General features: G+C 35.7%; 5 protein-coding genes, 3 long non-coding RNA genes, 9 other non-coding genes and 5 pseudogenes across 17 annotated transcripts; 12 read left to right on the top strand and 10 right to left on the bottom strand.

Moving 5' to 3' along the window:
- Positions 1-7,446: 7,446 nt before the first annotated feature.
- Positions 7,447-7,564, top strand: LOC141615622 (U5 spliceosomal RNA). Its single transcript, XR_012530034.1, has one exon. It is a non-coding gene; the product is annotated as a U5 spliceosomal RNA (small nuclear RNA).
- Positions 7,565-7,705: 141 nt separating this feature from the next.
- Positions 7,706-9,807, bottom strand: LOC141613038 (alpha-amylase-like; annotated as a pseudogene).
- A 9,247-nt stretch (positions 9,808-19,054) lies between these two features.
- LOC141613037 (uncharacterized) lies at positions 19,055-19,885 on the top strand. Its single transcript, XM_074431772.1, has one exon. It carries the CDS (start codon positions 19,055-19,057, stop codon positions 19,883-19,885), a length of 831 nt encoding a protein of 276 aa, XP_074287873.1.
- Positions 19,886-27,110: 7,225 nt separating this feature from the next.
- On the bottom strand, positions 27,111-30,040 carry LOC141613036 (alpha-amylase-like; annotated as a pseudogene).
- Positions 27,195-27,312, top strand: LOC141615563 (U5 spliceosomal RNA). The gene has a single exon (XR_012529979.1). It is a non-coding gene; the product is annotated as a U5 spliceosomal RNA (small nuclear RNA).
- Positions 30,041-35,513: 5,473 nt separating the features above from the next.
- LOC141615611 (U5 spliceosomal RNA) lies at positions 35,514-35,631 on the top strand. Its single transcript, XR_012530023.1, has one exon. It is a non-coding gene; the product is annotated as a U5 spliceosomal RNA (small nuclear RNA).
- Positions 35,632-36,998: 1,367 nt separating this feature from the next.
- LOC141612764 (uncharacterized) lies at positions 36,999-50,031 on the top strand. Its single transcript, XR_012529192.1, has 3 exons — positions 36,999-37,089; positions 48,305-48,391; positions 49,776-50,031. It is a non-coding gene; the product is annotated as an uncharacterized LOC141612764 (long non-coding RNA).
- On the bottom strand, positions 38,511-40,890 carry LOC141612763 (alpha-amylase-like; annotated as a pseudogene).
- LOC141615749 (U5 spliceosomal RNA) lies at positions 46,813-46,930 on the top strand. The gene has a single exon (XR_012530152.1). It is a non-coding gene; the product is annotated as a U5 spliceosomal RNA (small nuclear RNA).
- Positions 50,032-50,295: 264 nt separating the features above from the next.
- LOC141613034 (alpha-amylase-like) lies at positions 50,296-52,014 on the bottom strand. Its single transcript, XM_074431771.1, has 4 exons — positions 52,009-52,014; positions 51,611-51,743; positions 50,662-51,467; positions 50,296-50,550 (listed from the first exon to the last, which is right to left on the bottom strand). The coding sequence occupies exons 1-4, from the start codon at positions 52,012-52,014 to the stop codon at positions 50,296-50,298; spliced, it is 1,200 nt and encodes a 399-aa protein (XP_074287872.1).
- A 4,057-nt stretch (positions 52,015-56,071) lies between these two features.
- On the bottom strand, positions 56,072-56,681 carry LOC141612762 (uncharacterized). Its single transcript, XR_012529191.1, has 3 exons — positions 56,631-56,681; positions 56,416-56,511; positions 56,072-56,265 (listed from the first exon to the last, which is right to left on the bottom strand). It is a non-coding gene; the product is annotated as an uncharacterized LOC141612762 (long non-coding RNA).
- Positions 56,682-66,282: 9,601 nt separating this feature from the next.
- On the top strand, positions 66,283-66,400 carry LOC141615598 (U5 spliceosomal RNA). Its single transcript, XR_012530012.1, has one exon. It is a non-coding gene; the product is annotated as a U5 spliceosomal RNA (small nuclear RNA).
- A 135-nt stretch (positions 66,401-66,535) lies between these two features.
- LOC141613033 (alpha-amylase-like) lies at positions 66,536-68,655 on the bottom strand (annotated as a pseudogene).
- Positions 68,656-86,935: 18,280 nt separating this feature from the next.
- Positions 86,936-87,053, top strand: LOC141615504 (U5 spliceosomal RNA). Its single transcript, XR_012529923.1, has one exon. It is a non-coding gene; the product is annotated as a U5 spliceosomal RNA (small nuclear RNA).
- A 450-nt stretch (positions 87,054-87,503) lies between these two features.
- On the bottom strand, positions 87,504-101,174 carry LOC141613032 (alpha-amylase-like; annotated as a pseudogene).
- A 5,220-nt stretch (positions 101,175-106,394) lies between these two features.
- LOC141615586 (U5 spliceosomal RNA) lies at positions 106,395-106,512 on the top strand. Its single transcript, XR_012530001.1, has one exon. It is a non-coding gene; the product is annotated as a U5 spliceosomal RNA (small nuclear RNA).
- Positions 106,513-106,647: 135 nt separating this feature from the next.
- LOC141612760 (alpha-amylase-like) lies at positions 106,648-108,816 on the bottom strand. The gene is made up of 4 exons (XM_074431525.1): positions 108,674-108,816; positions 108,241-108,373; positions 107,283-108,097; positions 106,648-107,171 (listed from the first exon to the last, which is right to left on the bottom strand). Exons 1-4 carry the CDS (start codon positions 108,764-108,766, stop codon positions 106,917-106,919), a joined length of 1,296 nt encoding a protein of 431 aa, XP_074287626.1. The 5' UTR covers positions 108,767-108,816; the 3' UTR covers positions 106,648-106,916.
- Positions 108,817-119,464: 10,648 nt separating this feature from the next.
- On the top strand, positions 119,465-119,582 carry LOC141615575 (U5 spliceosomal RNA). Its single transcript, XR_012529990.1, has one exon. It is a non-coding gene; the product is annotated as a U5 spliceosomal RNA (small nuclear RNA).
- Positions 119,583-119,705: 123 nt separating this feature from the next.
- On the bottom strand, positions 119,706-122,330 carry LOC141613031 (alpha-amylase-like). Its single transcript, XM_074431770.1, has 4 exons — positions 122,316-122,330; positions 121,311-121,443; positions 120,361-121,167; positions 119,706-120,249 (listed from the first exon to the last, which is right to left on the bottom strand). Exons 1-4 carry the CDS (start codon positions 122,328-122,330, stop codon positions 119,987-119,989), a joined length of 1,218 nt encoding a protein of 405 aa, XP_074287871.1. The 3' UTR covers positions 119,706-119,986.
- Positions 122,331-127,680: 5,350 nt separating this feature from the next.
- LOC141615681 (U5 spliceosomal RNA) lies at positions 127,681-127,798 on the top strand. Its single transcript, XR_012530087.1, has one exon. It is a non-coding gene; the product is annotated as a U5 spliceosomal RNA (small nuclear RNA).
- A 404-nt stretch (positions 127,799-128,202) lies between these two features.
- LOC141613030 (alpha-amylase-like) lies at positions 128,203-129,456 on the bottom strand. Its single transcript, XM_074431769.1, has 3 exons — positions 129,426-129,456; positions 128,568-129,382; positions 128,203-128,310 (listed from the first exon to the last, which is right to left on the bottom strand). Exons 1-3 carry the CDS (start codon positions 129,454-129,456, stop codon positions 128,203-128,205), a joined length of 954 nt encoding a protein of 317 aa, XP_074287870.1.
- Positions 129,457-140,134: 10,678 nt separating this feature from the next.
- LOC141612759 (uncharacterized) lies at positions 140,135-140,862 on the top strand. Its single transcript, XR_012529190.1, has 2 exons — positions 140,135-140,202; positions 140,666-140,862. It is a non-coding gene; the product is annotated as an uncharacterized LOC141612759 (long non-coding RNA).
- Positions 140,863-144,179: the final 3,317 nt, after the last annotated feature.

Here is a 144,179-nt window from a genome sequence, read left to right as displayed (position 1 = left end):
CAGGCTTACTAAGGAAGGACATGAAGCTGAGAAGCACAAGAGTTATGCCGCAATACTGAACACATTATTGGCAAAAACCCATTTAACTCCTGCACAAGAAGCCATGATAGAAGATCTTACAGAGAAAGTGATGGGTAAAACATTTTAATTGTGTATTTGTCACTTCATTTCAATTGTAGTGTATTGTTATTTCGTTTCAAGTCAGTGTATTGTCATTTCATTTCAATTAATGTATTGTCATTTCTTTTTATTGTCAGTGTAATGTCTTAGTATTATTGTCATTGTATTGTCACATCATTTTAGTGCAGTGTGCTTCAGTTTCTTTGTCATTGTAACATCACTTCATGTCTAACATAATGACAAACTAAATTATTGTGTTTCAGTATTCTAATATCTATATAACATGCTTGACTCTTAGAAAAATATGATATACAATTCAACAAAATCTATTACCTACATTTTTCTCTCAACTAAAAATATGTCTGATTCTGAAAATGAAACAAACTTAAATGATTCCAATATCATTTCTTTTGATCAAAGAATGAGAGATTTCTATGAACGACAAACAAGAAATATGCAACAAAATCGTCGCATGGATAACATGGTTGATGATATGATAGGTTCCAATTCAAATCTATTTTTACAACCTTCAAATCGTATCCCTAAAAAAAAGCGTAGATACTATGAAAGAAATCGAGAGGAAGGTCACATACAGTTGTTCAAAGATTATTTTCATGATAATCCTGTCTACCCTGATCATATATTTAGGCGTAGATTTCGTATGCGAAAACCTCTTTTTCTTCGAATAGTGGAAGCTGTCACCGCAAGTGATACATTTTTTCAGCCAGGACCAAATGGATCTGGTCGGGAAGGTCATACAGCATTGCAAAAATGCACTGCAGACTATAAGGGTTCTAGCTTATGGATCGGCTTGTGATGTTGATGAGTATTTACGAATGAGCACCGCACAAACTTCAAAATGTATCACCAAGTTTGTGGATAGTGTTATTACACAGTTTGGAAACCAATATCTAAGAAGACCGAATGAACAAGATGTGGCAAGATTATTACATGTTGGGGAAGAAAGGGGATTCCCAGGTATGATGGGAAGTATCGATCGCATGCATTGGCAATGGAAAAATTGTCCAAGCGCTTGGCAAGGGCAATATGCAGGAAGGAGTGGGAAAGTAACAATTATTTTAGAAGCGATTGCAAGCTATGATCTATGGATTTGGCACGCATTTTTTGGAACAAGGGTTCATGAATGATATAAATGTACTTCACCGTTCTCCGGTTTTGACGACATCTTAGAGGGACGTGCTCAAGAGTTAACTATTATGCGAATGGTAATCAGTATAATATGGGATATTATCTTACTGATGGTATATATCCAGCATGGGCTTCTTTTGTTAAGTCAATTCGAACTCCGTTACTTCAAAAGCACAAATTGTTCGCACACCATCAAGAAGTTGTCCGAAAAGATGTGGAGCGTGCATTTGGTGTATTACAAGCTCGATTCGCATTTATCAAATAACCAAGTTTAGTTTGGGATCCGAATCTCATGGGTAAAATCATTATGGCATGTATAATAATGCATAATATGATAGTAGAGGACGAACGAGATACATATCTTAACCAATATGATAGTACCGACTTTGATGGGGAAGATCTTGATGACGATAATAGTCAACCATCCACATATTCAACTCAACGAATTGCAAGTCTATCAACTTATATGAACAATCAATCACGACTTCAAAATAGAGAAACTCATAATGCTCTTAAACGCGATTTGATCGAGCATATATGGCAAAAATTTGGTAGTGGTGATTAATATTTTATTTATATTTTAAGAATTGTATTTTTATTTTAAGAAATGTATTAGTTTTGCCTCTTTTTTTGTTATTATTAATGTACTTGTATTGTATTTTTAAAATTTTTATGAATTATTATAAATAATTTTTATTTTTATTTTTAAATTTTTTACAGTATTTTTATATTTTGTGGGTTATAAAAGTAACAAAATAAGTTATATTTTAATAGTAGTAATTAGAATAAATATTAATGTATAAAAGATCTACAATTTAATATTAATAAAGATGTACAATATAATTTTAATAAAAAAAAAATCATTTGTTACCCAAATTCAACTCAATGCACTACTTTTGTTACCCAACTCAACTCAATTTTTGTTATCTAGCTCAACTCAACTTTTGTTACCCAACTCAACTCAATTAATGTATAAAAGAGAATATAAAAGGTGGGGTATAGGAAATAGTGAAAAGTAAGCGTTATAAGAATGTTATTGATAAAGTGTCTAACTTAGGAGTAGTGTTATTGAAGTGAAAGAATAATGAAAAAGGTAAAAATATTAATATAATAATCATAACATTCATATTGTGAAAATTGTTGATGTACATAGTCTAAAGCTGGTCTCTAATGTTACTGAATTAATCACCAGAAACAGAGTCTGATTGAATGCAAGATTTAGATAGAAAATAATCTATTTATGGGAATGTTAAGTAGGCGTTATTTCTCACAAATTGAATGTAGTTTCCAGAGTGGTAAGGCCCGTTTATATAGGAATTGTGGTTAAGGAGATATGCTTATAGTAATGAACAAGGGTCATAATCGGTCTATTACAGAAAGTCGGTAAAGTTCAACTTCAAACTTAAACCTAAGGTTTCAGATGGACAAGTTTTGCTAGCTGAAGTTGTTCTTATAGATGTTAGTTACTTGTATATCAAAACTCATGACTAGAGTATCATAGTTGGCTCACAACCCGCAGTGGTGAGCCGGGCATATTAAAATGCCCAGGATTATAGTTTGGCTCAGAACCCGCAGTGGCCAGCCGGCATACAAAAATGCCTAGGATTATTGTTTGGCTCACAACCCGCAGTGGCCAGCCCGTTATGAAATAATGCCTTAGTAGTTGTATGGAGTGGATTGATCCCCACTTCCACCATTAGATGCTCGTATCCAGACACAGACCTGATGTAGAGGTGTGCACATTAAGTCTATGGCCAATCGTTTCTTGTTAACCTCTTACTCTCAAGGAAGTAAAGTTCTTACTATATAATTGTTGTCTACTTTGTTTATTTATGTCCTAAGGTGAATTATCCTCACTCTAATATTATTTATAAATAAATAGAGATAGCTAATGTAATTTTTCTATAGCTAGAGATATGTTATTTATGATAACGAGGCCATGTATGTAGAGATTTAAGGAGTATTAACTAAGTGAATGTGAGTGCAGGAGTTCCACGCTATGAATTAAGTTGGTGTCCATATGTTGTTAGAAGGCTGATTATTTATATTTGACAGAAGAAAGATTTTAAGAGTATTAAGTGTCACATTGGTTTTGAGGTTGTGATATTTATGGGATTGTGCAGGGTACTTTGTGCCTTTGACAGTATGGATTGAGATTGGTTAATTACTTGTATTGGGGTAGTTCCTCTCTGTCTTCTGATTTTATTTCAGGTTACTTCCGCTGAGTTCAAAAGGATTTTATTTCAAGAGAAAATTTTTATTAAAGAATTTATAAAGTTTTGGTTCCATTTTGTATTCTTTCATTTTTAAAAGGATTTGTAAAAAGAGACTTTGTATATTGATTATAATACCCCTCTAGTTTGTCTCAGTATTGTATATAAATATAAGTTTTTAATTAGCCGAAAAAGAGGGGTGTTACAATTAATCATTATGAGGTACTTCCTCTGTCCCGGTCATTTATTGTCCTATTTTATTTTGTAGTGTCTCAGTCAATCGTCGTCCTTTCTATTTTAAGAATTAAACTTGATGAACAATTCGATTATTTACACTCAATTTGACCCACTTTTCATTTAGTAATTGACCCTCTCCTCTTTCAGTTTCTTGCCTGTCGGTATTATTTTTGGATGAAAAAGCGGGAATTTGTTAGTGAATACTCCCTCCATCTCGGTCACTTGTTATTCTTTGGTTTTGACACAAAGACCAAGAAAAGTGGAGAGGGTCAATCTAGGTAGCACCGACATGGACACGGACACAGACACGACACGGACACGTGACACGGCATCCCATGAAATTTAGGACAAGGGACACGTTATTTAAATTTAATAAAATATATATTTTGTAGTTATATATGTGTGATTTTACTTTTGAAAAAGTATTTGATATTAAATTTAAATAAATGAAGGTATAATTTGACGTTAAATATAACTTATTCTCATTTTTAAAACCAAAAACCAACTTATAATCAATCTATTTCGGCATCTCATTACTTGTCTAAAGAACATCATTTGCTCACCAAATTCAACCATATAACAATTCACGTCATTTACCTTAAATTCAACTTTCCGTTTGAAGGTGTATCCAAATACCATGGACACGGCTCAAAATACCATGGACACGCGTCGGACACGTGCCCAAATAAAAGATGAAAGTTAGACACGGCTTTACAGGTGTCCGATACGACACGTTTTGACGTGTGTCCGACGAGTGTCGTGTCTGACACTGGTTCCGACACGGGAACACCGATTAGGAGGAGTGTTTGTGCAACCTAGGGGTCAATTACTAAATGACATGTGAACCAAATTGAGTGTAAATGATCAAATTGTACGTCAAATGCTTTTCTAAAATAGAAAGGATAATAATTGACCGAGACACCAAAAAATAGAATCGGATACCAAATGAGCGGGACAGAGGGGGTACTTTTTATATGGACAATGCTAGGGCGTCACCCGGTAACACACTATCTTGACTCTTGGTGCCACCGTAACTAAAATAATCCAATAATAATAAATACAGTATTAAACTGAAAATTCACGTGGTACCGGTGATGTTTGTCATTTGTACATGGTACATAATATTTTATGTTTTTGCAAAATGACAATGTTTAGGGGCGATATCGCATATTATTAGCCATTTTTGTCTTTGGCTAAATTGTTTGACAAAAAAATAGATTAAAATATCAATGAATTTACAAAATTATCGTCGATGGTACTCAAATTCTATATCCGCGGTGGTAATAAAATTGAAGCACTAATACATGTGATTAACCCTTGTCCAAGTTTAATTTATACACAAGTTGGCAATAATTATACAACTCTACAAGAAAAATCATGTTCTTTCGTGGTTAATTACTACATCAAAACCCTAGTTCTCGACTACGAACAAAGTGAAGATAGTCGCAAAAAGGCGTGCTTAAGTTGTTATATATCAGGCATTCACCTTAATTATGCTTGTAGTAGTAGTTGTTTTTACAACTTCATTGAACTAGAGGAAAACATTGATTAACCTTCTTTTAAATTTACATTATTATTTATCAAATTCTTGTACTCCTTCTGTATTGGTCATTTGTTTACCTTTAATTTTGGCCAGAAAGATCGTGAAAAGAGGAGAAAATCAATTATTTGATGATAAATGGACTGAATAAATAAATAAATAAATAAATAAATAACCGGAATAGAGGGTGTACAACTTTTTATGTAATAATGTAAATGTGTTAAATAATCCGTTGACAAGGCAAAAGAAAATTAACCTTGTGATAGATGCTAAACTCGAAATTGTTTTAATACGATAATAATTTCTTAATTATTGGATTTATTACACGTTTTTAACAAAAAAAAATCTTATATAATAATACTTTTTAGTGTATTTTTAAAGTTTCCCGGTCCGACGATTAAGCTTTACTTGGATTTTCAAAAACCGTTTTAATCTTTATTCTCGATTTAAATTCTAAGTTTTTGTAAAAGAAATTCGGGCTTCAATTATAAAACCCATAAATTTAACTTGACTTGTGTATCCCTTTCACTTCCCATTTATGTTTTTCCACTTTTCCTTTTCTATAATTTCACTTTTTTAGTGTGCGACCATCCATAGACAGTTCTAAAGGATAACTCATGTCAGCCGACCCCAATCATTTAAGGACTAAGGCACGATGTTGTTGTTGTATTATAAATGTGGCTTTTACATTAACAAGCTATTTTAATTTTGTTTTTTGATGTATAATTATGTGATTCTCAACGGCGTTTTCATTCATTGGCCCAGACCATTGACTTAGCTTGATAAATACAGAGTATAATTTTAACTAACTTTGGTAACGAGTTACTCTTACGTAATATAATTTTATATTAATAAATTGACTTGGCTTAATTCAGGCTGATTACAGATCAAATTACGTAAATACCACATCATGTGAGTTTCATGTCATAACTTTATTGAGTTGGGTGTTAATTAATTGAGTTAACATCATTAATTTTTTTAATAAATTATATTTTTATTTAGATTATTAAAAAGTAAAAACTAACAAAATTCAAGCACTAGTAGTGTACGCGTGATTGACTTAGTCCCGAGTGTAAACTTATTAATGTGAAATAATTGTTTTATTCACGCCAACAAATTACACAACCCTAATAATTTCCAAAAAAAATTCTACTGATTTACTTACCTAGTTGCTTTAGGACTTCCTTATTGTTGTCGGTAACGAGAACTCCTCGCCCAAGTAACAAAGCACATATATATATATAAACATAATCTTTCACTTAAAAACAATTGCAAATTATACATAAACAACACTAAAATCCGAGAATTTCATCAAAATCGTCATGGATAAAGTGAAAGAAAAAGACAACCTAAACATGAATAATAATACTACTAAGAGATTAATGAAGCTCAAAGATAATGAAGATACTAAGGTGCAATTATCGTACGCTCAACGATTGGAGAATTCAACCCGAAAGATGCAAGAAAGGTACAATCAAGCTAAAGATAGCCGGCAAAAAATATGCGTGATCGGGTTAAGTGATGCGCCTAACCCACGTGGTCGTGGTGAGACTATGGTCAAGAAGGTATTACCTAATGGTGTTAGAAAGCCACTGATGTCTAACGTAAAGCGTACCTCAAGTTGTGTCAAAGATGGAGGCGTAAGAAGAAATTATCAAGGGTATGGCGGCATCAAGAGTAACAAATCTAACAATAATGGAACTTTTGTGTTGTCGAAGAAACGGGATGAACTGAATGAAAAGAGGAGATTGAATGAGGTATACAAATTGTCCTATGCTGAAAGGGCAGAGATGGTGAAGAGGAAGTTGCAACAAGGCTATGATCAATGCGAAGAAGAAAGCCGTAAGAAGACGTGTTTCATTTGTTAGATGGAAGCTCTGAAATTTGGTCGCTAATTGGCTTTAGCGACTAATTTATGAAACATTAGCGACTAACTGAGTTGGTCGCTAACTAGCCTTTTCCTTGTAGTGTTAATTGATCAATATCTTAACTATGCTTGAAATAGTTTTTTACAACGAATAAGGGATATTAAAGAGGACAAAAATGTGTATACCTCATTCATAAAGAAACATAGATCAAGGGGAGTAAGATAAATATAGGATATTAATCCCACATTGACGAAGAAACGTAGATCATGGTAAGAGCTAAGTATAAACTAGTATTCTTCAACTGTAAGAAAATCCACGCAGCCATGCATTGAGCACAAAGCGAACTATTCTTTCGCCTTTTACTAAAGAATACCGTGTGCTCGTTGTTTATAAGTGGCATACGTTAATTTTTAGAGGAAGCTCCTTCATCGGCGCTTCCAGCAATTCAAGTGCAATTTTGTTTATTTGTTAATTGTGTTTTCGGCCTTCAGCCCCTTAATTTTCATTTGTCACATATCGATTACTGAAACAAAAGAAAATTAGCCTCCTAGAAGATGCTAATATCATAATTCTTCTGCATTATTATAAATAAGGTTGCAATCAACATATTTAGTAGCCTAAAAGTACAACTCATGGCCCTAATCCTCTCATTATGAGGACAATAATGATACCTCTTCTTAGTGGTATAAGGAATACAATACAATAGCGAGTTTTTAAATCGCCATTTTAGTTTTATTATTGAGTATTATATTATACTCGTAACTAATAATTTTAAGGAGCAATTGTTCTAACAATAGGACTTCCTACGCCTTTCTCATTCCCGTGATTTTAACCTTGCTTCTCCCACACGCAATAATTAGCTCCATAGGTAGCAACTTTGAAGTTTGATGGAATGAGATTGCCGAGGTCATTTCTGGTTCCGAGCTTGATTATAATCTTTCCATCGATCATTGCAACGTAGAGATCAGCGTTCGCTGCCATTATATTGACATTACTTGCTTCCGTTATACCATTTCTCGTCCTTACTGAACTCAATCGTATAATTTCTTCCTTCAAACCCCACTCGAAGAAATGATCATAGAACTGCCAGAAGGAAACAATTTCTTCTAATTAGATATCTTAAATTTATTGGTAATTGTATGTGATGATGCAAAATAGGAAGTGCGTATATAACAAATATGTTAAGTGACTTACGATAGATGGGGTTCCAGGGTGCGTGAGAATATATGCGTAGCCTTGCATAACTTTGTCGGACGGAAATGCCCATAGCCTTTGAGTGGATCCGGTATCATGGTTATCAATAAAAGTTCACGCATTTCTAGGCATTATTCCAATAAGTCCACTAGGCCTACCATTTGAGTCTTTTAATCTCCACAATTCTCCTTCAACATTTCGCTTGAAGAATGCCCTTAGTAGTGAAATCAAAGGCATTAATAACACCCCCACCCGCAGCCTGAACCCAACCTGCTAACTCGTTCCTTGGCCCGTCTTGGTTGTAATCAGGCTTACCATCCGGGTCATAGTGTATAGCCGAGTCCCATAGTTCCCCAACGGCAAAATTAGGTGAAGTTTGTTGCATGTAAAGTTTGGTAATGCTAGGTGCATATCCCTTGACAAAATCAAATCTCCATCCACCATCAAATCCAATTTCGGTCTTCAACCAATTCATCCAATCGATTAGCTCTTTTTGGACTCTTGGGTTAAGGTGATCGATATCTGGAGCCGCTCCATACCCGGCTCCAGTGTCTAAATTCCCGCTACCATCTGAGTATTGAGTGTCGTCCCTACATATGGCCCATGGACCCCAATCTAGACGATCATCGGGCGTGCCTCCTTCAAAGATGCAATAGATTCCCCTTCCATCTTGTTTGTCAGCACATCTATGATTTATTACGATATCAGCTACCGATTTGATCCCTTTTTGATGTAAGGAGTTGATCAAGTTCTTCAACTCGGTCTCACGTCCATACCTTGAGGCGTCAAGATCATATAATCTACCAGGCAAATATCCTGAAATTCAAGACAAATATGAGTTAGTTTAGTTTAAACAGGCGTCTCAACTCTCGAGTGCAATTCTCTAACATAAAATCAAAGTTGTCCGAGAAGGTAAACAAATGATTGAGTCGGTAATTTGAAAGACTAAAAATATATACCTTGAGGAGAAACAGAATGAGAAGGGGGAGGAAGCCAGACATGGGTGACTCCAGCTCTGGCCAAATCATCAACCGAGTTTACCAAAGAATTGTAAAGTCCTCCTTGCATATGGTATGACTCCCAATTGAATCCCTACACATTACAATGCAGAATTAATGTAACTATTTCCTCAACCAACAAAAATAAATTAATCTAGTTAACCCAACATATTGAATTTCAAATGAGAATAATTTATGAATAATAAAGAGATTTTTTTGATTTTTTTCTAGTAAACTGTCCCATCTTGTTTAGCTTTGATTAAAATATACTACTCACAACAAATAAAAAGGTAAATAAATAATTGGGACAGGGGGAGTTGTAGCTAGTTCATTCCTCTATCTTCGAACCTCGGCTCACCAATGGAAATACTAACAGAAGTTGAAGAGTGTATTACCTGAAATAACAATGTAGGCGTGACGAAGGCAAAGAGAAGAGAGAATAAGATGGTAAAGAAGCCAAGAAGATTGGTGATCCTAGAACTCTTCATCTTCAAACTCCGTGAATGGAACAATGAAGAAGAAGAAGAAATATGATGAAGGAAATGAATGAAGAATTAGGAACGTAAGGAGGGTTTTTATAGGCGAATAAAATGCATGCATGGTGAAATCGATAGAAAAATGTCACGTATTTCGAGTAAACGGAAGTTAGGACGATAAGGTTTTTGAATAGCTCTCGTTACTTGACGATTCATTATTTGATCACAAATTGCAACTTTTGATTTAATGGAGTAAATAGTATAACAGATGACCCATGCAGCCATGCTTTATCACAGTCACCACCCAACCCTATTTAATTTGAACACTTGCTATGTTGTATACAAAGTGTTGACGTCATAACCAACAATCATTTGTCAATCATATAGTGTAGAGGAGTTTTATGGTGAACAATGATCATTTTACGTTAAAAAGTGGTTTTAACTAGTCATTTTGTCACATTAAATTGTCATTTTTTTACCTTGAAATGCGTCATTGTTTGAATGGTCCTACCATACAATAATCTTGTACTTCCTCTGTTCCGGTCATTTGTTGTCCTTTTCCATTTTGGGGTGTCTCAGTCATTTGTTGTCTTTTCTATTTTAAGAATGAATTTGATGAGTAATTTGGTCATTCACATTCAATTTATTCCACATGTCATTTAGTAATTGGCCCTTCCCCCTTTCCTTGGTCTTTGTGCCAAAACCAAAGGACAACAAATGACCAGGACGGAGGGAGTAGTATATTTTATAGTGATTGCCAATATAGTAAATTAATAATTACTCCCTTTTATATTAGGTATCAAGTTTCTAAAAAAGCTTCATTTTATAAACTTTTTATTAAATTACTCCCCTCAAATGTTGTCAGGTCAAAAATTGCACCCATTTTCATTTACAGGCGAAAATTCTTAAAATCTGACGAAATTACCATTGGGTCAATATTTAGACATCCTCCATTTCACTTGTTATTCTATCGATTTTTCACATTTAATCCCAAAAAATTTCCCTAATATACTTAAATTATGGAGTTGTGTCAAGGTGGGGAGTTGTTTGATCGGATTGTGGCTGAAGGGCAGTATAATGAGCGCGAGGCAGCAAAGTTGACGATGAGCACTTTTGTTGGGTTGTTGAAGCTTGTCATTCGTTGGGGGTTATTCATAGAGATCTCAAGCTTGAAATTTTTTTGTTTAAGAGCATTGAATTGGCGAGGATTCTCCCCTTCAAAGTATCGACTTTGGCCTCTCTGTGTTTTATTAGCCAGGTGTTTATAAATATGTTGAAATTTAATATATCCCTTATCTATTAAAAGAATAGGTGAACTCACTAATTTTCCCTTTAAAAAGCATCTTTTTAAATAAGGAAGTTATTTATAATTTAATTGTATTCACTAAATAAAAAAAAATTAATAGTTATAATGTTTTTCATTATATAATTCTTTTCATTAAAATTAATCTTTTCATCAAATTATATAATTTTCACTAAACACTAAACTATAATATTTTAATTAAAATATAAATAATATTAAATCTTTATTGATACTATTATTTGAGAATGACATGACTCATACAGTCATACTACGCAAAATTATAATTCGTTTTGATTACTTTCATGACAAAAAAAATTGAGAGAAACTGGAATCATTAGTTTTGTGGTATAAAAAAATAGCTTTTGATTACTTTCATGACAATTACGTTAATGAGATACCACTATTAAATTACAGTTTAGTTTTACTTAGTTTTCTTGAATAATTTTACTGTTAAGTTTTTTTTTCTCATATCAAATTATAATGACGTGAAATATGAAAAATTAATAAGTTTTTAAGCTAGCATGATTAAGTAATATAAAAATAAAAACTCTATAAATACCGCGCATTTATTGCGCGTGATCTAAACTAGTTGCGAATCAATTGACTTAAATGTAGTATTCCAATCATTTTAATTTTGTGTAACCCTAATTTCTTAGTTCTTAGCCCTGATTTTTGGGTTTTAAACCCTTATTTCTAAATTTTTAAACCTTGGGGTTTTAACCCTAATTTATGGGTTTTAAACACAACCCTAATTTTTGGCATTATTTCCTTTATTTCTGGATTAGGAAACTCTAATTTTTCGGTTGTAAACCCTAATAACTTAAAATAAGATGAACAATCTTACCTTAAGTGGGGAAAAATATAAGAAGAGAGGAAAGTTGAAATGAATAAATGAATTGAATAGATGTATAAGGGAGAGAGAAGACTAAGTATATAATAGAGTAATAAGGGTAGTATCGTCATAAAATTAGGCTTTTAAACTAATAATTTGAATTTTGACGGAATATGTTACCAGAATATAAAAAAGTGTGCAATTTTTTACCTCAGAACATTTGAGGTAAGTAATTTAATAAAAAGAGTATAAAATGGTTTTTTTTTTAGAAAAGTGGTATCTAAAAGGGAGTAATTATTAATTACTCTTGCAAATATACCAAAGAGTATACATCATTAATGTAACACCCCGAAAATTTGAGTCATCTAAAAAAAAAAATTGTGAAAAAAAAATGTTTTAATAAAATGAGATTTTGGTAGGAAAGAGGAGAAGATGGGTAATGGAAGTTCAAATTTGAATAATAAAGAAAAGCGTATGTCGATTTGGAAATCGAACAGAAAAAGAAAAGAAAAATCGTTAATGACTTGAAATAAAAAGGGAAAGAGAATAAAGGACTTGCGATAACTGTGCTTAAAAAGACATACTAACTTGTATATATAAACATTACTTTAAGGTGAAGTACTGGGGAGTTATGTTATATAACTTAAAGTTAGTATCGTATCGTAACTTAAATTGACCCGAATACAAATAGAATTAACCTACTATATAAACCACCAATTCACCCTTAAACCGGAGGACACCGATTATTCCACACACATGTAGGATATATGTGAAAGATTGAATCTTATTTCGTGAATAATACAATGATACAAAGGTTGTTTATATACTAGTTACAAAGCTTGGGGAAGAGGAAACCTAATACAATATTTCCTAATACATAAGACGTAATATGGAAAACTAAATATTAACAATTTACCTAATTAGAAGAACTAAATAATTCTAAGATTAATTACCTAATTACACGATATTCCTAACACGGTTCCGCAAGATGGACGACCCAAAGGCGAGACCAATCTTGGAAACCAAAAACGTGAAACGAGGAGACGGAAGAGCCTTAGTAAGCAAGTCCGCAAGCTGATCATCACCAGAGATATGAGTAACACGAAGAAGACCTTGTTGGACACGTTCACGAACAAAATGAAAGGACATAGCCAGATGCTTCATTCGAGAGTGAAACACGGGATTTTGAGAGTAATGAGTAGCACTCAGGTTGTCACAATAAATGACAGGGGTAGGAAAGGTGGGAGCACGAAGTTCAGTAAGAAGGGATTGAAGCCACATGAGCTCAGTGGTAGTTGCAGCCACAGCTCGGAACTCAGCCTCGGTGGATGAGCATGCAACTGCTCGTTGTTTCTTAGAGGACCAGGACAAAGCATTGCGACCAAAATAGGTAATATAACCGGTTGTAGAATGTAACACATCATGATCGCCACCCAAATCAGCATCACTGTAAGCGTGAAGACAGGGAGGAGAGTCGCGATAAAGCTGAAGACCCAAATGAGAGGTGCCATTAAGATAGCGCAAAAGGCGTTTTAAGGCAGCCCAATGTAGTTCAGTCGGTTGTTGTAAAAATTGAGCTAAGCGGTTGACGGTGTAAGCAATATCTGGCCGGGTAAATGATAGATATTGTAGACTACCAAGTATCATACGATAAGCAGTGATGTCGACGAGAGGCGAACTCCCATCTTTGTGAAGGTGAGGGTGAACGGCCTGAGGAGTGCTAGCCGATTTTGACTCGAGGAAATGGTGTTTACTTAACAAATCGTGAATGTATTTTGTTTGAGTGAGGACTAAGCCGGTTTTATTTGGTGTAACTTTGACTCCTAGAAAGTAGGACAGTAAACCTAAGTCTTTTAGGGCAACGCGAGACGCGAGAGTGGTGATAAACGACGCAACATGGCTTTTGTTGGGACCAGTGACAATGATATCGTCAACATAGACCAGTAGATAAATAGTGCAAGACGGTGTCGTGAGTAGAAAAAGTGAGGGAACGGCTAGTGATGCACGAAATCCAGTGGATAGCAAATATTGTTTTAGTGTCGTGTACCAAGCACGAGGTGCTTGTTTTAGACCGTAAATAGCTTTAGTGAGCTTGCAAATATGACGAGGATGCTGAGAATCAATGAATCCAGCAGGTTGTTCCATGTAAACAACGTCAGTTAAGTTACCTTGTAAAAATGCATTATTGATGTCTAGCTGACGAAGTTCCCACGAATTAATTAGAGCAAGAGAAAGTAGGGTACGTACCGTTGTAGGTTTAACCACGGGACTAAACGTGTCCGAGTAATCAACACCGGGACGTTGAAGAAATCCCTTCGCAACAAGTCGAGCTTTATACTTTTCGATGGAGTTGTCTGGTTTGTATTTGATACGATATATCCATTTACATCCAATAACATTGTAGGACGGGTCAGGTGGGACAAGAGTCCATGTTTTATTAATTTGAAGAGCTGTAAATTCAGCGGTCATGGCATCACGCCATTGGGGATCAATGAGAGCCTGTTTTGTGGTGTTGGGAAGACGAGTAGGCGGAAGCAAGGTGGCCATTTTGGCATATTTTGGGTTGGGTTTGCGAATGTTGTTGGTGAGTCTGGTGGTGACACGGGGTGGTGGAGGAGAGGGTGGAGGAGGAGGTGGTGTGGGTTGTGGAGTCACGACAATAGTGGGAGTGGAGATGGCAGAGGGAACAGTGGTCGATGAGGGGGTCGAGGGGGAGGTGCTGCCAGATTCGACAGGTGGGGGGAGGCAGGGGATGTTGGGGAGGCAGGGTTTGTAGGGGAATTGGGAGGAGAAGGTGGGGGTAGGGGCTGTTGGGCAGTGGGTGTGTGTGGCAAGGGTGGAGGGATGTGTTCATGAAACCAGGTGGCGGTGGGAATGGTGGTGGCAGAAGCCGTCGATGGGGCCACAAGGGTAGGGTAAGGGAATACGTTTTCAACGAATTTAACATGGCGAGAAACAAAAATTTTGTTGGTAGTCGGGTCAAGGCAATAAAACGCACTTTGAGTTAGGGAATAACCCACGAAAATGCATGGTTTGGAGCGAGGTTCTAATTTATGATTAGTGTATGGTCGGAGCCACGGGTAGCAGAGGCACCCAAAGCACCGAAGTTTGGAATAGTTGGGTGGTTGTCCAAATAATTTAAGGTATGGTGACGAATTGGCAAGAGTAATAGTAGGCATACGGTTTATGAGATATGTGGCAGTGGCAAATGCATGAGTCCAATAAGCCGTGGGTAAGTGAGCATGAGTAAGAAGAGCTAAACCAGTTTCGACAATGTGACGATGTCGACGTTCAGCATAGCCATTCAACTCAGGCGTGTGGGGTGGAGTGGTTAAGTGGCTAATACCACGATCATTGAGTGTATGAGCCATTTTGATGTACTCACCACCATTGTCAGAAAAAATTTGTAAGATGGGTCGATTGAAAAAATTTTCAACGAGTTTTTGAAAGCGAATGAATACGGTTGTAGCATCGGATTTGAGCTTGAGAGGAAAAAACCATATATATTTAGTGAAGTGATCAACGAAAATGAGATAGTATTTAAAATTATCATAAGACGGTACCGGAAAGGACCAAACATCACTAAACAATAAATCAAGCGGTGCTTTAGACGATATAGTAGAAACATTAAATTCTAACTTATGACTCTTGTGAATAGCACAAGAATTACAAGGCTTATTGGTATTAAAACTAGAATTGTTTAAAAAACGAGAACATAAATATTGTAAAATCTTGGAGGATGGGTGACCAAGACGGTGATGCCAAGCAATATCCGGAGATAGGTGAGTCGTGTAAGCAGCCGGTGTTGGAGGAAGCCATTCATAGACACCACCATTGTCCAAGCCGCTAAGTAGAGTCCGATGCGTTTTGAGGTCCTTAATTGAAAAAGCAGTAGAAGAAAATTCAAAATAAGCTTGATTGTCATTGCAAAATTTCGAAACAGAAAGTATGTTGCGAGAAATTGTTGGAACGCATAAAACATTGTTAAATTAAAGAGATAAATTAGAAGAGTGAGGAATTGTGAACGAACCAGTGTGAGTGATAGGTAAGGCGGAGCCATCACCGATTAGAAGATCGTCACCACCATCATAAGGAGAGTGGAGAGCGAGGTTGTCAAGGTCGCTAGTAATGTGATGCGTAGCACCACTGTCGAGGAGCCAAGGGCGAGATGGGTCAGCGGGATTGGGATTGGGGTGAGTAGTGGCGGTGTTGGCTTGAGGGGTGGGGTAGTCACTGCGATTGAAAAAGGCCGAGGACGATGGAAAGACAACATTAGGGTATGCTTTCTTAAACTTAAAACAGCTCGAGATCACATGACCGACTGCCCGACAGTACTGGCACTTTCCTTTGAAGGGCACGGGGTTGGGATTGTTAGAGGACGATGCTTGGTTGGTGTTTGGGGTGGGCTTGGTATACGGCTGCGTGTAGGGACGACTATTGGAGCGGTAGGCTGCATTGGCAGTGGCGGGAAACGGGGCAGGGACAGTTTGATGTTTGATGGTGAGGTCGAAATTCATGAGCTTTTCATGGAGGTTGTCAAAAGAGATGGGATCATCTCTCGCATTGACGACATCAATTAAGGGTTTATAGAGTGAGTAGTCTAGGCCACGTATGACATGAGTAGTGATATCTTCCGGGTCTACGGGTTTGCCTAGAGAAGCGAGTTTGTCAGTGCACGCCTTAATGGAATGCATATAGTCAGTGACAGTTTGGTTTGCGGTTTTTGAGATAGAGTTTAGACGGTCTTTAACTTGTAAAATATGAGCGCGAGACGGTTTAGCATAAGTTTGTGCTAGAGAGGTCCAAAGGGCAAAAGAGGTTGGTTCACGCATGACTAGGGCATGAATATTAGACGAGAGGGTTCCTACAATAGCACCTTTGAGGAGATGGTCTTGTCTTTTCCAGGTAAGATAAGCGGGGTTGGTTTTGGTTTTGTTTTTGTCATCATCAGTGGGTGTAGGAATTTTTTCGGGTGGGCAAGGATAAGAACCGTCTAAATATTTAAGAAGATCGTAGCCAAAGAGGAACGAGGTTACCTGGTCAGCCCATTGCATATAGGTGAGGGGCGTTAGTTTCTCTACCATTGAGAGATTGACGAGATAAAGAGGAACAGTGGGTTCGTTTTCATTGACGATGGTGTTGGTGGAGCTCGACATGACGAAGGAAATTTCTGCTTGGTCACGGGTTGAAGACGATGGTACACGAATAATCTTCGTGGTTGCGTTTTGTGCGTGAGGCAATTGATATTAGGATCGATGAGAACCTGATACCATGTAGGATATATGTGAAAGATTGAATCTTATTTCGTGAATAATACAATGATACAAAGGTTGTTTATATACTAGTTATAAAGCTTGGGGAAGAGGAAACCTAATACAATATTTCCTAATACATAAGACGTAATATGGAAAACTAAATATTAACAATTTACCTAATTAGAAGAACTAAATAATTCTAAGATTAATTACCTAATTACACGATATTCCTAACAACATATATATGATAAGATCAAAAAAAAAAATGGGGAAAGAGGAGTGTAGAAAGAAGGATGGGCGTGAGCTAAAACAAAGGAACAAGAAAAGGAAAAACAAGCTAATTCATCCTAATCCATCGTCAATTACCCCAATTCTTTTGTAAGTAACCTTAAATCTTCTATATAATATTAATATCATAGTTTAATCCTTACTAATTAGAGCTTATTATGTAACATAAGGTGAATTTAATCTAAAACGGGAGGATTAGACAAAGGTGTAAGACGGTCTTAACAAAGTGATTACAAATTCATTACAAGGGTTAGTTTTGTTTATCTTTGAGTAGATGAAGATCGTTGAGGATGTTGAGTTTCTGATTTTGTAAGTATAGGAACCTAATTAATATATTCAAGTGAATTAAGGGGAAGATTTAAGATAATAATCACGTTTTAATCAAGTCTAGAGTAAGAACATGCTAAAACCGCACTTTATGATTTTGCCCAGAATCTATATCAGCCTTTAACCCCGTTTTTCGACCTGAAATGCTCAGAACTGGGGAAATTTGCTCCAGTACAATATTTTAGATCTTTGTCTTATCTTTCTAGAATGACCAATTAGAGAATCTAACGCCATGTAGTTTAAAAGTTATGACTGTTTTGCCCAGATGACGCAAAACTAGTTATGCAGGATTGTAAAACTGGAAGGCTTGTAAAGATTATATAATAAGCTATTGAAAACTAATGATTTTGGGAAAACTTTGTGCATAAGAGTTTTAAATCTTATTCTTAGCTTTCTAAGAATATACGGATCATTGTCATACGATTTGTAAATCAAGAGTTATGATTTATTTGGTAAGACTATGTACAACAATGATTTTTTTCACAAAATGACAAAAAAAAATCACCAAAAAGTATTGATTAAATAATCAAACTCAAGAAATGGGCGCAACATTGTGTTGAGTTGTGTTGAGTTGTGTTGCAGAGCAACCTAAGGTTGTGACACTCCATTTCTCTCTCCCCACGCCACATGTCAATAGATGATTGGACCTTTTTTTTCAACTTTAAAAGCAAAATTGATGCAGATTTATTTCCGTTGTAAATGTACAACAAGTTATAACGGCTCTATTTTTTTAAAAAAAAAAAAACTTTATTAAAATAAAAAATAATTACATAGATAGTCATAATTTTTCATTCTCTATAAATAGAGACCAATCTTGATATATTTTTGATCACAAAAAAAAAAATCCATATTTTTCCTCTGTAGCTTATAATAACCAAAATACCACATATAACTCCTTAAAAATTAACCATTTCAATAATTATGGATCTTAATGACCCTAATTTTGGAAATACCTCAAATTCTCCACAAAATCAAAACTCACAAAGTTTTGATTTTGATTTTACAAATTACCAAAGTTCTTTATTACCCCAAAATTATACAATAAACTCTCAAATTAATCCAAATGCACATAATTTTCCAACTCCCCCATATTATCAGAACCCTCAATTTTATCCAACCTCCCAAGATCAATCAAATTTTCAAAATGTTCAAGTTTCTCAAAATATCTCAAGAAATTTATTTCAAGAGAATCAAGAAAAACAAAAAAAATCTAGAAAACAATCTACCCCTAGTTTATGGAGTGCTGAGGAGGATATGGTTCTTATGAAATCATGGAGTTATTATAGTTGTGATGAGATTAAAGGGAATAATCAAAAGGGTGAGGGTTTGTGGGCAAGGGTGATGGAAATGTATGAACAATATCGACGAGAAAATCCAGATAAAATTGGCGAGAGAAATTTGGATTCGATGAAAGATCGTCATCAAAGAATTTGTAAAAACGTCAATTCGTGGGTTGCTTGTTATAGGAAAGCATACGCGAGAAAATCAAGTGGAATGAGCATGAGTGATGTTAAGAAAGACGCACATGCTCAATATACTCAAGTGAATAAGTCAAATTTCAATGATATGGCAGTATTTGAAGAAGTGATGAGTAAACTAAAAAAATGGGAAGTTCCAACGGGAATGGATATGGGAGGCAATCCGTACGTGGAAGAAGGCGATGATATCATTCAAGAAAGTGAAGGTAGCACGAAAAGATCAAAAACTAATGAAGATGGAGACTATGTAATCCCTACAAATCCCGATACTCCAACTAGTGTTCCTACATCTAGTACTATTAGTCGTCCTCAAGGAAGGGATGTTGCTAAGAAGAAAAGGGGAAAGCAGAAAGTTACAGAATCTTCACACAATAGCGAGTTCACTGAAGAGTATCGTGCTATGAGAATGATAAGAGAAAAAGAGCTCGAATTGTCGGAAAGACAAATTCAAGAAATGGGCAGGCTTACTAAGGAAGGACATGAAGCTGAGAAGCACAAGAGTTATGCCGCAATACTGAACACATTATTGGCAAAAACCCATTTAACTCCTGCACAAGAAGCCATGATAGAAGATCTTACAGAGAAAGTGATGGGTAAAACATTTTAATTGTGTATTTGTCACTTCATTTCAATTGTAGTGTATTGTTATTTCGTTTCAAGTCAGTGTATTGTCATTTCATTTCAATTAATGTATTGTCATTTCTTTTTATTGTCAGTGTAATGTCTTAGTATTATTGTCATTGTATTGTCACATCATTTTAGTGCGGTGTGCTTGATTTCTTTGTCATTGTAACATCACTTCATGTCTAACATAATGACAAACTAAATTATTGTGTTTCAGTATTCTAATATCTATATAACATGCTTGACTCTTAGAAAAATATGATATACAATTCAACAAAATCTATTACCTACATTTTTCTCTCAACTAAAAATATGTCCGATTAGAAAATGAAACAAACTTAAATGATTCCAATATCATTTCTTTTGATCAAAGAATGAGAGATTTCTATGAACGACAAACAAGAAATATGCAAAAAAAATCGTCGCATGGATAACATGGTTGATGATATGATAGGTTCCAATTCAAATCTATTTTTACAACCTTCAAATCGTATCCCTAAAAAAAAGCGTAGATACTATGAAAGAAATCGAGAGGAAGGTCACATACAGTTGTTCAAAGATTATTTTCATGATAATCCTGTCTACCCTGATCATATATTTAGGCGTAGATTTCGTATGCGAAAACCTCTTTTTCTTCGAATAGTGGAAGCTGTCACCGCAAGTGATACATTTTTTCAGCCAGGACCAAATGGATCTGGTCGGGGAAGGTCATACTGACATTGCAAAAATGCACGCAGCCTATAAGGGTTCTAGCTTATGGATCAGCTTGTGATGCTGTTGATGAGTATTTACGAATGAGCACCGCACAAACTTCAAAATGTATCACCAAGTTTGTGGATAGTGTTATTACACAGTTTGGAAACCAATATCTAAGAAGACCGAATGAACAAGATGTGGCAAGATTATTACATGTTGGGGAAGAAAGGGGATTCCCAGGTATGATGGGAAGTATCGACTGCATGCATTGGCAATGGAAAAATTGTCCAACTGCTTGGCAAGGGCAATATGCAGGAAGGAGTGGGAAAGTAACAATTATTTTAGAAGCAGTTGCAAGCTATGATCTATGGATTTGGCACGCATTTTTTGGAACACCGGGTTCACTGAATGATATAAATGTACTTCACCGTTCTCCCGGTTTTGACGACATCTTAGAGGGACGTGCTCCAAGAGTTAACTATTATGCGAATGGTAATCAGTATAATATGGGATATTATCTTACTGATGGTATATATCCAGCATGGGCTTCTTTTGTTAAGTCAATTCGAACTCCGTTACTTCAAAAGCACAAATTGTTCGCACACCATCAAGAAGTTGTCCGAAAAGATGTGGAGCGTGCATTTGGTGTATTACAAGCTCGATTCGCATTTATCAAATAACCAAGTTTAGTTTGGGATCCGAATCTCATGGGTAAAATCATTATGGCATGTATAATAATGCATAATATGATAGTAGAGGACGAACGAGATACATATCTTAACCAATATGATAGTACCGACTTTGATGGGGAAGATCTTGATGACGATAATAGTCAACCATCCACATATTCAACTCAACGAATTGCAAGTCTATCAACTTATATGAACAATCAATCACGACTTCAAAATAGAGAAACTCATAATGCTCTTAAACGCGATTTGATCGAGCATATATGGCAAAAATTTGGTAGTGGTGATTAATATTTTATTTATATTTTAAGAATTGTATTTTTATTTTAAGAAATGTATTAGTTTTGCCTCTTTTTTTGTTATTATTAATGTACTTGTATTGTATTTTTAAAATTTTTATGAATTATTATAAATAATTTTTATTTTTATTTTTAAATTTTTTACAGTATTTTTATATTTTGTGGGTTATAAAAGTAACAAAATAAGTTATATTTTAATAGTAGTAATTAGAATAAATATTAATGTATAAAAGATCTACAATTTAATATTAATAAAGATGTACAATATAATTTTAATAAAAAAAATCATTTGTTACCCAGCTCAACTCAATGCACTACTTTTGTTACCCAACTCAACTCAATTTTTGTTATCTAGCTCAACTCAACTTTTGTTACCCAACTCAACTCAATTAATGTATAAAAGAGAATATAAAAGGTGGGGTATAGGAAATAGTGAAAAGTAAGCGTTATAAGAATGTTATTGATAAAGTGTCTAACTTAGGAGTAGTGTTATTGAAGTGAAAGAATAATGAAAAAGGTAAAAATATTAATATAATAATCATAACATTCATATTGTGAAAATTGTTGATGTACATAGTCTAAAGCTGGTCTCTAATGTTACTGAATTAATCACCAGAAACAGAGTCTGATTGAATGCAAGATTTAGATAGAAAATAATCTATTTATGGGAATGTTAAGTAGGCGTTATTTCTCACAAATTGAATGTAGTTTCCAGAGTGGTAAGGCCCGTTTATATAGGAATTGTGGTTAAGGAGATATGCTTATAGTAATGAACAAGGGTCATAATCGGTCTATTACAGAAAGTCGGTAAAGTTCAACTTCAAACTTAAACCTAAGGTTTCAGATGGACAAGTTTTGCTAGCTGAAGTTGTTCTTATAGATGTTAGTTACTTGTATATCAAAACTCATGACTAGAGTATCATAGTTGGCTCACAACCCGCAGTGGTGAGCCGGGCATATTAAAATGCCCAGGATTATAGTTTGGCTCAGAACCCGCGGTGGCCCGGCATACAAAAATGCCTAGGATTATTGTTTGGCTCACAACCCGCAGTGGCCAGCCCGTTATGAAATAATGCCTTAGTAGTTGTATGGAGTGGATTGATCCCCACTTCCACCATTAGATGCTCGTATCCAGGCACAGACCTGATGTAGAGGTGTGCACATTAAGTCTATGGCCAATCGTTTCTTGTTAACCTCTTACTCTCAAGGAAGTAAAGTTCTTACTATATAATTGTTGTCTACTTTGTTTATTTATGTCCTAAGGTGAATTATCCTCACTCTAATATTATTTATAAATAAATAGAGATAGCTAATGTAATTTTTCTATAGCTAGAGATATGTTATTTATGATAACGAGGCCATGTATGTAGAGATTTAAGGAGTATTAACTAAGTGAATGTGAGTGCAGGAGTTCCACGCTATGAATTAAGTTGGTGTCCATATGTTGTTAGAAGGCTGATTATTTATATTTGACAGAAGAAAGATTTTAAGAGTATTAAGTGTCACATTGGTTTTGAGGTTGTGATATTTATGGGATTGTGCAGGGTACTTTGTGCCTTTGACAGTATGGATTGAGATTGGTTAATTACTTGTATTGGGGTAGTTCCTCTCTGTCTTCTGATTTTATTTCAGGTTACTTCCGCTGCAGTTCAAAAGGATTTTATTTCAAGAGAAAATTTTTATTAAAGAATTTATAAAGTTTTGGTTCCATTTTGTATTCTTTCATTTTTAAAAGGATTTGTAAAAAGAGACTTTGTATATTGATTATAATACCCCTCTAGTTTGTCTCAGTATTGTATATAAATATAAGTTTTTAATTAGCCGAAAAAGAGGGGTGTTACAATTAATCATTATGAGGTACTTCCTCTGTCCCGGTCATTTATTGTCCTATTTTATTTTGTAGTGTCTCAGTCAATCGTCGTCCTTTCTATTTTAAGAATTAAACTTGATGAACAATTCGATTATTTACACTCAATTTGACCCACTTTTCATTTAGTAATTGACCCTCTCCTCTTTCAGTTTCTTGCCCTGTCGGTATTATTTTTTGGATGAAAAAGCGGGAATTTGTTAGTGAATACTCCCTCCATCTCGGTCACTTGTTATTCTTTGGTTTTGACACAAAGACCAAGAAAAGTGGAGAGGGTCAATCTAGGTAGCACCGACATGGACACGGACACAGACACGACACGGACACGTGACACGGCATCCCATGAAATTTAGGACAAGGGACACGTTATTTAAATTTAATAAAATATATATTTTGTAGTTATATATGTGTGATTTTACTTTTGAAAAAGTATTTGATATTAAATTTAAATAAATGAAGGTATAATTTGACGTTAAATATAACTTATTCTCATTTTTAAAACCAAAAACCAACTTATAATCAATCTATTTCGGCATCTCATTATTTGTCTAAAGAACATCATTTGCTCACCAAATTCAACCATATAACAATTCACGTCATTTACCTTAAATTCAACTTTCCGTTTGAAGGTGTATCCAAATACCATGGACACGGCTCAAAATACCATGGACACGCGTCGGACACGTGCCCAAATAAAAGATGAAAGTTAGACACGGCTTTACTGTGTGTCCGATACGACACGTTTTGACGTGTGTCCGACGAGTGTCGTGTCTGACACTGGTTCCGACACGGGAACACCGATTAGGAGGAGTGTTTGTGCAACCTAGGGGTCAATTACTAAATGACATGTGAACCAAATTGAGTGTAAATGATCAAATTGTACGTCAAATGCTTTTCTAAAATAGAAAGGATAATAATTGACCGAGACACCAAAAAATAGAATCGGATACCAAATGAGCGGGACAGAGGGGGTACTTTTTATATGGACAATGCTAGGGCGTCACCCGGTAACACACTATCTTGACTCTTGGTGCCACCGTAACTAAAATAATCCAATAATAATAAATACAAAGATTAAACTGAAAATTCACGTGGTACCGGTGATGTTTGTCATTTGTACATGGTACATAATATTTTATGTTTTTGCAAAATGACAATGTTTAGGGGCGATATCGCATATTATTTGCCATTTTTGTCTTTGGCTAAATTGTTTGACAAAAAAATAGATTAAAATATCAATGAATTTACAAAATTATCGTCGATGGTACTCAAATTCTATATCCGCGGTGGTAATAAAATTGAAGCACTAATACATGTGATTAACCCTTGTCCAAGTTTAATTTATACACAAGTTGGCAATAATTATACAACTCTACAAGAAAAATCATGTTCTTTCGTGGTTAATTACTACATCAAAACCCTAGTTCTCGACTACGAACAAAGTGAAGATAGTCGCAAAAAGGCGTGCTTAAGTTGTTATATATCAGGCATTCACCTTAATTATGCTTGTAGTAGTAGTTGTTTTTACAACTTCATTGAACTAGAGGAAAACATTGATTAACCTTCTTTTAAATTTACATTATTATTTATCAAATTCTTGTACTCCTTCTGTATTGGTCATTTGTTTACCTTTAATTTTGGCAGAAAGATCGTGAAAAGAGGAGAAAATCAATTATTTGATGATAAATGGACTGAATAAATAAATAAATAAATAAATAAATAACCGGAATAGAGGGTGTACAACTTTTTATGTAATAATGTAAATGTGTTAAATAATCCGTTGACAAGGCAAAAGAAAATTAACCTTGTGATAGATGCTAAACTCGAAATTGTTTTAATACGATAATAATTTCTCAGAATTATTGGATTTATTACACGTTTTTAACAAAAAAAAAAATCTTATATAATAATACTTTTTAGTGTATTTTTAAAGTTTCCCGGTCCGACGATTAAGCTTTACTTGGATTTTCAAAAACCGTTTTAATCTTTATTCTCGATTTAAATTCTAAGTTTTTGTAAAAGAAATTCGGGCTTCAATTATAAAACCCATAAATTTAACTTGACTTGTGTATCCCTTTCACTTCCCATTTATGTTTTTCCACTTTTCCTTTTCTATAATTTCACTTTTTTAGTGTGCGACCATCCATAGACAGTTCTAAAGGATAACTCATGTCAGCCGACCCCAATCATTTAAGGACTAAGGCTCTGATGTTGTTGTTGTATTATAAACAGGGCTTTTACATTAACAAGCTATTTTAATTTTGTTTTTTGATGTATAATTATGTGATTCTCAACGGCGTTTTCATTCACTGGCCCAGACCATTGACTTAGCTTGATAAATACAGAGTATAATTTTAACTAACTTTGGTAACGAGTTACTCTTACGTAATATAATTTTATATTAATAAATTGACTTGGCTTAATTCAGGCTGATTACAGATCAAATTACGTAAATACCACATCATGTGAGTTTCATGTCATAACTTTATTGAGTTGGGTGTTAATTAATTGAGTTAACATCATTAATTTTTTTAATAAATTATATTTTTATTTAGATTATTAAAAAGTAAAAACTAACAAAATTCAAGCACTAGTAGTGTACGCGTGATTGACTTAGTCCCGAGTGTAAACTTATTAATGTGAAATAATTGTTTTATTCACGCCAACAAATTACACAACCCTAATAATTTCCAAAAAAAAATTCTACTGATTTACTTACCTAGTTGCTTTAGGACTTCCTTATTGTTGTCGGTAACGAGAACTCCTCGCCCAAGTAACAAAGCACATATATATATATAAACATAATCTTTCACTTAAAAACAATTGCAAATTATACATAAACAACACTAAAATCCGAGAATTTCATCAAAATCGTCATGGATAAAGTGAAAGAAAAAGACAACCTAAACATGAATAATAATACTACTAAGAGATTAATGAAGCTCAAAGATAATGAAGATACTAAGGTGCAATTATCGTACGCTCAACGATTGGAGAATTCAACCCGAAAGATGCAAGAAAGGTACAATCAAGCTAAAGATAGCCGGCAAAAAATATGCGTGATCGGGTTAAGTGATGCGCCTAACCCACGTGGTCGTGGTGAGACTATGGTCAAGAAGGTATTACCTAATGGTGTTAGAAAGCCACTGATGTCTAACGTAAAGCGTACCTCAAGTTGTGTCAAAGATGGAGGCGTAAGAAGAAATTATCAAGGGTATGGCGGCATCAAGAGTAACAAATCTAACAATAATGGAACTTTTGTGTTGTCGAAGAAACGGGATGAACTGAATGAAAAGAGGAGATTGAATGAGGTATACAAATTGTCCTATGCTGAAAGGGCAGAGATGGTGAAGAGGAAGTTGCAACAAGGCTATGATCAATGCGAAGAAGAAAGCCGTAAGAAGACGTGTTTCATTTGTTAGATGGAAGCTCTGAAATTTGGTCGCTAATTGGCTTTAGCGACTAATTTATGAAACATTAGCGACTAACTGAGTTGGTCGCTAACTAGCCTTTTCCTTGTAGTGTTAATTGATCAATATCTTAACTATGCTTGAAATAGTTTTTTACAACGAATAAGGGATATTAAAGAGGACAAAAATGTGTATACCTCATTCATAAAGAAACATAGATCAAGGGGAGTAAGATAAATATAGGATATTAATCCCACATTGACGAAGAAACGTAGATCATGGTAAGAGCTAAGTATAAACTAGTATTCTTCAACTGTAAGAAAATCCACGCAGCCATGCATTGAGCACAAAGCGAACTATTCTTTCGCCTTTTACTAAAGAATACCGTGTGCTCGTTGTTTATAAGTGGCATACGTTAATTTTTAGAAGAAGCTCCTTCATCGGCGCTTCCAGCAATTCAAGTGCAATTTTGTTTATTTGTTAATTGTGTTTTCGGCCTTCAGCCCCTTAATTTTCATTTGTCACATATCGACATGAAACAAAAGAAAATTAGCCTCCTAGAAGATGCTAATATCATAATTCTTCTGCATTATTATAAATAAGGTTGCAATCAACATATTTAGTAGCCTAAAAGTACAACTCATGGCCCTAATCCTCTCATTATGAGGACAATAATGATACCTCTTCTTAGTGGTATAAGGAATACAATACAATAGCGAGTTTTTAAATCGCCATTTTAGTTTTATTATTGAGTATTATATTATACTCGTAACTAATAATTTTAAGGAGCAATTGTTCTAACAATAGGACTTCCTACGCCTTTCTCATTCCCGTGATTTTAACCTTGCTTCTCCCACACGCAATAATTAGCTCCATAGGTAGCAACTTTGAAGTTTGATGGAATGAGATTGCGAGGTCATTTCGGTTCCGAGCTTGATTATAATCTTTCCATCGATCATTGCAACGTAGAGATCGGCGTTCACGCCATTATATTGACATTACTTGCTTCCGTTATACCATTTCTCGTCCCCATCGAACTCAATCGTATAATTTCTTCCTTCAAACCCCACTCAAGAAATGATCATAGAATCGCTTAAGGAAACAATTTCTTCTAATTAGATATCTTAAATTTATTGGTAATTGTATGTGATGATGCAAAATAGGAAGTGCGTATATAACAAATATGTTAAGTGACTTACGATAGATGGGGTTCCAGGGTGCGTGAGAATATATGCGTAGCCTTGCATAACTTTGTCGGACGGAAATGCCCATAGCCTTTGAGTGGATCCGGTATCATGGTTATCAATAAAAGTTACTGCATTTCTAGGCATTATTCCAATAAGTCCACTAGGCCTACCATTTGAGTCTTTTAATCTCCACAATTCTCCTTCAACGGCTGCTTGAAGAATGCCCTTAGTAGTGAAATCAAAGGCATTAATAACACCCCCACCCGCAGCCTGAACCCAACCTGCTAACTCGTTCCTTGGCCCGTCTTGGTTGTAATCAGGCTTACCATCCGGGTCATAGTGTATAGCCGAGTCCCATAGTTCCCCAACGGCAAAATTAGGTGAAGTTTGTTGCATGTAAAGTTTGGTAATGCTAGGTGCATATCCCTTGACAAAATCAAATCTCCATCCACCATCAAATCCAATTTCGGTCTTCAACCAATTCATCCAATCGATTAGCTCTTTTTGGACTCTTGGGTTAAGGTGATCGATATCTGGAGCCGCTCCATACCCGGCTCCAGTGTCTAAATTCCCGCTACCATCTGAGTATTGAGTGTCGTCCCTACATATGGCCCATGGACCCCAATCTAGACGATCATCGGGCGTGCCTCCTTCAAAGATGCAATAGATTCCCCTTCCATCTTGTTTGTCAAAGACATCTATGATTTATTACGATATCGCCTACCGATTTGATCCCTTTTTGATGTAAGGAGTTGATCAAGCTCTTCAACTCGGTCTCACGTCCATACCTTGAGGCGTCAAGATCATATAATCTACCAGGCAAATATCCTGAAATTCAAGACAAATGTGAGTTAGTTTAGTTTAAACAAACGTCTCGACTCTCGAGTGCACTCAGTAACATAAAATCAAAGTTGTCCGAGAAGGTAAACAAATGATTGAGTCGGTAATTTGGAAGACTAAAAATATATACCTTGAGGAGAAACAGAATGAGAAGGGGGAGGAAGCCAGACATGGGTGACTCCAGCTCTGGCCAAATCATCAACCGAGTTTACCAAAGAATTGTAAAGTCCTCCTTGCGTATGGTATGACTCCCAATTGAATCCCTACACATTACAATGCAGAATTAATGTAACTATTTCCTCAACCAACAAAAATAAATTAATCTAGTTAACCCAACATATTGAATTTCAAATGAGAATAATTTATGAATAATAAAGAGATTTTTTTGATTTTTTTCTAGTAAACTGTCCCATCTTGTTTAGCTTTGATTAAAATATACTACTCACAACAAATAAAAAGGTAAATAAATAATTGGGACAGGGGGAGTTGTAGCTAGTTCATTCCTCTATCTTCGAACCTCGGCTCACCAATGGAAATACTAATGAAGTTGAAGAGTGTATTACCCGAAATAACAATGTAGGCGTGACGAAGGCAAAGAGAAGAGAGAATAAGATGGTAAAGAAGCCAAGAAGATTGGTGATCCTAGAACTCTTCATCTTCAAACTCCGTGAATGGAACAATGAAGAAGAAGAAGAAATATGATGAAGGAAATGAATGAAGAATTAGGAACGTAAGGAGGGTTTTTATAGGCGAATAAAATGCATGCATGGTGAAATCGATAGAAAAATGTCACGTATTTCGAGTAAACGGAAGTTAGGTCGATAAGGTTTTTGAATAGCTCTCGTTACTTGACGATTCATTATTTGATCACAAATTGCAACTTTTGATTTAATGGAGTAAATAGTATAACAGATGACCCATACGGCCATGCTTTATCACATCACCACCCAACCCTATTTAATTTGAACACTTGCTATGTTGTATACAAAGTGTTGACGTCATAACCAACAATCATTTGTCAATCATATAGTGTAGAGGAGTTTTATGGTGAACAATGATCATTTTACGTTAAAAAGTGGTTTTAAAAAAAAGTAAAACTAGTCATTTTGTCACATTAAATTGTCATTTTTTTTACCTTGAAATGCGTCATTGTTTGAGTGGTTGTACCATACAATAATCTTGTAGTATATTAATAATTACTCCCTTTTATATTAGGTATCAAGTTTCTAAAAAAGCTTCATTTTATAAACTTTTTATTAAATTACTCCCCTCAAATGTTGTCAGGTCAAAAATTGCACCCATTTTCATTTACAAAGTAAAATTCTTAAAATCGTGAAATTACCATTGGGTCAATATTTAGACATCCTCCATTTCACTTGTCATTCTATCGATTTTTAACATTTAATCCCAAAAAATTGCCCTAATATACTTAAATTATGGAGTTGTGTCAAGGTGGGGAGTTGTTTGATCGGATTGTGGCTAAAGGGCAGTATAATGAGCGTGAGGCAACAAAGTTGACGATGAGCACTTTTGTTGGGTTGTTGAAACTTGTCATTCGTTGGGGGTTATTCATAGAGATCTCAAGCTTGAAATTTTTTTGTTTAAGAGCATTGAATTGGCGGGGATTCTCCCCTTCAATGTATCGACTTTGGCCTCTCTGTGTTTTATTAGCCAGGTGTTTATAAATATGTTGAAGTTTAATATAAATCCCCTATCTATTAAAAGAATAGGTGAACTCACTAATTTTCCCTTTAAAAATCATCTTTTTAAATAAGGAAGTTATTTATAATTTAATTGTATTCACTAAATAAAAAAATTAATAGTTATAATGTTTTTCATTATATAATTCTTTTCATTAAAATTAATCTTTTCATCAAATTATATAATTTTCACTAAACACTAAACTATAATATTTTAATTAAAATATAAATAATATTAAATCTTTATTGATACTATTATTTGAGAATGACATAACTCATACAGTCATACTACGCAAAATTATAAATCGTTTTGATTACTTTCATGGCAAAAAAAATTGAGAGAAACTGGAATCATTAGTTTTGTACTTTTGTGGTATAAAAAATAGTTTTTGATTACTTTCATGACAATTACGTTAGTGAGATACCACTATTAAATTACAGTTTAGTTTTACTTAGTATTCTTGAATAATTTTACTGTTAAGTTTTTTTTTCTCATATCAAATTATAATGACGTGAAATATGAAAAATTAATAAGTTTTTAAGTTAGTATGATTAAGTAATATAAAAATAAAAACTCTATAAATACACGCGCATTCATTGCGCGTGATCTAAACTAGTTGCGAATCAATTGACTTAAATGTAGTATTCCAATCATTTTAATTTTGTGTAACCCTTATTTCTTAGTACTTAGCCTTAATTTTTGGGTTTTAAACCCTTATTTCCAGATTTTTAAACCTTGGAGTTTTAACCCTAATTTCTGGGTTTTAAACACAACCCTAATTTTTGGCATTATAACCTTTATTTCTGGATTAGGAAACTCTAATTTTTCGGTTGTAAACCCTAATTACTGAAAATAAGATGAACAATCTTACCTTAAGCGGGGAAAAATATAAGAAGAGAGGAAAGTTGAAATGAATAAATGAATTGAATAGATGTATAAGGGAGAGAGAAGACTAAGTATATAATAGAGTAATAAGGGTAGTATCGTCATAAAATTAGGTTTTTAAACTAATAATTTGAATTTTGACGGAATATGTCAGCAGAATATAAAAAAGTGTGCAATTTTTTACCTCTTTTCATTTGAGGTAAGTAATTTAATAAAAAGAGTACAAAATGGTTTTTTTAGAGGAGTAATTATTAATTTACTCTTGCAAATATACCAAAGAGTATACATCATTAATCATTATGAGGTACTTCCTCTGTCCCGGTCATTTATTGTCCTATTTTATTTTGGAGTGTCTCAGTCAATCGTCGTCCTTTCTATTTTAAGAATTAAACTTGATGAACAATTTGATTATTTACACTCAATTTGACTCACTTTTCATTTAGTAATTGACCCTCTCCTATTTCAGTTTCTTGCCCTGTCGATATTATCTTTTGGATGAAAAAGCGGGAATTTGTTAGTGAATACTCCCTCCATCTCGGTCACTTGTTATTCTTTGGTTTTGACACAAAGACCAAGAAAAGTGGAGATGGTCAATCTAGGTAGCACCGACATGGACACGGACACAGACACGACATGGACACGTGACACGGCATCCCATGAAATTTAGGACACGGGACACGTTATTTAAATTTAATAAAATATATATTTTGTAGTTATATATGTGTGATTTTACTTTTGAAAAAGTATTTGATATTAAATTTAAATAAATGAAGGTATAATTTGATGTTATATATAACTTATTCTCATTTTTAAAACCAAAAACCAACTTATAATCAATCTATTTCAACATCTCATTACTTGTCTAAAGAGCATCATTTGCTCACCAAATTCAAGCATATAACAATTCACGTCATTTACCTTAAATTCAACTTGCCGTTTGAAGGTGTGTCCAAATACCATGGACACGGCTTAAAATACCATGGACACACGTCGGACACGTGCCCAAATAAAAGATGAAAGTTAGACACTACTTTACAGGTGCCCGACACGTTTTGACGTGTGACCGACGAGTGTCGTGTCTGACACGGGTGTCCGACACGGGAACACCAATTAGGAGGAGTGTCCGTGCAACCTAGAGGTCAATTACTAAATGACATGTGAACCAAATTGAGTGTAAATGATCAAATTGTTCGTCAAATGCTTTTCTAAAATAGAAAGGATAATAATTGACCGAGACACCAAAAAATAGAATCAGATACCAAATGAGCGGGACAGAGGGGCTACTTTTTATATGGACAATGCTAGGCGTGACCAGTAACACACTATCTTGACTCTTGGTGCCACCGTAACTAAAATAATCCAATAATAATAAATACAGTATTAAACTGAAAATTCACGTGGTACCGGTGATGTTTGTCATTTGCACATGGTACATAATATTTTATGTTTTTGCAAAATGACAATGTTTAGGGGCGATATCGCATATTCTTTGCCATTTTTGCCTTTGGCTAAATTGTTTGACAAAAAAATAGATTAAAATATCAATGAATTTACAAAATTATCGTCGATGGTACTCAAATTCTATATCCGCGGTGGTAATAAAATTGAAGCACTAATACATGTGATTAACCCTTGTCCAAGTTTAATTTATACACAAGTTGGCAATAATTATACAACTCTACATGAAAAATCTTGTTCTTTCGTGGTTAATTACTACATCAAAACCCTAGTTCTCGACTACGAACAAAGTGAAGATAGTCGCAAAAAGGCGTGCTTAAGTTGTTATATATCAGGCATTCACCTTAATTATGCTTGTAGTAGTAGTTGTTTTTACAACTTCATTGAACTAGAGGAAAACATTGATTAATCTTCTTATAAATTTACATTATTATTTATCAAATTCTTGTACTCCTTCTGTATTGGTCATTTGTTTACCTTTAATTTTGGCACAAAGATCGTGGAAAGAAGAGAAAATCAATTATTTGATGATAAATGAACTGAATAAATAAATAAATAAATAACCGGAATAGAGGGTGTACAACTTTTTATGTAATAATGTAAATGTGTTAAATAATCCGTTGACAAGGCAAAAGAAAATTAACCTTGTGATAGATGCTAAACTCGAAATTGTTTTAATACGATAATAATTTTCTAATTATTGGATTTATTACACGTTTTTAACAAAAAAAAAAATCTTATATAATAATACTTTTTAGTGTATTTTTAAAGTTTCCCGGTCCGACGATTAAGCTTTACTTAGATTTTCAAAAACCGTTTTAATCTCTATTCTCGATTTAAATTCTAAGTTTTTGTAAAAGAAATTCGGGCTTCAATTATAAAACCCATAAATTTAACTTGACTTGTGTATCCCTTTCACTTCCCATTTCTGTTTTTCCACTTTTCCTTTTCTATAATTTCACTTTTTTAGTGAGCGACCATCCATAGACAGTTCTAAAGGATAATTCATGTCAGCCGACCCCAATCATTTAAGGACTAAGGCTCTGATGTTGTTGTTGTATTATAAACAGGGCTTTTACATTAACAAGCTATTTTAGTTTTGTTTTTTGATGTATAATCATGTGATTCTCAACGGCGTTTTCATTCACTGGCCTAGGCCATTGACTTAGCTTGATAAATACAGAGTATAATTTTAACTAACTTTGGTAAAGAGTTACTCTTATGTAATATAATTTTATATTAATAAATTGACTTGGCTTAATTCAGGCTGATTACAGATCAAATTACGTAAATACCACATCATGTGAGTTTCATGTCATAACTTTATTGAGTTGGGTGTTAATTAATTGAGTTAACATCATTAATTTTTTTAATAAATTATATTTTTATTTAGATTATTAAAAAGTAAAAACTAACAAAATTCAAGCACTAGTAGTGTACGCCTGATTGACTTTGTCCCAAGTGTAAACTTATTAATGTGAAATAATTGTTTTATTCACGCCAACAAATTACACAACCCTAATAATTTCCAAAAAAAAATTCAACTGATTTACTTACCTAGTTGCTTTAGGACTTCCTTATTGTTGTCGGTAACGAGAACTCCTCGCCCAAGTAACAAAGCACATATATATATAAACATAATCTTTCACTTAAAAACAATTGCAAATTATACATAAACAACACAAAAATCCGAGAATTTCATCAAAATCGTCATGGATAAAGTGAAAGAAAAAGACAACCTAAACATGAATAATAATACTACTAATAAGAGATTAATGAAGCTCAAAGATAATGAAGATACTAAGGTGCAATTATCGTACGCTCAACGATTGGAGAATTCAACCCGAAAGATGCAAGAAAGGTACAATCAAGCTAAAGATAGCCGGCAAAAGATATGCGTGATCGGGTTAAGTGATGCGCCTAACCCACGTGGTCGTGGTGAGACTATGGTCAAGAAGGTATTACCTAATGGTGTTAGAAAGCCACTGATGTCTAACGTAAAGCGTACCTCAAGTTGTGTCAAAGATGGAGGCGTAAGAAGAAATTATCAAGGGTATGGCGGCATCAAGAGTAACAAATCTAACAATAATGGAACTTTTGTGTTGTCGAAGAAACGGGATGAACTGATTGAAAAGAGGAGATTGAATGAGGTATACAAATTGTCCTATGCTGAAAGGGCAGAGATGGTGAAGAGGAAGTTGCAACAAGGCTATGATCAATGCGAAGAAGAAAGCCGTAAGAAGACGTGTTTCATTTGTTAGATGGAAGCTCTGAAATTTGGTCGCTAATTGGCTTTAGCGACTAATTTATGAACATTAGCGACTAACTGAGTTGGTCGCTAACTAGCCTTTTCCTTGTAGTGTTAATTGATCAATATCTTAACTATGCTTGAAATAGCTTTTTACAACGAATAAGGGATATTAAAGAGGACAAAAATGTGTATACCTCATTGATAAAGAAACATAGATCAAGGGGAGTAAGATAAATATAGGATATTAATCCCACATTGACGAAGAAACGTAGATCATGGTAAGAGCTAAGTATAAACTAGTATTCTTCAACTGTAAGAAAATCCACGCAGCCATGCATTGAGCACAAAGCGAACTATTCTTTCGCCTTTTACTAAAGAATACCGTGTGCTCGTTGTTTATAAGTGGCATACGTTAATTTTTAGAGGAAGCTCCTTCATCGGCGCTTCCAGCAATTCAAGTGCAATTTTGTTTATTGTTAATTGTGTTTTCGGCCTTCAGCCCCTTAATTTTCATTTGTCACATATCGATTACTGAAACAAAAGAAAATTAGCCTCCTAGAAGATGCTAATATCGTAATTCTTCCACAGTAATTCTTCTGCATTATTATAAATAAGGTTGCAATCAACATATTTAGTAGCCTAAAAGTACAACTCATGGCCCTAATCCTCTCATTATGAGGACAATAATGATATGTAACACCCCGTATTTTAATAAGTTGGATAAAATTCTTTTAATTGCTACTTTATATTTAATTACGTTGGTTAACGATTTATATATTTATTTTCTTAGCTAATTAATTAATTTCATTATAATTCGTTACGTTAAATTTAATAATCGTTAATAAGTTCTTTTAAAAGTTAGCTCGAGTTTGTTTAGTTGACTTTTTATGGGTTCATGTAAATAGTTTTATTTATTTAATAACTTTTTGTTCCTTGCTTATCTTCCCTTAACGCCATTTGATAGTACTCTTTCTTGTGAGGAATATTGACCTTGGTTGGAAATTCGACTTTTGAGGAGATTGTTTGTGTTTGACCCTTTCCTGGTTTTGAGAGGATTTGATGATGGAAAGACTTAGGTAAGGTGATGAGACATACTTAGTGATTCTTATACCTAGTTCCTTGATAAAGTGAGTATAATTGATTGGTGGATTATTTGTGTTAGGAATGAGTTGCCTATGTAATTAAAAGTTATAGAACTTGGCTTTGTTGTTTATGTTTGGGGATTTGACAAGTTAGGAGTACAAGCGTAGCTTTTAAAGTAAAACAGAAGGGAGTTTAGAAGGAGGATAAGCACCAAAAGATTAAGAATAAGGCGAGATACAAAAAGAACGAGAAACATCTTCAAGGAAGTAGAAGCATTCTTCAAAGATTGAACAAACCTTCAATCCTCAGCAAGGCACTAAATCTTGATCTTCGTAAAATATAAGTGTCCTTTCAATGGAACGGAGATACTCTTGGCGATCACTTAAGAACATCAATATTCCAATTCAAAGACATAAAAATACATTTTTACACCAACAATTGATAAAACTAATTATCAGACGTCTCCAATAACAAGTTTTAACACTAATTGACGTTAAAACCAGTGAAAAACATTAAAATATTTTCAAAACCTTTAGTTCAATTTTTTTTTATATTAAGGGTAATAACTCTATTAGCTATAGATAAGCTCACGGTCATTGATCCAAGAACGCAACAATTATTAAATGACAATCAACAAACAGGTTAGTACCTAACAAAGAGCAAACACAAAGAGACTACAACATAAGGTCCTAAGTCTACCCATCTTACCCATCTCTCAAGTTTATTATTTTAAGGTGACTCATATGTGGTTGAAGATGAAGAGTAATTTTGGGTTTTAGAAGCTTTCTCAAGTTTATTGCTTGTCTCTTTGCTAGCTTAAGGTAACTATTCCGAGTTACTCGACGAATTAATGTCACATTAGTAGTTGATGTTGTGTTTGTTGTTTGATAAGTGTTTAGGTGATTGATAATGTATTACTTTCGTTTTTCACATGATAGAAATCGGAAATAGCATGAGAATAGTATTGCGATAAAATTTGTGATTTGGGCCAAAGTAGGCCAAGACTCTGAGCTGGGCCAGATTGACCGAACGAGTTTGGTCAAACTAGGTTTAAACCAGTCAGCCTCGATTTGACCGATGACCCGTCGCGGGACTCGGGTCGAGGGTTTGTCTTTGAGGTGAGATTGGATGTTTTATGTTATGCCTTGATATTTGTAATTATCATTTCACATGTTGGTTGTTGGATGAATTGGTTGCCTTATACTTGAGTCTTGTTGCCTCTTTGCCATTTTAGCTTGTTCTCATGAATTATGAGATTAACGGTTAGCTGGAATTTGGATATTGTTGGATTGTCTGCTGAATAGACATTTATATAGCCTTTCACATGATAGAATGTTAGCATTTATGTGGGTAAGTTGGACTCTTTGCCCTTTTATGGTTAATTGGGTATCCTACTTGTCTTGTGTGGTGTGGGCTAAAGTATTCAAGCTGGGACTAGCTGGGACTAGGTCCTAGGTGAGTATTTCGGCCTTCATCATAGATAGGTCTTTATAGTCTTTGACGAGTATATGTTCACTGCTTAATAGCCTTTGTGTTCCTGACTTGGTGGGTTTATATCCAAGTTGGGGCATGACCTCGTTACTTATTTTGAGAGTAAGTGGTCAGCTTAAGTACTAGCCAACACTTTGGTGGACTTCTTAGGGTACTCACTTTGTTTTAGAAAAATTGTGGGTCTTGGGTGCGGTGGTGTGTATCCGCATGTCTAGGTCTGCGCAGATTTTAGGCTAGGGTTGTGTTGTGTCTTGGCCATGTTTTGATAGAACCTCTGAGCCAAGATACCGGTTCGATTACCTTCCCTACCTCGTGGTATAGACTCGAGTTACAGAGTGACTATTGACCGTACTAAGAACTTATGCCTGTCTTTGATATATTGCCCTTTCTTGTTTGATGATTTTATGAATCATAGAAGGTGAGATGCAAGCCGGCTATGGTTGATAGAGTTTGGATTCCTGGATGTTATGTGATTCACATGATAGTGTAGTATGAGTCGGTCTAGTATTCACATGCTAGGACTATGGGTTGTTATATTGTTGTTCACATGATAAGCACGATTGTCTAGCATCTATATGCTAAAGCTATGTGTCATTCATATTCATATTCTTATGTTTACATGTTATATTAATTATGACATTTCGTGGCTGGGAGAACTCGGAGTTACTTCCCACTGACTGTGGCTTTCGTATTTGTATAAAATGCGAATGACAGGTAGGTGATGCATATATGGGGTACATGGACGAGCTAGCGAGCAAAGTAACCTTGGGACCTAGATTGGCTTTATTTTATGGTGACCCTTAAACACTTTTTATGTCACATACATTTTAGGGACATATGTCTCCCTCTTTACATTTGGTTGTATAATTTGCTATTCGCGACTTTAGCGATGGTTAGGTTATGAAACTTCTAGTTAGACCTTGTATGTTTGACACCTTCCAATTTGGATATCTTTATAACAGGTTCAGGTTTTAAAAATTACAGGTTTTTACCCAAATGAACCTATTACAAACATATCCATGCAGTTTTATTCTAGAATTACGTGTTTACTTTTCCGCAATAAATGAGGGTGTCACATGATACCTCTTCTTAGTGGTATAAGGAATACAATACAATAGCGAGTTTTTAAATCGCCATTTTAGTTTTATTATTGAGTATTATATTATACTCGTAACTAATAATTTTAAGGAGCAATTGTTCTAACAATAGGACTTCCTACGCCTTTCTCATTCCCGTGATTTTAACCTTGCTTCTCCCACACGCAATAATTAGCTCCATAGGTAGCAACTTTGAAGTTTGATGGAATGAGATTGCCGAGGTCATTTCTGGTTCCGAGCTTGATTATAATCTTTCCATCGATCGTTGCAACGTAGAGATCAGCGTTCGCTGCCATTATATTGACATTACTTGCTTCCGTTATACCATTTCTCGTCCTTACTGAACTCAATCGTATAATTTCTTCCTTCAAACCCCACTCGAAGAAATGATCATAGAACTGCCAGAAGGAAACAATTTCTTCTAATTAGATATCTTAAATTTATTGGTAATTGTATGTGATGATGCAAAATAGGAAGTGCGTATATAACAAATATGTTAAGTGACTTACGATAGATGGGGTTCCAGGGTGCGTGAGAATATATGCGTAGCCTTGCATAACTTTGTCGGACGGAAATGCCCATAGCCTTTGAGTGGATCCGGTATCATGGTTATCAATAAAAGTTACTGCATTTCTAGGCATTATTCCAATAAGTCCACTAGGCCTACCATTTGAGTCTTTTAATCTCCACAATTCTCCTTCAACGGCTGCTTGAAGAATGCCCTTAGTAGTGAAATCAAAGGCATTAATAACACCCCCACCCGCAGCCTGAACCCAACCTGCTAACTCGTTCCTTGGCCCGTCTTGGTTGTAATCAGGCTTACCATCCGGGTCATAGTGTATAGCCGAGTCCCATAGTTCCCCAACGGCAAAATTAGGTGAAGTTTGTTGCATGTAAAGTTTGGTAATGCTTGGTGCATATCCCTTGACAAAATCAAATCTCCACCCTCCATCAAATCCAATTTCGGTCTTCAACCAATTCATCCAATCGACTAGCTCTTTTTGGACTCTTGGGTTAAGGTGATCGATATCTGGAGCCGCTCCATACCCGGCTCCAGTGTCTAAATTCCCGCTACCATCTGAGTATTGAGTGTCGTCCCTACATATGGCCCATGGACCCCAATCTAGACGATCATCGGGCGTGCCTCCTTCAAAGATGCAATAGATTCCCCTTCCATCTTGCTTGTCAAAGACATCTATGATTTATTACGATATCGCCTACCGATTTGATCCCTTTTTGATGTAAGGAGTTGATCAAGCTCTTCAACTCGGTCTCACGTCCATACCTTGAGGCGTCAAGATCATATAATCTACCAGGCAAATATCCTGAAATTCAAGACAAATGTGAGTTAGTTTAGTTTAAACAAACGTCTCGACTCTCGAGTGCAATTCTGTAACATAAAATCAAAGTTGTCCGAGAAGGTAAACAAATGATTGAGTCGGTAATTTGGAAGACTAAAAATATATACCTTGAGGAGAAACAGAATGAGAAGGGGGAGGAAGCCAGACATGGGTGACTCCAGCTCTGGCCAAATCATCAACCGAGTTTACCAAAGAATTGTAAAGTCCTCCTTGCGTATGGTATGACTCCCAATTGAATCCCTACACATTACAATGCAGAATTAATGTAACTATTTCCTCAACCAACAAAAATAAATTAATCTAGTTAACCCAACATATTGAATTTCAAATGAGAATAATTTATGAATAATAAAGAGATTTTTTTGATTTTTTTCTAGTAAACTGTCCCATCTTGTTTAGTTTTGATTAAAATATACTACTCACAACAAATAAAAAGGAAAATAAATGATTGGGACAGAGGAAGTTGTAGCTAGTTCATTCCTCTAGCTTCGAACCTCAGCTCACCATTGCAAATACTAACAGAAGTTGAAGAGTGTATTACCTGAAATAATAATGTAGGCGTGACGAAGGCAAAGAGAAGAGAGAATAAGATGGTAAAGAAGCAAAGAAGATTGGTGATCCTAGAACTCTTCATCTTCAAACTCCGTGAATGGAACAATGAAGAAGAAGAAATATGATGAAGGAAATGAATGAAGAATTAGGAACGTAAGGAGGGTTTTTATAGGCGAATAAAATGCATGCATGGTGAAATCGATAGAAAAATGTCACGTATTTCGAGTAAACGGAAGTTAGGTCGATAAGGTTTTTGGATAGCTCTCGTTACTTGACGATTCATTATTTGATCACAAATTGCAACTTTTGATTTAATGTAGTAAATAGTATAACAGATGACCCATGCAGCCATGCTTTATCACAGTCACCACCCAACCCTATTTAATTTGAACACTTGCTATGTTGTATACAAAGTGTTGAAGTCATAACCAACAATCATTTGTCAATCATATAGTGTAGAGGAGTTTTATGCTGAACAATGATCATTTTACGTTAAAAAGTGGTTTTAAAAAAAAGTAAAACTAGTCATTTTGTCACATTAAATTGTCATTTTTTTTACCTTGAAATGCGTCATTGTTTGAGTGGTTGTACCATACAATAATCTTGTAGTATATTAATAATTACTCCCTTTTATATTAGGTATCAAGTTTCTAAAAAAGCTTCATTTTATAAACTTTTTATTAAATTACTCCCCTCAAATGTTGTCAGGTCAAAAATTGCACCCATTTTCATTTACGGGCGAAAATTCTTAAAATCTGACGAAATTACCATTGGGTCAATATTTAGACATCCTCCATTTCACTTGTCATTCTATCGATTTTTAACATTTAATCCCAAAAAATTGCCCTAATATACGTAAATTATGGAGTTGTGTCAAGGTGGGGAGTTGTTTGATCGGATTGTGGCTAAAGGGCAGTATAATGAGCGCGAGGCATTAAAGTTGACGATGAGCACTTTTGTTGGGTTGTTGAAACTTGTCATTCGTTGGGGGTTATTCATAGAGATCTCAAGCTTGAAATTTTTTTGTTTAAGAGCATTGAATTGGCGAGGATTCTCCCCTTCAATGTATCGACTTTGGCCTCTCTGTGTTTTATTAGCCAGGTGTTTATAAATATGTTGAAATTTAATATAAATCCCCTATCTATTAAAAGAATAGGTGAACTCACTAATTTTTCCTTTAAAAATCATCTTTTTAAATAAGGAAGTTATTTATAATTTAATTGTATTCACTAAATAAAAAAAATTAATAGTTATAATGTTTTTCATTATATAATTCTTTTCATTAAAATTAATCTTTTCATCAAATTATATAATTTTCACTAAACACTAAACTATAATATTTTAATTAAAATATAAATAATATTAAATCTTTATTGATACTATTATTTGAGAATGACATGACTCATACAGTCATACTACGCAAAATTATAAATCGTTTTGATTACTTTCATGGCAAAAAAAATTGAGAGAAACTGGAATCATTAGTTTTGTACTTTTGTGGTATAAAAAAATAGTTTTTGATTACTTTCATGACAATTACGTTAATGAGATACCACTATTAAATTACAGTTTAGTTTTACTTAGTATTCTTGAATAATTTTACTGTTAAGTTTTTTTTTTCTCATATCAAATTATAATGACGTGAAGTATGAAAAATTAATAAGTTTTTAAGTTAGCATGATTAAGTAATATAAAAATAAAAACTCTATAAATACCCGCGCATTCATTGCGCGTGATCTAAACTAGTTGCGAATCAATTGACTTAAATGTAGTATTCCAATCATTTTAATTTTGTGTAACCCTTATTTCTTAGTTCTTAGCCCTAATTTTTGGGTTTTAAACCCTTATTTCCAGATTTTTAAACCTTGGAGTTTTAACCCTAATTTCTGGGTTTTAAACACAACCCTAATTTTTGGCATTATAACCTTTATTTCTGGATTAGGAAACTCTAATTTTTCGGTTGTAAACCCTAATTACTGAAAATAAGATGAACAATCTTACCTTAAGTGGGGAAAAATATAAGAAGAGAGGAAAGTTGAAATGAATAAATGAATTGAATAGATGTATAAGGGAGAGAGAAGACTAAGTATATAATAGAGTAATAAGGGTAGTATCGTCATAAAATTAGGTTTTTAAACTAATAATTTGAATTTTGACGGAATATGTCACCAGAATATAAAAAAGTGTGCAATTTTTTACCTCTTTTCATTTGAGGTAAGTAATTTAATAAAAAGAGTATAAAATGGTTTTTTTTAGAGGAGTAATTATTAATTTACTCTTGCAAATATACCAAAGAGTATACATCATTAATCATTATAAGGTACTTCCTCTGTCCCGGTCATTTATTGTCCTATTTTATTTTGGAGTGTCTCAGTCAATCGTCGTCCTTTCTATTTTAAGAATTAAACTTGATGAACAATTTGATTATTTACACTCAATTTGACCCACTTTTCATTTAGTAATTGACCCTCTCCTATTTCAGTTTCTTGCCCTGTCGATATTATCTTTTGGATGAAAAAGCGGGAATTTGTTAGTGAATATTCCCTCCATCTCGGTCACTTGTTATTCTTTGGTTTTGACACAAAGACCAAGAAAAATGGAGAGGGTCAATCTAGGTAGCACCGACATGGACACGGACACAGACACGACACGGACACGTGACACGGCATCCCATGAAATTTAGGACACGGGACACGTTATTTAAATTTAATAAAATATATATTTTGTAGTTATATATGTGTGATTTTACTTTTGAAAAAGTATTTGATATTAAATTTAAATAAATGAAGGTATAATTTGATGTTAAATATAACTTATTCTCATTTTTAAAACCAAAAACCAACTTATAATCAATCTATTTCAACATCTCATTACTTGTCTAAAGAGCATCATTTGCTCACCAAATTCAAGCATATAACAATTCACGTCATTTACCTTAAATTCAACTTTCCGTTTGAAGGTGTGTCCAAATACCATGGACACGGCTTAAAATACCATGGACACACGTCGGACACGTGCCCAAATAAAAGATGAAAGTTAGACACTACTTTACAGGTGCCCGACACGTTTTGACGTGTGACCGACGAGTGTCGTGTCTGACACGGGTGTCCGACACGGGAACACCAATTAGGAGGAGTGTCCGTGCAACCTAGAGGTCAATTACTAAATGACATGTGAACCAAATTGAGTGTAAATGATCAAATTGTTCGTCAAATGTTTTTCTAAAATAGAAAGGATAATAATTGACCGAGACACCAAAAAATAGAATCAGATACCAAATGAGCGGGACAGAGGAGGTACTTTTTATATGGACAATGCTAGGGCGTGACCCGGTAACACACTATCTTGACTCTTGGTGCCACCGTAACTAAAATAATCCAATAATAATAAATACAGTATTAAACTGGAAATTCACGTGGTACCGGTGATGTTTGTCATTTGCACATGGTACATAATATTTTATGTTTTTGCAAAATGACAATGTTTAGGGGCGATATCGCATATTCTTTGCCATTTTTGCCTTTGGCTAAATTGTTTGACAAAAAAATAGATTAAAATATCAATGAATTTACAAAATTATCGTCGATGGTATTCAAATTCTATATCCGCGGTGGTAATAAAATTGAAGCACTAATACATGTGATTAACCCTTGTACAAGTTTAATTTATACACAAGTTGGCAATAATTATACAACTCTACAAGAAAAATCTTGTTCTTTCGTGGTTAATTACTACATCAAAACCCTAGTTCTCGACTACGAACAAAGTGAAGATAGTCGCAAAAAGGCGTGCTTAAGTTGTTATATATCAGGCATTCACCTTAATTATGCTTGTAGTAGTAGTTGTTTTTACAACTTCATTGAACTAGAGGAAAACATTGATTAATCTTCTTATAAATTTACATTATTATTTATCAAATTCTTGTACTCCTTCTGTATTGGTCATTTGTTTACCTTTAATTTTGGCACAAAGATCGTGGAAAGAGGAGAAAATCAATTATTTGATGATAAATGAACTGAATAAATAAATAAATAAATAACCGGAATAGAGGGTGTACAACTTTTTATGTAATAATATAAATGTGTTAAATAATCCGTTGACAAGGCAAAAGAAAATTAACCTTGTGATAGATGCTAAACTCGAAATTGTTTTAATACGATAATAATTTCTTTAATTATTGGATTTATTACACGTTTTTAACAAAAAAATCTTATATAATAATACTTTTTAGTGTATTTTTAAAGTTTCCCGGTCCGACGATTAAGCTTTACTTGGATTTTCAAAAACCGTTTTAATCTTTATTCTCGATTTAAATTCTAAGTTTTTGTAAAAGAAATTCGGGCTTCAATTATAAAGCCCCTAAATTTAACTTGACTTGTGTATCCCTTTCACTTCCCATTTCTGTTTTTCCACTTTTCCTTTTCTATAATTTCACTTTTTTAGTGTGCGACCATCCATAGACAGTTCTAAAGGATAATTCATGTCGGTGACCCCAATCATTTAAGGACTAAGGCTCGATGTTGTTGTTGTATTATAAATGGGCTTTTACATTAACAAGCTATTTTAGTTTTGTTTTTTGATGTATAATCATGTGATTCTCAACGGCGTTTTCATTCATCGCCAGGCCATTGACTTAGCTTGATAAATACAGAGTATAATTTTAACTAACTTTGGTAAAGAGTTACTCTTATGTAATATAATTTTATATTAATAAATTGACTTGGCTTAATTCAGTGATTCAGATCAAATTACGTAAATACCACATCATGTGAGTTTCATGTCATAACTTTATTGAGTTGGGTGTTAATTAATTGAGTTAACATCATTATTTTTTTAATAAATTATATTTTTATTTAGATTATTAAAAAGTAAAAACTAACAAAATTCAAGCACTAGTAGTGTACGCGTTGATTGACTTTGTCCCAAGTGTAAACTTATTAATGTGAAATAATTGTTTTATTCACGCCAACAAATTACACAACCCTAATAATTTCCAAAAAAAAATTCTACTGATTTACTTACCTAGTTGCTTTAGGACTTCCTTATTGTTGTCGGTAACGAGAACTCCTCGCCCAAGTAACAAAGCACATATATATATATAAACATAATCTTTCACTTAAAAACAATTGCAAATTATACATAAACAACACTAAAATCCGAGAATTTCATCAAAATCGTCATAGATAAAGTGAAAGAAAAAGACAACCTAAACATGAATAATAATAATACTAAGAGATTAATGAAGCTCAAAGATAATGAAGATACTAAGGTGCAATTATCGTACGCTCAACGATTGGAGAATTCAACCCGAAAGATGCAAGAAAGGTACAATCAAGCTAAAGATAGCCGGCAAAAGATATGCGTGATCGGGTTAAGTGATGCGCCTAACCCACGTGGTCGTGGTGAGACTATGGTCAAGAAGGTATTACCTAATGGTGTTAGAAAGCCACTGATGTCTAACGTAAAGCGTACCTCAAGTTGTGTCAAAGATGGAGGCGTAAGAAGAAATTATCAAGGGTATGGCGGCATCAAGAGTAACAAATCTAACAATAATGGAACTTTTGTGTTGTCGAAGAAACGGGATGAACTGATTGAAAAGAGGAGATTGAATGAGGTATACAAATTGTCCTATGCTGAAAGGGCAGAGATGGTGAAGAGGAAGTTGCAACAAGGCTATGATCAATGCGAAGAAGAAAGCCGTAAGAAGACGTGTTTCATTTGTTAGATGGAAGCTCTGAAATTTGGTCGCTAATTGGCTTTAGCGACTAATTTATGAACATTAGCGACTAAGCGAGTTGGTCGCTAACTAGCCTTTTCCTTGTAGTGTTAATTGATCAATATCTTAACTATGCTTGAAATAGCTTTTTACAACGAATAAGGGATATTAAAGAGGACAAAAATGTGTATACCTCATTGATAAAGAAACATAGATCAAGGGGAGTAAGATAAATATAGGATATTAATCCCACATTGACGAAGAAACGTAGATCATGGTAAGAGCTAAGTATAAACTAGTATTCTTCAACTGTAAGAAAATCCACGCAGCCATGCATTGAGCACAAAGCGAACTATTCTTTCGCCTTTTACTAAAGAATACCGTTTGCTCGTTGTTTATAAGTGGCATACGTTAATTTTTAGAGGAAGCTCCTTCATCGGCGCTTCCAGCAATTCAAGTGCAATTTTGTTTATTGTTAATTGTGTTTTCGGCCTTCAGCCCCTTAATTTTCATTTGTCACATATCGATTACTGAAACAAAAGAAAATTAGCCTCCTAGAAGATGCTAATATCGTAATTCTTCCACAGTAATTCTTCTGCATTATTATAAATAAGGTTGCAATCAACATATTTAGTAGCCTAAAAGTACAACTCATGGCCCTAATCCTCTCATTATGAGGACAATAATGATATGTAACACCCCGTATTTTAATAAGTTGGATAAAATTCTTTTAATTGCTACTTTATATTTAATTACGTTGGTTAACGATTTATATATTTATTTTCTTAGCTAATTAATTAATTTCATTATAATTCGTTACGTTAAATTTAATAATCGTTAATAAGTTCTTTTAAAAGTTAGCTCGAGTTTGTTTAGTTGACTTTTTATGGGTTCATGTAAATAGTTTTATTTATTTAATAACTTTTTGTTCCTTGCTTATCTTCCCTTAACGCCATTTGATAGTACTCTTTCTTGTGAGGAATGTTGACCTTGGTTGGAAATTCGACTTTTAAGGAGATTGTTTGTGTTTGACCCTTTCCTGGTTTTGAGAGGATTTGATGATGGAAAGACTTAGGTAAGGTGATGAGACATACTTAGTGATTCTTATACCTAGTTCCTTGATAAAGTGAGTATAATTGATTGGTGGATTATTTGTGTTAGGAATGAGTTGCCTATGTAATTAAAAGTTATAGAACTTGGCTTTGTTGTTTATGTTTGGGGATTTGACAAGTTAGGAGTACAAGCGTAGCTTTTAAAGTAAAACAGAAGGGAGTTTAGAAGGAGGATAAGCACCAAAAGATTAAGAATAAGGCGAGATACAAAAAGAACGAGAAACATCTTCAAGGAAGTAGAAGCATTCTTCAAAGATTGAACAAACCTTCAATCCTCAGCAATAGGCACTAAATCTTGATCTTCGTAAAATATAAGTGTCCTTTCAATGGAACGGAGATACTCTTGGCGATCACTTAAGAACATCAATATTCCAATTCAAAGACATAAAAATACATTTTTACACCAACAATTGATAAAACTAATTATCAGACGTCTCCAATAACAAGTTTTAACACTAATTGACGTTAAAACCAGTGAAAAACATTAAAATATTTTCAAAACCTTTAGTTCAAATTTTTTTTTATATTAAGGGTAATAACTCCATTAGCTATAGATAAGCTCACGGTCATTGATCCAAGAACGCAACAATTATTAAATGACAATCAACAAACAGGTTAGTACCTAACAAAGAGCAAACACAAAGAGACTACAACATAAGGTCCTAAGTCTACCCATCTTACCCATCTCTCAAGTTTATTATTTTAAGGTGACTCATATGTGGTTGAAGATGAAGAGTAATTTTGGGTTTTAGAAGCTTTCTCAAGTTTATTGCTTGTCTCTTTGCTAGCTTAAGGTAACTATTCCGAGTTACTCGACGAATTAATGTCACATTAGTAGTTGATGTTGTGTTTGTTGTTTGATAAGTGTTTAGGTGATTGATAATGTATTACTTTCGTTTTTCACATGATAGAAATTGGAAATAGCATGAGAATAGTATTGCGATAAAATTTGTGATTTGGGCCAAAGTAGGCCAAGACTCTGAGCTGGGCCAGATTGACCGAACGAGTTTGGTCAAACTAGGTTTAAACCAGTCAGCCTCGATTTGACCGATGACCCGTCGCGGGACTCGGGTCGAGGGTTTGTCTTTGAGGTGAGATTGGATGTTTTATGTTATGCCTTGATATTTGTAATTATCATTTCACATGTTGGTTGTTGGATGAATTGGTTGCCTTATACTTGAGTCTTGTTGCCTCTTTGCCATTTTAGCTTGTTCTCATGAATTATGAGATTAACGGTTAGCTGGAATTTGGATATTGTTGGATTGTCTGCTGAATAGACATTTATATAGCCTTTCACATGATAGAATGTTAGCATTTATGTGGGTGAGTTGGACTCTTTGCCCTTTTATGGTTAATTGGGTATCCTACTTGTCTTGTGTGGTGTGGGCTAAAGTATTCAAGCTGGGACTAGCTGGGACTAGGTCCTAGGTGAGTATTTCGGCCTTCATCATAGATAGGTCTTTATAGTCTTTGACGAGTATATGTTCACTGCTTAATAGCCTTTGTGTTCCTGACTTGGTGGGTTTATATCCAAGTTGGGGCATGACCTCGTTACTTATTTTGAGAGTAAGTGGTCAGCTTAAGTACTAGCCAACACTTTGGTGGACTCCTTAGGGTACTCACTTTGTTTTAGAAAAATTGTGGGTCTTGGGTGCGGTGGTGTGTATCCGCATGTCTAGGTCTGCGCAGATTTTAGGCTAGGGTTGTGTTGTGTCTTGGCCATGTTTTGATAGAACCTCTGAGCCAAGATACCGGTTCGATTACCTTCCCTACCTCGTGGTATAGACTCGAGTTACAGAGTGACTATTGACCGTACTAAGAACTTATGCCTGTCTTTGATATATTGCCCTATCTTGTTTGATGATTTTATGAATCATAGAAGGTGAGATGCAAGCCGGCTATGGTTGATAGAGTTTTGATTCCTGGATGTTATGTGATTCACATGATAGTGTAGTATGAGTCGGTCTAGTATTCACATGCTAGGACTATGGGTTGTTATATTGTTGTTCACATGATAAGCACGATTGTCTAGCATCTATATGCTAAGGCTATGTGTCATTCATATTCATATTCTTATGTTTACATGTTATATTAATTATGACATTTCGTGGCTGGGAGAACTCGGAGTTACTCCCCACTGACTGTGGCTTTCGTATTTGTATAAAATGCGAATGACAGGTAGGTGATGCATATATGGGGTACATGGACGAGCTAGCGAGCAAAGTAACCTTGGGACCTAGATTGGCTTTATTTTATGGTGACCCTTAAACACTTTTTATGTCACATACATTTTAGGGACATATGTCTCCCTCTTTACATTTGGTTGTATAATTTGCTATTCGCGACTTTAGCGATGGTTAGGTTATGAAACTTCTAGTTAGACCTTGTATGTTTGACACCTTCCAATTTGGATATCTTTATAACAGGTTCAGGTTTTAAAAATTACAGGTTTTTACCCAAATGACCTATTACAAACATATCCATGCAGTTTTATTCTAGAATTACGTGTTTACTTTTCCGCAATAAATGAGGGTGTCACATGATACCTCTTCTTAGTGGTATAAGGAATACAATACAATAGCGAGTTTTTAAATCGCCATTTTAGTTTTATTATTGAGTATTATACTCATAACTAATAATTTTAAGGAACAATTGTTCTAACAATAGGACTTCCTACGCCTTTCTCATTCATGTGATATTAACCTTGCTTCTCCCACACGCAATAATTAGCTCCATAGGTAGCAACTTTGAAGTTTGATGGAATGAGATTGCCGAGGTCATTTCTGGTTCCGAGCTTGACTATAATCTTTCCATCGATCGTTGCAACGTAGAGATCAGCGTTCGCTGCCATTATATTGACATTACTTGCTTCCGTTATACCATTTCTCGTCCTTACTGAACTCAATCGTATAATTTCTTCCTTCAAACCCCACTCGAAGAAATGATCATAGAACTGCCAGAAGGAAACAATTTCTTCTAATTAGATATCTTAAATTTATTGGTAATTGTATGTGATGATGCAAAATAGGAAGTGCGTATATAACAAATATGTTAAGTGACTTACGATAGATGGGGTTCCAGGGTGCGTGAGAATATATGCGTAGCCTTGCATAACTTTGTCGGACGGAAATGCCCATAGCCTTTGAGTGGATCCGGTATCATGGTTATCAATAAAAGTTACTGCATTTCTAGGCATTATTCCAATAAGTCCACTAGGCCTACCATTTGAGTCTTTTAATCTCCACAATTCTCCTTCAACGACTGCTTGAAGAATGCCCTTAGTAGTGAAATCAAAGGCATTAATAACACCCCCACCCGCAGCCTGAACCCAACCTGCTAACTCGTTCCTTGGCCCGTCTTGGTTGTAATCAGGCTTACCATCCGGGTCATAGTGTATAGCCGAGTCCCATAGTTCCCCAACGGCAAAATTAGGTGAAGTTTGTTGCATGTAAAGTTTGGTAATGCTTGGTGCATATCCCTTGACAAAATCAAATCTCCACCCTCCATCAAATCCAATTTCGGTCTTCATCCAATCGACTAGCTCTTTTTGGACTCTTGGGTTAAGGTGATCGATATCTGGAGCCGCTCCATACCCGGCTCCAGTGTCTAAATTCCCGCTACCATCTGAGTATTGAGTGTCGTCCCTACATATGGCCCATGGACCCCAATCTAGACGATCATCGGGCGTGCCTCCTTCAAAGATGCAATAGATTCCCCTTCCATCTTGTTTGTCAGCACATCTATGATTTATTACGATATCAGCTACCGATTTGATCCCTTTTTGATGTAAGGAGTTGATCAAGCTCTTCAACTCGGTCTCACGTCCATACCTTGAGGCGTCAAGATCATATAATCTACCAGGAAAATATCCTGAAATTCAAGACAAATGTGAGTTAGTTTAGTTTAAACAAACGTCTCGACTCTCGAGTGCAATTCTGTAACATAAAATCAAAGTTGTCCGAGAAGGTAAACAAATGATTGAGTCGGTAATTTGGAAGACTAAAAATATATACCTTGAGGAGAAACAGAATGAGAAGGGGGAGGAAGCCAGACATGGGTGACTCCAGCTCTGGCCAAATCATCAACCGAGTTTACCAAAGAATTGTAAAGTCCTCCTTGCGTATGGTATGACTCCCAATTGAATCCCTACACATTACAATGCAGAATTAATGTAACTATTTCCTCAACCAACAAAAATAAATTAATCTAGTTAACCCAACATATTGAATTTCAAATGAGAATAATTTATGAATAATAAAGAGATTTTTTTGATTTTTTTCTAGTAAACTGTCCCATCTTGTTTAGTTTTGATTAAAATATACTACTCACAACAAATAAAAAGGAAAATAAATGATTGGGACAGAGGAAGTTGTAGCTAGTTCATTCCTCTAGTATAACAGATGACCCATACAGCCATGCTTTATCACAGTCACCACCCAACCCTATTTAATTTGAACACTTGCTATGTTGTATACAAAGTGTTGAAGTCATAACCAACAATCATTTGTCAATCATATAGGGTAGAGGAGTTTTATGCTGAACAATGATCATTTTACGTTAAAAATTGGTTTTAAAAAAAAAGTAAAACTAGTCATTTTGTCACATTAAATTGTCATTTTTTTTTACCTTGAAATGCGTCATTGTTTGAGTGGTTGTACCATACAATAATCTTGTAGTATATTTTATACTGATTGCCAATATAGTAAATTAATAATTACTCCCTTTTATATTAGGTATCAAGTTTCTAAAAAAGCTTCATTTTATAAACTTTTTATTAAATTACTCCCCTCAAATGTTGTCAGGTCAAAAATTGCACCCATTTTCATTTACAGGCGAAAATTCTTAAAATCTGACGAAATTACCATTGGGTCAATATTTAGACATCCTCCATTTCGCTTGCCATTCTATCGATTTTTAACATTTAATCCCAAAAAATTGCCCTAATATACTTAAATTATGGAGTTGTGTCAAGGTGGGGAGTTGTTTGATCGGATTGTGGCTAAAGGGCAGTATAATGAGCGCGAGGCAGCAAAGTTGACGATGAGCACTTTTGTTGGGTTGTTGAAACTTGTCATTCGTTGGGGATTATTCATAGAGATCTCAAGCTTGAAATTTTTTTGTTTAAGAGCATTGAATTGGCGAGGATTCTCCCCTTCAATGTATCGACTTTGGCCTCTCTGTGTTTTATTAGCCAGGTGTTTATAAATATGTTGAAATTTAATATAAATCCCCTATCTATTAAAAGAATAGGTGAACTCACTAATTTTCCCTTTAAAAATCATCTTTTTAAATAAGGAAGTTATTTATAATTTAATTGTATTCACTAAATAAAAAAAATTAATAGTTATAATGTTTTTCATTATATAATTCTTTTCATTAAAATTAATCTTTTCATCAAATTATATAATTTTCACTAAAAACTAAACTATAATATTTTAATTAAAATATAAATAATATTAAATCTTTATTGATACTATTATTTGAGAATGACATGACTCATACAGTCATACTACGCAAAATTATAAATCGTTTTGATTACTTTCATGGCAAAAAAAATTGAAAGAAACTGGAATCATTAGTTTTGTACTTTTGTGGTATAAAAAAATAGTTTTTGATTACTTTCATGACAATTACGTTAATGAGATACCACTATTAAATTACAGTTTAGTTTTACTTAGTATTCTTGAATAATTTTACTGTTAAGTTTTTTTTTTCTCATATCAAATTATAATGACGTGAAATATGAAAAATTAATAAGTTTTTAAGTTAGCATGATTAAGTAATATAAAAATAAAAACTCTATAAATACCCGCGCATTCATTGCGCGTGATCTAAACTAGTTGCGAATCAATTGACTTAAATGTAGTATTCCAATCATTTTAATTTTGTGTAACCCTTATTTCTTATTTCTTAGCCCTAATTTTTGGGTTTTAAACCCTTATTTCCAGATTTTTAAACCTTGGAGTTTTAAGCCTAATTTCTGGGTTTTAAACACAACCCTAATTTTTGGCATTATAACCTTTATTTCTGGATTAGGAAACTCTAATTTTTCGGTTGTAAACCCTAATTACTGAAAATAAGATGAACAATCTTACCTTTAAGTGGGGAAAAATATAAGAAGAGAGGAAAGTTGAAATGAATAAATGAATTGAATAGATGTATAAGGGAGAGAGAAGACTAAGTATATAATAGAGTAATAAGGGTAGTATAGTCATAAAATTAGGTTTTTAAACTAATAATTTGGATTTTGACGGAATATGTCACCAGAATATAAAAAAGTGTGCAATTTTTTACCTCTTTTCATTTGAGGTAAGTAATTTAATAAAAAAGAGTATAAAATGGTTTTTTTTAGAGGAGTAATTATTAATTTACTCTTGCAAATATACCAAAGAGTATACATCATTAATCATTATGAGGTACTTCCTCTGTCCCGGACATTTATTGTCCTATTTTATTTTGGAGTGTCTCAATCAATCGTCGTCCTTTCTATTTTAAGAATTAAACTTGATGAACAATTTGATTATTTACACTCAATTTGACCCACTTTTCATTTAGTAATTGACCCTCTCCTATTTCAGTTTCTTGCCCTGTCGATATTATCTTTTGGATGAAAAAGCGGGAATTTGTTAGTGAATACTCCCTCCATCTCGGTCACTTGTTATTCTTTGGTTTTGACACAAAGACCAAGAAAAGTGGAGAGGGTCAATCTAGGTAGCACCGACATGGACACGGATACAGACACGACACGGACACGTGACACGGCATCCCATGAAATTTAGGACACGGGACACGTTATTTAAATTTAATAAAATATATATTTTGTAGTTATATATGTGTGATTTTACTTTTGAAAAAGTATTTGATATTAAATTTAAATAAATGAAGGTATAATTTGATGTTAAATATAACTTATTCTCATTTTTAAAACCAAAAACCAACTTATAATCAATCTATTTCAACATCTCATTACTTGTCTAAAGAGCATCATTTGCTCACCAAATTCAAGCATATAACAATTCACGTCATTTACCTTAAATTCAACTTTCCGTTTGAAGGTGTGTCCAAATACCACGGACACGGCTTAAAATACCATGGACACACGTCGGACACGTGCCCAAATAAAAGATGAAAGTTAGACACTACTTTACAGGTGCCCGACACGTTTTGACGTGTGACCGACGAGTGTCGTGTCTGACACGGGTGTCCGACACGGGAACACCAATTAGGAGGAGTGTCTGTGCAACCTAGAGGTCAATTACTAAATGACATGTGAACCAAATTGAGTGTAAATGATCAAATTGTTCGTCAAATGCTTTTCTAAAATAGAAAGGATAATAATTGACCGAGACACCAAAAAATAGAATCAGATACCAAATGAGCGGGACAGAGGGGGTACTTTTTATATGGACAATGCTAGGGCGTGACCCGGTAACACACTATCTTGACTCTTGGTGCCACCGTAACTAAAATAATCCAATAATAATAAATACAGTATTAAACTGAAAATTCACGTGGTACCGGTGATGTTTGTCATTTGCACATGGTACATAATATTTTATGTTTTTGCAAAATGACAATGTTTAGGGGCGATATCGCATATTCTTTGCCATTTTTGCCTTTGGCTAAATTGTTTGACAAAAAAATAGATTAAAATATCAATGAATTTACAAAATTATCGTCGATGGTACTCAAATTCTATATCCGCGGTGGTAATAAAATTGAAGCACTAATACATGTGATTAACCCTTGTCCAAGTTTAATTTATACACAAGTTGGCAATAATTATACAACTCTCACTACTACAGATACAGCCTATAACAACGGGTAAAAACCGTTGTAAAATAAAAAAGAGGACGTTGTTAAAGCGGCCGTTGTAGAAGGTATTTACAACGGTTTGCTTATTTAGTGAAACCGTTGTCTAAAGTATTCACCACGGTTAAAAGCCGTTGTTGTTGGGTGTTCTCCGTTATGGAAAGTGTTTCAAAATTTTGGAGGGAATAATATAACAACGGTTGTCGTATGTATAACCGTTGTTGTAACTTTCCCTCCAAAATTGTGAAGTGTTTTGACAACGGGTTTATGGTACATACCCGTTGTTGAAATTTTTTGTAACAACGGTTCTTTGTTTAATACCCGTTGTTGTAATTTTAGCTCCAAAATTGTGAAGACTTTTAACAACGGTTCTTTGATTAAAACCTGTTGTTGAATATTATGCGCGGGTATTTGTGAATGTCATTCACAACGGTGTTATTTTTATTAACCGTTGTGAAAGGTATTCACAACGGTTTTTTTAGTAACCGTTTTTATTACGAACTCCTATTGTTTTGAAAAAATAAATTTGTTTCATGCCATTCAAAAACCTGCATATGTCAGCAGCACCATATACCAGCACTAGCATAAATCACAGCTGGGTTCATCAGAACTCAATAGATTCAATTCAACCACACAAAAAATTGCATCATATATATATATATACTTACAAGGAGTTGAATTTACATGAACTAATCATTCCCTAACTTCAACAAAAAATTTACTAATAAGTTGATCTAAACTCTGAGTATCATGCATTTCTAATATATTCTAAGACGTAGTTGCCCCACATGTCTCTTACCTCGTCTATATCTACACTTGAGTACTGCTCAATCTGTTGTGACGGGTTGATTGCATACTGCGGCAAAAACAAAGAGAAGACATTATGGTATATATAGCAGCAAGCAAGACAACATTAGCAACATCATGGTATATATAGCCGCAAGCAAGACAACATTAGCTCTAATTTAAAAAAAAGTAATAAACACATGTTTAAATTATTACTAACCTTTTCTGGAATAACGAGATATCTTCGCCTAATAATCTCCAACATGAACCGACAAGCGTAGTATCCACATTGTATGCTATCTGGCTGGCGAGGGGCCTATTATTACATAAAAAAAACAGACGAGAGAAGGCTCACATCAGAATCTTGAACTTTAGGTATTGTATTAGTATTAAACACAGATTTTGCACTTAATGTTATTGTATTTGAGCACGTACCCCTGTTATCGTAATAAAATCAGGGCCAACATCAGAATCTTCCGTGGGTTGATCCGCTTTCGTTTGCTCTTTTCTTCTTAAAGGCCCTTTTTTAAAAAATAAAAAAGGAGGCAGAAACTAATTTTTTTAGGGGCAAAAATATGAAAGAGCTTTTTTCTATAAATAAAAAATGAAAATGTTATTATAAATAAATCAGTATTATAAACTTACATATTAATCAAGTGCTTAAAAGTCTCGCTTGGTTGATGATGTAAAGAGTCCAACCAGAAAACTTTATTCCTTGTCGGCATGATGGCTGCTAGCACCCAATGAGTCCTACATCAAGAGACATCATCATTATTAACAAGTACATATATTAGGTATGAAAATGCAATTGTAGGGGGAAACGTTATATTAATTTGTTTATTACCCTTTTTCATTATAAGCGCCAAAAATCAGCTTCTTGGTTGTCGCCAATTCTTTGAGCAATATAATCTACCCGTTGTTCGAACGAGAAATCCGGAATAAATAAAGATAAAACATAGGGGCATAGGAATCAGTATAGATCGGATGGAATATTCTTCTCGGGGATCACTCTCAATTTCAATATCCTACATTATTACGGTATTAATTCCGGTATTTAAAACACTATCTAGTAGTCAGAATATTAGACTATGAAATTATTTATTAAGAAACTTACTTCATCCAAACAAATATGTGTTGGATATCAATCTGGTCTAGGCCAGCCCATACGGCTAGCACATCCCATGATAGATGTGCTTGGCGCTCAGCCCCTAGAATATCCTCCTCGAGCGGAATAACTATCAATTGCTCGGTGGCTATGCGATGGCCAGCCTCCTCATGCAGTCTCTTCATCGTCACCGTTCTTACTTTTTGCATGTAATCCTTCCCTTTATATTGTGTGGAGTTTAAACTCCTAATTTTAGTCAGGAAAGAATGAGTCTTTGATTTTGTGCTACTACCACCAGCCTACACATGTAGTAGATAATTAAAATAATAAAAAATCCAAAGGTAACATATCCTAGTTGGAGTAATAAAAATAAAAGCGTACTAAATTAATACCTCGTCAACCTGCTCTTTCAATGATGAGGTAGTAGTAGCAGGTAAGACTGGTGGGGACTTAGGCTTATCAATCTTTTTTGTCCCCTACACAAAATTACCATGCTTTTAATAAATACAGACAAAATATAAATAAAGGGAGCGAGGTTAATTTTTAAAAAAATGGAGAAGTTAATTAAATACCTCATCAAGTTGTTGTGAAGTCGAGGTCGTTGGCATGTCTGTGGACTTAGGCTTATCCGCCAAAGCCGTCTTTTTTGTTCCCTACAAAAAAAAAATAACATATAAATTTAACATATAAAAACATTCAACAATTAAAAATGTAACATATATATAAAGGTATTTCTTCTAACCCCAATCGCTTTCCGTTCTTTGAGGCGGCGGAGATATCTTCGCCAAGTAGATGTGAGTTTCAGGCCATTGGATGAAACTTCCAAGCGCATCTCCCAGAATGGTAATGTCGTCCGAATCGGGACAGGCGGTTGAAAGTTTTCATGGCTGGAAAGACTGTAGTTATCTCTACTATTCTATGATTCGGCAAAAGTTTTTCGCCATGAACTACAGTTTCCGCTGCTGCAGATTTGTTTTCTACGAGACCCCGGCCAACACGCACATGTGGCTTTTCGGTTCTATTAGGGTCAGCAAGAATAAGCGGCCTCTTGTTTACGGCTTTGAAGAATATACACATACATTATTATATCTTTGCAAAAACGCTTCAGCATTCAAAAGATTTTGCAAAAACGCTTTCTGTCTCAGGCCGATTTTTGCACAAACTTCAGCATTCATATAAATTTAACTAATTAAACACTTCATGCATACCTTACTGAAAACAGGGAACTGACTTGAAGGGGATGTATGCTGTTTTCCATCAGCCGTCTTCTCAAGTTGCATCTCCTTTTCGGACCCATTATTTACCTAATAAAATTAACCAATTCAATGGCACCATGTCAGAAGTTATAGCATTAGAGTGGCGGTGAACACACCCCGATCTTACCCAAAAAAAAAACAAAAGAAAAATAAGGAAGTATTAGGTACCTGATCGGCTTTAGTTGTTACAACTTGAAGCATTATTAGGTACCTGATCTTTCGAATCTCGTTGACCGATACTTCCTTCTCATGTATTGCCAAGGTAGTAGCGGCCTCTTGACCAATCTGTTATACCTTATTATTACCCCCTTTAGAAATGACATCCTCCATCATCTTCACTTCTTCTTCGGAAAGCTTACCTCCAGCATTCGGCTTTAGTAGTACGGATGCCATTAATCGGAAGTCGCTTGCCAAGAATGTAATATGTCAGCAATTTTTATCCCAACAATAACATGTGAATTGAACTTAAATGAAAATAATAGAATAAATGTTACCATGTCACCTTCTCGGACTTAGTCTTCCTTTTCTTCTTTATCGGGCAGTTTTCCCATAATATTTCGTTACTCAACCCGTAACGGACGCCCCTCAAACGACCTGGATGTTCGGGTCGGCCGATCGCTCTAGCAAGAACGTCATTACGACCACTGGGAGTGAATTTCCCTTCTTCTACCTCTTTCAATACGTTATCCTATAATATATTAAATAAACTTCAAATTATATTTGTGACTAAAATAATAAAGTTAGTAATGAACTCGTCTTAATAAAATAATGCTTACTATGTTGGCCAAAACTTCCTCATCATATTTGTCACGCGACGCATAGGGATCCTTTAGGCGTGTGCCCTTGTTTATAAGTTACATGCCGATCCACCTCTTTCACTCCCTTTGCCACCTACACATTAACATGGTAACATTTATACACGTAAATGTGTATCAATGCAAGTCCAAGTGTGATCAAAAAAATAAAGTCTCACAGGGGAATAATGCATGCTACTTACGAGGTCCTCTTCTATCTTTCTGTAACCGCCTCGAGAACCATAGAATTTCCCCTTCTTGCATGAAATGTTAGCACGATTTCTTCTGCTAACGGCCTTCAAATAATTATATAAAAGCGCAAGTAGATGAGATAATAAAAAGATTATATAAAGGACTCATTAATTAAAAAAATGATAGGTAAATCGTTAAAAGGCGAGGATATTTAACCTGAAACTTCTCAGTAGTTCTCATCTTTTTGAAAAGATCCCATTCTTCCTGCTTGATGGTGGGACACTTGTTTTCCGGTGGGCTCTTACGCATCTCCCCGTTGCCTTGTCCACATACAACCAATCCCTAGCAACGCCACACTTCCACCGCTGTGGACATCCGCCTTATGCATTAAATACTCATCATAGCTTTTATCGGGTATAATAAAGCCTTCCTTTACACGAGCCAAGTATAACTCCGCCAATTTTGGATTCAAAGTTCTAACATCATCTAAATGGATAGGCACAAACTGTCTTGTGCAAGCACCAATCCAACTGGAGAAAAGACCCGCATTTGGACCAGTAGGGAAACCCATCTCACTCCATGTTATTTGGAACGGCTGTTTAGCGGCTATAGCTGCAAGGACTTTCTTGCACTTCGTAGCACCCCTCTCACCAGGCTTATTATCACCAGGCTCATTATTCTTTTGACTTCTTTTACGTTTTTCACCCATGATAATCCTAAAACCCAAATATGAATGATATAGTAAATGAACAACTTAACAACGTACATGCAGAGTATTATCTAAAACCCTAAACCCTAATAGGAATGAAAATTTAAAACAACAGATTGAGCTTCTAAAATCCTAAACCCTGATAAGAGGAGTAAAGTAGATGATGCGGGATGATAAAGATAACAAAGAAGACGAAAAACAAAGAGATGCATGAAAAAGAAACAAGATGATCGTCTTAAAACCCTAATGACGAAACACAAAATTAAAGTGAACATACTTGTTGATGATGATGATAAAGAGAACGAGCAGGATGATAAGGGAAGGCAACGGAATCGGGCTTGAAGCTGGGCGGCGACGGCGGCGACGAGAATGTAAAAAGCGAGGAGAGAGAAGAATTAACTCGGGATACCAACGGTTGAACTAATAATGTTGTGTGTGTTTGTGTATGGCATCTTTGTATGGGTTTCTATATTAGTTTTTTATTAAGACAAACTATTGACAACGGGTGCTCAAAGAAGAACCGTTGTTATATGTTAATAACAACGGGTCAATAAAAGTAAACCGTTGTCAAAAGTTTATTACAACGGTTAAAATATACCCGTTGTAATATATTTTCACCAAATTTGCGCCAAAATGAAATATGTCAAAAAAATAATTGACAACGGGTAGAGGTACTACACCCGTTGTTGAAAGTATTAACAACGGGTAATTTAAATATAACCGTTGTTATTGTCGAACCTCTTTTTTTTTTTAAAATTATTGTAATTCCATTACGGTCCAAACTGTAACAATACATCGTAATAATGAAGCACCATATCTTTTGCAACATTATTCAGCAATTTCAACACCAGCATCCACATCTAATAATAAGATCAAGAAAATAAGACAACACGAGCATGCATGCATACTGTGTCCTGATGAACTATCTCAGGATCGGGGACGTTTCTTGGACTGGAAGAAGAGACAGAATCTAGTTATAGCATATCTTACCTTTTCAGGTAAAATGGAACGAATAGCCACAGGTAGTAATTGTTGCATCAAAGTGTGACAATCATGTGACTTTAACTCGGTGAGTTTTAGGTCTTGCATCGACACTAGGCTTTTGATGTTCGACAAATAACCATGTGGCACTTTAATTCCATTCAAGCATGCACAGAACTCTTTTCTCTCATTCCGTGAAAGGGTAAAAGCTGCTGGCGGTAAAAATGTACGATTACCTCTCTTCTGTGGTGCCAACTCTAGCCTAATACCCATCATTTTCATATCTTCCCTAGCTGCGGCGTTATCCTTTGTTTTACCAGGAACATTCAGAAGGGTATTGATAATATTATCACAGACATTTTTCTCAATGTGCATGAAATCGAGGCAATGCCTGACCTCCAGGTCAGGCCAATATGGAAGTTTATCAAAAAATATGGATATTTTATTATACCCACAAGTAGACAATTTAGAGCCGCTCTTCTTCCCATAATCTATCTCAATATGCTTTACTTTCTGATAAACTTCAGGCCCACTCAAAATTCTAGGAGGTTGACGAAGTTCTTGTCTTCCATTGAATGCTTTCTGCATCTTGCGATAACAATGGTCATGAGACACGAACCTCCTATTTCCCATATACACATACTTACGAGAAGACTTCAAGTATTCAGACTCGATATCCCCCCCCCCACACAATGGACAAGCCTCTTTCCCATGAACTGTGTGCCCAGAAAGGTCGCCATAAGCCGGATAGTCAGTTATTGTACACAATAACATCGCTCTCAAATTGAAAGTTTCGTTCTTATATGCATCAAATACTTCTATCCCACTATCCCACAACAATCGCAAATCATCTAGAAGAGGTTCCAAATATACATCTATATCATTTCCAGGTTGTTTAGGGCCGTAAATTAACAACGACAACATCAAATACTTTCTTTTCATGCACACATATGGAGGTAAGTTATAAATAGCCAACACTACTGGCCAAGTACTATGTTGGCTACTCATGTTTCCGTGTGGGTTCATTCCATCAGTGGACAGCGCTAGACGTAAGTTTCTAGGTTCATTGCCGAACTCGGGATACTTAGCGTCGAACGATTTCCATTGCTTACCATCTGTCGGGTGTCTTAGCTTTCCATCATTTATTCTTCCTGTTTCATGCCAAGTTAACATTTTTGCATCATCGGGATTCGCATAAATCCTTATGACTCTTGGTATCAATGGAAAATACCACAACACCTTAGCCGGGATCCCTTCCTTATCCTTATAACGCCACTCCAAACATTTAGGGCAATTGGTTAAGTTTTGATATAATTTCCGATACAATATGCAATCATTTGGACATGCATGTATTTTCTCATATTTCATACCCACTCCTCTTATTAGTTTTTTCGCCTCATATGTCTTAACGGGTAGAACATTACCATCAGAAAGCAACTCCTTTATCAAGGCTAAAAAACTAGTGAAACACGTGTCACTCACCCCATTTGCCCCCTTGATATTATACAACTTCACCCACAGTAGACATTTTTGTGAACTTACAACCAGGATACGAGAGGTGCTTGGACTCACACAACTTCTCATACATGTTGTTAAGGTCATCCCAATTACTAGTGTCATCACCTACATCTTCAAAAGCAATGGACTCATCATCATTCTCTTCATTATCTATAGACCCAACATTCAATTTCTCTACTTCCAACTCTTCCAACTCAAAAAACTCGGCAAACTCAGGATCATCAGTTAGCCTTTCGTGTACCTCAACATCATCTTCTTCAGAGTTATTCTCTTCCTCTAATGATTCCCATGAAAAATCCAATGTGTATAGGATCGACTAAATCTCCACTTTTCTAGGTGTATTTTAACGTCCGGAAAAGCCATATAGCTAATATTACCACATCTTTCACAAGGACATGCAATACTAGAAGAACCTTTCAAATTGTTGGAAACGAATTCATAAAATTCAGCTAAACCATCCTTGTAGGTGCGGTCACTCATATTTGCATCAATCATCCAAGTTCGAGTCATTATTCTACATTCGTAATAATAGGCAACTAATTCAGAAAATACAATAATAGGCAAACAAATAAACGAAATTCAGGAAAGCAATTAAGCTAAATTATCAACAAATTAGATAATAACCCAAAAAATCCTATATCTAGTTATAAGCGTTGCTAAGAAACATATATATACCTGATTGATAAACACGATGAGGAGAGAAGACGTGACAACGATGTGACGGAGATGAAGACAGAGAGACGATCGGGGAGGAATGGAGGATGATATAGTAGCAGTATTAGCTTGTGTTTGTGTTTGTAGCGTATAGCAGAATAAAACAATATGTTGTTCTTAAGATTTTCATAATATTAATAACAACGGTTATTGAGTCTACAACCGTTGTTAAAAAGTATTAAAAACGGGTTCTAATATAACCGTTGTGATTACTTTTCACTAATTTGGCGCCAAACCATTAACAACGGTTAAAATTTAACCGTTGTTATTAGTTTTTTCATTAACAACGGTTGTTTAAGTATGACCCGTTGTTAAAACCAATAACAACGGTTAACAACACAGAATCGTTGTAATTAAGTTTGGTAAAATTCGCGGAATAAATTCTACAACGTATTTTGATGATTTTCGTGAATAAGCGTTGTTAAAGGCCCGTTGTGGTTGGCTGTATTTGTAGTAGTGCCTACAAGAAAAATCTTGTTCTTTCGTGGTTAATTAGTACATCAAAACCCTAGTTCTCGACTACGAACAAAGTGAAGATAGTCGCAAAAAGGCGTGCTTAAGTTGTTATATATCAGGCATTCACCTTAATTATGCTTGTAGTAGTAGTTGTTTTTACAACTTCATTGAACTAGAGGAAAACATTGATTAATCTTCTTATAAATTTACATTATTATTTATCAAATTCTTGTACTCCTTCTGTATTGGTCATTTATTTACCTTTAATTTTGGCACAAAGATCGTGGAAAGAGGAGAAAATCAATTACTTGATGATAAATGAACTGAATAAATAAATAAATAAATAACCGGAATAGAGGGTGTACAACTTTTTATGTAATAATGTAAATGTGTTAAATAATCCGTTGACAAGGCAAAAGAAAATTAACCTTGTGATAGATGCTAAACTCGAAATTGTTTTAATACGATAATAATTTCTCAGAATTATTGGATTTATTACACGTTTTTAACAAAAAAAAATCTTATATAATAATACTTTTTAGTGTATTTTTAAAGTTTCCCGGTCCGACGATTAAGCTTTACTTGGATTTTCAAAAACCGTTTTAATCTTTATTCTCGATTTAAATTCTAAGTTTTTGTAAAAGAAATTCGGGCTTCAATTATAAAACCCATAAATTTAACTTGACTTGTGTATCCCTTTCACTTCCCATTTCTGTTTTTCCACTTTTCCTTTTCTATAATTTCACTTTTTTAGTGTGCGACCATCCATAGACAGTTCTAAAGGATAATTCATGTCAGCCGACCCCAATCATTTAAGGACTAAGGCTCTGATGTTGTTGTTGTATTATAAACAGGGCTTTTACATTAACAAGTTATTTTAGTTTTGTTTTTTGATGTATAATCATGTGATTCTCAACGGCGTTTTCATTCACTGGCCCAGGCCATTGACTTAGCTTGATAAATACAGAGTATAATTTTAACTAACTTTGGTAAAGAGTTACTCTTATGTAATATAATTTTATATTAATAAATTGACTTGGCTTAATACAGGCTGATTACAGATCAAATTACGTAAATACCACATCATGTGAGTTTCATGTCATAACTTTATTGAGTTGGGTGTTAATTAATTGAGTTAACATCATTATTTTTTTAATAAATTATATTTTTATTTAGATTATTAAAAAGTAAAAACTAACAAAATTCAAGCACTAGTAGTGTACGCGTTGATTGACTTTGTCCCAAGTGTAAACTTATTAATGTGAAATAATTGTTTTATTCACGCCAACAAATTACACAACCCTAATAATTTCCAAAAAAAAATTCAACTGATTTACTTACCTAGTTGCTTTAGGACTTCCTTATTGTTGTCGGTAACGAGAACTCCTCGCCCAAGTAACAAAGCACATATATATAAACATAATCTTTCACTTAAAAACAATTGCAAATTATACACAAACAACACTAAAATCCGAGAATTTCATCAAAATCGTCATGGATAAAGTGAAAGAAAAAGACAACCTAAACATGAATAATAATAATACTAAGAGATTAATGAAGCTCAAAGATAATGAAGATACTAAGGTGCAATTATCGTACGCTCAACGATTGGAGAATTCAACCCGAAAGATGCAAGAAAGGTACAATCAATCTAAAGATAGCCGGCAAAAGATATGCGTGATCGGGTTAAGTGATGCGCCTAACCCACGTGGTCGTGGTGAGACTATGGTCAAGAAGGTATTACCTAATGGTGTTAGAAAGCCACTGATGTCTAACGTAAAGCGTACCTCAAGTTGTGTCAAAGATGGAGGCGTAAGAAGAAATTATCAAGGGTATGGCGGCATCAAGAGTAACAAATCTAACAATAATGGAACTTTTGTGTTGTCGAAGAAACGGGATGAACTGATTGAAAAGAGGAGATTGAATGAGGTATACAAATTGTCCTATGCTGAAAGGGCAGAGATGGTGAAGAGGAAGTTGCAACAACGCTATGATCAATGCGAAGAAGAAAGCCGTAAGAAGACGTGTTTCATTTGTTAGATGGAAGCTCTGAAATTTGGTCGCTAATTGGCTTTAGCGACTAATTTATGAACATTAATTAGCGACTAACTGAGTTGGTCGCTAACTAGCCTTTTCCTTGTAGTGTTAATTGATCAATATCTTAACTATGCTTGAAATAGTTTTTTACAACGAATAAGGGATATTAAAGAGGACAAAAATGTGTATACCTCATTGATAAAGAAACATAGATCAAGGGGAGAAACATAAATATAGGATATTAATCCCACATTGACGAAGAAACGTAGATCATGGTAAGAGCTAAGTATAAACTAGTATTCTTCAACTGTAAGAAAATCCACGCAGCCATGCATTGAGCACAAAGCGAACTATTCTTTCGCCTTTTACTAAAGAATACCGTGTGCTCGTTGTTTATAAGTGGCATACGTTAATTTTTAGAGGAAGCTCCTTCATCGGCGCTTCCAGCAATTCAAGTGCAATTTTGTTTATTGTTAATTGTTTTTTCGGCCTTCAGCCCCTTAATTTTCATTTGTCACATATCGATTACTGAAACAAAAGAAAATTAGCCTCCTAGAAGATGCTAATATCGTAATTCTTCCACAGTAATTCTTCTGCATTATTATAAATAAGGTTGCAATCAACATATTTAGTAGCCTAAAAGTACAACTCATGGCCCTAATCCTCTCATTATGAGGACAATAATGATACCTCTTCTTAGTGGTATAAGGAATACAATACAATAACGAGTTTTTAAATCGCCATTTTAGTTTTATTATTGAGTATTATATTATACTCGTAACTAATAATTTTAAGGAGCAATTGTTCTAACAATAGGACTTCCTACGCCTTTCTCATTCCCGTGATTTTAACCTTGCTTCTCCCACACGCAATAATTAGCTCCATAGGTAGCAACTTTGAAGTTTGATGGAATGAGATTGCCGAGGTCATTTCTGGTCCCGAGCTTGACTATAATCATTCCATCGATCATTGCAACGTAGAGATCAGCGTTCGCTACCATTATATTGACATTACTTGCTTCCGTTATACCATTTCTCGTCCTTACTGAACTCAATCGTATAATTTCTTCCTTCAAACCCCACTCGAAGAAATGATCATAGAACTGCCAGAAGGAAACAATTTCTTCTAATTAGATATCTTAAATTTATTGGTAATTGTATGTGATGATGCAAAATAGGAAGTGCGTATATAACAAATATGTTAAGTGACTTACGATAGATGGGGTTCCAGGGTGCGTGAGAATATATGCGTAGCCTTGCATAACTTTGTCGGACGGAAATGCCCATAGCCTTTGAGTGGATCCGGTATCATGGTTATCAATAAAAGTTACTGCATTTCTAGGCATTATTCCAATAAGTCCACTAGGCCTACCATTTGAGTCTTTTAATCTCCACAATTCTCCTTCAACGGCTGCTTGAAGAATGCCCTTAGTAGTGAAATCAAAGGCATTAATAACACCCCCACCCGCAGCCTGAACCCAACCTGCTAACTCGTTCCTTGGCCCGTCTTGGTTGTAATCAGGCTTACCATCCGGGTCATAGTGTATAGCCGAGTCCCATAGTTCCCCAACGGCAAAATTAGGTGAAGTTTGTTGCATGTAAAGTTTGGTAATGCTTGGTGCATATCCCTTGACAAAATCAAATCTCCACCCTCCATCAAATCCAATTTCGGTCTTCAACCAATTCATCCAATCGACTAGCTCTTTTTGGACTCTTGGGTTAAGGTGATCGATATCTGGAGCCGCTCCATACCCGGCTCCAGTGTCTAAATTCCCGCTACCATCTGAGTATTGAGTGTCGTCCCTACATATGGCCCATGGACCCCAATCTAGACGATCATCGGGCGTGCCTCCTTCAAAGATGCAATAGATTCCCCTTCCATCTTGTTTGTCAGCACATCTATGATTTATTACGATATCAGCTACCGATTTGATCCCTTTTTGATGTAAGGAGTTGATCAAGCTCTTCAACTCGGTCTCACGTCCATACCTTGAGGCGTCAAGATCATATAATCTACCAGGCAAATATCCTGAAATTCAAGACAAATGTGAGTTAGTTTAGTTTAAACAAACGTCTCGACTCTCGAGTGCAATTCTGTAACATAAAATCAAAGTTGTCCGAGAAGGTAAACAAATGATTGAATCGGTAATTTGGAAGACTAAAAAAATATACCTTGAGGAGAAACAGAATGAGAAGGGGGGAGGAAGCCAGACATGGGTGACTCCAGCTCTGGCCAAATCATCAACCGAGTTTACCAAAGAATTGTAAAGTCCTCCTTGCGTATGGTATGACTCCCAATTGAATCCCTACACATTACAACGCAGAATTAATGTAACTATTTCCTCAACCAACAAAAATAAATTAATCTAGTTAACCCAACATATTGAATTTCAAATGAGAATAATTTATGAATAATAAAGAGATTTTTTTGATTTTTTCTAGTAAACTGTCCCATCTTGTTTAGTTTTGATTAAAATATACTACTCACAACAAATAAAAAGAAAAATAAATGATTGGGACAGAGGAAGTTGTAGCTAGTTCATTCCTCTAGCTTCGAACCTCAGCTCACCATTGCAAATACTAACAGAAGTTGAAGAGTGTATTACCTGAAATAACAATGTAGGCGTGACGAAGGCAAAGAGAAGAGAGAATAAGATGGTAAAGAAGCAAAGAAGATTGGTGATCCTAGAACTCTTCATCTTCAAACTTCGTGAATGGAACAATGAAGAAGAAGAAATATGATGAAGGAAATGAATGAAGAATTAGGAATGTAAGGAGGGTTTTTATAGGTGAAGAAAAATGCATGCATGCCAAAATGGATCGAAAAATGTCACGTATTTCGAGTAAACGGAAGTTAGGTTGATAAGGTTTTTGGATAGCTCTCGTTACTTGATCACAAATTGCAACTTTTGATTTAATGGAGTAAATAGTATAACAAATGACCCATGCAGCCATGCTTTATCACAGTCACCACCCAACCCTATTTAATTTGAACACTTGCTATGTTGTATACAAAGTGTTGAAGTCATAACCAACAATCATTTGTCAATCATATAGTGTAGAATTTTATAGTATTAGATTATTTGTGACTCGACGTTACTTGACAATTATTTGCTTTCAAATTGCAACTTACGATTTAAAGTAAACAACAGATGACCCTCTAACTTATTTAAGTTAAAATAAAATCACTTGGCCACTGCAGCTCCCGAAGGGGGTGGCTTACATGGTTCATGTGGTGGTGCGGGAATGCATGGGTCCGGGGGACTTAACACCCTCGTTATCAAAAAAAAAAAAAAAAAAATCCCTTTTGATTTAAAATAAATTACATTTGCTTTATTCAACTTCAACATTTCGTTATTTCAATTCCATTTTTCTGTCAAATCCTTTGTCGTAAAAAAACATATATATTGAGAGTCGAGACCTGATAGTTCTTGTAATCTTAGACTTAACCTCTTTAGGTATATGTTTTTGTCTTGATCAGGAATATGTCCCACTGATAGTTATATAACATTTTCTTTTAGGATATAAAACACAAGATACTGGATATACCCTTCGCAAATTTGGTTATTTCATCCACAAAGAAGAAATCATTCACATTAAGAGACTTATTAAAAATCGTCATTATTCATTGTAGACTTTAATCATTAAAAGCGGCCCATTTTAACCTATAGGAATGTAATGCGAAATAATTTTTTTTTTTTTTCATATTTTTGATTATTTTCTCTGCACATGGTCATTAATTTTTTTAGGAATTCTCAATGTCATTATTTCATAATCATATCTACTACTCACGTTGCATTGTTTTTTCTAGAAAGACTACATTTCTTTGTTGTCAAGTGTACTGATGTTTTTATGAGACCAACATGTGTATGATAGAATTCCCTATTCAATTTGTGATTTTTGGATAAGAATGTGACAATTGGAGTTTCTAAACGATAAGCTATTAGATGATCGGCTAGCTCATGAGCTAAACTATATGAGCTAAGCTATTACATAAGCAAGAAAGGAGTAACATCCAATTGGTGTATTTGCTATCAGTGACCAACCATTCAAATTGCCAAACTTGTAGTTATTGTATACTACCGTTGTATAACGTTATAAAAAATGACCGTTTTATGATGAATAATAATCATATTATGTTAAAAAGTGGTTTTTAAAATAAAAAAGTTTAAAACTAGTCATTTTTTCACATTAAATAGTCATTTTTTAAGCTTGAAATGCGTCACTTTTTGAGTGGTCGTACCATTACTATCATACAAATATACAATATCTTGTAATATATTTTGCAGTGATTACCAATATAGTAAATTAATAATTACTCCCTTCTAGATCAGATATCACTTTTCTAAAAAAAACTCCCTTTTCTAAACTCTTTATTAAATTACTCCCCTCAAATGTTGTCAGGTCAAAAATTGGACCCATTTTCATTTTCATGCGAAAATTCTTTAAATCTGACGAAATTTCCCTTGGGTCAATATTTAGACATCCCTCCATTTCACTTGTCGTTCTATCTTATTCTATCGACATTTAACATTTAATCCCAAAAAATTTCCCCAAATTTTACCCTAATGTACTTAAATTATGGAGTTGTGTCAAGGTGGGGAGTTCTTTCTTTTTTTTTTCTTTTTTTTTTGATAAGGTAAAGAAACTAGATTGATTGAAAATCAATCTATACCATCCTTGCGGATGAGAACGGTAGAAGAAAATCACAGATTTTCGACATACCAGGTAACAAGAAATAAATGAAAGGGCATCAATAGGAAACTCTTATAATGCAAGAATGTCACTTTAAAGCCCATAAAAAATAAAAAAATAAAAAGAACTTAAAGAGAGAGTCTTCTAACAATCAAACGGAGTAGCTGGAAACAAGGAAAATCGGAGAGTATGAAGAAAAAAGATGTATAATCGTGTAAAAAAATCAACATCCCCTCCTCACTGTTTTAACAACAGTAAGCCATCCCTCATACCACTTTCCCCAAATTCACCTCAAGAACAAGTCCCTTAAAACAGATCTCTTACTACTGATTTTAATAGAATTATTGAGATCTAAAAAGAAGGTTCAAACACATTATCATACTTACATTCTAATATCAACAAAGATGTGATACAATCAACCAAATTGAACATAGGTTCTTGAAGAAATACTCTTTAATTCTTGATTTAAACCTTCTTTAGCTAAGACATATGACTAAAAAGAACTCTTCTAGGCTAATATGGAGAGTAACTTAATGTCTAGTCTTTGAGAAAGTGAAAATCAAGAAAGAAAACTGAAAAAAATTTCAATTAAAAGACTAAAAAGAGACAAACAATCTACATAATCATAAACAAGAGGAAGATGATTATGAAAAAGGAGATATGAAATGCTAGAAAAAGGAAATAAAGGAAAAAAAATTTCAGATCTAAGTTTCTGGAAAGTTGAGAGAGAGTTTCTCTCTCCACTTTCTCTCTTCATTTTCTCTCTCTTCCCATCTCCACTTTCTCTCTCAAGGTGGGGAGTTGTTTGATTGGATTGTGGCTAAAGGAAAGTATAATGAGCGCGAGGCAGCAAAGTTGATGAGCACTATTGTTGGAGTTGTTGAAGCTTGTCATTCGTTGGGGGTTATTCATAGAGATCTCAAGCCTGAAAAATTCTTGTTTAAGAGCATTGACGAGGATTCTCCCCTTCAAAGTATCGACTTTGGCCTCTTTGTGTTTTATTAGCCAGGTGTTTATAAATATGTTGAAATTTAATATAAATTCCCTATCTATTAAAAGAATAGGTGAACTCACTAATTTTCTCTCTAAAAAGCATCTTAGTAAATAAGGAAGTTATTTATAATTTAGTTGTATTCACTAAATAAGGAAATTTAATAATTATAATGTATTTCATTATATAATTCTTTTCATCAAAATTATTCCTTTCATCAAATTATATAATTTTCACTAAACACTAAACTATAATATTTTAACTAAAATATAAATAATATAAAACTATAAAATATTAAATCTTTTATTGATACTATTATTTGAGAATGACTTGACTCATACAGTCATACTACGTATAATTAAAATTATAAATCGTTTTGATTACTTTCATGACAAAAAAAAAATTTAAGAAAAACTGTAATCATTAGTTTTGTGGTATAAAAAAACTTTTTTTAAAAAAATACATTTCAGCATATTACTCAATTCTCTTTAACTAATTTTCAGTTTTAATTTTCTTTTTCTCGAAAAAAAATACAACGAGAAAAATGAACAATTACGTTAATGAGATACCACTATTATTTTACAGTTCAGTTTTACTCAGTTTTCTTGAATAATTTTACAGTTCAGTTTTTTTTCCCATATCAAATTATAATGACGTGAAATATGAAAAATTAATAATTTGTTAAGTTAACATGATTAAGTAATATAAAAATAAAAACTCTATAAATATCGCGCATTCATTGCGCGGGATCTAAACTAGTTGCGAATCAATTGACTTAAATGTAGTATTCCAAACATTTTAATTTTGTGTAACCCTAATTTCTTAGTTCTTAACCCTAATTTCTTAGTTCTTAGGCCTAATTTTTGGGTTTTAAACCCTTATTTTTTAATTTTAAACCCTAATTTATGGGTTTTTAATCCTAATTTATGGGTTTTAAACCTAACCCTAATTTCTGGCATTATACCTTTATTTCTGGGTTAGGAAACTCTAATTTTTCGGTTATAAACCCTAATTACTGAAAATAAGATGAACAATCTTACCTTAAGTGAGGGAAAAATATAAGAAGAGAGGCATGTTGAAATTAATAAATGAATAGAATAGACGTATAAGGGAGAGAGAAGACTAAGTATATAATAGAGTAATAAGGGTAGTATCGTCATAAAATTAGGCTTTTAAACTGAAAATTTGAATTTTGACGGAACATGTCACCGTAATATAAAAAAGGGACCAATTTTTTACCTGAGAACATTTGAGGTAAGTAAGTCAATAAAAAGTTTATAAAATGTTTTTTTTTTTTAGAAAAGTGGTATCTAAAAGGAAGTAATTATTAATTTACTCTTGCAAATATACCAAAGAGTATACCTCATTAATCATTATGAGGCATTTCCTCTGTCCCGGTCATTTGTTGTCCTATTTTATTTTGGAGTGTCTCAATCAATCGTTGTCCTTTCTATTTTAAGAATTAAACTTGATGAGCAATTTGATTACACTCAAGTTGACCCGCTTTTCATTTAATAATTGACCCTCTCCTCTTTCCTTGGTCTTTGTGTCAAAACGAAAGGATAACAATTGACCGGGACGGAGGGAGTACACAACAACAAATTATACACAGAGTCTTGCTTGTGACCGTCACAAGCTTGTGACGTCTCATAATCCTCCTCCTACTTGCCCTCCCACTTCCTCTCCCACAGCCCCACTCACTACAAGAAACAGCTCACTTGCCGTCCGTTTTGAACGGTCGGAAAAGCTCTAAATCGGTCGGTAAATAGCATTACTAACCGACTAATGGGTATTTACGACCGGCAAAAATCAGTCGGTAAATATGGACGGTAAATTTAATTTACCGACCGACTGTGAGTGGTCGGTAAATTAACATACATACCTACCGATTTGGCGGTAGGTAAATACCAAATCGGTCGGAATATAAAGCAGTTGACCAGTCAACGAGATTGGTAGTATCGGTCGGTAAATTCAATATCGGTTGGTAAAAGAATAAAACTACCCACCGAAAACGGTCGGTAATATGTAACATCGATTGAAAAATAATAGATTTACCCACCAACTAGAGGTCGGTAAATTTATTACGTCGGTTGGTAAAGTTTTATATTCGGTCGGTAATTGTTTTATTCGGTCGGTAATTTTGTGGAATGTGAATTTGGGTAGAATGTTTTCGGACGGTAAATTAATGATATCGGTCGCAAATGTCATTTTCGATCGCTATTTTATAGTAGATTTGTGTATATATTTGCTCATTTAGCAATCCCCTTTTGCCATAATTTGTTCTTGCAATTTTCTACAACTCAGAGTACACATTTTTTGCCAACAAACAAACGCGCTTCAAATTAACAAAGTCTTCTACATTCATTGCCAAATTGTCTCAAAATCATACCGAGTTACACAAACCAAGTCTTCTATACACCACTACATTGTCTTATACATACCAAGTTTAGCTAACCCGCATTCAAATGAAACAAGTCTAGACTTATTTAACTAACTTGAAATCCTACACCGGCTCCTCCAATTCCGCCTCCGCCGGAATTATCATCGTTTGGATTATGGGGAGTGTTCAAAAAGTTAGTATTGCAATGGTATTGAGTTTGTGATTGAAACATTTTAGTCAAGGTTTCAATTTGTCGTCTCATTTCCTCTTGACTTCGCAAAGTTTCTTCTTGACTTCTCAATTGTTGTTGCTTCATTTCTTCTTGACTTTTCAAGTGTTGTTGCTTCAATTCTTTTTGATTTTTCAGGATTAGCTCTTCTCTTTGAATTGCTTCCTCTCTAAACTTCCTAAACTCCTAAATCAACTTAGGAAATAGAAGTACTAGAGAGAAAGTGAATTTGCAGCGACGAGACAGCGTGGTGGGCGGATCGTCAGCATGGTAAGCGGCTCGTTAGCGTGATGGCGGCGAGGAGAGATGGGCTCGTTAGCGACTCCTAAAAACACTAAATTATATTAGCGAATATATTTTATTAAATTTAGCTCTCTTACTCCGTTTTTTTTGGTAAAATGTAAGGTATAATACTAAAAAAGGGATGAAACCCGTAAACATTACAAGATATGAACCAAACAAAACCGGCCATTATTTCTAAACAACCACAAAACAAGTCACTATATTCGGACCAACAAAAACAAAGTAGAAAGCTAGACAATCTTATCTTTATCTAACACTATCCTACCTCCTCAAATTTCAGATCTCACACTACAAAAAAAAGGTCAATAGCGACGGAAAGATTCGTTGCAAAATGAACCATATTCGTCGTTAAAGGGCATTTGCGATGGAATCTTCGGGCCAAGAGGTCCGTCCCAAAATTTCGTTGCAAATGACACTTATTGCGACGGAAAAACCGTCGCAAACTTTTGCTACGGAATTTCCATCGCAAAAGATTTTTTCCAATTTTTTTTATATGTTTTTGTCCTAAACTTTTTCATTTCCCGCGATTTTCAATCCCGCGCAAGTAATTCCGCGTCAATTCTCAAGTCGTAAATTAAATTAAACAAACAAGTGAAAGAACCTTAATAAACATAGGAAGTTTGTCATTCTTCGTCGATGTAGGACAAGGTTGCGAAGGAATTTCCGTCGCAAATTCACCTAAACCGTCGCAACATTTCTCCAGCGCATGTGGAAAAAGCGCGAAATCTAAAAATAGTTGCTACGGAATTTCCGTCGCAAACTACACGATTTCCGTCACAAAGCCATGGTTGTGACAGAAGTTTCCACCGTCGCAAGTGATCCGTCGCAAATGGCTATTTTTCTTGTAGTGTCAAACTCTCCATCTTCTCTCCCTCGTTTTCTTAGATGGACCTCCTCCCACTTTTTCTGGTGATGAGTGTCAATCCACTCTCTATCCTCATCTCCAATCTTCCTGTTCAAAAGAGCTAAGAAACGGGTTCTGAGATCGATCTTCAATAATAATCTGCGCAAGTTTATTCGGGTGAGTAATCTTGAGTTCATACTTGCTAGAATTCCTTTGTCGCCATATATTATACATGCAAGAGTTAATGGTGGCGTCCACAATGGCTTTTCTAGTCTTTGAACCATTCCTGTTAAACCTCCAATGCAAAATATTCTGGGTTGGTAACACGATGCGAAACCAGTCTCCAATCTGATCTATCACCCTATTACTGTAATCACAAGAGAAGAAGAGATGCTCACTGTTCTCATCTGCATCCCCACATATACAACAGTTAGCATCCTCAGTTATCCCTAAATTGTGAAGCTTTTCTTTTATATTCAAGCCATTTTGATGATATATCCAAGCTAGTATACTATGTTTTGATAAAGACCAAGAGTTTCATACCAAATGATGCCAATTAACCTGATTCCTCTTATCCTGAGATATTCGTAGCCTTTTGCAATTTGTAGCTCTTTTACCACTAAAAACACTATATCTAGTGAATTTTTTAAAATTATCCCTTACTCCTTCACATTTAAAATCATCTACCCATTCTCAGTTTCTTGCCCTGTCGGTATTATTTTTTTGATGATAAAGCGGGAATTTGTTAGTGAATACTCCCTCCGTCTCGGTTAATTGTTATCCTTTGGTTTTGACATAAAACCCATGGAAAGAGGAGAGGGCCAATTACTAAATGACATGTGGACCAAATTGAGTGTGAATGATCAAATTGTTCGTCAAATGCATTTCTAAAATAGAAAGGACAACAATTGACTGAGACACCAAAAAATAGAATCGGACAAAAAAAGACGGGGACAGAGGGAGTACTTTTTATATGGACAATGCTAGGGCGTCACCCGGTAATACACCATCTCGACTCTTGGTGCCACCGTAACTAAAATAATCCAATAATAATAAATACAATATTAAACAGAAAATTCACGTGGTATCGGTGAAGTTTGCCACTTTGCACATGGTACCTAATATTTTATGTTTTTGCAAAATGACAATGTCCAGGGGCGATATCGCATATTCTTTGCCATTTTTGCCTTTGACTAAATTGTTTGACAAAAAAATAGATTAAAATGTCATTGAATTTACAAAATTATCCTCGATGGTACTCAAATTCTATATCCGCGGTGGCAATAAAATTGAAGCACTATTACATGTGATTAACCTTTGTCCAAGTTTAATTTATACACAAGTTGGCAACAATTATACAACCCTACAAGAAAAATCTTGTTCTTTCGCGGTTAATTACTACATCAAAACCCTAGTTCTCGGATGCTTTTAGCAATACTTTAGAAATAAGAATGAAGTCCTTTGTTGTCGGTCATAAAAACTCGTCGCCCAAGTAACCAAGTGTATATATAGACATGCATGTACCATACATATTTCATAATTTCATAATTTCTCACTTAAAAATCAAATCACCTCATTACCGAAAAAACAACCAAAATCATAGAATTTCATCAAGTTTTTGAGAATAAATATAATACTATCGTCATGGAGCTAGACATGAAGAAGTCATCACATGATAATTCTAATAAGAGAATAATGAAGTTCAAAGATAATGAAGATAATAAAGTGCAACTGACGTACGCTCAGCGATTAGAGAATTCAACCCGAAAGATGCAAGAAAGATACAATCAAACGAATATGACATGGATTCTAATAATGCCACATGGGATGAAAAAAAGCCACGTACACAATAACAATGTGACTTGGCAAACGAATATGACATAGATTATCAATTTATTATTATATTGCAAAATTTAATTCACTTATTTCCTTTAAAAATTCATCCATATTCCATTAGCTTTAAACTTAATTAATTCAAAAAGAAACTACAATAAAAAAAAAATATGCATTAGCTATAAGTTAATAATTTAAAGATATCTACCTATATAATAACATAAAAGGCCTAGATTGAGTAGTTAGTAGAATGACACGTGGCGCACAACATTTACATCTATATAATAACATAAAAAGCTTAGATTGAATATATAGTTAGTAGATTGACATGTGGCGCCCAACATTTACATGTTAGATTAATTTTTTAATTTTATTTAAAAAAAATTAAAAATAGAAAATGAAAAGGCAAAGTAGTAATCAATAGACTAATTATTCATCTTATTTAAACACTTTCATTTACCATGCATTATTCCACTTAATAATCATTATTTAGTGCTAATCTTTTTATATTCCACCGTCATGAAAAAATTTCACCTATAAAAGAAAATAAATTGATAATATTCTAGCATATTCCTAGCAAAAACAAATTAATGAAAAATTAATGAAAATTAACATAAGAATCTTAGATTGAGTTATTACTAGAATAACACGTGACGAGCTACATATACATGTTTGATCAATTTTTTATTTTTTATTTAAAAAAAAGTAAAAATAGAAAATGAAAAGGCAAAGTAGTAATCAATAGACTAATTACTCATCTTATTTAAACACTTTTATTTATCATGCATTATTCCATTTAATAATCATAATTTAGTGCTAATCTTTTTATATTCTACCGTTATGAAAACATTTAACCTATAAAAGAAAATAAATTGATAAAAATTCTAACACATTCCTAGCAAAAACAAATTAATGAAAAAGTTTGTTTATTTTCACCTAATTATTTTATTTGATTTATTTTTCAACAATTCTCATATCTTTACTTTGTGGTGTGTAGGAATCAAATGGACAATAAATGAAGAGGTAAGAGAGAAGTAGAAGAAAAGTGGAGAATTCGACAAGCATTTGTATTATATAGTTTATTTTCGCCATTGTCGAATGTATATAAAGACACTTGAAATCGTCGACGATTGAATATAATCATCAGCGAATGGTGATCAAACTTTGGTGAAGGAAATCATCAGCGAATTACTGACGAAAAAAGGCTATTACTGACGGATTTTGCCCGTGAGTAACCCGCGTTTTCGTAGTAATATAACTTGACTAAATTGTAACTTTAGTTTTTTTAATCTTTTTTCAATAGTAATATATTGTTTTGCGGATGTTTTTAATATATTCATTATTGTTAATGTGTAATAAATTTATTAAGATTGATATTAACAAGAAATTACAAATATGACTAGTGTAAGTTGGTGTTAGTATTATCTATATATTTAATTAAGTTGGTTAGATAGGTAAATCTATATTTTTCTTATGATTTGAATACTAATGAGATGAGATAGGATACATTTGATTTTGCTGTCTTATTGTTGCTTTGATGATAAGATGGCAAAAGTACATTGTATATATCGATTTGCTATAATTTGTTTATATTAATTCTCTTAGTATAATTACTTACATTTTATCTCAAAACAACATAATACTAATGAGTAGAATATCTTTTTTACTTTTAATTTCAATGTAATAATGGATGTTTTATCTATTTACCCACCTTATTTAAATTATTTTTATTTAATTAAACGTTACAATAATTAAGAGAAAATGAGTGAAGAATATTTTAAGTCTTAAATATCATCATTATTTCCAAACCAAAAAAAAAGGTATATAAACTATGTTTAATACTACTTATTATTTTTTTAATTAATACAAAGTATTATCATTTTAATAAAGTTGACTAGCAAAAATATCAAATTTGACGTTGAACAAAAATGATATCATTTGGTTACAAAAGTAATGAGAATGGGAATAACAAAATAATAGGTTACAATAAAAAAAAAATACTAAAGAATGATGCAAAATCGTAAATAACTGAATATCAAGCTACTACAAAAAGGAGTAAAAAAAATTTACGCCAACAAATTAATGAAAAGTTAGAGCTTAACTCTTACACTTTCACAATAGGTTATCTCCTACTGAATAAACCACAACTCATCATCCTTTCAATTTCCCTATCATAATATTGCAATAGTTAGAACCCTACACAAATGCTTTGTGTGTCTTTCCATCTTTTCTAACTTTTAACTAGTTATGTCTCCCGTGAAAATCACAGGCTTGTTATGGACATCATTTTTTTTATTAAAAGTAATGTCCCGCGGGATAGGAGAAAAGATTCTTTATGAGCTCGGGGACAAAAACGCGTGAATACCAAAAGGCGGAAGCGGTCTATACTAAAACACAAATTCTCATTTGTGACGGCGATATCCGTCACAAGCTTGTGCGGATACCGTTTTCTCTCACAAAATACCCATTGAGAGGTGAGTGGGAAGCACATGGGGGGTGCCCCACCTTGTCCCCTCTTCCTTTTTGTGAGAGGTCACAAGCTTGTGACGGGATTAGCCCGTCACAAGCAAGACTAGCTGATACTAAAATATCAAAGGGACACATGAGGTTTTATAAAAATGAAAAAAATATGAATGTTGTTGCTATCTCTAATTTGCAAGTCATCATTAAGAGAATATTACTCCATGCTACGTCTCATACTCTCATATATCTGTTTACAAAAAAAAAAAATTGCATTAGAAAAAAGTGTATGTTTTGCTTTGTCAGATATGCCACAAAGAAGTGATATTCATGAAGACATATTGTAGCAAATATATGTTGTTATTTGAGATTCAATGATGTCCTGCAAAAGCCATTTACTTGTTTACGTTAACAACCTACAATACATAGTGGTATATTATTAGGACAATTATCATCACTTAAAAAACACGTATAAATTCTACAAAACTCGGATAAACAAACTTCTCCTGAATATATAGCTTATACAGGGCCGTCTTGGAGATTTGGGGGCCCCTGTGCGAAATCAAAAATTGGGGCCCTACTAATATATAATTGTAAAAAATGAAGTTAATCGAATAAGTTTTTATTATTTGGTCTAATATTCCACAAATTCATATACTCGATCTTTAAACAATATTAATAAAAATTTGAGCGTATTAATTTAAGATAGCAAACTTTGCTTATGTTCATACATTAAAATCATAAACAATTATAAAAAATTTCATAGTAAAACATTAAATATCAAAATCGAAAAATAATAGACTAAAATAAAGTAATTCTTACATTTGAAGCTTGAAAGTAAAAAAAAAAAATCTACCTTATATTATAACCATGGTTGAAATTAATTGCGCACAACTTCACATCCGTGAGTTTCTTCGGAAAATTGTTTGGAAATAATTTCATCTTAAATTAATGAGCAAGTCTAGAATATGAAACTTGGAATACACGTTTTTTTTATTTAAGGATGTATTGCATTAAAAGGACAATTAATATTCTTGGAAAGAGGAAGGAATTAATAATTACTAATTAGGCATAGACATTAATGCAATGGATTGTTGACAACATGACATATCTCGCGGGCCAAGGCTTTGTTTTGGGCCATAATTTTCCTGAATTTTTTGTTTACCGAAGGAGCCCTTTCTTAGTAACTTTGGGCCAAAATTTTGGGGGCCCTGTGCGACCGCACGGGCCGCACAAGGTCAAAGACGGGCCTGAGCCTATAAAAACAATTTCATTACACATACGCATCTCTAAATAGGCAATAGTTATAAGCCTTAGTGTGAAAATTACAATAATTAGACAAAACAAACCCAACCAGATAAGAGATTGGATCAAACAATAACCATGGACATGAATCAATTAAGAAAGATAGGTAAATTCCAAACAAATAAATATTAAAAGGAACAAATAAATGGAACTTACCCATTTGTACATCCATAAAGAGTTGGACATGGACATAGGTGTCAAAAAAATTGGGAGAGTAGGAAAATTGACTCCAAGTTTAGGATTAGAAAATGAAGAATACATATATGGGAAAGAGAATTTCAATAGTCAGGATTTTGTAAAATCAATCCTTACAAGTTACAAATGCATCCTAATTCTCTCTTAATGGCATGTTAATATACAATATTAAAGAGTGTTATCATGGGGAGCCTAAGAGTTAGGGTCTTGAGGGAATTCAAGACACATTAAAAGCAAAAGTACAAAACTTATGTTCATGCTATAATGATAGCAATTTAATTTTTGATGTAAGTTATGGAGGTATATTAATATATATGATAGGTGGCAAGAAGCTAAGGTGTGGCACGTGACACTTCAATAGAGGCTCAAGATGCCTTTTTTATGTTATAGGTGGCAAGAAGATAAGGTGTGACACGTGGCACTTCAATGGAGGCTCAAAATGTCTTTTTATGTTATTATATAGATATAGATATAGATTCTTTCATTAATTTGCCATAAATTCAAATTCACCATCCTCTTTAAAAGCCCAATGTTTTACTTTTATAAAATGAATATTTTAATATGAGATATCGTGGAGGGTCTCATGTCAACTTTATTTTTATTATCGATTCATAGAAACGACTCATTTTCTAGCTCAGTAAAACATACCTAAATATGAACGGCTAAAATAGTTATAGAGATAGACCACGAATGAAAAATGGAAAAATCATCAAAAACTAAAGGGGAAAATGCATGAACGATCCTTAAATCGAACCCGTGAATTTCACGGGTCACAAAACTAGTTATTCGTCAAAAGTATTCCTAAAATCGAAAGGTAAACCAATTGAGTGAGACACCTAAAATTAAATAAATAAATAAATAAATTACAACTTTTATGTAATAATGTACCGGTGTTAAATAATCCCTTGACAACGCAAAAGAAAATTAACCTAGTAGTGATAGATGCTAAAGTCGAAATTATCTTAATACAATAATAATTTCTCAGAATTATTGGATTTATTACACGTTTTTAACAAAAAAATTCTTATATAATAATACTTATTAGTGTATTTTTAAGGTTTGTCGGCCCGACGATTAAGCTTTACTTCGATTTTCAAAAACCGTATTAATCTTTATTCTTGATTTAAATTCTAAGTTTTTATAAAAAAAAAAAATACAAATAACCACCACATATTTGCGTATTTTTACAAATAACCACCATGTATTTACAATTTTACAAATAACCCCCAAACTTTTATCTAAACTCCCCAATCACCACTGTATATCCAATTCATGGACTATACAACCAATTGTATATGTTGTACGGTTAGAATCTAAGCTTTGTGATAAAGTATCTGAGCTTTATGTTAAAAAATATGAGCTTTATTAGAAAGTATTAAGCTCATCTATTTACACACTAAAAATATAAATTTTGAATTAGCTCAGAAAGAATACATAGAAGCTCGGATTCTTATACCTTAGTTGTACAATGCTTATGGTACAACTGGATGTATAATCCTATTTGTGCTGTATATCTGACTCGACACTTGTTTTTCTTATTCCCGACTTGTTAAGTAATGTTTTACGTAAAATGCCCATAATACCCTTCCCCATTACTCCCAAACTTAAGAATCCCCAAATTGCCAGAAATACCAAATCACCATCAAATTAATGTTCACCTTTCAATCTTTCACCTTTCATAGACCATAATCAATCAACCTTTACACACACTACTACAGATACAGGCTATAACAACGGTTAAAAACCGTTGTTATATAAAATAGCGGACGTTGTTAAAGCGTCCGTTGTAAAAGGTTTTAACAACGGTTGGTTTTCTTAAGCAACCCGTTGTTAAAACTATTAACAACGGTTTTAAGTATAAAAATCCGTTGTGGAAAGTGTGACTCAATTTTGGTGGGAAAGTTATAACAACGGTTACTTTACAAAGAACCGTTGTTATAACTAAAGACAACGGGTTGTTTCTACATAACCGTTGTTGTTTGTTTTTACAAAATAAAAAAAAATTAAATTAAATATTACTAGATGCATGCATAATTACGGGGCCCGTTATAATTCCGATGCATGCATTATTACTGCCATCCCTGCATATGAATGGACAATATATGGAATGAGAAGGGTTTACATAAGATTTGAAGCAGGGAGATATGATGATTATGGCACAACTTCCTAAACATGCATATATTATATTAATTAAAAAAACAACTCAAAGGACACATTACTTAGTATAAATACATACATTATCTCAACCACCATTCCATTATCTCACTATCTTCAAACCCTAACTGCTAAAACAATCTCCAAACCCTAATTAATCTTTCAAACAACTCCAAAGTTCATCAACAAAATGAACCATTACATCCTTAAAACTCTTACTATGACCGAGAACAACAACAGCTTCATCCGCCGGTTGCTCCACATCGAGGACAGTTTTAGGAGCTATCTTGTGGATGCTCAAGCCGCACTCAAGGACGCCAAAAGAAATGGCTTGACGAGAGTGATTAGTTGTTGCGGCTATATGACGATATAGCAACTGCTGAACGAAACCTCCAAATAGCTAAGGAGGAGAGGAGGGATATCATAGAAGAGAATAAGACTCTTTATGAAAATATAAGAATTGCATTTTTAGAAATGTAATTCTTTTTTTAATTTATGTATTTATATATATATATATATTAATGAATTATTAATTAAGTTTATCATGCATTCCTCTCTACCATCTTGCTTCTTCTTTGTTTTATTTTATTTAATTTGTTTTACGAGCTAATTAAGCGAATAATAACATAATAATGATCGATAAAAACCCATCATACATGCAAATGAAATAATTAAAAAAATAAAATAATGACGATGAAAGACGATGAAACCAACAGTGACGGCGAGATTTACCTGATAATTAGAGAAAGTAAGAGACGATGAAACCAACAGTGACGGCGAGATGATAAAGCGACGATGAGAAAGAGAGAAAGAGACGATGAGAAAGTGTGTTTGCTGTGTTTGTGTTTGTGTTTGTCTGTGTTTGTGTTAGGTTATGTATGTGTTTTGTGGCTGTAGCTGATCTGATCTGTGTTTGTGTGGTTTATAGTATGGAAAGTATTGACAACGGTTGTTAAGCAACAACCGTTGTTAAATAAGTTTTAACAACGGGTTTAAAAATACCCGTTGTGATTACTTTTCACTAACTTTGCACCAATTTTGCGCCAAATTATTAACAACGGTTGTGCAAATTTGACCCGTTGTTAAAACTTATAACAACGGTTATATAACCATACCCGTTGTAATTAAGTTTAGTAAAAATCGTGCCATACATTCTACAACGTCTATTGTGATTTTCGTGCATAAACGTTGTTAAAGGGGCGTTGTAGTTGCCTGGATTTGTTGTAGTGACACCATATTTCAGCAAGTCATTGTGGCTCACGCATATCTACTGGAGCCAGCAACATCGATTCGACACCAAACCCGCCACACCTCATCTCACAATCACCAACCTGCTCGATACTCGACCACCATCGTCGAAGCACCGAGCTGCAACTCCGAGCACCACCGAGTCCATTAAACATACAATCGCCGCCAATGAAGATGCCCTGGCAGCACTGCAACCACCACCTTATTGACATCACCGAGTTTTGCTAATTCGGTTCATTTTAGCACTGCAATCCTAATTGTCGATCTGTGATAAAGTTAGAGAAGGTGAGAGATATAGATCGAGAGAGCTTCAACAATTTGGGGATTTAGGGTGCAGTGTTTCACAAGTTAGGGAGTATTGCTGATGATTTTTACAAAGAAGCTAATGACATTGGTATGTCTAGGAGTAATAGAGGGAGGGGTATAATGGGCATATTACGTAAAATGTTACTTAACGAGTCGGGTAATAAGAAAATATGTGTCGGGGCAGATATACGGTGGTGATTGGGGAGTTTAGATAAGAGCTTGGGGGTTATTTGTAAAAGTGCAAATACATGGTGGTTATTTGTAAAAATACGCAAATATGTGGTGGTTATTTGTAATTTTCTCTAAAAAATATTCGAGCTTCAATTTTAAAGCATGTAAGTTTAACTTGACTTTTGTATTATTTTCACCTCCCATTTTTGTTTTTCCACTTTTCCTTTTCTGTAATTTCGCTTTTTAGTGTGCGATCATCCATGACAGCTCTCCAATCATTTTAGGACTAAGGCTCTGATGTTGTTGTATTATAAATAGGGCTTTTCCAATAACAAGCTATTTTAGTTTTGTTTTTTGATGTATAATGATGTGATTCTCAACGGCGTTTTCATTCACTGGCCTAGACCCTTGACTTAGCTTGATAAACACGGAGTATAATTTTAACTAACTTTGGTAAAGAGTTACTCTTGTGTAAGACGGTTTTATATTAATATAATTGTAAAACGGATTCAATCACAATCCTAGCCTATTTATCGGTAAAAGTGATTACTAAGAAAATCTGCTTTACAATAAATTTGTATAAGGCCGTCTTACACAAGTATTTGTATTGCTAAATGGTCATTTTTGGGTTATTTCAAATAGATGTCATCGAAGCCTCGAAGGTAACTTTTATTTTGGTTTTGTTTTGATTTGATATATCGAGGTCATTTCATTTGACTAACTTAATTTGATTTGCTTAATTCAGGTTGAGTAGAGATCAAAATACGTAAATCCCACATCATGTGAGTTTCATGTCATAATTTTATCGAGTTGGGTGTTAATTAATTGAGTTAACATTGATTAATTTTTTAAATTATATTTTATTTTAGATTATTAAAAAGTAAAAACTAACAAAATTCAAGCACTAGTAGTATACGCGTGATTGACTTTGTCCCAAGTGTAAACTTATTAATGTGAAATACGGAGTAATTATTTTATTCACGCCAACAAATTATACAACCCTAATAATTTCCAAAAAAAATTCAACTGATTTTTACTTACCTAGTTCCTTTAGGACTTCCTTGTTGTCGGTAACAAGAACTCCTCGCCCAAGTAACAAAGCATATATATAGACTGATGTTATTTCATATTTTCATAATCTTTCACTTGAAAACAATTGCAAATTATACATAAACAACACTAAAATCAGAGAGTTCATCAAGATCGTCATCATGGAGAAAGTGAAAGAAAAAGATAACTTAGACATGAATACTACTACTACGAGATTAATGAAGCTCAAAGATAATGAAAATACTAAGGTGCAATTGTCGTATGCTCAACGATTGGAGAATTCAACCCGAAAGATGCAAGAAAGATACAATCAAGCTAAAGATAGCCGGCAAAAGATATGCGTAATAGGGTTGGATGATGCCCCTAATCCATCTCGTCGTAGCGAGACTATGATCAAGAAAGTTATACCTAATGGTGTTAGGAAGCCACTGATGTCTAACGTAAAGCGTACCTCAAGTTGTGTCAAAGACAGAGGCGTAAAAAGAAATTCTCAAGGGTATGGCGGCATCAAGGGTAACAATGGAAATTTGGAGTTGTCGAAGAAACGGGATGAATTGAATGAAAAGAGGAGATTGAATGAAATATACAAATTGTCGTACGCTGAAAGGGCGGAGATGGTGAAGAGGAAATTGCAACAAGGATATGATCAATGCAAAGACGATAGCCGTAAGAAGGCGTGTTTAATTTGTTAAATTCGAAGGGGAGTGAGAAAAAAAAAACATATATAAGATATTAATCCCACATTGATGAAGAAACATTGATCAAGGTAAGAGCTAAGTATAAAGTGGCATTCTTCAACATTGAAAAAATCACGCAGCCATGCATTGAGCACAAAGCGAACTATTCTTTCGCCTTTTACTAAAGAATACCGTGTGCTCGTTGCTTTACAGTGGCATATGTTAATTTTTAGAGGGAGCTCCTTCAACGGAGCTTCCAGCAATTCAAGTGCAATGTCGATAATTTTAATGTCGTTAATTGTGTACTTAATCTGTTAGATGGAGGCTTCTCTTACATTCGTTCATCAACTTAGCTATGCATAATGCATGAAATAATAGCTATTCTTACAATATCATTGTAGTAGAGGACGAGATTGAAGAACCTCCTTAATTTTCATTGGCAAATAATCAGTTGACGAAATAAAAGAAAATTAGCCTCGTCGAAAATGCTAAAATCGTAATTCTTTGACAACAATTCCTCTGCATTATTATAAATAAGGTTGCAATCAACATATTTAGTAGCCTAAGTGGTAAGCTAAGTACAACACATGGCCCTAATTAATCCTCTCATTATGAGGACAAGAATGATACCTTTTCTTAGTGGTACAATACAATAGCGAGTTTTTAAATCGCCACATTAGTTTTATTATTGAATATTATACTCGTAACTACTAATTTTTAGGAACAATAGGACTTCTTACATCTTTCTCGTTCATGTGATTTTAACCTTGTTTCTCCCACACGCAATAATTAGCTCCATAGGTAGCAACTTTGAAGTTTGATGGAATGAGATTGCCAAGGTCATTTCTGGTTCCGAGCTTCACTATAATCTTTCCATCGATCATTGCAACGTAGAGATCGCATTCGCTGCCATTATATTGACATTACTTGCTTCTGAAATACCATTTCTCGTCCTTACTGAACTCAATCGTATAATTTCTTCCTTCAAACCCCATTCAAAGAAATGATCATAGAACTGCAAAACGAAAACAGTAAGTGAATTGGAGTTTATTGGTAATTAAATGTTTGTCAAATAGTAAGTGCATATATATTAGGGCATCATCAACTATCAAGTGACTTACGATAGATGGGGTTCCAGGGTGCGTGAGAATATATGCGTAGCCTTGCATAACTTTATCGGAGGGGAATGCCCATAGTCTTTGAGTGGATCCGGTATCATGGTTATCGATAAAGGTTACTGCATTTTTAGGCATAATTCCAATAAGTCCACTAGGCCTACCACTTGGGTCTTTTAATCTCCATAATTCTCCTTCAACGGCCGCTTGAAGAATACCTTTAGTAGTGAAATCAAAGGCATTAATAACACCTCCACCTGCGGCTTGGACCCAACCGGCTAACTCATTCCTAGGTCCGTCTTGGTTGTAGTCGGGCTTACCATCCGGGTCATAGTGTATAGCCGAGTCCCATAACTCACCAACGGCGAAATTAGGTGAAGTTTGTTGCATGTAAAGTTTGGTAATGCTAGGTGCATATCCCTTGACAAAATCAAATCTCCATCCACCATCAAATCCAATTTCGGTCTTCAACCAATTCATCCAATCGATTAGCTCTTTTTGGACTCTTGGGTTAAGGTGATCGATATCTGGAGCCGCTCCATACCCGGCTCCAGTGTCTAAATTCCCGCTACCATCTGAGTATTGAGTGTCGTCCCTACATATGGCCCATGGACCCCAATCTAGACGATCATCGGGCGGCTCAGGCGAAGGTTGCCAGTTACGTGCCGCGCCGCAAACCAAAGGCAACGTCTATGGCGGCGACTGCGTCAACTCCGGCTCAGCCTTCAATCCCTGTGGTCCAAAAGCAGCAGGTGGTCATCGATGATGAGGAGGAGGTCACTGTTGCGGAGGCTCCTCCTTCTTTGAATAAGAGAAAAGAGACTGAGTCTGCCGCCGCTGCTGTTACCGAGGTCGGTAAAGAAAAGGGTCCTTCAACCAAGAAGGCCAAGCCTGGTACGGATCTAACATGTGGCTCAGATTTAGCTGGTTCATTAGGCGTTCCTGATGACAGGCTCTCTGGCATGTCAATGAATGTTGACATGGATGCTTTGTCCGAATTTTTTGTAGATCAACCGCCGCCGGCTGTCCCTCTCACTGAACGGCAATTGGAGAAGCGGCCTATTCAGACGGGCAATCAAAATGTCACCGTCGACTCCTCATCTCTGAAGCCTTCCGCCGCTCAGATTGTGGCGGAAGGCACAAGGTTGTGTAGGAAGCTAGCGAAGTGGAACGAACTAGCCGGCGCTCATATTATGGAGCAAGAAAAGACCATGGCTGAAGCTGCCCCTGTGCTTGAACGGCTTAGGTTCGAGCTTGCTGCCTCTAAGGAGGAGGCCGAGAAGGCGAAAAAGGACCTCCAGGCCGCCGAAAATGATTTCCTCGCTGAGCGAAAGCTCAGGGAGGATGCTGAGAAGGCGGTCCTAGCCGAGAGGGCCAAGGTTGAGGCTGTGGAAGCTGATGCCGCTAAGCTGCGGGAGGAGCGGGACAAGCTTCAGGGTGGTCACGACGCTGCGGTTGCTAAGAGGGAAGAATGGAAGTCTCTGTATTCGGCTCAGGCGAAGGCACACAGGAACACAAGGGCTATACTCGCCCAGAGGGAGAAGGACATTGAGATGCTCCAAACTGTCATCATCCCTAACATGTGTGCCCAGTACCGGGACCAGGCCGAAGAAGCCACCAGGGAAGTAATCAGAGAGCTCTTTCCTGAAGGCTCTTTCCCATGGCAAAAATTTGACCAGCTGCTTGATGATAAGGCGGCTGCTGCGGAGGCAGAGGCGAAGAAGGCCGCTGAGGAGGCTGCGGAGAAGGCGGCCCATGCTGAAAAGGTGAAGGCGGCCAGGGAGGAAGCTGAGAGGGAAAAGGCATTTGAAGAGCGCCAAGTCGGCTCTCGGGTCGCCCACCGATGGTGATCTTTCTCTGCTGGCGATGGCGAGCAGAAACAGGCATAGGGAGACGGGCGGTCGTCACCGGATTCACCCGACCCTTCAGACAGTTTCAGCTGTTCGGGGGCCAACTATTGAGCCTTTCCTCCCTGCCATTTTTTTGGCGCTTTCAATTCTTATGTCTGTAACCTTTTGCTGTACCTTTCTCTTTTTTGTTGAACTTTGGTAGGTAGTGTTTTGGCTATCCCTATGGGGACGGCCGTCGACTTCTTTCTTGTATTACCTGTGAACATTTTTAATAAGAGTTTGTTTATTCGCCCTCGGCTTGGCCGGGGCTTTGATCACAATCCTTCATTCAGTTGTCTTCTTTCGTTATTAATTGAGCGCTTTTTTTCCTGTTTTTACCTTCGGCTTGGCCGAGGCAGTTAGAATGCGTATCTCAACTGTACTTAACGTTTTTAAACATGTTGGCAAGTCGGTCGCTTCCTCCTTCACTCTCGGTCTGGCCGAGGCGTCAGATTTGCGCTTCCCAACCGCCGTTGTGAACATGTTAGCGTATCGGTCGTTGTGTCCCCGTCACTCTCGGTCTGGCCGAGGCAATCGGGGTTACGGCGCGACAACGTTCGTATCTGTAGACGTGTTGATCGCTTCCTCTTTCACTCTCGGTCTGGCCGAGGCGTCCGATTTGCGTTTCTCAACCGTACTTATACGTTCCTAAGCATGTTGGTCGTTGTGGCGAGTATCAACTGCTGTTGGCAAGTCGCGTTTCCCTCATCACTCCCGGCTTTGGCCGAGGCAACCGAGTTTACGTTTTGACTGCTTTCCGTATCTATAGACATATTGATCGCTTCCTCTGCCACTCCCGGATTGGTCGGGGCAGTCAGATTTGCGTCTCAACAGTGCTTATACGCTTTTATACTTCGGTAGTGACTGCCCGGCTTTGGCCGCGGCGTCTACTCTGGCATGACTATGGAGGGGACAAGTATTTTGATGGAAAACTTGGATCACTCTTTATAAGGTATAATCACACGTTGGGGTGTCCACAACGGTCCCGGACACCTCCGCCGCTATATGAAATATTTCCTTAGGTTGTCTGTGTTCCAATGGCTCATTAGAGGCACTCCCTCTATGTCTGTCAACCGGTATGTCCCCGGCCTCATTTCTTCAACCACTTTGTAGGGTCCTTCCCAGTTGGCCGTCATTTTACCATGGATGTTTCCTTTGTTGGTCGCGGCTGACTTTCTTAGGACTAGATCTCCTACTTTTAGGTCTCTTTTGTGGACCCTACGGTTGTATGCTCTTCTCATTCGGTTTTGATACACTGCCAAGTTAAGTCGTGCCGTGTCTCGGCTTTTTTCGACCAGGTTTAGGGAGGCTTTCAGGCCTTCCTCATTTTCGACTGGGTTAAAGGTTTGCGTTCTGAATGTCGGCACCGCTGCTTCAATTGGCAGGAAGGCTTCAGACCCATAGACTAGGTGGAATGGACTGTACCCCGTTGCTTCTTTCTCCGTGGTTCTAAGGGACCATAGGACGCCGGGTAGTTCATCAGCCCACCTTCCTTTTTGATCTTCAACCTTTTTTTTCAACCCGTTTAGAATTGTTTTATTAGCTGCCTCCGCCTACCCGTTGCTCTGAGGGTGGCAGACGGAGGAGTATGCAAACTTGATACCGAGCTCTTCTAGCCAGTTCATCACCATGTCACTCCAAAACTCTCGGCCGTGGTCAAATACCATGACTTGGGGTAACCCAAAACGAGTTATGATGTTCTCCCAAATCACCTTTCTTACGGCCGCCGTGGTCTTGGCAGGTACTGCGACAGCTTCGACCCATTTGGTGAAGTAGTCAACGACGACGATCAGGTACTTCCTTCCTCCGAAGGCCGTCGGAAACGGCCCTAATAAATCCATCCCCCACTGTGCAAATGGTAGGGGCTAAGTACTGGCTGCAAGTCTCGGGAAGGTGCATGTATCACCGGAGCATGCATCTGACAATTCTTGCACTACTTGGTCTTAGTTCTGGAATCCTCAAGCATGGTAGGTCAGAAGTAGCCTGCTCGGAGAGCTTTGTGGGCTAGCGTTCTTGCCCCCATGTGATGTCCATAGATGCTTTCGTGAATCTCTGTCAGTATGAGCTCCCCGTCGGCTGGGCCGACACATTTCAAAAGTGGTCTTATCACAGACCTCCTGTATAGTTCTCCTTCGAACACCAAGTATCTTGCGACGATCCTCTTTATCTTCTGAGAGAGAATGCGGTCCTCCGGTAACTCTTTTGTTTGTTTGTATTTCATTATCGGAGTCATCCACGTCGTCTCGGCTTCTATGTCGCCCACCATACCGACGGTCTCAGTGATGCTTTTAGCATTCCTGATATCCACCAGCACGGTTCGGCTGACATTCTTGAAGGTTGAATTGGCAAGTTTTGAGAGAGCGTCGGCTCGGTTGTTCTCAGACCTGGGGATGCATTGGATTTGGAAAGATTTCAATTTTGCAGTGTCAGCTTTTACTCTTTCCAGGTATCTTACCATCCCATCGTCTCGAGCCTCATACTCTCCTCTGATTTGATTAGTCACCAATAGTGAGTCTGTCTTCAACACAATGTGTTCCGCCCCGGCAGCTCTAGCTAGCTCGACTCCAGTTATCACCGCCTCGTATTCGGATTCGTTGTTTGAGGCCGAGAAGGTAAACTTTAAGGCATACTCAAACTCGTCCCCGTTTGGGCTGATGATAAGGATGTCGGCTTCTGAGCTGTTCGTCGTGGAGGACCCGTCGGTGTATACTTCCCATACTCCGGGATTTGGTTCTTCTTGATATGTGCACTCGGCCAGGAAGTCTGCCAGTGCTTGCCCCTTTATCGAGGGCCTCGGCTTGTATTGAATGCCGAAGCCGGATAGCTCTACTGCCCATTTGATGAGCCTGTCGGATTGTTCAAATTTTTCCAATGCTTTCTCCAATGGTTGGTTGGTTAAGACCATCACGGGATGCGCGTCGAAGTAAGGTTTCAGTTTCCTTGCGGCAACGACGACGGCAAAGGCTGCTTTTTCAATCAGTGGGTAATTTCTTTCGGCGGGCAACAGTGTATGGCTGACAAAGTAGATTGGGTGTTGCTGCTTGTCTTCTTCTCTGACGATTATGGCACTGACCGTGGCCGAGGTAACTGCTATGTATAGATATAGCGTCTCCCCCAGCATCGGCCTGGACAGGGTTGGGAGAGTTAGAAGATGAGCTTTCAGTTGCCTGAAAGCTGTGCTCTGTTCCTCCCTCCAACTGAAGTCTTTATTCCCCTTCAACACTTTGAAGAATGGGGTGCTCTTGTCGGCTGACCGGGAAATGAAACGGGCGAGAGCCGCCATCCTCGCGGTCAACATCATAACCTCTTTTTGATTCCTCGGCTCCGGTAGGTCCAGTATTGCTTGGACTTTCTCTGGATTGGCATCAATTCCCCTGGCGCTGACAAGTACGCCGAGGAACTTACCTGCCCGGACACCGAAGTTGCATTTCATTGGGTTAAGTTTCATCTTGTATTTCCTAAGTGAACAAAATGTTTCGCTCAAGTCGGCCAAGTGCTCGCTGTCAGACTTGCTTTTTACAATAGCATCGTCGACGTAAGCCTCGATGTTTCGCCCTTTTTGATCTTGAAACACTTTGTCCACCAGCCTAGTGTAAGTTGCGCCAGCGTTTTTCAAACCGAACGGCATCATTTTATACATGTATGTGCCGTGTATGGTGATGAATGCGCACTTAGGCATGTCTTCTTAGGCCATGAATACCGATGGTACCACGAGAAGGCGTCTAGCAGGCTTAGCATAGTGTAGCCTGCCGTTGCGTCAATTAAGCTATCTATTCGAGGCAAGGGATAGCAATCTTTAGGGCATGCTTTATTAAGATTTGTAAAATCAACACACATCCTCCACCCCCCTGATGACTTCTTCACCATTACAACATTTGCTAGCCACTCAGGGTAAGTACAAGGCATGATAAAGCCCGCCTCTAATAGTTTGTCTACCTCGGCCTTGATGGCTTCATCTTTCTCGGCCGAGGAGTTCCTCATCTTCGCTTGACAGGGGCGGCGTTGGAGAGTACGTTCAGCTTGTGAACGATCACCTCTCGGCTCACGCCTGGCATCTCGGCGGCTGAGTACGCGAAGACGTCTTTGTTCTTTCTCAGCAGGTCTAGGAGGTCGGCTCTGAACTTTGGCTCCAGGCCGACACCGACAGTTACGGTGCGTCCTGGGTCAATCTCCACTTGTTCGGTCTCGGCTCCCTCGACCATGCTGACGTTGTTGGTGCATGCTCATCGGATCGCCCTCCTGTCGTAAGGATGGGCTCTTCCCCTTCTCTGATTTCTTCGCCACTTTGAGGGATTGCATGTTACACTCTCTGGCAGATATTTGGACATTGATAATTTCGTCTCTCTCGTCCTTTGAGACGAGCTTTTGTGCCTCCCCCCGGTCCGAGACATACATCAATGTCAAGGCCCGGATGGATATTACATCATCGGCCTCGCTCAAAGTAACCCGGCCTATCAGAACATTGTAGGCGGACGAACCATCAATGACCACGAACTCAGATAAAACGTTCTTGGCCGCATCCGCCTCGCCGAACATCACGGCAACCTGATTGACCCCAGGGGTACCAAGCCGGCCCCAGAGAAGTTGTACAGTGGGTTGGTGCAGGGACTCAGGTTCTCAATCTTCAGACCGAGGTTGAGGAAGCATTCCCTGAACATGATGTTCGTGTAGGCGCCTGTATCAATTAGGCACCTCTTAACCAAGTGGTTGGATATGTCCAGGTGGACTACCAGCGGGTCGCTGTGCGGGGCTACGACTCCTTCGTAGTCTTTTTTTCCGATGGTTATATCGGGGACGGTGGAAGCGGGGATCGCTGTGGTGGGCACAAAGTTGATGGCTTGGTAAAGCTCATTTAGGTGCCGTTTGTGCCCATTAGCTGACCCTCCGTTCTCGTTTCCTCCGGTAACCACCTGGATCACTCCCATCCTTTGGAATACTGATTTCCTATTCGCCCCGTCGGAGCTCGTTTCCGGGGCCCCGCCTACGTACTTGCCGAGGGCCCCCTTTCGGATCGCTCCTCGATGGCGTTCTTGATCCGACGATCGTCGGTCTTATGATCGGGCTGGCCGTGGTAATCGCAAAATTGGCTTGCGTCGCCCTCCGCCCTCGTCTTGGGGGTCTTGCCCACTCTCGCCCTTCATTCTTGCTCGGGGCAAAGACCTCGGCCGGTGATTTGACCAGGGGGGTGAGACCGTGATACCGCTTCTGGGTGTATGGTCCCGAACTCCCCTCGGCGCCCGCCGAGCTCATTTCTGTTAGATCTTTCAGGCCGTGACCTATTCATGTCACGGCGACCTTCATCGACGTTGTCCCGGCGGCTCCTCCTTTCTGGGTGCCCAGCTTCACTGTGGCCTACCCAGGTCTTGTGGTAATCCTCCACCTTTACGACTCGGTCTGCCATCTTTCTGGCGGAGTCCAGGTTGAGGTCCTCGCATTTGATCAGCTCATTTTTGAGCTCGCCTTTCGGGAGGCCTTTCATCAGTGCGAAGGCCGCCAGCTCGGTGTTCAGCTCACGGATCTGCTGAGCTTTCGCGTCGAACCTCTTCACATAGCTTCGTAAAGACTCGTCCTCCCCCTGTCGGATAGTGAGGAGATCCGATGTCTCCACGGCCCTTCTCTTGTTGCAGGCGTACTGGGCTATGAAGTTGTCCCTCAGGTCGGCGTAGCAGTATACCGAACCATTAGGCAGCCCCTTGTACCAACTCTGGGCCATCCCAAGCAGGGTTGTTGGGAAGACTCGGCACCATACCTCATCGGGCTGCTCCTATACCGACATGTATGATTCGAAAGCCTCGGCATGGTCGGTTGGGTCGCTATACCTTTTGTATGATAGGGACGGCAGCTTCAGTTTGGTCGGCACGGAGACTCCGAGGACATAGGCACTGAGGGGCTGTCTGACCACGTGTCGAATGACACGTGGCGATCGGCTCCTCGCACCCCTAGTCCGGCTTCTCTCCTCATGGCGGGAAGGGCTTCTTGTTGCCCGACTTTGCATAGTCGGACTTCTTTCTTCATTTCTTCGGGGCGGGCCTCGTTGTTGCCGCGGCGACGCTGTCCTCCCGCGAGTGGGGGAAGGACTTTGGTCTGCCACTGGCAGCACGGGCTCCGCCGGCGTCCTAGCATGCATGGCTCCTTGTATCGCCCCGGACAAGTTGTTCGGGGTCACTTTATGGGCCCTGGTCACCTGCGGGTGTGCTGTCGTCACCGTCGTTGCGGTGGGGGTGATCGGCGTATTACCCATCAGGTCCAGGAATAGCTTCAGTTTGGCTGCATCGACCACATGTCCCATGATAGTGACGTGGCCGGCAGGCAGCGGTGTTTCCGGTAGTATAGGCATCCCGTATGCCGGTTGAATTACTCGGCCGGTTGGGGACTGCCCAATCTCAGAATTAGGGACGGTGTCATCTTGGTAGAACGCGGTTTCGTCACTCACAACTACCTCTTGTTGTTTTGACATCTTCTTAGCTTGCTGGGTGGGTTTTTTTTTTTTTTTTTTTTTTGTAAGGAATTTGACTAGCTTCTAGTATCTATCCCCACAGACGGCGCCAATTGTTCCGGGTGTAATTCCGGAGCAGGATTTGTTACCACGTAAGCTTTTAGAATGATGACTTTGCTTGACTCTTCCTTTCGGCCTCTCCTGAAACAATGAACAAACTGAGGGTTCGACTTGGTACCGAGCGAACTCACTCCGACGCTCAAGTCAGTAAACTTAAAGAGATTAAGTTGTGTGTTACTTGACAAAGTTCATTGTAGAGAGATAAGGGAGTTAATACCAGATGAATAGTGAGTTTATTTGATTATTTTCGGATCCCTTTCTCAATGAGAGAAGTGGAGTATATTTATAAACTTTTACCTTTTGTCACGTAGTGGCCAAGTGGCCAAGTGGCAGAGCAGGTGGAAAGACTGTCTTACCCTCGGCCGAGGGACCCATGGCAGGCCGGCGGGCCTGGTTGACTCCATGCCGAGGGGTCTTGGATATGAGTACGCGGATATGCCTCCCGGCTGGCTATTTGCCCAGCCGAGACCCAAGTGACAGGCCGACAGGTGGCGTCCGTTAGGCTGTCTAATACGTTGACTTGTTGTGGATGTCTTTGACCTTGCTCAATATGTTAACTCGGTCAGCGGGCGCAGAATATGCCCCATCACAATCAAATTGCCAACTTGTAGTTATTGTATACTATCGTTGTATAACGTTATAAAAAATGACCGTTTTATGATGAACAATAATCATATTATGTTAAAAAGTGGTTTTTAAAATAAAAAAGTTTAAAACTAGTCATTTTTTCACATTAAATAGTCATTTTTTAAGCTTGAAATGCGTCACATTTTGAGTGGTCGTACCATTACTACCATAAAAATATACAATATCTTGTAATATATTTTGTAGTGATTACCAATATAGTAAATTAATAATTACTAGCTCCCTTCTAGATCAGATATCACTTTTCTAAAAAAAAACTCTCTTTTATAAACTTTTTATTAAATTACTTCCCTCAAATGTTGTCAGGTCAAAAATTGCACCCATTTTCATTTTCATGCGAAAATTCTTTAAATCTGGCGAAGTTTCCCTTGGGTCAATATTTAGACATCCCTCCATTTCACTTTTCATTCTATCTTATTCTATCGACATTTAACATTTAATCCAAAAACTTTTCCCCAAATTTTACCCTAATGTACTTAAGTTATGGAGTTGTGTCAAGGTGGGGAGTTGTTTGATCGGATTGTGGCTAAAGGGCAGTATAATGAGCGTGAGGCAGCAAAGTTGATGAGCACTATTGTTGGAGTTGTTGAAGCTTGTCATTCGTTGGGGGTTATTCATAGAGATCTCACGCCTGGAAAATTCTTGTTTAAGAGCATTGATGAGGATTCTCCCCTTCAAAGTGTCGACTTTGGCCTCTTTGTGTTTTATTAGCCAGACGTTTATAAATATGTTGAAATTTAATATAAATCCCTTATCTATTAAAAGAATAGGTGAACTCACTAATTTTCCCTCTAAAAAGCATCTTATTAAATAAGGAAGTTATTTATAATTTAATTGTATTCACTAAATAAGGAAATTTAATAATTATAATATATTTCATTATATAATTCTTTTCATCAAAATTATTCTTTTCATCAAATTATATCATTTTCACTAAACACTAAACTATAATATTTTAACTAAAATATAAATAATATAAAACTATAAAATATTAAATCTTTTATTGATACTATTATTTGAGAATGACTTGACTCATACAATCATAATACGTATAAACAAAATATAAATAGTTTTGATTACTTTCATGACAAAAAAAAATTTAAGAAAAACTGGAATCATTAGTTTTGTGGTATAAAAAAACTTTTCTTAAAAAATACATTTCAGCATATTACTCAATTCTCTTTAATTAATTTTCAGTTTTAATTTTCTTTTTCTCGAAAAAAAAATACAACGAGAAAAATGAACAATTACTTTAATGAGATACCACTATTATTTTACAGTTCAGTTTTACTCAGTTTTCTTGAATAATTTTACAGTTAAGTTTTTTTTTCCCATATCAAATTATAATGACGTGAAATATGAAAAATTAATAAGTTGTTAAGTTAACATGATTAAGTAATACAAAAATAAAAACTCTATAAATACCGCGCATTCATTGCGCGGGATCTAAACTAGTTGCGAATCAATTGACTTAAATGTAGTATTCCAAACATTTTAATTTTGTGTAACTCTAATTTCTTAGTTCTTAGCCCTAATTTTTGGGTTTTAAACCTTATTTTTAGATTTTAAACCCTAATTTATGGGTTTTTAATCCTAATTTATGGGTTTTAAACCCAACCCTCATTTCTGGCGTTATAACCTTTATTCCTGGGTTAGGAAACTATAATTTTTCGGTTATAAACCCTAATTACTGAAAATAAGATGAACAATCTTACCTTAAGTGAGGAAAAAATATAAGAAGAGAGGAATGTTGAAATTAATAAATGAATTGAATAGGTGTATAAGGGAGAGAGAAGACTAATTAAGTATATAATAGAGTAATAAGGGTAGTATCGTCATAAAATTAGGCTTTTAAACAGAAAATTTGAATTTTGACGGAACATGTCACCGGAATATAAAAAGGGAGCAATTTTTTACCTGAGAACATTTGAGGTAAGTAAGTTAATAAAAATTTTATAAAATGACTTTTTTTTTAGAAAAGTGGTATCTAAAAGGGAGTAATTATTAATTTACTCTTGCCAATATACCAAAGAGTATACCTCATTAATCATTATGAGGCACTTCCTCTGTCCCGGTCATTTGTTGTCCTATTTTATTTTGGAGTGTCTCAATCAATGTTGTCATTTCTATTTTAAGAATTAAACTTGATGAGCAATTTGATTACACTCAAGTTGACCTACTTTTCGTTTAGTAATTAACCCTCTCCTCTTTCCTTGGTCTTTGTACCAAAACGAAAGGACAACAATTGACCGGGACGGAGGGAGTACACAACAACAAATTATACGCAGAGTCTTGCTTGTGACCGTCACAAGCTTGTGACGTCTCATAATCCTCCTCTTACTTGCCCTCCCACTTCCTCTCCCACCGCCCCGTACTTTATTCTTGTGAGAGGTCATAAACTTGTGGGAAAATAGTGCCGTCACAAATGAAAATTTGTGTGAATTATAAATGTGAGGAGTGAAGGGATTTTTATTTCGGGGACGTTTGGTTGGCAAATGGAAAAAGAGAATGGAATAAAGAAAAAAGAGGAATGAGTGGAACCCTTTGATACTCAAATTTGTTTGGTTATCCTATGAGAAATGACTTTAAAACATCCAAAATCAGCAACCACCACACCTTCACTTACAACCACCTTTATCACCATATCGTTGGATCCCTTCTTGTCAGCCGTCGTTGACCCTCCTACAACTTGCCTTGCACTTTCCTACATACTCATCCTCTCTTTCCCCATCGATTTAAGATCTTCTAAACATACATCTACTGTGAACCCCAAAATTAGCACCCTCACATTTAAAATAAACTCTCTTGCTCCTAAAAACACTAAATTAACGAATATATTTTATTAAATTTAGCTCTCTTACTCCTTTTTTTTTGGTAAAATGTAAGGTATAGTACTAAAAAAGGGATAAAACCCGTAAACATTACAAGATATGAACCGAACAAAACCGGCTATTATTTCTAAACAACCACAAAACATGTCACTATATTCGGGCCAACAAAAACAAAGTAGAGAGCTAGACAATCTTATCTTTATCTAACACTATCCTACCTCCTCCAATTTCGGTTTTCACACTGCAAAAAAAAGGTTAATAGCGACGGAAATAAAGATTCGTTGCAAAATGAACCATATCCGTCGTTAAAGGGCATTTGCGATGGAATTTTCGGGCCAAGAGGTCCTTCCAAAAATTTCGTCGTAAATGACACTTATTGCGACGGAAAAACCGTCGCAAACTTTTGCTACGAAATTTCCATCGCAAAAGATTTTTTCCAATTTTTTTTATATGTTTTTGTCCTAAACTTTTTCATTTCCCGCGTTTAACAATCCCGCGCAAGTAATTCCGCGTCAATTCTCAAGTCGTAAATTCAATCAAACAAACAAGTGAAAGAACCTTAGAGCATCCGCAAAGGTGAGGCTCCCCATATCTTCTCTTTCCTTTTCTTATTCGTCCACCTCATTTTCCACTAACTTTTCCATTTACCCTCCCCATTTCATAATTACATTTATGCAACAATGGGGTTCCCCAATTCACACACAAAAATTTGGGAACCTCCCCAAAAGTAACACAAATTGCCTTACTTTTTTTTTGGGAAGCTCCTCTAAAAACAGTGGAACCCCAAATGTTGGGGAGCTTTGTGCAACAATGAGGAGCCCCATATGAGGAGAGAGAGGACATATGGGGAGGCACCTCCCCACCTTTGCGGATGCTCTAATAAACATAGGAAGTTTGTCATTCTTCAACGATGTAGGACAAGGTTGCGAAGGAATTTCCGTAGCAAATTCACCTAAACCGTCACAACATTACTCCAGTGCATGTGAAAAAAGCCGCAAAATCTAAAAATAGTTGCTACGGAATTTCCGTCGCAAACTACACAATTCCGTCACAAAGCCATGGTTGTGACGGAAGTTTCCACCGTCGCAAATGATCCGTCGCAAGTGGCTATTTTTCTTGTAGTGTCAAACTCTCCATCTTCTCTCCCTCGTTTTTTCAGATGGACCTTCTCCCACTTTTTCTAGTGATGAGTGTCAATCCACTCTCTATCCTCATCTCCAATGTTCCTGTTCAAAAGAGCTAAGAAACGGGTTCTGAGATCGATCTTCAACAATAATCTGCGCAAGTTTATTCGGGTGAGTAATCTTTAGTTCATACTTGCTGGAATTCCTTTGTCGCCATATATTATACCTGCAAGAGTTAATGGTGGCGTCCACAATGGCTTTTCTAGTCTTTGAACCATTCCTGTTAAACCTCCAATGCAAAATATTCTGGGTTGGTAACACGATGCGAAGCCAATCTCCAATCTAATCTATCACCCTATTACTGTAATCACAAGAGAAGAAGAGATGCTCACTTTTCTCATCCGTATCCACACATATACAACAGGTAGCTTCCTCAGTTATCCCTAAATTGTGAAGCTTTTCTTTCATATTCAAGCCATTTTGATGATATATCCAAGCTAGTATACTATGTTTAGATAAAGACCAAGAGTTTCATACCAAATGATGCCAATTAACCTGATTCCTCTTATCCCTGAGATATTCATAGGCTTTTGCAATTTGTAGCTCTTTTACCACTAAAAATACTATATCTAGTGAATTTTTTAAAATTATCCCTTACTCCTAAAAACACTAACCAAATTTAGCTCCTTCACATTTAAAATCATCTACCCATTCTCAGTTTCTTGCCCTGTCGGTATTATTTTTTGGATGATAAAGCGGGAATTTGTTAGTGAATACTCCCTCCGTCTCGGTCAATTGTTATCCTTTGGTTTTGACATAAAAACCATGGAAAGAGGAGAGGGGGTCAATTACTAAATGACATGTGGACCAAATTAAGTGTGAATGATCAAATTGTTCGTCAAATGCATTTCTAAAATAGAAAGGACAACAATTGACTGAGACACCAAAAAATAGAATCGGACAAAAAATGACGGGGACAGAGGGAGTACTTTTTATATGGACAATGCTAGGGCGTCACCCGGTAATACACCATCTCGACTCTTGGTGCCACCGTAACTAAAATAATCCAATAATAATAAATACAATATTAAACAAAAAATTCACGTGGTACCGGTGAAGTTTGCCCCTTTGCACATGGTACCTAATATTTTATGTTTTTGCAAAATGACAATGTCCAGGGGCGATATCGCATATTCTTTGCCATTTTTGCCTTTGGCTAAATTGTTTGACAAAAAAAAAATAGATTAAAATATCATTGAATTTACAAAATTATCCTCGATGGTACTCAAATTCTATATCCGCGGTGGCAATAAAATTGAAGCACTAGTACATGTGATTAACCTTTGTCCAGCAAGTTTAATTTATACACAAGTTGGCAACAATTATACAACCCTACAAGAAAAATCTTGTTCTTTCGCGGTTAATTACTACTCCGTACATCAAAACCCTAGTTCTCGGGTGCTTTTAGCAACCCTTTAGGAATTAGAATGAAGTTCTTTGTTGTCGGTCATAAAAAATCGTCGCCCAAGTAACCAAGTGTATATATAGACATGCATGTACCATACATATTTCATATTTTTATAATTTCTCACTTAAAAATCAAATCACCCCATTACCGAAAAACAACTAAAATCATAGAATTTCATCAAATTTACTCTTGCAAATATACCAAAGAGTATACATCATTAATCATTATGAGGTACTTCCTCTGTCCCGGTCATTTATTGTCCTATTTTATTTTGGAGTGTCTCAGTCAATCGTCGTCCTTTCTATTTTAAGAATTAAACTTGATGAATAATTTGATTATTTACACTCAATTTGACCCACTTTTCATTTAGTAATTGACCCTCTCCTCTTTCAGTTTCTTGCCCTGTCGGTATTATTTTTTGGATGAAAAAGCGGGAATTTGTTAGTGAATACTCCCTCCATCTCGGTCACTTGTTATTCTTTGGTTTTGACACAAAGACCAAGAAAAGTGGAGAGGGTCAATCTAGATAGCACCGACATGGACACGGACACGGACACAGACACGACACGGACACGTGACACGTGACACGACATCCATGAAATTTAGGACACGGGACACGTTATTTAAATTTAATAAAATATATATTTTGTAGTTATATATGTGTGATTTTACTTTTGAAAAAGTATTTGATATTAAATTTAAATAAATGAAGGTATAATTTGACGTTAAATATAACTTATTCTCATTTTTAAAACCGAAAACCAACTTATAATCAATCTATTTCGACATCTCATTACTTGTCTAAAGAACATCATTTGCTCACCAAATTCAACCATATAACAATTCACGTCATTTACCTTAAATTCAACTTTCCGTTTGAAGGTGTGTCCAAATACCATGGACACGGCTCAAAATACCATGGATACGCGTCGGACACGTGCCCAAATAAAAGATGAAAGTTAGACACGGCTTTACAGGTGTCCGATACGACACGTTTTGACGTGTGTCCGACGAGTGTCGTGTCCGACACGGGAACACCGATTAGGAGAAGTGTCCGTGCAACCTAGGGGTCAATTACTAAATGACATGTGAACCAAATTAAGTGTAAATGATCAAATTGTTCGTCAAATGCTTTTCTAAAATAGAAAGGATAATAATTGACCGAGACACCAAAAAATAGAATCGGATACCAAATGAGCGGGACAGAGGGGGTACTTTTTATATGGACAATGCTAGGGCGTCACCCGTTAACACACTATCTTGACTCTTGGTGCCACCGTAACTAAAATAATCTAATAATAATAAATACAGTATTAAACTGAAAATTCACGTGGTACCGGTGATGTTTGTCATTTGCACATGGTACATAATATTTTATGTTTTTGCAAAATGACAATGTTTAGGGGCGATATCACATATTCTTTGCCATTTTTGCCTTTGGCTAAATTGTTTGACAAAAAAAATAGATTAAAATATCAATGAATTTACAAAATTATCGTCGATGGTACTCAAATTCTATATCCGCGGTGGTAATAAAATTGAAGCACTAATACATGTGATTAACCCTTGTCCAAGTTTAATTTATACACAAGTTGGCAATAATTATACAACTCTACAAGAAAAATCTTGTTCTTTCGTGGTTAATTACTATATCAAAACCCTAGTTCTCGACTACGAACAAAGTGAAGATAGTCGCAAAAAGGCGTGCTTAAGTTGTTATATATCAGGCATTCACCTTAATTATGCTTGTAGTAGTAGTTGTTTTTACAACTTCATTGAACTAGAGGAAAACATTGATTAACCTTCTTATAAATTTACATTATTATTTATCAAATTCTTGTACTCCTTCTGTATTGGTCATTTGTTTACCTTTAATTTTGGCACAAAGATCGTGGAAAGATGAGAAAATCAATTATTTGATGATAAATGGACTGAATAAATAAATAAATAAATAACCGGAATAGAGGGTGTACAACTTTTTATGTAATAATGTAAATGTGTTAAATACTCCGTTGACAAGGCAAACGAAAATTAACCTTGTGATAGATGCTAAACTCAAAATTGTTTTAATACGATAATAATTTCTCAGAATTATTGGATTTATTACACGTTTTTAACAAAAAAAAATCTTATATAATAATACTTTTTAGTGTATTTTTAAAGTTTCCCGGTCCGACGATTAAGCTTTACTTGGATTTTCAAAAACCGTTTTAATCTTTATTCTCGATTTAAATTCTAAGGTTTTGTAAAAGAAATTCGGGCTTCAATTATAAAACCCATAAATTTAACTTGACTTGTGTATCCCTTTCACTTCCCATTTCTGTTTTTCCACTTTTCCTTTTCTATAATTTCACTTTTTTAGTGTGCGACCATCCATAGACAGTTCTAAAGGATAATTCATGTCAGTGACCCCAATCATTTAAGGACTAAGGCTCTGATGTTGTTGTTGTATTATAAACAGGGCTTTTACATTAACAAGCTATTTTAGTTTTGCTTTTTGATGTATAATTATGTGATTCTCAACGGCGTTTTCATTCACTGGCCCAGGCCATTGACTTAGCTTGATAAATACAGAGTATAATTTTAACTAACTTTGGTAAAGAGTTACTCTTATGTAATATAATTTTATATTAATAAATTGACTTGGCTTAATTCAGGCTGATTACAGATCAAATTACGTAAATACCACATCATGTGAGTTTCATGTCATAACTTTATTGAGTTGGGTGTTAATTAATTGAGTTAACATCATTAATTTTTTTTAATAAATTATATTTTTATTTAGATTATTAAAAAGTAAAAACTAACAAAATTCAAGCACTAGTAGTGTACGCGTGATTGACTTTGTCCCAAGTGTAAACTTATTAATGTGAAATATTGTTTTATTCACGCCAACAAATTACACAACCCTAATAATTTCCAAAAAAAAATTCAACTGATTTACTTACCTAGTTGCTTTAGGACTTCCTTATTGTTGTCGGTAACGAGAACTCCTCGCCCAAGTAACAAAGCACATATATATAAACATAATCTTTCACTTAAAAACAATTGCAAATTATACACAAACAACACTAAAATCCGAGAATTTCATCAAAATCGTCATGGATAAAGTGAAAGAAAAAGACAACCTAAACATGAATAATAATAATACTAAGAGATTAATGAAGCTCAAAGATAATGAAGATACTAAGGTGCAATTATCGTACGCTCAACGATTGGAGAATTCAACCCGAAAGATGCAAGAAAGGTACAATCAAGCTAAAGATAGCCGGCAAAAGATATGCGTGATCGGGTTAAGTGATGCGCCTAACCCACGTGGTCGTGGTGAGACTATGGTCAAGAAGGTATTACCTAATGGTGTTAGAAAGCCACTGATGTCTAACGTAAAGCGTACCTCAAGTTGTGTCAAAGATGGAGGCGTAAGAAGAAATTATCAAGGGTATGGCGGCATCAAGAGTAACAAATCTAACAATAATGGAACTTTTGTGTTGTCGAAGAAACGGGATGAACTGAATGAAAAGAGGAGATTGAATGAGGTATACAAATTGTCCTATGCTGAAAGGGCAGAGATGGTGAAGAGGAAGTTGCAACAAGGCTATGATCAATGCGAAGAAGAAAGCCGTAAGAAGACGTGTTTCATTTGTTAGATGGAAGCTCTGAAATTTGGTCACTAATTGGCTTTAGCGACTAATTTATGAACATTAATTAGCGACTAACTGAGTTGGTCGCTAACTAGCCTTTTCCTTGTAGTGTTAATTGATCAATATCTTAACTATGCTTGAAATAGTTTTTTACAACGAATAAGGGATATTAAAGAGGACAAAAATGTGTATACCTCATTGATAAAGAAACATAGATCAAGGGGAGTAAGATAAATATAGGATATTAATCCCACATTGACGAAGAAACGTAGATCATGGTAAGAGCTAAGTATAAACTAGTATTCTTCAACTGTAAGAAAATCCACGCAGCCATGCATTGAGCACAAAGCGAACTATTCTTTCGCCTTTTACTAAAGAATACCGTGTGCTCGTTGTTTATAAGTGGCATACGTTAATTTTTAGAGGAAGCTCCTTCATCGGCGCTTCCAGCAATTCAAGTGCAATTTTGTTTATTGTTAATTGTGTTTTCGGCCTTGACCCCTTAATTTTCATTTGTCACATATCGATTCATCGAAACAAAAGAAAATTAGCCTCCTAGAAGATGCTAATATCGTAATTCTTCCACAGTAATTCTTCTGCATTATTATAAATAAGGTTGCAATCAACATATTTAGTAGCCTAAAAGTACAACTCATGGCCCTAATCCTCTCATTATGAGGACAATAATGATACCTCTTCTTAGTGGTATAAGGAATACAATACAATAACGAGTTTTTAAATCGCCATTTTAGTTTTATTATTGAGTATTATATTATACTCGTAACTAATAATTTTAAGGAGCAATTGTTCTAACAATAGGACTTCCTACGCCTTTCTCATTCCCGTGATTTTAACCTTGCTTCTCCCACACGCAATAATTAGCTCCATAGGTAGCAACTTTGAAGTTTGATGGAATGAGATTGCCGAGGTCATTTTCGGTTCCGAGCTTGACTATAATCTTTCCATCGATCATTGCAACGTAGAGATCAGCGTTCGCTGCCATTATATTGACATTACTTGCTTCCGTTATACCATTTCTCGTCCTTACTGAACTCAATCGTATAATTTCTTCCTTCAAACCCCACTCGAAGAAATGATCATAGAACTGCCAGAAGGAAACAATTTCTTCTAATTAGATATCTTAAATTTATTGGTAATTGTATGTGATGATGCAAAATAGGAAGTGCGTATATAACAAATATGTTAAGTGACTTACGATAGATGGGGTTCCAGGGTGCGTGAGAATATATGCGTAGCCTTGCATAACTTTGTCGGACGGAAATGCCCATAGCCTTTGAGTGGATCCGGTATCATGGTTATCAATAAAAGTTACTGCATTTCTAGGCATTATTCCAATAAGTCCACTAGGCCTACCATTTGAGTCTTTTAATCTCCACAATTCTCCTTCAACGGCTGCTTGAAGAATGCCCTTAGTAGTGAAATCAAAGGCATTAATAACACCCCCACCCGCAGCCTGAACCCAACCTGCTAACTCGTTCCTTGGCCCGTCTTGGTTGTAATCAGGCTTACCATCCGGGTCATAGTGTATAGCCGAGTCCCATAGTTCCCCAACGGCAAAATTAGGTGAAGTTTGTTGCATGTAAAGTTTGGTAATGCTTGGTGCATATCCCTTGACAAAATCAAATCTCCACCCTCCATCAAATCCAATTTCGGTCTTCAACCAATTCATCCAATCGACTAGCTCTTTTTGGACTCTTGGGTTAAGGTGATCGATATCTGGAGCCGCTCCATACCCGGCTCCAGTGTCTAAATTCCCGCTACCATCTGAGTATTGAGTGTCGTCCCTACATATGGCCCATGGACCCCAATCTAGACGATCATCGGGCGTGCCTCCTTCAAAGATGCAATAGATTCCCCTTCCATCTTGTTTGTCAGCACATCTATGATTTATTACGATATCAGCTACCGATTTGATCCCTTTTTGATGTAAGGAGTTGATCAAGCTCTTCAACTCGGTCTCACGTCCATACCTTGAGGCGTCAAGATCATATAATCTACCAGGCAAATATCCTGAAATTCAAGACAAATGTGAGTTAGTTTAGTTTAAACAAACGTCTCGACTCTCGAGTGCAATTCTGTAACATAAAATCAAAGTTGTCCGAGAAGGTAAACAAATGATTGAATCGGTAATTTGGAAGACTAAAAAAATATACCTTGAGGAGAAACAGAATGAGAAGGGGGAGGAAGCCAGACATGGGTGACTCCAGCTCTGGCCAAATCATCAACCGAGTTTACCAAAGAATTGTAAAGTCCTCCTTGCGTATGGTATGACTCCCAATTGAATCCCTACACATTACAACGCAGAATTAATGTAACTATTTCCTCAACCAACAAAAATAAATTAATCTAGTTAACCCAACATATTGAATTTCAAATGAGAATAATTTATGAATAATAAAGAGATTTTTTTGATTTTTTCTAGTAAACTGTCCCATCTTGTTTAGTTTTGATTAAAATATACTACTCACAACAAATAAAAAGAAAAATAAATGATTGGGACAGAGGAAGTTGTAGCTAGTTCATTCCTCTAGCTTCGAACCTCAGCTCACCATTGCAAATACTAACAGAAGTTGAAGAGTGTATTACCTGAAATAACAATGTAGGCGTGACGAAGGCAAAGAGAAGAGAGAATAAGATGGTAAAGAAGCAAAGAAGATTGGTGATCCTAGAACTCTTCATCTTCAAACTTCGTGAATGGAACAATGAAGAAGAAGAAATATGATGAAGGAAATGAATGAAGAATTAGGAATGTAAGGAGGGTTTTTATAGGTGAAGAAAAATGCATGCATGCCAAAATGGATCGAAAAATGTCACGTATTTCGAGTAAACGGAAGTTAGGTTGATAAGGTTTTTGGATAGCTCTCGTTACTTGACGATTCATTATTTGATCACAAATTGCAACTTTTGATTTAATGGAGTAAATAGTATAACAGATGACCCATGCAGCCATGCTTTATCACAGTCACCACCCAACCCTATTTAATTTGAACACTTGCTATGTTGTATACAAAGTGTTGAAGTCATAACCAACAATCATTTGTCAATCATATAGTGTAGAGGAGTTTTATGCTGAACAATGATCATTTTACGTTAAAAAGTGGTTTAAAAAAAAAGTAAAACTAGTCATTTTGTCACATTAAATTGTCATTTTTTTACCTTGAAATGCGTCATTGTTTGAGTGGTTGTACCATACAATAATCTTGTAGTATATTTTATAGTGATTGCCAATATAGTAAATTAATAATTACTCCCTTTTATATTAGGTATCAAGTTTCTAAAAAAGCTTCATTTTATAAACTTTTTATTAAATTACTCCCCTCAAATGTTGTCAGGTCAAAAATTGCACCCATTTTCATTTACAGGGGAAAATTCTTAAAATCTGACGAAATTACCATTGGGTCAATATTTAGACATCCTCCATTTCACTTTTCATTCTATCGATTTTTAACATTTAATCCCAAAAAATTTCCCTAATATACTTAAATTATGGAGTTGTGTTAAGGTGGGGAGTTGTTTGATCGGATTGTGGCTAAAGGGCAGTATAATGAGCGCGAGGCAGCAAAGTTGACGATGAGCACTTTTGTTGGGTTGTTGAAGCTTGTCATTCGTTGGGGGTTATTCATAGAGATCTCAAGCTTGAATTTTTTTTGTTTAAGAGCATTGAATAGGCGAGGATTCTCCCCTTCAAAGTATCGACTTTGGCCTCTCTGTGTTTTATTAGCCAGGTGTTTATAAATATGTTGAAATTTAATATAAATCCCCTATCTATTAAAAGAATAGGTGAACTCACTAATTTTCCCTTTAAAAATCATCTTTTTAAATAAGGAAGTTATTAATAATTTAATTGTATTCACTAAATAAAAAAAAATTAATAGTTATAATGTTTTTCATTATATAATTCTTTTCATTAAAATTAATCTTTTCATCAAATTATATAATTTTCACTAAACACTAAACTATAATATTTTAATTAAAATATAAATAATATTAAATCTTTATTGATACTATTATTTGAGAATGACATGACTCATACAGTCATACTACGCAAAATTATAAATCGTTTTGATTACTTTCATGACAAAAAAAATTGAGAGAAAACTGGAATCATTAGTTTTGTGGTATAAAAAAATAGTTTTTGATTACTTTCATGACAATTACGTTAATGAGATACCACTATTAAATTACAGTTTAGTTTTACTTAGTATTCTTGAATAATTTTACTGTTAAGTTTTTTTTTCTCATATCAAATTATAATGACGTGAAATATGAAAAATTAATAAGTTTTTAAGTTAGCATGATTAAGTAATATAAAAATAAAAACTCTATAAATACCGCGCATTCATTGCGCGTGATCTAAACTAGTTGCGAATCAATTGACTTAAATGTAGTATTCCAATCATTTTAATTTTGTGTAACCCTAATTTCTTAGTTCTTAGCCCTGATTTTTGGGTTTTAAACCCTTATTTCCAGATTTTTAAACCTTGGAGTTTTAACCCTAATTTCTGGGTTTTAAACACAACCCTAATTTTTGGCATTATAACCTTTATTTCTGGTTTAGGAAACTCTAATTTTTCGGTTGTAAACCCTAATTACTAAAAATAAGATGAACAATCTTACCTTAAGTGGGGAAAAATATAAGAAGAGAGAAAAGTTGAAATGAATAAATGAATTGAATAGATGTATAAGGGAGAGAGAAGACTAAGTATATAATAGAGTAATAAGGGTAGTATCGTCATAAAATTAGGCTTTTAAACTAATAATTTGAATTTTGACGGAATATGTCACCAGAATATAAAAAAGTGTGCAATTTTTTTACCTCAGAACATTTGAGGTAAGTAATTTAATAAAAAGAGTATAAAATGGTTTTTTTTTAGAAAAGTGGTATCTAAAAGGGAGTAATTATTAATTTACTCTTGCAAATATACCAAAGAGTATACATCATTAATCATTATGAGGTACTTCCTCTGTCCCGGTCATTTATTGTCCTATTTTATTTTGGAGTGTCTCAGATCGTCGTCCTTTCTATTTTAAGAATTAAACTTGATGAATAATTTGATTATTTACACTCAATTTGACCCACTTTTCATTTAGTAATTGACCCTCTCCTCTTTCAGTTTCTTGCCCTGTCGGTATTATTTTTTGGATGAAAAAGCGGGAATTTGTTAGTGAATACTCCCTCCATCTCGGTTACTTGTTATTCTTTGGTTTTGACACAAAGACCAAGAAAAGTGGAGAGGGTCAATCTAGATAGCACCGACATGGACACGGACACAGACACGACACGGACACGTGACACGTGACACGACATCCCATGAAATTTAGGACACGGGACACGTTATTTAAATTTAATAAAATATGTGTGATTTTACTTTTGAAAAAGTATTTGATATTAAATTTAAATAAATGAAGGTATAATTTGACGTTAAATATAACTTATTCTCATTTTTAAAACAAAAAATCAACTTATAATCAATCTATTTCGACATCTCATTACTTGTCTAAAGAACATCATTTGCTCACCAAATTCAACCATATAACAATTCACGTCATTTACCTTAAATTCAACTTTCCGTTTGAAGGTGTGTCCAAATACTATGGACACGGCTCAAAATACCATGGATACGCGTCGGACACGTGCCCAAATAAAAGATGAAAGTTAGACACGGCTTTACAGGTGTCCGATACGACACGTTTTGACGTGTGTCCGACGAGTGTCGTGTCCGACACGGGAACACCAATTAGGAGAAGTGTCCGTGCAACCTAGGGGTCAATTACTAAATGACATGTGAACCAAATTGAGTGTAAATGATCAAATTGTTCGTCAAATGCTTTTCTAAAATAGAAAGGATAATAATTGACCGAGACACAAAAAAATAGAATCGGATACCAAATGAGCGGGACAGAGGGGGTACTTTTTATATGGACAATGCTAGGGCGTCACCCGTTAACACACTATCTTGACTCTTGGTGCCACCGTAACTAAAATAATCTAATAATAATAAATACAGTATTAAACTGAAAATTCACGTGGTACCGGTGATGTTTGTCATTTGCACATGGTACATAATATTTTATGTTTTTGCAAAAGACAATGTTTAGGGGCGATATCGCATATTCTTTGCCATTTTTGCCTTTGGCTAAATTGTTTGACAAAAAAAATAGATTAAAATATCAATGAATTTACAAAATTATCGTCGATGGTACTCAAATTCTATATCCGCGGTGGTAATAAAATTGAAGCACTAATACATGTGATTAACCCTAGTCCAAGTTTAATTTATACACAAGTTGGCAATAATTATACAACTCTACAAGAAAAATCTTGTTCTTTCGTGGTTAATTACTACATCAAAACCCTAGTTCTCGACTACGAACAAAGTGAAGATAGTCGCAAAAAGGCGTGCTTAAGTTGTTATATATCAGGCATTCACCTTAATTATGCTTGTAGTAGTAGTTGTTTTTACAACTTCATTGAACTAGAGGAAAACATTGATTAACCTTCTTATAAATTTACATTATTATTTATCAAATTCTTGTACTCCTTCTGTATTGGTCATTTGTTTACCTTTAATTTTGGCACAAAGATCGTGGAAAGATGAGAAAATCAATTATTTGATGATAAATGGACTGAATAAATAAATAAATAAATAAATAAATAAATAACCGGAATAGAGGGTGTACAACTTTTTATGTAATAATGTAAATGTGTTAAATACTCCGTTGACAAGGCAAACGAAAATTAACCTTGTGATAGATGCTAAACTCAAAATTGTTTTAATACGATAATAATTTCTCAGAATTATTGGATTTATTACACGTTTTTAACAAAAAAAAATCTTATATAATAATACTTTTTAGTGTATTTTTAAAGTTTCCCGGTCCGACGATTAAGCTTTACTTGGATTTTCAAAAACCATTTTAATCTTTATTCTCGATTTAAATTCTAAGGTTTTGTAAAAGAAATTCGGGCTTCAATTATAAAACCCATAAATTTAACTTGACTTGTGTATCCCTTTCACTTCCCATTTCTGTTTTTCCACTTTTCCTTTTCTATAATTTCACTTTTTTAGTGTGCGACCATCCATAGACAGTTCTAAAGGATAATTCATGTCAGCCGACCCCAATCATTTAAGGACTAAGGCTTTGATGTTGTTGCTGTATTATAAACAGGGCTTTTACATTAACAAGCTATTTTAGTTTTGCTTTTTGATGTATAATTATGTGATTCTCAACGGCGTTTTCATTCACTGGCCCAGGCCATTGACTTAGCTTGATAAATACAGAGTATAATTTTAACTAACTTTGGTAAAGAGTTACTCTTATGTAATATAATTTTATATTAATAAATTGACTTGGCTTAATTCAGGCTGATTACAGATCAAATTACGTAAATACCACATCATGTGAGTTTCATGTCATAACTTTATTGAGTTGGGTGTTAATTAATTGAGTTAACATCATTAATTTTTTTAATAAATTATATTTTTATTTAGATTATTAAAAAGTAAAAACTAACAAAATTCAAGCACTAGTAGTGTACGCGTGATTGACTTTGTCCCAAGTGTAAATAAAGGAGATTAATGGTTGATCTTTATTAATCAATAAAGGGTTGAATATATACACCTATGAGATCCTTTAAATTAGGAACTGAATACTACTAATTAGGAACTAAATAATCACAATGCTTGACTAAATAATTACACAATATACTTAGTAAAATATTTACTATATTTTACTAATATTCTATCACACCCCCACAGTCGAAACGGGAGGATTCCGAATGTTGAGACTGTCTCGGAAATCATCAAATAGGACCAAAGGAAGACCCTTGGTAAAAATGTCGGCGATCTGATAACGAGAAGAAATATGCTTCACGCGAACCTCGCCACGTTCGACCTTTTCTCGCACAAAATGAATGTCCATTTCAATATGCTTGGTGCGTTGATGCTGAACGGGATTGCCGGATAAATAGATTGCACTAACGTTATCACAATAAACCAAGGTAGCCGAGGTAATAGGAACATGGAGCTCGAGCAATAAATTACGTAACCAACATGATTCAGCAACGACATTAGCGACGCCGCGGTACTCGGCTTCAGCACTCGATTTAGACATCGTTGGTTGGCGTTTGGAAGCCCATGAAATTAAATTGTCACCGAGATACACGCAATAACCCGAGGTGGAGCGACGTGTGTCCGGACACCCTCCCCAATCTGCATCCGTATAAGCTGTGAGCTTGTTAGGAACCGACTTGCGAAACCACAGGCCACAAGAAACACTCCCCTGCACATACCGAATTATCCTCTTCAAAGCATTCATATGAACTTCCATGGGATTGTGCATAAATAAACATACTTGTTGAACGGCATATGAGATATCCGGTCTTGTAAAAGTAAGATATTGTAGTGCACCCGCTAGACTTCGATAAAGAGTAGGATCCGAAAATGGAGTGGAGGAGGACGTAGCACTTAGCTTAGGCTTAGTATCAACGGGAGTTGCTGCGGGCTTACAGGAGGTCATACCAGCCCGATCAATTATCTCTTTAGCATATTTTATTTGAGAGAGAAACATGTCACGGTCCGTCTGTTTTACCGAAATACCAAGAAAGTAGCTTAAGGGGCCGAGATCTTTCATAGCAAATTCCGAATGAAGACGGTGCATAATACTAGTACGTAGAGCCTCTGATGAGCACGTTAGGATTATATCATCAACATACAAGAGTAGGTAAGCCAAGTCGTTACCATGTCGAAGAATAAATAGAGAGTGGTCAACCTTGCTATGCGTAAAACCAATACTAGCAATAAAATCAGCAAACCGTTTATACCAAGCACGGGGAGCTTGTTTTAGACCGTAAAGAGATTTCTTGAGCAAGCAAACATGATCAGGCCGAGTTGTATCCCGGTAGCCAAGGGGTTGATACATGTAGACAGTTTCGTTTAGTGTACCATGTAGGAAAGCGTTTTTCACGTCTAGTTGGTGAACGGACCAGGATTTGGATAACGCTAAACAGAGAACTGTCCGAATAGTTGCGGGTTTAACCACAGGGCTAAATGTATCGCCACAATCGATGCCAAGTTGCTGCGTTTTCCCGTCACCTACAAGGCGGGCTTTGTACCTCTCAAAAGTACCATCAGAATGAAACTTATGTCGAAAGATCCACATGGAGCGAATCACATTAACATTTGGGGGACGGGGAACCAAGACCCAAGTCTTATTGTCAATAAGAGCATTATATTCGTCATCCATGGCCATTTTCCAATTAGGGTCACGTATAGCTACTACTGGGCTCTTAGGAACGGGTGAGATAGCTGTTTTGTGACTTATGGTGATATGGGCAGTGGGTTTGGGGTCGAAATATTTCGGGTTTGGTTTGACAATACCGTGATCACCACGAGTAGTTGCTTTGGTAAGCGGAGGAATGTGGCGTGTTGGTATGGCAGGGGACGAGTCCTCCAAAACAGAGGAACCCGTGGGGTCTACTGGACCAGGATTAGTGGTGGGGTTCACGGGCTGGTCAGGGGTAGACACGGCGGTGGGGTTCTCGGGTGTGTGTCGAGTAGGTTGGGTTGGAGTTTCAGTCATGTGTTGGAGCACATACGGGGAAATACCATTGTCCAAAAAATTGTAGGTACTAATGTCAGGCATGTGGATTTTTGTATAAGGGAAAATAGTTTCATCAAAAATAACATGTCGGCTAATGAAGATGCGATTAGTCGATATATCAAGACATTTGTACCCGCGGTGATTGGAGGGATAGCCTAAAAAGACACACGGTGTGGACCGGGGCTGCAACTTATGAATGGTCGTCGAAGGTATAAGAGGGAAACATAGACAACCAAACACCCTAAGATGGCTATATAAAGGAGATCGATTATATAGTCGAGACATAGGGATGTTGAACGAGATGGGTTTGCTAGGAATGATATTCATTAAATATGTCGCCATTTCTAACGCATGATGCCATAATTTGACGGGTATAGAAGCGTGAAATAAGAGAGTCCGAATGATATTATTTGTAGAACGAATTTTACGCTCGGCCTTACCATTTTGAGATGAAGTATGAGGACAAGATAAGCGAAAAATAACGCCTTGGTTCTCACAAAAATCTGTAAAAAGACCGTTAATAAATTCCGTACCATTATCACATTGGATTGATTTTATTTTACGCTCAAATTGAGTTTGAATGTAAGTATGAAATTTCAATAATATGGATCCGACTTGACTCTTTTTGGCAATAGGGAAAGTCCATAAAAAATTGCTATAATCATCCAAAACAAGCAAATAATATTTGTGGCCAATGGAACTAGTAATGGGTGACGTCCAAAGGTCACAATGTAATATATCGAATGGCATAGAAGTGTGCGTTGTAGAAACGGGAAAGGGTAAACGAACATGTTTGCCTAACGAACATGATTGACAGATTGAGTTTCTCGAATTCAACGTACAATCAATTAAATTATTTTGTCTAAGAGAAGATAAAATAGGAGCTCCCGGATGACCTAAACGTTCATGCCAAAGAGAAGACGATAGGGCAACAAAAGCATGTGGTTGAGTGGCAGAAGTTGATGGTGGTGACACGTGATAGAGCTGGCCCCGACTCTCACACCTCATTAGACGCGTCCCCGTCCGCATATCCTTCACACAAAAACCAAAGGGATCAAATTCAACAGTGACCTTATTGTCGGTTGTAAATTTACGAACTGAAATTAGATTTTTGACTATGTGAGGGGCGACTAGCACATTCTTAAGAATGAAGGGAGGGTTGGGTTTAGGAAGAGTAGCCTGACCATAACCACTAATAGGAATTGTATGACCATTTCCAACAGTAACACCATTACTAATGCTTGATTGAACAAAAGACGAAAGTTTACCTTGGTCCGACGTCATATGAGAAGTTGCACCGGTATCCATGACCCACGGCTCCGGAGGAGTAAGCCCAAGAGTATACATAGCTGCCTCAATGTCCGTTAAGGACGGAGAAGAACCACTGGCAGCATAAGCTTGCGCAGGTCGAGGACCCAAAACCCCTGCTTGAGAACGACCCGCCATTTGACGTCCCCAAGGTCCAGTGGGATATGGGCACGGTGGATAAGCCCAAGGAGAAGGGGGCCAGTTCCACGGCCCATAACCACTAGGCCACGAAACAGGAGCAGTGACAGGCGCGGAAGCAGGCGAACTGGAACTCGGAGTACCAGTTTTGCCATTGTTCCCTTTACCACCCTTATGTCCCTTCTTCTTGCTGCCGTTATTCTGACCACGGCCACCTTTCCCAGCAGTAATTGGAGCCGATTGTTTGGACGATGACCCGGAGCTACCGTCATCAGAACCCCCTTTCGCATAGAGTGCAGCCGATTGAGCACTCTGTTTCGCCAGGCCTGCTTCCTCGAGAGTTAGCATAGAACGGGCCTGGTAGAAATTAGGAAGAGGAGTTCTTTGACGAATGATGGATCCGACATTGCTGTATGCCTCGGTGAGGCCTGAAACTAATTGAAGGAAGAGGCGGCTGTTCGTCACCGGGGCCCCGACATTTTTCAATTGATCCGCCAACGATTTGAGGCGTTGGCAATATGCAGATGCCGTTGGAAAATCACTCATCTCCACATGTGAGAACTCTTGCTCAAGAGTAACTGCACGAGAATTTTTATTGTCTTGGAAAATATCCGCAAGGCGATCCCATGTTTCCATTGCCGTGGTATCGGGTTCGACTATTGTTTCCAACAATTCAGTAGACACAGTGGAATAAATCCATTGAAGAACCGTAGCATCGAGAGTTTCCCATAATTCTTTCTCATCATTAGTGACGGGTGCCTTAGGAGCACCGTTCTTTGGCGTAATGATGTGATGAAGAACGCGATTAGATTTCGCGTGATTTGTGAATAGGGCAACCCACAGTGGGTATTGATTATTATCCATACCCAGAATGACGGTGATGTGATTGCGAATGCTATTGACAGCCAAGGCCGGATGGAAAGCCGACTTGGATTGAGAGTCGCCAGGCATCGTAGGAAGAAAGGAAGGAGAAGAGAAGATGCTAGATTAAGAGCGGAAGCGATTTGTTAGAATCGTAACCTAGCTGATACCATAAAGGAGATTAATGGTTGATCTTTATTAATCAATAAAGGGTTGAATATATACACCTATGAGATCCTTTAAATTAGGAACTGAATACTACTAATTAGGAACTAAATAATCACAATGCTTGACTAAATAATTACACAATATACTTAGTAAAATATTTACTATATTTTACTAATATTCTATCAGTAAACTTATTAATGTGAAATATTGTTTTATTCACGCCAACAAATTACACAACCCTAATAATTTCCAAAAAAAAATTCAACTGATTTACTTACCTAGTTGCTTTAGGACTTCCTTATTGTTGTCGGTAACGAGAACTCCTCGCCCAAGTAACAAAGCACATATATATAAACATAATCTTTCACTTAAAAACAATTGCAAATTATACACAAACAACACTAAAATCCGAAAATTTCATCAAAATCGTCATGGATAAAGTGAAAGAAAAAGACAACCTAAACATGAATAATAATAATACTAAGAGATTAATGAAGCTCAAAGATAATGAAGATACTAAGGTGCAATTATCGTACGCTCAACGATTGGAGAATTCAACCCGAAAGATGCAAGAAAGGTACAATCAAGCTAAAGATAGCCGGCAAAAGATATGCGTGATCGGGTTAAGTGATGCGCCTAACCCACGTGGTCGTGGTGAGACTATGGTCAAGAAGGTATTACCTAATGGTGTTAGAAAGCCACTGATGTCTAACGTAAAGCGTACCTCAAGTTGTGTCAAAGATGGAGGCGTAAGAAGAAATTATCAAGGGTATGGCGGCATCAAGAGTAACAAATCTAACAATAATGGAACTTTTGTGTTGTCGAAGAAACGGGATGAACTGAATGAAAAGAGGAGATTGAATGAGGTATACAAATTGTCCTATGCTGAAAGGGCAGAGATGGTGAAGAGGAAGTTGCAACAAGGCTATGATCAATGCGAAGAAGAAAGCCGTAAGAAGACGTGTTTCATTTGTTAGATGGAAGCTCTGAAATTTGGTCACTAATTGGCTTTAGCGACTAATTTATGAACATTAATTAGCGACTAACTGAGTTGGTCGCTAACTAGCCTTTTCCTTGTAGTGTTAATTGATCAATATCTTAACTATGCTTGAAATAGTTTTTTACAACGAATAAGGGATATTAAAGAGGACAAAAATGTGTATACCTCATTGATAAAGAAACATAGATCAAGGGGAGTAAGATAAATATAGGATATTAATCCCACATTGACGAAGAAACGTAGATCATGGTAAGAGCTAAGTATAAACTAGTATTCTTCAACTGTAAGAAAATCCACGCAGCCATGCATTGAGCACAAAGCGAACTATTCTTTCGCCTTTTACTAAAGAATACCGTGTGCTCGTTGTTTATAAGTGGCATACGTTAATTTTTAGAGGAAGCTCCTTCATCGGCGCTTCCAGCAATTCAAGTGCAATTTTGTTTATTGTTAATTGTGTTTTCGGCCTTCAGCCCCTTAATTTTCATTTGTCACATATCGATTACTGAAACAAAAGAAAATTAGCCTCCTAGAAGATGCTAATATCGTAATTCTTCCACAGTAATTCTTCTGCATTATTATAAATAAGGTTGCAATCAACATATTTAGTAGCCTAAAAGTACAACTCATGGCCCTAATCCTCTCATTATGAGGACAATAATGATACCTCTTCTTAGTGGTATAAGGAATACAATACAATAACGAGTTTTTAAATCGCCATTTTAGTTTTATTATTGAGTATTATATTATACTCGTAACTAATAATTTTAAGGAGCAATTGTTCTAACAATAGGACTTCCTACGCCTTTCTCATTCCCGTGATTTTAACCTTGCTTCTCCCACACGCAATAATTAGCTCCATAGGTAGCAACTTTGAAGTTTGATGGAATGAGATTGCCGAGGTCATTTCTGGTTCCGAGCTTGATTATAATCTTTCCATCGATCATTGCAACGTAGAGATCAGCGTTCGCTGCCATTATATTGACATTACTTGCTTCCGTTATACCATTTCTCGTCCTTACTGAACTCAATCGTATAATTTCTTCCTTCAAACCCCACTCGAAGAAATGATCATAGAACGCCTGAGAAGGAAACAATTTCTTCTAATTAGATATCTTAAATTTATTGGTAATTGTATGTGATGATGCAAAATAGGAAGTGCGTATATAACAAATATGTTAAGTGACTTACGATAGATGGGGTTCGGGGTGCGTGAGAATATATGCGTAGCCTTGCATAACTTTGTCGGACGGAAATGCCCATAGCCTTTGAGTGGATCCGGTATCATGGTTATCAATAAAAGTTACTGCATTTCTAGGCATTATTCCAATAAGTCCACTAGGCCTACCATTTGAGTCTTTTAATCTCCACAATTCTCCTTCAACGGCTGCTTGAAGAATGCCCTTAGTAGTGAAATCAAAGGCATTAATAACACCCCCACCCGCAGCCTGAACCCAACCTGCTAACTCGTTCCTTGGCCCGTCTTGGTTGTAATCAGGCTTACCATCCGGGTCATAGTGTATAGCCGAGTCCCATAGTTCCCCAACGGCAAAATTAGGTGAAGTTTGTTGCATGTAAAGTTTGGTAATGCTTGGTGCATATCCCTTGACAAAATCAAATCTCCACCCTCCATCAAATCCAATTTCGGTCTTCAACCAATTCATCCAATCGACTAGCTCTTTTTGGACTCTTGGGTTAAGGTGATCGATATCTGGAGCCGCTCCATACCCGGCTCCAGTGTCTAAATTCCCGCTACCATCTGAGTATTGAGTGTCGTCCCTACATATGGCCCATGGACCCCAATCTAGACGATCATCGGGCGTGCCTCCTTCAAAGATGCAATAGATTCCCCTTCCATCTTGTTTGTCAGCACATCTATGATTTATTACGATATCAGCTACCGATTTGATCCCTTTTTGATGTAAGGAGTTGATCAAGTTCTTCAACTCGGTCTCACGTCCATACCTTGAGGCGTCAAGATCATATAATCTACCAGGCAAATATCCTGAAATTCAAGACAAATATGAGTTAGTTTCGGTTAAACAGACGTCTCGACTCTCGAGTGCAATTCTGTAACATAAAATCAAAGTTGTCCGAGAAGGTAAACAAATGATTGAGTCGGTAATTTGGAAGACTAAAAATATATACCTTGAGGAGAAACAGAATGAGAAGGGGGAGGAAGCCAGACATGGGTGACTCCAGCTCTGGCCAAATCATCAACCGAGTTTACCAAAGAATTGTAAAGTCCTCCTTGCGTATGGTATGACTCCCAATTGAATCCCTACACATTACAATGCAGAATTAATGTAACTATTTCCTCAACCAACAAAAATAAATTAATCTAGTTAACCCAACATATTGAATTTCAAATGAGAATAATTTATGAATAATAAAGAGATTTTTTTGATTTTTTTCTAGTAAACTGTCCCATCTTGTTTAGTTTTGATTAAAATATACTACTCACAACAAATAAAAAGGAAAATAAATGATTGGGACAGAGGAAGTTGTAGCTAGTTCATTCCTCTAGCTTCGAACCTCAGCTCACCATTGCAAATACTAACAGAAGTTGAAGAGTGTATTACCTGAAATAACAATGTAGGCGTGACGAAGGCAAAGAGAAGAGAGAATAAGATGGTAAAGAAGCAAAGAAGATTGGTGATCCTATAACTCTTCATCTTCAAACTCCGTGAATGGAACAATGAAGAAGAAGAAATATGATGAAGGAAATGAATGAAGAATTAGGAACGTAAGGAGGGTTTTTATAGGTGAAGAAAAATGCATGCATGCCAAAATGGATCGAAAAATGTCACGTATTTCGAGTAAACGAAGTTAGGTTGATAAGGTTTTTGGATAGCTCTCGTTACTTGACGATTCATTATTTGATCACAAATTGCAACTTTTGATTTAATGGAGTAAATAGTATAACAGATGACCCATGCAGCCATGCTTTATCACAGTCACCACCCAACCCTATTTAATTTGAACACTTGCTATGTTGTATACAAAGTGTTGAAGTCATAACCAACAATCATTTGTCAATCATATAGTGTAGAGGAGTTTTATGCTGAACAATGATCATTTTACGTTAAATAGTGGTTTAAAAAAAAAAAGTAAAACTAGTCATTTTGTCACATTAAATTGTCATTTTTTTACCTTGAAATGCGTCATTGTTTGAGTGGTTGTACCATACAATAATCTTGTAGTATATTTTATAGTGATTGCCAATATAGTAAATTAATAATTACTCCATTTTATATTAGGTATCAAGTTTCTAAAAAAGCTTCATTTTATAAACTTTTTATTAAATTACTCCCCTCAAATGTTGTCAGGTCAAAAATTGCACCCATTTTCATTTACAGCCGAAATTCTTAAAATCTGGCGAAATTCTTAAAATCTTACGAAATTACCATTGGGTCAATATTTAGACATCCTCCATTTCACTTGTCATTCTATCGATTTTTAACATTTAATCTTAAAAAATTTCCCTAATATACTTAAATTATGGAGTTGTGTCAAGGTGGGGAGTTGTTTGATCGGATTGTGGCTAAAGGGCAGTATAATGAGCGCGAGGCAGCAAAGTTGACGATGAGCACTTTTGTTGGGTTGTTGAAGCTTGTCATTCGTTGGGGGTTATTCATAGAGATCTCAAGCTTGAAATTTTTTTGTTTAAGAGCATTGAATTGGCGAGGATTCTCCCCTTCAAAGTATCGACTTTGGCCTCTCTGTGTTTTATTAGCCAGGTGTTTATAAATATGTTGAAATTTAATATAAATCCCCTATCTATTAAAAGAATAGGTGAACTCACTAATTTTCCCTTTAAAAATCATCTTTTCAAATAAGGAAGTTATTTATAATTTAATTGTATTCACTAAATAAAAAAAAAAATAATAGTTATAATGTTTTTCATTATATAATTCTTTTCATTAAAATTAATCTTTTCATCAAATTATATAATTTTCACTAAACACTAAACTATAATTTTTTAATTAAAATATAAATAATATTAAATCTTTATTGATACTATTATTTGAGAATGACATGACTCATACAGTCATACTACGCAAAATTATAAATCGTTTTGATTACTTTCATGACAAAACAAATTGAGAGAAAACTGGAATCATTAGTTTTGTGGTATAAAAAAATAGTTTTTGATTACTTTCATGACAATTACGTTAATGAGATACCACTATTAAATTACAGTTTAGTTTTACTTAGTATTCTTGAATAATTTTACTGTTAAGTTTTTTTTTCTCATATCAAATTATAATGACGTGAAATATGAAAAATTAATAAGTTTTTAAGTTAGCATGATTAAGTAATATAAAAATAAAAACTCTATAAATACCGCGCATTCATTGCGCGTGATCTAAACTAGTTGCGAATCAATTGACTTAAATGTAGTATTCCAATCATTTTAATTTTGTGTAACCCTAATTTCTTAGTTCTTAGCCCTGATTTTTGGGTTTTAAACCCTTATTTCCAGATTTTTAAACCTTGGAGTTTTAACCCTAATTTCTGGGTTTTAAACACAACCCTAATTTTTGGCATTATAACCTTTATTTCTGGATTAGGAAACTCTAATTTTTCGGTTGTAAACCCTAATTACTAAAAATAAGATGAACAATCTTACCTTAAGTGGAGAAAAATATAAGAAGAGAGGAAAGTTGAAATGAATAAATGAATTGAATAGATGTATAAGGGAGAGAGAAGACTAAGTATATAATATAGTAATAAGGGTAGTATCGTCATAAAATTAGGCTTTTAAACTAATAATTTGAATTTTGACGGAATATGTCACCAGAATATAAAAAAGTGTGCAATTTTTTACCTCAGAACATTTGAGGTAAGTAATTTAATTAATAAAAAGAGTATAAAATGGTTTTTTTTTAGAAAAGTGGTATCTAAAAGGGAGTAATTATTAATTTACTCTTGCAAATATACCAAAGAGTATACATCATTAATCATTATGAGGTACTTCCTCTGTCCCGGTCATTTATTGTCCTATTTTATTTTGGAGTGTCTCAGTCAATCGTCGTCCTTTCTATTTTAAGAATTAAACTTGATGAACAATTTGATTATTTACACTCAATTTGACCCACTTTTCATTTAGTAATTGACCCTCTCCTCTTTCAGTTTCTTGCCCTGTCGGTATTATTTTTTGGATGAAAAGGCGGGAATTTGTTAGTGAATACTCCCTCCATCTCGGTCACTTGTTATTCTTTGGTTTTGACACAAAGACCAAGAAAAGTGGAGAGGGTCAATCTAGATAGCACCGACATGGACACGGACACAGACACGACACGGACACGTGACACGACATCCCATGAAAATTAGGACACGGGACACGTTATTTAAATTTAATAAAATATATATTTTGTAGTTATATATGTGTGATTTTACTTTTGAAAAAGTATTTGATATTAAATTTAAATAAATGAAGGTATAATTTGACGTTAAATATAACTTATTCTCATTTTTAAAACCAAAAACCAACTTATAATCAATCTATTTCGACATCTCATTACTTGTCTAAAGAACATCATTTGCTCACCAAATTCAACCATATAACAATTCACGTCATTTACCTTAAATTCAACTTTCCGTTTGAAGGTGTGTCCAAAAACCATGGACACGGCTCAAACTACCATGGATACGCGTCGGACACGTGCCCAAATAAAAGATGAAAGTTAGACACGGCTTTACAGGTGTCCGATACGACACGTTTTGACGTGTGTCCGACGAGTTTCGTGTCCGACACGGGAACACCGATTAGGAGGAGTGTCCGTGCAACCTAGGGGTCAATTACTAAATGACATGTGAACCAAATTGAGTGTAAATGATCAAATTGTTCGTCAAATGCTTTTCTAAAATAGAAAGGATAATAATTGACCGAGACACTAAAAAATAGAATCGGATACCAAATGAGCGGGACAGAGGGGGTGCTTTTTATATGGACAATGCTAGGGCGTCACCCGGTAACACACTATCTTGACTCTTGGTGCCACCGTAACTAAAATAATCCAATAATAATAAATACAGTATTAAACTGAAAATTCACGTGGTACCGGTGATGTTTGTCATTTGCACATGGTACATAATATTTTATGTTTTTGCAAAATGACAATGTTTAGGGGCGATATCGCATATTCTTTGCCATTTTTGCCTTTGGCTAAATTGTTTGACAAAAAAATAGATTAAAATATCAATGAATTTACAAAATTATCGTCGATGGTACTCAAATTCTATATCCGCGGTGGTAATAAAATTGAAGCACTAATACATGTGATTAACCCTTGTCCAAGTTTAATTTATACACAAGTTGGCAATAATTATACAACTCTACAAGAAAAATCTTGTTCTTTCGTGGTTAATTACTACATCAAAACCCTAGTTCTCGACTACGAACAAAGTGAAGATAGTCGCAAAAAGGCGTGCTTAAGTTGTTATATATCAGGCATTCACCTTAATTATGCTTGTAGTAGTAGTTGTTTTTACAACTTCATTGAACTAGAGGAAAACATTGATTAACCTTCTTATAAATTTACATTATTATTTATCAAATTCTTGTACTCCTTTTGTATTGGTCATTTGTTTACCTTTAATTTTGGCACAAATATCGTGGAAAGAGGAGAAAATCAATTATTTGATGATAAATGGACTGAATAAATAAATAAATAAATAAATAAATAAATAACCGGAATAGAGGGTGTACAACTTTTTATGTAATAATGTAAATGTGTTAAATAATCTGTTGACAAGGCAAAAGAAAATTAACCTTGTGATAGATGCTAAACTCGAAATTGTTTTAATACGATAATAATTTCTCAGAATTATTGGATTTATTACACGTTTTTAACAAAAAAAAATCTTATATAATAATACTTTTTAGTGTATTTTTAAAGTTTCCCGGTCCGACGATTAAGCTTTACTTGGATTTTCAAAAACCGTTTTAAATTCTAAGTTTTTGTAAAAGAAATTCGGGCTTCAATTATAAAACCCATAAATTTAACTTGACCTGTGTATCCCTTTCACTTCCCATTTCTGTTTTTCCACTTTTCCTTTTCTATAATTTCACTTTTTTAGTGTGCGACCATCCATAGACAGTTCTAAAAGATAATTCATGTCAGCCGACCCCAATCATTTAAGGACTAAGGCTCTGATGTTGTTGTTGTATTATAAGCAGGGCTTTTACATTAACAAGCTATTTTAGTTTTGTTTTTTGATGTATAATTATGTGATTCTCAACGGCATTTTCATTCACTGGCCCAGGCCATTGACTTAGCTTGATAAATACAGAGTATCATTAATTTTTTTAATAAATTATATTTTTATTTAGATTATTAAAAAGTAAAAACTAACAAAATTCAAGCACTAGTAGTGTACGCGTGATTGACTTTGTCCCAAGTGTAAACTTATTAATGTGAAATAATTGTTTTATTCACGCCAACAAATTACACAACCCTAATAATTTCCAAAAAAAATTCTACTGATTTACTTACCTAGTTGCTTTAGGACTTCCTTATTGTTGTCGGTAAGGAGAACTCCTCGCCCAAGTAACAAAGCACATATATATAAACATAATCTTTCACTTAAAAACAATTGCAAATTATACATAAACAACACTAAAATCCGAGAATTTCATCAAAATCGTCATGGATAAAGTGAAAGAAAAAGACAACCTAAACATGAATAATAATACTACTAAGAGATTAATGAAGCTCAAAGATAATGAAGATACTAAGGTGCAATTATAAACGCTCAACGATTGGAGAATTCAACCCGAAAGATGCAAGAAAGGTACAATCAAGCTAAAGATAGCCGGCAAAAGATATGCGTGATCGGGTTAAGTGATGCGCCTAACCCACGTGGTCGTGGTGAGACTATGGTCAAGAAGGTATTACCTAATGGTGTTAGAAAGCCACTGATGTCTAACGTAAAGCGTACCTCAAGTTGTGTCAAAGATGGAGGCGTAAGAAGAAATTATCAAGGGTATGGCGGCATCAAGAGTAACAAATCTAACAATAATGGAACTTTTGTGTTGTCGAAGAAACGGGATGAACTGAATGAAAAGAGGAGATTGAATGAGGTATACAAATTGTCCTATGCTGAAAGGGCAGAGATGGTGAAGAGGAAGTTGCAACAAGGCTATGATCAATGCGAAGAAGAAAGCCGTAAGAAGACGTGTTTCATTTGTTAGATGGAAGCTCTGAAATTTGGTCGCTAATTGGCTTTAGCGACTAATTTATGAACATTAGCGACTAACTGAGTTGGTCGCTAACTAGCCTTTTCCTTGTAGTGTTAATTGATCAATATCTTAACTATGCTTGAAATAGTTTTTTACAACGAATAAGGGATATTAAAGAGGACAAAAATGTGTATACCTCATTGATAAAGAAACATAGATCAAGGGGAGTAAGATAAATATAGGATATTAATCCCACATTGACGAGGAAACGTAGATCATGGTAAGAGCTAAGTATAAACTAGTATTCTTCAATTGTAAGAAAATCCACGCAGCCATGCATTGAGCACAAAGCGAACTATTCTTTCGCCTTTTACTAAAGAATACCGTGTGCTCGTTGTTTATAAGTGGCATACGTTAATTTTTAGAGGAAGCTCCTTCATCAGCGCTTCCAGCAATTCAAGTGCAATTTTGTTTAATGTTAATTGTGTTTTCGGCCTTCAGCCCCTTAATTTTCATTTGTCACATATCGATTACTGAAACAAAAGAAAATTAGCCTCCTAGAAGATGCTAATATCGTAATTCTTCCACAGTAATTCTTCTGCATTATTATAAATAAGGTTGCAATCAACATATTTAGTAGCCTAAAAGTACAACTCATGGCCCTAATCCTCTCATTATGAGGACAATAATGATACCTCTTCTTAGTGGTATAAGGAATACAATACAATAGCGAGTTTTTAAATCGCCATTTTAGTTTTATTATTGAGTATTATATTATACTCGTAACTAATAATTTTAAGGAGCAATTGTTCTAACAATAGGACTTCCTACGCCTTTCTCATTCCCGTGATTTTAACCTTGCTTCTCCCACACGCAATAATTAGCTCCATAGGTAGCAACTTTGAAGTTTGATGGAATGAGATTGCCGAGGTCATTTTCGGTTCCGAGCTTGACTATAATCTTTCCATCGATCATTGCAACGTAGAGATCGGCGTTTTGCCATTATATTGACATTACTTGCTTTCGTTATACCATTTCTCGTCCTTATCGAACTCAATCGTATAATTTCTTCCTTCAAACCCCACTCGAAGAAATGATCATAGAACCGCAAGGAAGGAAACAATTTCTTCTAATTAGATATCTTAAATTTATTGGTAATTGTATGTGATGATGCAAAATAGGAAGTGCGTATATAACAAATATGTTAAGTGACTTACGATAGATGGGGTTCCAGGGTGCGTGAGAATATATGCGTAGCCTTGCATAACTTTGTCGGACGGAAATGCCCATAGCCTTTGAGTGGATCCGGTATCATGGTTATCAATAAAAGTTACTGCATTTCTAGGCATTATTCCAATAAGTCCACTAGGCCTACCATTTGAGTCTTTTAATCTCCACAATTCTCCTTCAACGGCTGCTTGAAGAATGCCCTTAGTAGTGAAATCAAAGGCATTAATAACACCCCCACCCGCAGCCTGAACCCAACCTGCTAACTCGTTCCTTGGCCCGTCTTGGTTGTAATCAGGCTTACCATCCGGGTCATAGTGTATAGCCGAGTCCCATAGTTCCCCAACGGCAAAATTAGGTGAAGTTTGTTGCATGTAAAGTTTGGTAATGCTTGGTGCATATCCCTTGACAAAATCAAATCTCCACCCTCCATCAAATCCAATTTCGGTCTTCAACCAATTCATCCAATCGACTAGCTCTTTTTGGACTCTTGGGTTAAGGTGATCGATATCTGGAGCCGCTCCATACCCGGCTCCAGTGTCTAAATTCCCGCTACCATCTGAGTATTGAGTGTCGTCCCTACATATGGCCCATGGACCCCAATCTAGACGATCATCGGGCGTGCCTCCTTCAAAGATGCAATAGATTCCCCTTCCATCTTGTTTGTCAGCACATCTATGATTTATTACGATATCAGCTACCGATTTGATCCCTTTTTGATGTAAGGAGTTGATCAAGCTCTTCAACTCGGTCTCACGCCCATACCTTGAGGCGTCAAGATCATATAATCTACCAGGCAAATATCCTTAAATTCAAGACAAATATGAGTTAGTTTAGTTAAAACAAACGTCTCGACTCTCGAGTGCAATTCTGTAACATAAAATCAAAGTTGTCCGAGAAGGTAAATGAATGATTGAGTCGGTAATTTGGAAGACTAAAAATATATACCTTGAGGAGAAACAGAATGAGAAGGGGGAGGAAGCCAGACATGGGTGACTCCAGCTCTGGCCAAATCATCAACCGAGTTTACCAAAGAATTGTAAAGTCCTCCTTGCGTATGGTATGACTCCCAATTGAATCCCTACACATTACAATGCAGAATTAATGTAACTATTTCCTCAACCAACAAAAATAAATTAATCTAGTTAACCCAAAATATTGAATTTCAAATGAGAATAATTTATGAATAATAAAGAGATTTTTTTGATTTTTTTCTAGTAAACTGTTCCATCTTGTTTAGTTTTGATTTAAATATACTACTCACAACAAATAAAAAGGAAAATAAATGATTGGGACAGAGGAAGTTGTAGCTAGTTCATTCCTCTAGCTTCGAACCTCAGCTCACCATTGCAAATACTAGCAGAAGTTGAAGAGTGTATTACCTGAAATAACAATGTAGGCGTGACGAAGGCAAAGAGAAGAGAGAATAAGATGGTAAAGAAGCAAAGAAGATTGGTGATCCTAGAACTCTTCATCTTCAAACTCCGTGAATGGAACAATGAAGAAGAAGAAATATGATGAAGGAAATGAATGAAGAATTAGGAACGTAAGGAGGGTTTTTATAGGCGAATAAAATGCATGCATGGTGAAATCGATAGAATAATGTCACGTATTTCGAGTAAACGGAACTTAGGTCGATAAGGTTTTTGGATAGCTCTCGTTACTTGACGATTCATTATTTGATCACAAATTGCAACTTTTGATTTAATGGAGTAAATAGTATAACAGATGACCCATGCAGCCATGCTTAATCACAGTCACCACCCAACCCTATTTAATTTGAACACTTGCTATGTTGTATACAAAGTGTTGAAGTCATAACCAACAATCATTTGTCAATCATATAGTGTAGAATTTTATAGTACTCCCTCCATTATTTTATACACTATATGTTGTTGTTGCAAAAACGAAGCAGTAACAAAAAAAGGAGAAAGATCAGAATATATAACCGATTCGTAGTGCCGTGGTACGGAGGCCACTGCCTTGAAAACTATTTCGGCACGACCGTGGTGGCGATCAGCAGTTGTCGGTAGTCCCCCAAGGATTTACACTACAGCGCTTAAACCCGCCCACTCGAGATTAAGAGCTATGGAACGATATAATTACTTTACCCAGAAATTGTAAGAGAGGAAGAGGGAAAGTATTGTCATATATGTTTCTGATTGATGAAAGAAAGAAGAGCAGGAGCTCTTATTTATATAGAAGACGGAGGACTTAGGCCCTGTTCTTTCTGGCTTTTTAGAGCCGAATCGAATCGAATCGAATCGAATAGAGTGAATCGAATCGAATCGAGTCGAATCGAATCGAATGGAGTGAATCGAATCGAATCGAATCGAATGGAGCCGAATCGAATCGAATCGAATCGAATAGAGTCGAGTGAATCGAATCGAATCGAATAAAGCTGAATTGAGCTGAATTGAACTGAAATAATCATATTAATAATAATAATAGTATTCAATATTATTGTTATTATCAACTATAATATATTAATATTCATAGTATAATAGTAATACTAAAATTAATATTTATAAGAAAAAAATTATAATATTATATATTAATAATCATAAATTATAATAATGAAAAAAATAGTATTTTTCTACTAATAATATTTTTAATAACAATAATAAATAATAAGGTCATATTAATAATGATATTAGTAAAATAATTGTTTAGAATAAAAACACTCAAGTAAGCGTTGCTCGAATTCAGGTTGAGTCAACGCTCTACTCTCATATGGTATCTCGAACCTATGCTTGCTCTCTTCGGATGGATCTTTCATGCGTAACAAAGGCCTCACAGGGTATGCAAAATGTCCTTCTCTGATGCCTTATGGTAATGGTGGATAGTCGGGACATTGCTTGAAACTAAGGTCTCTCTGCCCTCTTGTAGTAGCTCGATTAGTCTTACTTCTAGAGAGAGGAAGTTGTTGGTGAGAAGTTTTTACCATTGATTGGTGAATAGTGAGATATTTATAGGTTTTATGTGTACCTCAAATGATGGTTTGGCAAGCACGGTTACCATATTCGCTATGAATACGCCTTACCGATTCGCGAATCGCTTATAGAAAATGTGTTACATGTATTTTCAGTAATCAACTTGATAGAATTCGCTTTTAACGATTTGTGATTCGTAGGGTACCAAGCTAATTTGTAACCATGTTGGCAAGCGTGTTGACTTGTAAGACCCCGTATTGACAAGTGAGTCAAGTCTGTTCGGTGTGCCTCATTAATAATATTAATAATAAATGTTATGAATTTTAATAATAATACCAATAAATGTTATGAATTTTAATAATAATAATACCAATAATAATTATAATAACAACGACAATAATAATAATAATAATAATAAGAAGAAGAAGAAGAAGAAGAAGAAGAAGAAGAAGAAGAAGAAGAAGAAGAAGAAGAAGAATAAGAATAATATCAACAACAACAACAACAACAACAACAACAACAACAACAATAACATTAACATTAACATTAATAACATTATTATTCATTTTAATAATAATATTCATCATCATCATCATCATCATAATAATAATAATAATAATAATAGTAATAATAGTAATAATAATAAATAAATTATTAACAATATTATTAATTATAATTATAATAATAATAATAAATAATAAATAATATTAATATTAAAAAAATAGTATTATTGTTAACAAAATTAATAATAACTATTATTTAAATTAGTAAAGCTGAAATGAGCTGAATTTAATGGAGTGATTTGAAATCGAATCGAATCGAATCAATCGAATGGAATCGAATCGAATCGAATCAATCGAATCGAATGGAATGAGTGAATCGAATCAATCGAAATAATCGAATCGAATAGAGCTGAATCGAATAGAGTGAATCGAATCGAAATGGGCTGAAAATAAGCCAGAAAGAACAGGGTCTTAGTGGAGCCTAAAACAGCTCCCTAAAACGCAGCAGTCAGTGGAGAAAATGGAGGAGCAAAGCTCTCAACCCACTAACTGCATTGACTGACCAAGTCCAAGTCCAAAACAGAAATTATATGACAAACCGCGGCCCAAAAAGATAGGCACAGCCCGCCACAGGCGATTCCCGATTCCCGAATCCGGGCCGGGCCGGGCACAGGCCCGCGCGCGCGTGTGCAAGCTGAATTAAGCTCCTCGCAAAGCTTCCACAAAAGCCTCCCATGACCCACTAGTGATATGGTAAGGAGGGTGGGTACATATAAACCCATAAAACTCCCTTTTCCTCACCAATGTGGGACAATTGGAAACACTCCAAAGGCAAAAAGCCCCTATATTTTCCAACATATGTCATTCTCACATTTCGAGACACTCACTTCTCTCTTCAATATCTCTCAAAATATATAAGTTAATAATATGAAATGTATACTCCTTTGAAAGCTAATTTTATGACGAATCTAATGACTAATGATATAATTTTCATAATTTTTTTAAAGTATATTTTTATATAATTGAAAGTCAAAGACTTACCTCGTAAAATAAAAACGTCATATATAAAATAATGGAGGGAGTATTAGATTAACTAGTTTTAGCCCGTGCAAAATTGCACGGATTGCTTTTAAAGCATTCATTATCATTGAAAATATATGGAAAAGATGAATAATTAACTTTTGGAATTCAAATGCATTTTTTATACTTATAAGAACACCAATCAATTAGTTTAAGTTATGCACATTATTATAATAAAAAAATATCAATCTAGCCAACAAAAAAGTCACCACATATAATGAGAATTAATCCAATGAGATTACAAATTTTATGGCTTCTCACTACGTGAAGTAGTTAATATATTTCAGTAATTTTACGGCTTCTCGTCAATATGCAATAATAGTCAGATCTGTCTCTTACATAGGTTAAAAAAAATTGGTATAATTTTTGTTATTAATTACTCGTATACAGCGTTATTCCATGAATAAATACTTAGGTATATGATTTAACATTTTTGTACTGTTTTTAACAAATTAAAAATTTACAGTTATGACTTTTTTATATTTTGTGGCACATCTGTCCAGAATAATATTGATTGAGAAAATGTTCTAATTTTTTATTTAATCTGGGCTTTTTTTATTAGAAAAACAAAGATGTAGGAATTTCTAGAAAATTTATTAATTCAAATAATTTTAAAGATTGTGGTTTTATTTACGTATATAAAAATTTACGTACAAACCATCGTTATTTTTTAATATTTACGTATAAATCATAAACTTATCGTTTACGTACAAAATAAAAACATCGACGGTTATTCGTTAATTAATTTCTTAATCTTTTATGTGGGCCCTGCATTTAATGATTAAAAAAATGGATGTGAATGACGTGGACGCATGAAATTGCACTAAATATTTCTGTATTTATAAAGATAAGATTGTGACTTGACGTTACTTGACAATTATTTGCTTTCAAATTGCAACTTACGATTTAAAGTAAACAACAGATGACCCTCTAACTTATTTAAGTTAAAATAAAATCTCTTTTGATTTAAAATAAATTTCATTTGCTTTATTCAACTTCAACATTTCGTTATTTCAATTCCATTTTTCTGTCAAATCCTTTGTCGTCGTAAAAAAAACATATATATTGAGAGTTGAGAACTGATAGTTCTTGTAATCTTAGACTTAATCTATTTAGGTATATGTTTTTGTCTTGATCAGGAATATGTCCCACCGATAGTTATATAACATTTTCTTTTACGATATATACTGGATATACCCTTCGCAAATTTGGTTATTTCATCAACAAAGAAGAAATCATTCACATTAAGAGACTTATTAAAAATCGTCTTTATTCATGGTAGACTTTAATCATTAAAATCAACCCATTTTAACCTATAAGAATGTAATGTTTTTTATATTCATATTTTTGATTATTTTCTCTGCACATGGTCATTAATTTTTTTAGGAATTCTCAGTGTCATTATTTCATCATCATATCTACTACTCACATTGCACTGTTTTTTTCTAGAAAGACTACATTTCTTTGTTGTCAAGTGTACTGATGTTTTTATGAGACCAACATGTGTATGATAGAATTCCCTATTCAATTTGTGATTTTTGGATAAGAATGTGACAGTTGGAGTTTCTATACAATAAGCTATTAGATGATCGGCTAGCTCATGAGCTAAACTATATGAGCTAAGCTATTACATAAGCAAGAAAGGAGTAACATCCAATTGGTGTATTTGCTATCAGTGACCAACCAATCAAATTGCCAACTTGTAGTTATTGTATACTACCGTTGTATAACGTTATAAAAATTGACCGTTTTATGATGAACAATAATCATATTATGTTAAAAAAGTGGTTTTTAAAATAAAAAAAGTTTAAAACTAACTAGTCATTTTTTCACATTAAATAGTCATTTTTTAAGCTTGAAATGCGTCACATTTTGAGTGGTCGTACCATTACTACCATAAAAATATACAATATCTTGTAATATATTTTGTAGTGATTACCAATATAGTAAATTAATAATTACTAGCTCCCTTCTAGATCAGATATCACTTTTCTAAAAAAACTCTTTTTTATAAACTTTTTATTAAATTACTTCCCTCAAATGTTGTCAGGTCAAAAATTGCACCCATTTTCATTTTCATGCGAAAATTCTTTAAATCTGGCGAAGTTTCCCTTGGATCAATATTTAGACATCCCTCCATTTCACTTGTCATTCTATCTTATTCTATCAACATTTAACATTTAATCCAAAAAAGTTTCCCCAAATTTTACCCTAATGTACTTAAATTATGGAGTTGTGTCAAGGTGGGGAGTTGTTTGATCGGATTGTGGCTAAAGGGCAGTATAATGAGCGCGAGGCAGCAAAGTTGATAAGCACTATTGTTGGAGTTGTTGAAGCTTGTCATTCGTTGGGGGTTATTCATAGAGATCTCACGCCTGAAAAATTCTTGTTTAAGAGCATTGATGAGGATTCTCCCCTTCAAAGTATCGACTTTGGCCTCTTTGTGTTTTATTAGCCAGGTGTTTATAAATATGTTGAAATTTAATATAAATCCCCTATCTATTAAAAGAATAGGTGAACTCACTAATTTTCCCTCTAAAAAGCATCTTATTAAATAAGGAAGTTATTTATAATTTAATTGTATTCACTAAATAAGGAAATTTAATAATTATAATGTATTTCATTATATAATTCTTTTCATCAAAATTATTCTTTTCATCAAATTATATAATTTTCACTAAACACTAAACTATAATATTTTAACTAAAATATAAATAATATAAAATTATAAAATATTAAATCTTTTATTGATAATATTATTTGAGAATGACTTGACTCATACAATCATAATACGTATAAACAAATTATAAATAGTTTTGATTACTTTCATGACAAAAAAAATTAAGAAAAACTGGAATCATTAGTTTTGTGGTATAAAAAAACTTTTCTTAAAAAATACATTTCAGCATATTACTCAATTCTCTTTAATTAATTTTCAGTTTTAATTTTCTTTTTCTCGAAAAAAAATACAACGAGAAAAATGAACAATTTCTTTAATGAGATACCACTATTATTTTACAGTTCAGTTTTACTCAGTTTTCTTGAATAATTTTACAGTTAAGTTTTTTTTCCCATATCAAATTATAATGACGTGAAATATGAAAAATTAATAAGTTGTTAAGTTAACATGATTAAGTAATACAAAAATAAAAACTCTATAAATACCGCGCATTCATTGCGCGGGATCTAAACTAGTTGCGAATCAATTGACTTAAATGTAGTATTCCAAACATTTTAATTTTGTGTAACCCTAATTTCTTAGTTCTTAACCCTAGTTTCTTAGTTCTTAGCCCTAATTTTTGGGTTTTAAACCCTTATTTTTAGATTTTAAACCCTAATTTCTGGGTTTTTAATCCTAATTTATGGGTTTTAAACCCAACCCTAATTTCTGGCGTTATAACCTTTATTCCTGGGTTAGGAAACTATAATTTTTCGGTTATAAACCCTAATTACTGAAAATAAGATGAACAATCTTACCTTAAGTGAGGAAAAAATATAAGAAGAGAGGAATGTTGAAATTAATAAATGAATTGAATAGACGTATAAGGGAGAGAGAAGACTAAGTATATAATAGAGTAATAAGGGTAGTATCATCATAAAATTAGGCTTTTAAACTAATAATTTGAATTTTGACGCAATTTGATTACACTCAAGTTGACCCACTTTTCGTTTAGTAATTGACCCTCTCCTCTTTCCTTGGTCTTTGTGCCAAAACAAAAGGACAACAATTGACCGGGACGGAGGGAGTACACAACAACAAATTATACACAGAGTCTTGCTTGTGACCGTCACAAGCTTGTGACGTCTCATAATCCTCCTCTTACTTGCCCTCCCACTTCCTCTCCCACAGCCCCGTACATTATTCTTGTGAGAGGTCATAAACTTGTGGGAAAATAGTGCCGTCACAAATGAAAATTTGTGTGAATTATAAATGTGAGGAGTGCAGGGATTTTTATTTCGGGGACGTTTGGTTGGCAAATGGAAAAAGAGAATGGAATAAAGAAAAAAGAGGAAGGAGTGGAACCCTTTGATACTCAAATTTGTTTGGTTATCCTATCAGAAATGACTTTAAAACATCCAAATTCAGCAACCACCACACCTTCACTTACAACCACCTTTATCACCATATCGTTGGATCCCTTCCTGTCAGCCGTCGTTGACCCTCCTACAACTTGCCTTGCACTTTCCTACATACTCATCCTCTCTTTCCCCATCGATTTAAGATCTTCTAAACATACATCTACTGTGAACCCCAAAATTAGCACCCTCACATTTAAAATAAACTCTCTTGCTCCTAAAAACACTAAATTAACGAATATATTTTATTAAATTTAGCTCTCTTACTCCTTTTTTTTTTGGGTAAAATGTAAGGTATAGTACTAAAAAAGGGATAAAACCCGTAAACATTACAAGATATGAACCGAACAAAACCGGCTATTATTTCTAAACAACCACAAAACATGTCACTATATTCGGGCCAACAAAAACAAAGTAGAGAGCTAGACAATCTTATCTTTATCTAACACTATCCTACCTCCTCAAATTTCGGATTTCACACTGCAAAAAAAAGGTTAATAGCGACGGAAATAAAAATTCGTTGCAAAATGAACCATATCCGTCATTAAAGGGCATTTGCGATGGAATTTTCGGGCCAAGAGGTCCGTCCCAAAATTTCGTCGTAAATGACACTTATTGCGACGGAAAAACCGTCGCAAACTTTTGCTACAAAATTTCCATCGCAAAAGATTTTTTCCAATTTTTTTTATATGTTTTTGTCCTAAACTTTTTCATTTCCCGCGTTTTTCAATCCCGCGCAAGTAATTCCGCGTCAATTCTCAAGTCGTAAATTCAATCAAACAAAAAAGTGAAAGAACCTTAATAAACATAGGAAGTTTGTCATTCTTCATCGATGTAGGACAAGGTTGCGAAGAAATTTCCGTTGCAAATTCACCTAAACTGTCGCAACATTACTCCAGCGCATGTGAAAAAAGCCGCAAAATCTAAAAATAGTTGCTACGGAATTTCCGTCGCAAACTACACAATTTCCGTCACAAAGCCATGGTTGTGACGGAAGTTTCCACCGTCGCAAGTGATCCGCCGCAAGTGGCTATTTTTCTTGTAGTGTCAAACTCTCCATCTTCTCTCCCTCAGTTTCTCAGATGGACCTTCTCCCACTTTTTCTGGTGATGAGTGTCAATCCACTCTCTATCCTTGTTAGAACACACTTGGTTGATGATGCCAAGTTTCATTGTTATTTAATTGTTTGCTTCTTAGTTATAATATTTAGCATTTGAAGCACTCAATGAATTTCCAAAGATGATTCAAGAATGATCAAGATAAAGTTATGATAAGAAATCCCTTAGCCTTAGTCAAATGTTGTAAACGATTACAAATGCTTAGTGATTGTAGCAATCAAATTGACTCTCAAAGACGGCTTAACATGATCAAGATGAAGTCAACAAGAAGTCAAGACAATGATATGATCCCAGCATTAGTCGAAAAATGTAAGAGTAAGTGTAACATTCTCATTTACGTCAAGTGGCTGCAAAACCATGCAACAGTGCACTGCACTGTGGTTTCTGATACTACCGTATGGAGGGACTTTTATTCGAAATGTTTAAGTGTCAAAATCTTTACAAATTTCATATTCTCAAAGATTTTACATTTGAATTATCCCAGCTTGAAAACAAATCTGAAAAAATTAATTTGCAAAACTCACATGTGACTCCTCTAAAGTTGTGCATCTACTTTTACATAAATGGAAAGTTGATTTAGTCAAGTACTAAAGCACTCTTCCATTTGTGGTAAGTTGTCACTTGTCAAATGTGTTGAAGTTTTAAATCTGAAATTTTAAGTCATAAATCCACATTGATTAATCCTCTAGATTTGTGCATTTACCTTTTACTAAAATGGTAAGTTGAACTTGTCAAAGTTTTAAAGCTAGAAATGCTTTTTGCCATTTTGGTAAAATGTCACATGTTGAGTGTTTTGGGAAGAGTTTTCTGATTTTGATCAATGACTTGTGCTCCAAGCCTATAGCCTAACACTTACAATCACTCAAAGGCTATCTATTTAATATTGGGTTTAATTAACCTAAGTTGTACTACTTAGATGATCAAATCCACTATAAATAGAGTGCCTTTGCATCATTTATTACCCAAGACTTTTATAAGCATTAATTGTTAAAACACTTTGCAAAACATCAGCTCTTGTTCTTCAGCTTATTTGCAAAATTGTTTTCTATTTTAAAAGTCTTCAAACGTTTTTCAAAAGGGCTGTAAATCTCCATGTATCAGTTCGCTGCACTGTGGCATATGAGCTTGTTCCATGATTCTCGTGTTTAGGTCTTAATTGTGATCTCCATGTTCATAAAGTGAACGATTGAGATTCAAAGACTCTGTAAACCTGTGAGATAGAACTTAAGTCTTGAAGCGGAGTAGCTTTAAGCAAGTGAAAGTCTTGAAGCGGAGTAGCTTCAAGCAAATGCAACCGGAGTAGGTTGGCGAGTTATTTTCATTGTAAGGGGTTTATGTAATACTCCGTATTTATAAGTCTTAGGGTACTCTATCGAGTAGCTCTTACTCTGTCGAGTAAAGGTAAGTTGCGAAATAAAATAGTTTCTGACCTGTTGGGTACTCGATCGAGTAGCTGGGGCACTCGATCGAGTAAGGGGGTACTCGATCGAGTACCTTGGGTACTCGATCGAGTGTCCGGTTTTACGGGGAGTTTTCGCGGGTTTTGTTAGTTATGCGATTAAGGTATTTAAGTTCCGTCGTCATTATTCTAAACCACTTTTACAAAACCTAAATTCCTGTTTAAGAGAGAAAGCAACAAGTTCATCTTCCTAATCGCATTCTTAGCAATTCCCGGAGTTCAGACGGTCAGTTCTTGTCGTTGTTTATACCGTTGAGTTCCTTGCGTCGAGGGTAAGATCTACGTACCCTTTTTATTGTATTTCCTTTGATTTGGTTAAACCCTAATTTAGAGATTGGGGGTTTTTATGTGTAGTATGTGATTGGTAGCCTATATGTGTTGTATGATAGGAGGAGGGTTCATAGAAGAGGCTTTTTGACTCAGCAGTAGAGACCGTCTGATTGTGTGCATACCAGGTAGGATTTCCTACTCAGTATTAGTCCCATAATGGGATATTGGTTGATGTGTTGTATTTGGTTGTTTGATATAATAATTGTACTGTGATTGTGGTTGTGATCGTTGTTGATGGTTCGCGAGGCGTGGCCTCGGCTGAGTGGGGTCACTTGCGGGAGTGGCTTCACGCCCTAGTTTCGCCCTTCGTGGAACCCGCCACGGAAGGGGATGTGCACATTAATGGACAGGGTTATCGCTCACTATGTGGAGCGGGGATTTGGTGGGTACGGCTGCGGTCCCCCACTGGCAGGGCTGGTCCAGTGGACAGTCAGTATTGAGATGATGGGAATTGGTTGGTTGTGTGTGTGTGTGTGACAGTTAAGCTGTCTGTGCATCTTATTATTGTTATACATATTGATTGTGTGATTAGTGCGACCCGGTGTTGTTTTGTAAACCTGCGGTGATCCATTCGGGGATGGTGAGCAGATATTGAGCAGGTATTGAGATGAGTACTGGGATAGCTGGGATGCCACGACATGATGATAGGAGTCTTCCGCTGTAGCCTTTAGTTTATTTACATTTCAGTTAGAACAGTCAGTTTGAGATCATGTATCGTACTTTTGGTTTGGTTTTGAGGATTGTAACTATTCGCTAAATTATTTATAATAAACGTTGTTTCTTTATTGTTGTTTGATTATCATTGCCTCGGGTAACCGAGATGGTAATGTCTTCATACCTGAGTGGTCCTGGTAAGGCACTTGGAGTATGGGGGTGTTACAAATGGTATCAGAGCGACGATCCTGAAACCTGTAACCAATGAACCTAATGAACATAGGGAGTCAATTAAAAAGAACCCGGGGTAAAAGTTGTAGGAGCTAGTGCAAAGGCTTGGGAGACATCCTAAAGTCGCAGGGGTCGCCCTACAACTTTGAACCGGTCACGTGGGGGAAGTGTTTGTCGAGTCGTATGTGTGTTTGGTTAACTTGTGTAAGAATGTGATGAAATGTGTTAATTGTTGGGTGTTGAAGTAGAAAGTTGAGCATGTGAAAGAAAATGGTGATATGTGGGAATTTGTTGATGAGATGATAACATGTTGGATGATTTATAATGTGGCATTTAATAACATGATGAAATGATCTCGTAGATGGTAGAAAAGATGCGTAGCATGTGTATTATGATATAATGTGGTTTATAAGTTTAGCATGTTAGCATATAACGTAACATGCGGGTAGCTTTTATGTGTTAGCATGACTCGATCGAGTGGGATTGACTCGATCGGGTGGGTTTTTAACGATTTTGAGTCCAGAATAGCGTTTTTGGGCACTCGATCGAGTAACTAGGGGTACTCGATCAAGTAGGGGGTCACTCGATCGAGTAGCCTAGATACTCGATCGAGTAGGTATGAGATCAGAAGGTCTGTTAAGGGTCTGATGTTTGGGTACTCGATCGAGTATGTTGGGAACTCGATCGAGTAGCCCGTTACTCGATCGAGTGGGTTTGGGAACTCGATCGAGTAGGTTCTAGGGGTCGTGTCTTCGTGTTTTGAAGTTTAGTACGTATGTTCATATCTACCCTTTCTTATATATGTATAGTTTCAAGATGCCGCCCAAGAGAACTGCTTTATATGCGAGAGCTGAGCTTATGACCGTGGATGACATCGTTAAGATGTTAGAGCACCAGGATGCTCTTACTGAGACCCTAAAGAAAGTGAATGAGGATAAGAATAAGGATAAGGAGAAGGAGGTTGACCATTCAAAAATCAGCCTTTACATAGCGAGGTTTAACCCGAAAGAATACAAGGGAGTTGGGGAGCCTAACCTACTTGATAGTTGGCTGAGAGAGATGGAGAACATATTAGATTTGGTTCACTGTCCTGATGAGATGAGGGTGGAACAGCTGCGTTCTATACGAGGGGGAGGCGAGGCAAGTGGTGGGATTGGTGAAAGTGAGTGCTAAGGAGATATATACAAACCAAGGCTTACCTGTTATACCTTGGGAGGAGTTTCGTAATTTGTGAGGAAGGAGTTAAAATTAGGAACATGTGAGGAGTAAGATGAGAGAAGAGTTTGATGGTTTTAAGATGATCTTTGAGATGCCCGTGTGTTTGAGTACTACATTTGTTCAATGAGAAGTCTAGGTATCTTTGAGGATATGGGTTTGAGTGAGGAGAATCGGCATTGAGGTTTGAGAGGGGTTGACCCCTAAGATTATGGATAAGTTACCCGTGGGAATCCTTACAGATGTTAAGGAAGCTTATGAGAGAGCTGGGAGAGCTGAGAGGTTGGTGGAGATGGCTCAGGAGAGGTTAGGTGGTGAGAAGAGGAAGTCTGAGAGTGAGGGTGGTGGCCAATCGAATCACAAGAAAGGCAACCACAATCAGTCTAAGGGATTTTCTTCGGGTCCGGGTTCGATCTTTGGGGCTTCCTTTGGGCGTGGCCGTGGAAGTGTGAGTAATAGTTGGGGAGTGACCTGCTATAGCTGTGGTGGTGTAGGCCACAAGAGACATGAGTGCACAAGTGCACCGGGATCTTTCCAGAGACCTGCGCAGAGCTTCGCGAGCAACAGACCGGCTGGATCGTGGCCAAATCGGGGAAGTCAGAGTTACCAGAGTGGAGGCAACCGCAACGGCGGTAATTCTTATCAGAAACCACCAGCGAACAACAACAACAATCAAGGGTCGGGTGCTAAGCCGACCACCTCAGCCAGTACTGTCCAGGGAGGTGGGCAGAGAACCAGTGGCAAGTTATTCATGATGGAGAAGAAAACAGCTGAGGAAGATGCGCACGTTATCACCGGTACATTCCTTGTTAATGGTATTCCTACCTTTGTTTTGTTTGATTCGGGGGCTTCTCAGTCGTTTGTGTCTTCGAGTCATGTTAAACAGTTGGGTTTGAGAGTATATGAGTCTGTCAGTGAGCAAGTTTTCATACCTTCGGGTGAGTCTGTATCGTGTGGGAGATTGTTCAGAGATGTATCTTTGATAGTTGGGCAAGTTCATTTCCCTGTAGACTTGCTAGAGTTTCCTTTTAACGGTTTTGAGATGATAGTTGGGATGGATTGGTTAGGAAAGTATAAAGCTAAGATAGACTGTCATCAAAAGAAAGTATCTTTAAGAGGTCCTAAGGGTGTTAGTGTGTCATATCGTGGGTTTCTAATCAAACCCAAAGTTAAGTTGATTGCAGCTGTCACCTTGAAGTCTTATCTGAGGAAGGGATGTCCTCTGATCTTGTGCCATGTGAGAGATGATCGGATAGAGAGTCCGACAGTTGATGAGATACCGGTGGTGGGGAGTTTGCGAGATGTTTTTCCAGAGGAGATTCCGGGGTTGCCACCGAAGAGGGAGATAGACTTCACTGTTGAGTTGAAGCCAGGGACGGGGCCAATCTCTAAGGCACCGTACCGTATGGGTCCTAAGGAGATGGAGGAGCTTAGGAAGCAGTTGGATGATCTGATAGAGAAGGGATACATTAGACCAAGTGTATCGTCGTGGGGAGCACCAGTTCTTTTCGTGAAGAAGAAAGATGGGAGTTTGAGGTTATGCATAGATTACAGGGAGCTGAACCGAGTGACGATAAAGAACAAGTATCCTTTGCCAAGGATAGATGACTGTTTGATCGGTTGAGCGGTGCAATGAGTCTTTTCCAAGATTGATTTGAGGTCGGGGTACCATCGGTGAAGATTAGAGAGGTGGATATACCAAAGACAGCTTTCACGTCGAGGTATGGCCATTATGAGTATGTGGTGATGCCGTTTGGGTTGTCTAATGCGCCGGCAGTGTTTATGGATTTGATGAACAGAATCTTCAGACAGTTCTTGGACCAGTTTGTAGTGGTGTTTATCGATGATATCTTAGTCTACTCTAAGACTAAGGAGGAGCATGAGGAGCATCTGAGGATCGTGTTGCAGACTTTGAGAGATCATGAGTTGTATGCTAAACTGTCCAAGTGTGAGTTCTGGTTAGAGAAAGTTGCTTTTCGGGGGCATGTAATCTCTAAAGATG

This window comes from Silene latifolia, chromosome 11 (genome assembly GCF_048544455.1).
Source record: "Silene latifolia isolate original U9 population chromosome 11, ASM4854445v1, whole genome shotgun sequence".
Classification (NCBI taxonomy): Eukaryota; Viridiplantae; Streptophyta; class Magnoliopsida; order Caryophyllales; family Caryophyllaceae; genus Silene; species Silene latifolia.
The sequence above is the reverse complement of the archived record's forward strand: the minus strand, read 5'-3'. Positions and strand labels throughout refer to the sequence as shown.

Bases quoted from the DNA above. Each gene is read 5' to 3' on its own strand.
- LOC141613037 (XM_074431772.1), top strand. From the start codon at position 19,055: ATGGTTCTTATGAAATCATGGAGTTATTATAGTTGTGATGAGATTAAA.
- LOC141613031 (XM_074431770.1), bottom strand. The intron at 121,168-121,310 runs GTATATATTTTT...CTTGAATTTCAG, and splicing joins TCATTCTGTTTCTCCTCAAG to GATATTTGCCTGGTAGATTA. The intron at 120,250-120,360 runs ATCTATCGTAAG...AATTGTTTCCTT, and splicing joins TCTCACGCACCCCGAACCCC to CTCAGGCGTTCTATGATCAT.
- LOC141613030 (XM_074431769.1), bottom strand. From the start codon at position 129,456: ATGTTACAGAATTGCACTCGAGAGTCGAGAC. The intron at 129,383-129,425 runs GTTTGTTTTAAC...CTTGAATTTAAG, and splicing joins TTGCACTCGAGAGTCGAGAC to GATATTTGCCTGGTAGATTA. The intron at 128,311-128,567 runs GTAAGTCACTTA...ATCGATGGAAAG, and splicing joins ACCCTGGAACCCCATCTATC to ATTATAGTCAAGCTCGGAAC.
- LOC141612760 (XM_074431525.1), bottom strand. From the start codon at position 108,766: ATGAAGAGTTCTAGGATCACCAATCTTCTTTGCTTCTTTACCATCTTA. The intron at 108,098-108,240 runs GTATATTTTTTT...CTTGAATTTCAG, and splicing joins TCATTCTGTTTCTCCTCAAG to GATATTTGCCTGGTAGATTA. The intron at 107,172-107,282 runs GTAAGTCACTTA...TCCTTCTGGCAG, and splicing joins ACCCTGGAACCCCATCTATC to TTCTATGATCATTTCTTCGA.
- LOC141613034 (XM_074431771.1), bottom strand. The intron at 51,468-51,610 runs GTATATATTTTT...CTTGAATTTCAG, and splicing joins TCATTCTGTTTCTCCTCAAG to GATATTTTCCTGGTAGATTA. The intron at 50,551-50,661 runs GTAAGTCACTTA...TCCTTCTGGCAG, and splicing joins ACCCTGGAACCCCATCTATC to TTCTATGATCATTTCTTCGA.